Here is a 136,797-nt window from a genome sequence, read left to right on the forward strand (position 1 = left end):
TTTTGCCATGGTTCCTCGGGAGGGGGGCTGAAATGACGGTTGGAATGAAGGAATGAAGGCATGAGGCGCCCCCTATTTGGAGAATGGTCTCTCCCGGAAGTCGTGGGAGGAGGAGGGGGGCGGGGCGGCCCGCAGAGACGTTTCTAAGGGGACTGGTAAGGGGCGGGGCCTAGAGGGATTAATCATCATGATAATAATGATGGTTATAATAATAATAATGTTGGTATTTGTTAGGTGCTTACTATGTGCAGAGCACTGTTCTGAGCGCTGGGGGAGACACAGGGTCATCAGGTTGTCCCACGTGGGGCTCCCAGTCTTCATCCCCATTTGACAGATGAGGTCACTGAGGCCCAGAGAAGTGAAGTGACTTGCCCACAGTCCCCCAGCTGACAAGGGGCAGAGCTGGGATTCGCACTCATGACCTCTGACTCCCTAAGCCCGGGCTCTTTCCACTGAGCCACGCTTGGTCTTTGTTAAGCGCTTACTATGTGCAAAGCACTGTTCTAAGCGCCGAGGACATACAAGGCAAACAGGTTGTCCCACGTCATCTGTCAATCCCCATTTGACAGATGAGGGAACTGAGGCACCGAGAAGTGAAATGACTTGCCCACAGTCACCCAGCTGACAAGGGGCAGAGCCGGGATTCAAACCCATGACCTGTGACTCCCAAGCCTGGGCTCTTTCCACTGAGCCACGCATTAATCATATAATAATAATGGTGGTATTTGTTAAGCGCTTACTAAAGCACTGTTCTAAGCGCTGGGGGGATACAAGGCGATCAGGTTGTCCCACGTGAGGCTCACAGTTTTTAATCCCCATTTGACAGATGAGGGAACTGAGGCCCAGAGAAGTGAAGTAATAATAATAATAATGTTGGTATTTAAGCGCTTACTATGTGCAGAGCACTTTTAAGCACTGGGGGAGATACAGCTTGTCAGCTGTGTGACTGTGGGCAAGTCACTTCACTTCTCTGTGCCTCAGTTTCCTCATCTGTAAAATGGGGATTAACTGGGAGCCTCACATGGGACAACCTGATGACCCTGTATCTACCCCAGCGCTTAGAACAGTGCTCTGCACAGAGTAAGCGCTTAACAAATGCCAACATTATTATTATTCAGGATAATCAGGTTGTCTCATGTGAGGCTCACAGTCTTCATCCCCATTTTACAGATGAGGGAACTGAGGTCCAGAGAAGTGAAGTGACTGGCCTAAAGTCACACAGTTGGCAAGTGGTGGAGCCGGGATAATTCTAATAATGTTGGTATTTGTTAAGTGCTTACCATGTGCAGAGCACTGTTCTAAGCACTGGGGTAGATATAGGGTCATCAGGTTGTCCCACGTGAGGCTCACAGTCTTCATCCCCGTTTTACAGATGAGGTAACTGAGGCACCGAGAAATTAAGTGACTTGCCCACAGTCACACAGCTGCCAAGGGGCAGAGCTGGGATTCGAACCCATGACCTCTGACTCCCAAGCCCGGGCTCTTTCCACTGAGCCATGCTGTTTTAAGCACTTACTGTGTGCAAAGCACTGTTCTAACCTGGGGGTAGATACAAGTCACTTAACATCTCTGTGCCTCAGTTACCTCACCTGTAAAATGGGGATTAAGACTGTGAGCCCCACGTGGGACAACCTGATTCCCTTGTGTCTACCCCAGCGCTTAGAACAGTGCTCTGCAAATAGTAAGCGCTTAACAAATACCAACATTATTATTACAAGGTCATCAGGCTGTCCCACGTGGGGCTCGCAGGCTTCATTCCCATTTAACAGATGAGGGAATTGGGGCCCAGAGAAGTGACGTGACTTGCCCAGGTCACACAGCTGACAAGCGGCGGAGTGGGGATTTGAACCCATGACCTCTGCCACCCCAGCCTGGGCTCCATCCACTGAGCCGAGCCAGGAATTCATTCATTTAGTAGTATTTATTGAGCGCTTACTATGTGCAGAGCACTGGACTAAGCGCTTGGAATGTACAATTCGGCAACAGATAGAGACAGTCCCTGCCCAGTGACGGGCTCACGGACTAATCGGGGGAGACAGGCGGACAAAAACAATAGCAATAAATAGAATCAAGGGGATGGACATCTCATTAGGAATGGGAGGGAGGCCCCTTCGAAGGCGGGGCCACAACAGTGTGGGGGAGGAGTTTAGCGTGAAAAGATAATAATAATAATTATGGTATTTGTTAAGCGGTTCCTAGGTGCAGAGCACTGCTCTAAACGCTGAGGTAGACACAGAGTAGTCAGATTGTCCCACGTGGGGCTCACGTTTTTTAATCCCCATTTTTACAGATGAGGTAACTGAGGCCCAGAGAAGTGAAGTGACTTGGCCAAGGTCACACAGCAGACAAGTGGCAGAGCGGGATTAGAACCCACGACCTCTGTTCTTGCCACTAAGCCACGCTGCTTGTGGGAGGCCTTGCGGGGGGGGGGGGGCTAAAGCCCAATGGTGGAGGGGCCTGAGGTACCAAGAAGAGGGGGCCGTGCAGGGGGGCGGATCTTAGCGTGAAAATAATAATCATAATAATGTTGGTATTTGTTAAGCGCTGATTATGTGCAGAGCACTGTTCTAAGCGCCGGGGGAGATACAGGGGAGTCAGAGGTCACGGGTTCGAATCCCGGCTCTGCCATTTGTCAGCTGTGTGACTGTGGGCGAGTCACTTCACTTCTCTGTGCCTCAATTCCCTCATCTGTCAAACGGGGATTAACTGTGAGCCTCGCGTGGGACAACCTGATGACCCTGTATAATAACAATGTTGGTATTTGTTAAGCGCTTACTATGTGCAGAACACTGTTCTAAGCGCTGGGGTAGATACAGGATCATCAGGTTGTCCCACGTGAGGCTCACAGTTAATCCCCATTTGACAGATGAGGGGACTGAGGCACAGAGAAGTTAGGTGACTTGTCCACAGTCAAGATGGGTGGGAGGCCTTGCCCAGGGGCGGGGGCCCGGGGGGCAAAGATGGGGAGGCCGTGCGGGGGGGCGGGGCTGGATCCATATGAGGGGTGAGGCCTGGGGTGCAAAGATGGGGAGGCCGTGCGGGGGGCGGGGCTGGATCTATATGGGGGCGGGGCCTGGGGTGCACATGATAAAATGGGAGGCCGTGCGGGGGGCGGGGATGGATCCCTATGCGGGCGAGGCCTGGGGTGCAAAGATGGGGAGGCCGTGCGGGGGGTGGGGCCCGGGGTGCAAAGGGGGAGGTCGTGAGGGGGGCGGGGCTGGATCCTTATGGGGGCGAGGCCTGGGGTGCAAAGTTGGGGAGGCCGTGCGGGGGGCGGGGCTGGATCCATGTGGGGGGCGAGGCTTGGGGTGCACATAATAAGATGGGGAGGCCGTGCGGGGGGCGGGGCTGGATCCCTACGGGGGCGAGGCCTGGGGTGCAAAGATGGGGGAGGCCTTGCGGGGGGCGGGGCTGGATCCATGTGGGGGGCGAGGCCTGGGGTGCACATAATAAGATGGGGAGGCCGTGCGGGGGGCGGGGCTGGATCCCTATGGGGGGCGAGGCCTGGGGTGCACATAATAAGATGGAGAGGCCGTGCGGGGGGCGGGGCTGGATCCCTACGGGGGCGAGGCCTGGGGTGCAGAGATGGGGAGGCCTTGCGGGGGGCGGGGCTGGATCCATGTGGGGGGCGAGGCCTGGGGTGCACATAATTAGATGGGGAGGCCGTGCGGGGGGCGGGGCTGGATCCCTATGGGGGGCGAGGCCTGGGGTGCAAAGCTGGGGAGGTCGTGCGGGGGGCGGGAAGGAGCCATGGGGGGGCGAGGCCTGGGGTGCAGAGATGGAGAGGCCGGGCGGGGCTAGGGAAGTCCGGGGGCGGGCCCGGGGCCGCAGGGCGGCGGAAGTCCTCCGGCCGGGAGCCGCCTGGGTGGGGTGTGGGTGTGTGTGTGTGTGTGAGTGTGTGTGAGTGTGTGTGTCTGTGTGTGAGTGTGTGTGTGTGTGCGGGCGGAGGCGGGCCCCTGGGCGGCGGCGGGGCGGGGTGGGAGGGGGTCTGGGGGCCGGGCCGGGGGCGGAGATGGGCAGCCGGGCGAGCGTCAGCGAAGTGCACGCCGCTGGGCGAGGCGGTCCCCCACCACCTCCCGGCCCGGCCTCTCTTCCTCCAGAGGCCGAGCACCAGCGGCCCCGGGACCCCGCCGGCGACGCAGGTGATGGGCGGTGGGGGGCCGGGGGGCCCCCGAGAGCAGCTCCCGTCGGGGGGGTCGGAGGGAGCTCCCCTTCCCCGCTCCGTCCTCTGGGGGACCGAGGCCCCCGCGCCCTCCATCCATTCTACCGAATGGATTTCCTGAGCGCTTACTATGGGCTTAGCATACTGTACTGAACGCCGGAGACCTGCAGCGGGGCCCGGGGGGACGAGCATCCTGGCCCCGAGAAGGAACGTACCGGTCCCCACCCGCCTTAAATTCCCGAGCCTAACCCCTGCCCGTCTCGTCCCGTCCATCCCGCGGAGCCTAGGCCCCGGTCCCCTCTTCGGTCCCTTCCCGGCGGATGACTTGGATCGCTTTAGCCTCATCCCTCCTCTCTCGCAACCAGTTTCTCGCCTTGCCCCTGAAAGAGTCCCCTACCCCTCTGTAAGCCCTCCTTCGCTCTCCTTTTCCTCTCTCCCGAACCCCTGATCCAACCCTCACCCACCCGGGCCGGGCTTTGGGGTCTGTACCGTCCCTCTCCCCCCCCTCCTCCCGCCTCATCAAACAGTGATATGTATTGAACGCTTACTGTGTGCGGAGCATGTCCTGAGCCCCTGGGCGAGTGCGGTTCGACGGAACCGGCCCACCCGTCCCCTGCCCATAAGAACCTAGAGGACGAGCTTACAGCCTAAAAAAAAAAAAAAAACAATTAGTTTTTATCTTTGTGTCCCGTCGACCGACTGCCGTTTCACCCAAATAGCTCTCCCCACCTCCCGAAAGATGATGGTGTGTCCTCTTGTGGTTTCCCCCCCTGCCTTATCTCTATTGATGTGGCGGCCGAAGGCCTGGGTTGGGCGGGAATTCCTCAGAACCTCAAGTTAAGGCTCACTTTGAATAGATTTAGATCCTAAAATCTATAGGCTTAGAGCTTTCTCCTCCCCCCTTCCCCCCACCCCCGAAGGCTCCTCCTCCTCTTCTCCGTGTGTCTCCTCCCGAGGAAGACATGGTTGCATTGGCCCGCCTCCTCATTCCAAGGTTTTAAATGGCCAAGAGTTTGCTTTGTCATATAGATTCTTTCTGACACAGCAGACGCTTCCTTCGCACACGAGAATCATGGCAAGGCAGGTCACGGCAGGTGACTGGGTTACTGCAGGTAACAGCCGTCCGTCTGAGAGATGTCTGAGAGATGCATCTCCTTGGGAGGGCCTTTCCGGATGGGTTGTATCATGGGGCCTCGTTTTTTTAAAATTTCTTAAGCTCCCGAGCCCGCCGCGCTCAGGCAACCCAGTAATATCTCGAGCCCGGCAAAGACCATTGCCGTTTCACCCTCCGGGGACGAAACCGCCTCCGAATCGGAGGCTTTCCAAAGGATGTTTATACCGGATAGAAGGTCGGTGCGGAGGGGCGTGACGAGTCAACTCGTTAAAGGATTTCTGCCGGGTTCAGGTCCGCCAAAAGGTTGGCTGGACGAGATTAGCTCCCCATTTTGGGTTCCGGCAGAGGACTGGGCCCTAACAGAGCTAAACCCGTCCAGGATTTACATCTCTTCAGTCAAGTAATTGGACCGCGAAAGTTTCTGGCGCCATTCCACGGAGGATCAACTGCCTGGTTAGGGCACTGACTGATTCCCCGCAAACCCTGATTAACTGGTTGTTTCTGGGTCCTTGAGATCTTCCATTCTGAGGCTCCTTAGCGTGGGGCAGCTGAAAGGTCTAAACGGGGATGGAAAGCCTCTCTGTCTTGCTTTTTCCTGGTGCCGGCTGCCGTCTGACTCCCGTTGATCAGGGCTGAGCCGCCGCCAGGCACCGAGGACACTCGCGGGTGGGCCGGGAAAACCCTCCTAAGTTACGAACCGGCTGCAGCTCGGGTTCCTGCCGAGACTCGTCGGGAGACGCGACTTGTAAACTCTGAGACGGCAAGCGGACGAGGGCAAAGGGTCGGACCCCTGGGCCTCTGGAGTGCCCGTCGGGAGGCGTGGGCGGGGGACTAGCTACTCCGGGTGGCAGATTGAGCCATCACTTCCCCCGGCCCCGACCTTCCGTCCTTTGCCACACTTGCATTGCTGGGTTTCATCCCGTCCTTCCATTTTCAGCGAGCGACATGGCGGAGCAGGTGGCCCTGAGTCGGTTGCAAGTGTGCGGGATCCTGAGGGAGGAGCTGTACCAAGGCGATGCCTTCCACCAGTCCGACACCCACATCTTCATCATCATGGGGGCATCGGTGAGTACCTCGCGACATGGTCATACCGTTCCCCCCACTCCTCTTTCCAACCTCCCTCCGGGACTTGGGCAACAAGATTCCCAAAAGAGAGCGCGGCGTACCAAATTGGGTTTCTTATTACATCTCCTCCACCGCTGAGTTGTTTGGCTTTCGATGAGTCACCTTTTAATATGGTGTACATGGTCCCTTCCCCTTTCCTGTCTTTGGGGTTGGTAGTGAGGGTGAGTGAAGCTGTGTCTAGATGGTGGAAGGATTATATTATGACGACGTACATCTCTAGCCTTAACGACTTTGCTTGGAGAACGGAATCTGGCCCAGGAGGCCAAATAACCTGTTGGGTATTGATTGTTAATCTGCTGTATTTGTGATATTTTACTGGGAGAGAAAGGAGCCACGGGGGTTGGTCGAAGAAGGCAGTATGGCCCAGCGGTGAGAGCGGGGGAATCGGAGTCAGAAGCCCTGGGTTCTAATCCGATCTTAGCCACTAACTTGCTTAGAGAAGCAGCGTGGCTCAGTGGAAAGAGCCCGGGCTTGGGAGTCAGTGGTCATGGGTTTGAATCCCGGCTCTGCCACTTGTCAGCTGTGTGACTGTGGGCAAGTCACTTAACCTCTCTGGGCCTCAGTGACCTCATCTGTAAAATGGGGATGAGACTGTGAGCCTCACGAGGGACAACCTGATTACCCTGTATCTACCCCAGTATTTAGATCAGTGCTCTGCACATAGTAAGCGCTTAACAAATACCAACATTATCATTATTATTATGACCTTGGGCAAGTCACCTACCCTCTCTGGGCCTCAGTTTCCTCATCTGTCAAGCAGTGGGGGAAGATTCCTTCTCTTCTTACCTCTTGTACTTCGAGCCCCATCTGGGACAAGGATCGGGTCTGAGCTCCTCCAGCGCTTAGCACAGTATAAGTGCTTAATAAATACTGTAATAAAGATGATTCCCCTCTATTCAGCAGTAGATACCCTGGCAGAAAAGAAGAATCGCAAACTGAATTCAAAGTCAACGATTTGCACGGTGCGGGAGATTTTCTTTTTTCATGCAAAAGAAGAAGTCTTTAAAATACTTACGAAACCTTTCATGTTTTTGAGAGAGGGAGAAATTAGACAAGGAAATCAATGGTATTAAGCGCTTCCTGTGTGCAGAGCACTGTAGTAAACGCTTGGGAGAGTACAACACGAATTGGTAGACACGTTCCCTGACCACAGCAAGCTTACAATATAGAGTAATTGGAGGCCTTCCCAGACTGAGCCCCCCCTTTCCCTCTGCTCCCGCTTCCCTCTCCCCACCCTCTGCTCTTCCCCCTTCCCCTCCCCTCAGCACTGTGCTCATTTGTATATATTATTTATATACCCTATTTATTTTGTTAATGAGGTGTACATCTCCTTGATTCTATTTAGCTTGAAGATGTTGTCTTGTTTTTGTTTTGTTCCGTTTTGCCTTGCTGTCTGTCTCCCCCGTTTAGACTGTGAACCCTTCATTGGGCAGGGACTGTCTCTATCTGTTGCCGAATTGTACATTCCAAGTACTTAGTACAGTGCTCTGCACATAGTAAGCGCTCAAGAAATACTATTGAGTGAATGAATGAATGTGAAAGGAGGGAGAGAACAGATAAGGGGAGGTGGAGAGAGGATCAGGGAGGCATCGAAGTATTGGAAGGGAGGTTGGTTTTCGCTCTGTCTCCAGAGGATGGAAGTCCTGTCTCCATTGTCCTTCTACTCCCTCTCCGTCCCCCACCACCAATTCACCCACTTGTAGCTTCTTTGCTGAGGGGATGGGAGCCCAATGAAAGCCCGTTTGTTATACCCCTGGTGGCGTCAAACAAATTCCCTCAGAAAGGCCCAGTGGTGAAGCGACCATCTGGCTCATTCTAGAGCTGTCACCGGGCTTGGCTGCTGTCCTTAATGAAGTTTGGACATTGAGAGGGGAGTACTTCCCAGAGGAGGCGTCCTGACCGCTCTGCAGGCTGAGGAGGAAAGGGTTCCTTCCAAGAGCAGCCAGCCTGGAGGGGGCCGGAGTCAAGAGGAGGCGGATCTGTGATCGAGGCTACCTGCGGGGAGGAAGCAGCTCATCCGGGGCCACCCTTTTTGCCCAAGGGCGACGAGAGCCCAGTGACACCAAGGCAGAATGCGGAGAAGCTCAGCCCTAACGGGAATGGCCTGTCCGTTCAGAAACGGCAGGTGGCTTCAGATAACATCGCCGGAGACTCCAGTTTGACTTCGGTGGCTCTGCCCTTGTGCAGCCTTGTGACTTCATCCTTCAGGGTTCTAGCCATGGGGCAAGGGGCCGAGGTGGGGTGGCGGGGGACCTCTGAGGAAAGGTTGGGGATGGTCCCGCAGTCACTCCAGGCAGTGGGGACACACGGCTGATCACAAAAGATCCTCTCCCACCAAGGGCGCACCCGGGAACAAGTGGCATGAGGTGTAACTGGCCCGCTGTTCCTGACCCTGAGCTAATAATAATAGTGGTATTAAGCGCTTACTATATGCCAGACACTGCACTAAGCACTGGGGTGGATACCAGCAAATCAGGTTGGACACAGTCCCTGTCCCTCATGGGGTTCACAGTCTCAATCCCCATTTTACAGATGAGGTAACTGAGGTACAGAGAAGTGAAGTGACTTTCCCAAGGTCACACAGCAGACCCAGTGCCTCTTGCACCATTGCAGCACTGTGAGGTTGGGCAACTTCGCTTTGGAAAGCAGGTTGCAAAACTCAGCAGAGTCACCCCACCAGCTCCAGCCCCCCTGGGGCTCCTTTATTGTTTTTATGTTTTTTTTAAGCCTTGAAAAAGGAACTTGCCAGGCAAGTTAGGGAACTGGAGAGGGTGTGTCATACTCGCACTGAGGAAGCACCGGCCGTCCTGGGACAAACCTCAGCCTCCTGCTATGTGATCTTCCCTCCCCTCCTCTCCGCCTTCCGCCCCATCCCCCTCTTCCTGGGGTGGACGGCCCCCTCCCCCGTCTCAAGGAAGCAGCCCCCATTAGGTCACTTCAGCAGAAACAACACTTAAGGGAGTTCAACTTCATAAACCAGGCTCCTTCCTCATTGCACCCTGGTGGTTTACATGTCTGTCAGCTACTTGAGCTCTCTTTCTTCCTCCTCCACCAGGCAGGGCCAACGGCTCCGTCGGCTTTAATAACGCCTTGTCCGATAACAAAGATGCAGCCGCATCTGGTGGGTGTCGCTCAGACCCTGTGGGTGACCTGTTGGAGTTGCAGTTTCCTCTCCTGTGAAACGAGAATAACGCCACCTTCTCCGACTCAGGGGAATGTTAGGGGAATTCCAGGGGTGTTTGTGGCAGGGGGCCGGGAACTTTTAAAAAGAAGAGAGCAAGACACAGCTTCTATACTCTCCTTGTTAGCGAGCCAGGAAAGCAGGGGTTTCCTGGCTCTCCAGCCAATTCTCACACAGAAAGAACGGTAATTATGGCACCTACTGGGGGCCGAGCACTGTACCGAGCCCTGGGACAGAGTTGACGGAAGTAGATCGGACACAGACCCGTCCCACGTGGGGATCCCATTCTAAGCGGGAGGCAGAAGAGGTCGTTTAATCCCCATTTTACAGATGAGGGCACGGAGGCCCAATTCCCTGCCCTTCTGGGATTTTGTAACAGAGGATTTTTCTAAAAGGTTGTAGTTCTGAGGGAGACATTTTACTGAGTGTGACTCTAGGCAGTCACTTCCTGTGTCCCGCCTCCCCCCAGCCAGTCTCTGTGGTAGAAGTTACAGATCTTATGTGACTTGCCCCAACCGTTTTACACAATATGATGCAAACATCTTCTTCCCTTTACTCCAGGGAGTGTTCCTCCCCTCCTCTTCCTCTCCTCCATCCCACATGACTCTTGGCCTGCTGCCACAGGGTGAATCGGTCAGCAAGTTGGAAGGGGAAAAGAGGGATGGCTTTTTGGCTGCTCAGAAGCCAGGAAATCACCAAGCTTCAGATTTTTATATCATTTTTTTCTGACTCACCGGGAGCCAGATCCATCGGGAATATCTGTCGATTCCGCAACTCTTCAATGACTTAAGCTTAGCTGATAATATATCTGCTATGTCATGATGACCGCGCTCGCGCATCCTAAAGAACCAGAGCCGACTCCTCCTTCTGAAGGATCCAGAAGCCTCTGCCAGCCTCTTTTTTATTTACTTTAAACAACCAACGCCCTTAGGTAAACCGGTCAAGATTCAGTGCTCTAACCTTTCTCCCGTCTGGAAGGTGCCGGGATGCCAAAGTAGGAGGGAAAAGCCAGTGTTTGAGAAAGGAGCTGGCACCCTGCCACGTCCCCACTCTGGAAGTAGTTGAGTTCAACAGAGTCACGGTCGCCTGATCCCAACACATTCTAGCAGTGGGAAAGCTGAAGCGAACCATCGATCGTGACGGCTCCGGGCCCCTCCCTCCCCACCCTGCTTCTCCCCGACCCTCTTCCCTGGCTCTGATAAGATATCCTCGTTCTGGGGAATCCCAGCCCAGCACTCCACCAGGACTTCGTGCTTGGGAAAACGTTGGGGTCGTAGGCGGCCGTGCCTGTCCGTCGGCTTGGATGGACTCTGATCATTCTCCGGAATCCCCGCCTGGTTCTTCCCTGCGGGTCGAGGCTGTGGTCTTGCGTTCCGCTACAGGGCGAGCACAAGGAGCCTTTAGAAACAATCCCGTGGCCTGACTTTTTTTTTTTGAGGTGGGGTGGAACTTCCCTCTCCCTTTTTCCTCTCCCCCCTTTTCCCTCCCTTCCCCCTGGAAATTCTCAGTATGGACGCTTTGGACAAGCCCCTCACCTTCCAGCAGATCATGACTCAGTGAAGCCCCAGAGCTGAGAGTGGGAGGTGGGCCTGGCACCATCTTCTAAATGGAGCCTGAAGCTAGAGAGCCATGTAGGGGGGAACTTCCTTTTTTTATGGTATTTAAGCGCTTACTATGTGCCAGGCACTCTACCAAAGAACTAGGGCAGATACAAACTAATCAGATTGGACACCATCTGTGTCTCACATGGAGCTCACAAGTTTTAGAGAAGCAGCGTGGTTCAGTGGAAAGAGCCCGGGCTTGGGAGCCAGAGGTCGTGGGTTCTATTCGAACCCGACTCTGCCACTTGTCAGCTGGGTGACTTTGGGCAAGTCACTTCACTTCTCTGGGCCTCAGTGACTTCATCTGTAAAATGGGGTTGAGACTGTGAGCCTCAGGTGGAACAGCCTGATTACCTTGTATCCCCCCAGCGCTTAGAACAGTGCTTGGCACATAGTAAGTGCTTAACAAATGCCATTATTATTATCCCTATTTTGCAGATGAGGGAACTGTGGCCCAGAGAAGGTTAAGTGACTGGCAGACAAGTGACAGAGCCGGCATTCAAACCCAGATCCTTCTGACTCCGAGGCCAAGTGTTTACGGAACTTCTGCAGTTTGCAGAGTGCCGTATTAACTTCTCAGGAAAATGCAGTACAGTAGAAGACCCGGGCCTCAGCAAGAGGGCTTCCGACTCGGGGGGGCCCTAGTTGGATCGTGTTGAGGTGGAGTGTGGAGAGTCACCGCTCCTCCTCCCTGGACACTCGGAATGGGGGAGGGAAAGTAGACCCTGCTCCTGTGTGGCACTTTAAAGGAAAGCAAACACGCCAGGCACCTGAAAAAGAAAGCCCTTGCTCCAGCCTCTCTCTCAGCCTGCCTCAGCCCCTGGGGTCAGCAGTTACCAGGAGCCGAGCAAGCAGGCTGAGACCTCATCTCTTCCGTGACAACAGATCACAAATCTCTAGAGAGGCAAGGGAGGACTGACACGTGAGGACCACCGCCCTCCTTTCGTGACTCAGCGCTCCCCTTCCCACCCCCGGGGCAGCCCTACCCTCTGCCAGGGAACCAGTTTTCCATACCTCCCTCCGGATGAAAACTAGTTTGTTTTGTGATTTTTAATGGTATTTAAGGGCTTACCACGGGCCAGGCAGTGTACTAAGCGCTGGGGAAGATACAAGTTAATCAGGTGGGACACAGGCCAAGTCCCGCCTAGGGCTCGCAGTTTTAATCCCCATTTTGCAGATGAGGTAAGTGAGGCAGAGAAGTGATTTGCCCAAGGCTACGCAGCTGACAAGTGGCGGAGTCAGGATTAGAACCCAGGTCACGTGCGAACAAAATTCCAGGGAAGGAAGGGACCCAGCTCGCTGCTCAGGAAGGGAGAATGATAAACAGCCGGTCCCACCCAGCTCCCCTCCCCGGGTGTTGGCTGCTATGGGTGGACCCTGGGGGACGGAGGAATACGGAGAAGAGGATTTTAGATTAGCTGCCAAACTGAATGAACCAAGTTCAAAAGGGAAATCTCTCATGACCCTAGAGTAGGCAGTACAGCTGCTGAGGCTAAATCTGTGCCAGGGAAATAATCTGAACCTTGACCTGGAAGATTGTCCAGGCACAATCCGAGGTGCAAAGCCCTGGCTAGGAGTCAGAATTCCTGGCCCCTGCCGATTCCGACTTGGGCCAGCTGGGTGGAGAGTCAGACTTGGAAGAGAAGACTGAAGTAGCCTGGCTTAATGGAAAGAGCACAGGCCTAGTCGTCAGAGGACCTGGGTTCTAATCCCATCACCAGCACTGACCCGCTGCATGATGTTGGGCATGTTACTTTCCTTCTCTGTGCCTCAGTTCCCTCATCTGCAGAATGGAGATTCAATAACTGTTCTTCCTTTTAGAATGTGATCCCCATAATGGGACCTGATTATCTTTTATCCACCCCAGTGTATAGTACAGTGTTTGGCACATAGTAAGCACTTGATACCATCATCCTCATCAAGTGCTTAACAAATACCATTACTATTGTTGTTGTTTGTTAAGACTGGAATGTGAATGGCTTTTCTTCTCTCCCATCCCTCCCTTATTTTCACCTCATCTCTCCCTTCTTCCCACAACCTATTCACCCTCATCTCTGGAACCAGAAGTGGGCTCGGACTAGAGGGTTCTGCTAGTTCAGGCCCTTCCCTGGAATAAGGTTTGGCAAACACCCCCCTGAGTTTTCCCCAGTCACGCTCGCAGTGGCCTAAGATTGAAGTCAGAGTGCTCCTGTCTTCAAATTTCAACTCCCAGATAGTCTTGCAGCCGACCTAGCTCTCTCAGCCCATCCTTCTTTGGAGGAGGAGATTGCAGTAGTTGTAGGAGTATTTTATTCAGCACCTACTGGGTGCAAAGCGCTGCACTAAGCTCTGGGGGGAAATACACAGGTGAGAATTAGACACGATCCCTGGCCCCCAAGGGGCTCACGATCTAAGAAAACGACGGGGAGAGGGAACTGGCTAAGGTGAAGACAATGCGCAAGGTGAGGATTGAGATGAATACAAAAATAAAAAAGAAGGATAATAATGTTGGTATTTGTTAAGCACTTACTATGTGCAGAGCACTCTTCTAAGTGCTGGGGTATACAAGGTAATCAGGTTGGCCCATATGAGGCTCACAGTCTTAATCCCCATTTTACAGATGAGGTACTGAGGCCCAGAGAAGTGAAGTGACTTGCCCACAGTCACACAGCTGCCAAGTGGCAGAGCTGGGATTCGAACCCATGACCTCTGACTCCCAAGCCCATGCTCTTTCCACTGAGCCACGCTGCTTCCGAATAGAAGAGCAGTAAGGGACTGGGGCTAGAGGAGCAGTTTCTGGACCCTCACAGTTCATTCATTCATTCATTCAATAGTATTTATTGAGCGCTTACTATGTGCAGAGCACTGTACTAAGCGCTTGGGATGAACAAGTCGGCAACAGATAGAGACAGTCCCTGCCGTTTGACGGGCTTACAGTCTAATCGGGGGAGACGGACAGACAAGAACAATGGCATTAAACAGCGTCAAGGGGAAGAACATCTCGTAAAAACAACGGCAACTAAATAGAATCGAGGCGATGTACAATTCATTAACAAAATAAATAGGGTAACGAAAATATATACAGTCGAGCGGACGAGTACAGTGCTGTGGGGATGGGAAGGGAGAGGTGGAGGAGCAGAGGGAAAAGGGGAAAATGAGGCTTTAGCTGCGGAGAGGTAAAGGGGGGATGGCAGAGGGAGTAGAGAGGGAAGAGGAGCTCAGTCTGGGAAGGCCTCTTGGAGGAGGTGATTTTTAAGTAGGGTTTTGAAGAGGGAAAGAGAATCAGTTTGGCGGAGGTGAGGAGGGAGGGCGTTCCAGGACCGCGGGAGGACGTGACCCAGGGGTCGACGACGGGATGGACGAGACCGAGGGACGGTGAGGAGGTGGGCGGCGGAGGAGCGGAGCGTGCGGGGTGGGCGGTAGAAAGAGAGAAGGGAGGAGAGGTAGGAAGGGGCAAGGTGATGGAGAGCCTCGAAGCCTAGAGTGAGGAGTTTTTGTTTGGAGCGGAGGTCGATAGGCAACCACTGGAGTTGTTTAAGAAGGGGAGTGACATGCCCAGATCATTTCTGCAGGAAGATGAGCCGGGCAGCGGAGTGAAGAATAGACCGGAGCGGGGCGAGAGAGGAGGAAGGGAGGTCAGAGAGAAGGCTGACACGGTAGTCTAGCCGGGATATAACGAGAGCCCGTAATAGTAAGGTAGCCGTTTGGGTGGAGAGGAAAGGGCGGATCTTGGCGATATTGTAGAGGTGAAACCGGCAGGTCTTGGTAACGGATAGGTAGTAACAGCTTCAGCCACAGGAGCCGCAGATCCCTCTCCCATTCTACATTTTGTAGAGGCCTCGTGTCGCACGGCTGGTGAAGAAAATGGATCAGGTTTGTGCTCCTCCGGATGCCCTCAGCCTTTGCCCCAGCCCCCACTTTTCCCCTCAGAAGCTGTTTCTCTTTCTGTTCTAGGGAGATTTGGCCAAGAAGAAGATCTACCCAACCATCTGGTAAGTCTCCGCCTCCTGCTCCTCTCCACCATTTCCTGTTGCCTGAGCAGCGACCTCCACCTCTCACAGGGGCCCGTGGGCAATGCTCTCTCTTCCAGGTGGCTGTTCCGGGATGGGCTCCTTCCGGATGACACCTTGGTAGTGGGTTATGCCCGCTCCCGTCTTACGGTGGCCGATATCCGGAAGCAGAGTGAGCCATACTTCAAGGTGCATAGCCCCAACTTACCCGCTCTTCCCCCCCAAGCCCCCGGGACTCCGCCGGGGTCCCGGCGGTCACGGAGAGTCCCGCGGGAAGACGGGAAGCGTCCAGTGACTCCGGCTTCTGCCTTTCCCATGCAGGAGCTGGAACCGCATGATTGTGGCCACTTCCTTCCAGGAGCCCAGGCCGAACCGGGCCAGCCTCCTGCCCCACTGGGTGGTCCGTTCTAGGGCGGGAACGGTATAAGTTCCCTCCCCTGTCCCACCAGGTTGGGGAAAATTGCAAGTAGATTTTGTCCCCCAGGTCTGGGGTGGCTCAGCTTGGCCCACGGCTGGGTTCTTTTGGCTTGCGGGTGCTCAGTAAATAACATCGATGAATTGATTCTTTGAGAAAGTGGAAGGTCCACTGCTGGGGTTGAGAGGTTCTGCAGTGAGTTTTTGGGGTCCTTTCCACCACCCTTCTCTCCCCCTTCTTCCCCTCCTCCTCCCCACTCACAACCGGAAGCCAAGAGAACCCCATACAAAACAGTAGAGGATAGTCCTCCATGTTTATTCTCTCTGGAGCTGACTTCACTCCCTGGGAATAGATTAGAAGCCAAGGGAGGTCCAGTCCCTTTTTCAGATCTTGGTGGCTTGGGAAAACCAGACCCGACAGAGTGTCCATCTCCCTTTCTTGGTCTTCCTTCTAGAGGTGTCTACCAACTGTTATATTGTTCCAAGCGCATAGCACGGTGCTCGGCACACACTGAGAACTCAGTAAATACAACTGGATGATTCAGACCACATAAACGCCTTCGAGAGATGGATCCCAATTTGGGTATATGGGTTGAAAAAAAGTGCCCTCCTCCCAGTCCCTCCCCCTTCTCGTTCTTTTCCATTTAAGCAAAGCTGCCCCTGATGCAAGGCCCGAGAGAGAGTGCCCTAGGGTACATTTTCACTGGGAATCAAATTCTCCCGTTCCTCCAGAACGACGTCCTCCAGGATCCGGGCCTGTCTTGCGGGGTTCATTTCCAGGCCCCGACCGGGGTTAGGTCATGCAGGGGCCGCAGAGCGGGAAGAAGCTGGGAATTTTGCCTGTCCCCCAGGTCACCCCGGACGAGAAGGAAAAGCTAGAGGAGTTCTTTGCTCGTAACTCTTACGTGGCGGGTCAGTATGACAGTCGGGCCTCCTTCGAGCAGCTCAACACGCACATAAACTCCCTGCATCACGGGCAGAAGGCCAACCGCCTCTTCTACCTCGCTCTGCCGCCCTCCGTCTACGAGCCCGTCACAAAGAACATCAAGGAGACCTGCATGAGCCAAGTGTAAGGACGGGAAGGCGGCCTTGTCCGGAGGCGGCCCCGCCTGCACCCCTTGACCCGGGGTCCCGGCGGTCGCGGAGGGTCCCGCGGGAAGATGGGAAGCGGCTAGTGACTCCGGGTTCTGCCTTTCCCATGCAGGGGCTGGAACCGTGTGATTGTGGAAAAACCATTTGGGAAGGACCTGCAGAGCTCAAACAAGCTGTCCAATCACATCGCCTCGCTTTTCCAGGAGGACCAGATCTACCGGATCGACCATTACCTGGGCAAGGAGATGGTGCAGAACCTCATGGTACTCAGGTCTGTCACCCACCCCTGGAGAAGGGAGAGGGGCCCTTGGCCCTGACATGGGGCAAGTGACCTTGAGGCTACCCTCCTTGGGGCAGTTTGCCCTAGGGCATGCGGCCCAAGGGCCGTAGCTCCCGTGTGACCAGAGGAGCCGTGCAGAGAGGGGTGTGGGGATTGGGTACCAGAGCAGAGCAGCGCCGACTGGTCTAGACCCCCGACCTCGCCGCCCCTCCTCCCTCACATCCCACACCTTTCCCCTCCCAGGTTCGGCAACAGGATCTTCGGGCCGATCTGGAACCGCGACAACATCGCCTGTGTGATCCTCACCTTCAAGGAGCCCTTCGGCACCGAGGGCCGCGGGGGTTATTTCGACGAATTTGGAATCATCCGGTAAGGGGACGTACCTCCCCGGCCTGAGGCGCCCAACCCTTAGAGAGAGGCCGTCCCCTTGTGCGGACAGGGGAAGAGAAGGGAACGAGGTCTAGTGGAAAGAGCATGAGCCTGGGACCCAGAGGATCCGGGTTCTAATTCTGGCTCCACCACTTGCCTGCTGTGTAACCTCGGGCAAGTGGCTTCTCAGTTCTTCAGTTTCCTCAACTGTAAATAGGGATTCAATGCCTGCTGTCCCTCCTATGGGAGCAGCATGGCTTAGTGAAAGGAGCACGGGCTTGGGAGTCACAGGTCGTGGGTTCTAATCCCAGCTCCGCCCCTTATCAGCTGTGTGACTTTGGGCAAGTCACTAACTTCTCTGCGCCTCAATTACCTCATCTGTAAAATGGGGAGTAAGACTGTGAGCCCCACGTGGGACGACCTGATTACCTTGTATCTATCCCAGCGTTTAGAACAGTGTTCGGCACATAGTAAGCGCTTAACAAATACCATCATCATCATCTGACTGAAACCCATGAGGGACAGGGACTGTACTTGGCCTGATTAACCGGTATCTACCCCAGTGCTTAGAACAGTGCTTGACACACAGTAAGTGCTTAACAAATGCCGTTTAAAAAAGTGTCGGGGAGGCCTCAGGCAGGCTCTGACACCACCCGAAGCTATGCCTGCGTTCACGAGTGCCAGGCAGGTAGATAAAACAACTTGGGAGTGGTCTAACTGAACAGGGAGCCTCAGGAAGATCTCTCTTGGTACCTCTTAGTGCTGGGTGTGGCCTTTTCCAACAGACTGAGGGACCGGTTTACTCTCCGGGCACCGTACAAACAGGCTCCGTGGCCAACGTGACTGAGGGAGAGACTAAAGAAAGCGTGATAATGTGGTCTGGAGCAGGTGGCATCTTCAGAAATAGGAAGGGCTCCTCCACTGAGAAGAGACAAGAAGCAATAATAAGCCTCTGCCAAGATAGGAGGGAGTTAATAGGAGTGGACGAGAGATTGATACAGCACCCTCCCTCAGGGTACTTGCCCAGGAAATCCTCTCTGGTTGGGACCCAAGTCATACACTGTGGGCAGGCAACGTGTCTGTTATAGTGTTCTCCCAAGCGCTTAGTACACCGCTCTGCACACTAAGCGCTCAGTAAATACGATTGTCTGACCTGAGACTGGGGCGCCAGGCTGAACGGGGTTGCTCACGATACTCCAGCGCAGGTACCAAGCATGGCCATTCTAGGTCCGGGCGTGAGGCCAACTGACCGTTCAAGTGAAAGAAAGGTAACCTTAACTGGAGGAAGATCTCTTTGGCTGGCCTTTAAAAAAGCAAATGCCAGTCTGCCTGGGATCTGAGAACGGCCCTGCCAGAAGACAGCTCAACGGGCCGGTCGACTCCTTGGGGTCCTTTTCCGCTCCGTGACCCGGAGAGAGTAGCAGCGTCTGGGAAATGAACAGCTTCCCATCTCTTCCCCCTGCAGGGATGTGATGCAGAACCACCTCCTGCAGATGCTGTGCCTCGTGGCCATGGAGAAACCAGCCTCCACCAACTCGGACGATGTCCGTGATGAGAAGGTAGACCGAGGCCGGCGCGGCTGGGGGTGCCGCTTCTCCCACCCTCCATCCCCCCCTTCCTGAAACTCCTTCCCACTGAACTGGGTCCACGTGTCTCAGAGGGCTGGGGTGGGGCAAGGGGCAGTGGCTGAGGAGAAATAAGAGATGACAGGCACCCAGTTAGTGAGTGGGACCCTTTGGGAAAAAGACTGTGAACCAGAGTGTGTCCCTGGGGGACATGAAGTTGCTGCTGTAGGTTTTTTGACTGATTTTTGATATTTTGCCTCGTGCTCCACCCCCCGACCCCCGTCTCCCGCCAGTGAGCCCGAGACAGCCTACCCCGGGGGTCCGTTGCCCAAGCTTCCCCTTCCTGGGCCTGGCCGTCGAGGACTCCCAAGCCCCAGATCACATCACCATGCAGTCATTTCTGTCTTCTCCCCATGCGTGCTTCTCTCCAGGTGAAAGTCCTGAAGTGCATCTCGGAAGTGAAGGCGGACAAGGTGGTCCTGGGGCAGTATGTAGGGGACCCAGCTGGGCAAGGAGAGGCCAAGAAGGGCTACTTGGATGACCCCACGGTGCCCCAAGGTTCCACCACTGCCACCTTCGCTGCTGTGGTTTTATACGTGGAGAACGAGAGATGGGACGGTAGGTGCTTTGGCCGGGGAGGGGGGCGGTCCCCGCTCTCTCCTGCGGGGCCAGGAGGCGGCGGCTCGGACAGGGGTATCTCAGCAGCACTTTCTCGTTGCCCAAGTGGGCACCTCCGGAGTCCCGGCTGAGCCCTCCACTGCCGGCTCGATGGAGGGAAAGAGCCCCCTCTCCCCCTGAAGGCCATCGGTGATGTTAGGAAGCAGCTCCCCCTTTCCCTCGACGCAGGGGTCCCCTTTATCCTGCGCTGCGGCAAGGCCCTGAACGAGCGGAAGGCGGAAGTTCGGCTCCAGTTCCAGGACGTGGCCGGCGACATCTTCCATCACCAGTGCAAACGGAACGAGCTGGTGATCCGCGTGCAGCCCAATGAGGCCGTCTACACCAAGATGATGACCAAGAAACCGGGGATGTTCTTCAACCCCGAGGAGTCGGAGCTAGACCTGACCTACGGCAACAGATACAAGGTGAGGGACCCCTTCCCCGGGGCTGCTTCCCCAACTTCCTTCTTGCCCTGCCCCTCACGTTGCACCTTCACAGCCAAACCTTCCAGGCTTTTGGTGGAAATGAGAGCCCCTGCAGGGATAGAGGAGGAAAAACGATCTCCTGCCTTCTAAGTCTTGTTCCCGAGCCCCTGACTGAATCGGACAGTCAGTCGTATTTACTGAGCACTTACTGTGTGCAGGGCGCTGTACTAAGCACTTGGGAGAGTACAACATAACAATAAACAGACACATTCCCTGCCTACCACAAGCTCACAGAGAGCAGCGTGGCTCAGTGGAAAGAACACGGGCTTTGGAGTCAGAGTTCATGGGTTCGAATCCCGGCTCAGCCACTTGTCAGCTGTGTGACTTTGGGCGAGTCACTTCTCAGTGCCTCAGTTACCTCATCTGTAAAATGGGGATTAAGACAACCTGATTCCCCTGCGTCTACCCCAGCACTTAGAACAGTGCTCGGCACATAGTAAACACTTAACAAATACCATTATTATTATTATTATTACAGACTAGAAAGACTGACTCTCCCCTACTTCACATCTTCTGTGTCTGTCTGTCTTTCTCTCTGTCTCTCTTTCCCTCTCCCCATCTCCCCCCATCTAGGATGTGAAGCTGCCAGATGCTTATGAGAGACTCATCCTGGATGTCTTCTGTGGGAGCCAGATGCATTTTGTTCGAAGGTGAGCGGCTTCTAGGCTCTAACTAACCCATTTAGGATCTTCTACCCTTCTCCGGCCCCAGGCTGGAAAGAAAGGAGCCATGCTCCGGGGCCTAGCCAGCTGGGGCCTACCTAGCCAGGTGTGGCAATCCCCTGGGCCGGTGGGTTTCACGAAGGGACCGGGTGGGGGGAGCCACAGGGGTGACTTCACGGCTGTTCTCGAGAAGAACCAAATGTGAAAATTGGTTTCCTAACACTAGTCCGTACAGCTGCCATTCCAAGCCAGTCTCTCTTCCCTCACTCTCCCTTCCCTATTCCTTGTTTTTTTTCCTTTCTTTTTTCTGCTTTTAAAGAGAAATGTGGCATTGACCCCATTGGCGGCAGTCTCTAAGGTGTTTCCTCCTCCCCAGCCTGGATGGGCAGGCTTGCAGTCTGGAGCCTTTGTTCCCCTATTACAGGCTTGGAACAGACTACGTTTCCTCCCCCACCTGCCTCCTCCCTTCGCTCCCTTTTCCCTCCTCATTACCCGAGGCAGCGGTCGGGGGGCGGGGACCTTGAGCTCCTGTTTGAGGTGCAGAGTTCCGTCCTGTTCAATGGAGGCAGAACAGTTTTAAATGTGTTAGGGCAGGTGGTCCTGTCTTGGCCCTGCCCGCCCGGCCTTCATGGGCCCCTACTCACAGGCGGGAGCTTTGGCAAGCCATCCGACCCTGCTGAATAATAATAGTAATAATAAGTATGGCATTTAAGCGCTTACTATGTACCAGGCACTGTACTAAGCGCTGGGGTGGATACAAGCAAATCGGGTTGGACACGGTCCCTGTCCACCATGGGGCTCACTGTCGCAATCCCCATTTTACAGATGAAGTAACTCAGGCCCAGAGAAGTGGAGTGACTTGCCCAAGGTCACACAGCAGTCAAGTGGCAGAGCCGGGATTAGCACTCAGGACCTTCTGATTCCCGGGCCCGTGCTCCGTCCACAATGCCATGATGCTTCCCATGCTGAATAAACGGGACTGGCACTCCCCGAAGTGGCAACCACCCTGGCTCCCTGTCTTCTGGGCGCCTCCCCTCCTTGAATGCCCCTGAGGCCTCCTCCTTGGGACAGGGAAGTTCCGTCTCTGATCAACGGCCCGCACCTAGACAAGGAGCCTGCTGCCTCCCCCTCCTACCCTTTCCCAGTTTCTGCTCCTCCCTGGCTCCCAGCCCAGCCTCCTTCTTACCTCTGCGTCCCAAACATTGGTTTGTGCCAGGCTGAGCACCGCAGGGCCCGCAGAGTAAGTTCCCACGACCCCTTTTCCCCTAGTGATGAGCTGCGGGAAGCTTGGCGGATATTCACCCCGCTGCTGCACAAGATCGAGAAGGAAAAGGCCAAACCCATTCCCTATCGCTATGGCAGGTAAGGATGACGCAGCCAATCCACGGGGTCGGTCACGGGACCGGGCACGGGACCGGGCACGGGGCCAGGAGGAGCCGCTGGAGGGGCAGCAGTAGCTTACAGATCTGGGGAGAAGCGAGGAAGCGAGCCACCGGGCTTCTGGACCAAGTGGGGCTGGGCGGATGGGGAGGGGCTCCTGAGCAAGCACGTGTGGCCATCTGGGAAATCCCGCTTCTTCAACCGCCGGTGCCCCCCGCCCCCATTTCTCGTCCTGCAGTCGTGGCCCAGCTGAGGCAGACGAGCTGATGAAGAGGGTGGGATTCCAGTACGAGGGCACCTACAAGTGGGTCAACCCCCACAAGCTCTGAGCCGGGACCTGGAGTCAGCAGCTGCTCATCTCATCAGCAGCGGAAGCCACCGGGCCTGCCTCTGCCCCACCTCCATCCCTCCCTTCCCTCCCTCCCTTTGTCCCTCCCTTCCTCCTCAGCCCCAAGAGATGCATCTTCCCCCCACCCACTCCATCTGTGTCCAGCCGCCTGAGGGTGAGCAGACCAGACCCTAGCACCCCGTCTGTGTCCCTGTGTCACCCGTCTAACTTGTGCAACGCCTTCCCCAGTTACTCTGAAGGGACCACGTGGCCGGCCTTTGAAACAGATCCTCAGCAGAGTCGAGACACTCCAGGGGCAGCGGGACCAAGAGCCAGTCAGGGTGATGCTCCTCCCCGCGCCCCCCTCTCCAGCCTCTCGGGCGTTCGTCCCCACCCCCGCCTCTGGTACGGGCAGCCACCCGCACAGGGCCTCAGCGGCCACATCAGGGAGGACTGCTCTGCCTGAGCACATCAGCTGATGGGAGCGTCCGGTCCACCTCCCACTCCAAGCCCACTGGGCCCTCGTACGCGGTGTGGACCTGACTGGCGACCACAGGCCAAACTGTTTACAGCATCTGGGTTCCCCGTAGCCTCCCTCCCTACCCGGCTCCACACCCTTTCCCCTTCCTAGTCTCCTTTGTGTTTGCCTCTCCCACCTAGGTTTGAAAACCATTGACATTCCACAGTGATGGGCATTGAAAGTTGGCTTTATTTTCCTAAAAACTGCTGTTTTTTTGGTTTTGGGGTGTTTTTGTGGGAAATCCTGGGAGAGAATCCCAGACTCAAGGATTTGGTCTCTCCCTGTACGAGCAGGCGGGTCCCGGCTCTACCTGGAGCCACGGACCGCTCACCAGCCTCCTTCGGAGACGGGCTTTAACTACTCCTCGACCGCAACTCAGTCGCCTGGGGCGGGCCTCCAGCAGAACAGGACACAGAGAACCCTGACTCCTTAGCCCTCTCCCCTGGATGGACTGCAAACCCTGCCTGAGCTCAGCTCGGGTCACCTAACTATTCCCCAACTCCCTTTCCCCACCTCTGAGCTGAGCCCAAGTCACCATTAAAATATACACAGTGCAGCTCATCGGCGTAAGCTGTGCTCACTGTGGGGTGATGGCTGTCACAGAGACCTGGCAATATTACCGCCGCCTCCCCCCAACTTCCTCTCTGAGTCTAGGAGGGGAGAGCCCAGCCCAGTCTGGAGGGGACTTGGCGGGGGGGGGGGGGAGACCAAGACCCCTGCCTGCAGAACCCAGGCCAAGAGGCGAGAGAGGAGGAGCAGCGTGGCTTTGGGGAAAGAGCAAGGGTCTGGGAGTCAGAGGTCTTGGGGTTCTAATCCCGGTTCCACCCATCTGCTGTGTGACCTTTGGCAAGTCCCTTAACCACTGGGCCTCGGTTCCCTCTTCTGGAAAATGGGGATTAAGACTATGAGCCGTATATGGGACCGGGACTGATTATCATGTCTCTACCCGCCCAGCACTTTGTACAGTGCTTGGCACATAGTAAGCTCTTAACAGATACTATAAAGAAAAAAGACGGCCCCTACTCATTCTTAAGGCAGGAGAGACCAGCCCTGCCTCCTATCCCAGTCAAACAGGGAGAGCCTCTACGGGTTGAACAATAGTTTAGGTGCCCGTGTCTAAGAAGCTGGATGGTCTCCTGGCAGGGCAGGGAATAGGAATGGCGACGGGGCTGGTGGGGAGGGCAGAAACCTGCCCCTGGCAGCCCTGCCTCTCCACCTATTGGGCTCTGGGTGCCTCGTCCTGACCAGGAGAACAAGTTAGAGCTATGTCCCGCCCCCCCCCCCCCCCCCGCCTCTGGGGACTGAGGGCTCTGGGGCCCTACGGGCTAAAGGAGAACGGGCAGTGTCCACTTCTCGTCCAGCTCACTCCAGGCCAGAAATGAATGGGGGGTTCCTCCGCCGCCTCCTCCCTCTTTTCGTCCTCAGCAAGCCTGGGAAGAGGCCAGCTACCCCCGGCTGAACAGGGGCGTGGCTTTCTCACTCTCAATGCCCCGGGCAAACAGGCGGATCAGCTGGTGATGCACCCTGAGGGAGGGATGGAAAAAGTGTGTGTGGGGGGGGTGAGAAGCCAGGGTGGGTAGATGTTGGAGGATTATCCCAACAGCCAACAACCCCTCCCCACCCCATTCACCAGGCTCTACCCGTAGGGGCCACAGCTCCCCCCACTCTACTTAGTAGAGTGCTCCTCTCCACTCTACTTAGCTTTTTACAGAGGTGAGCCAAACCTCCCTCAACCACTCCTACTTCTGAACCCTGTCAGTGTCCAGGCACATAATGGCAGGGACCAAAGGCAAAAGGTTCTGGGAATTTTCCACCCCTGGACCATTCTGCCCTTCGCCACCCTCCTTTGAGAGAGTCCCTTGCTTTCCACGTCCTCCTTTCCTGTTTTTGATTCCCCCTCAGTCTGAGAGACATCCCCAAATGTCTCCCCCCACACTGCCTGGGAGGGAAAACTGGCCAGCCCAGACGCAGATACTCACTTGGCTTTGAGGGGTGCGTGGGGCAGACTCTCGCCATCACAGCTCCAAGAGCTCCAGAGGGGCTCTCCCCGACACAGGCCGCTGAAGAAGCTCTTGGGCTCTAAGATGGGCTGTTCCTCAGTCCAGTCTTCAGCCATCTTGGGTGTGAACCTCAGGGCCGTGACCCGGTGCACGCTGACGAAGGGCAGGTCAAACTGAGGGAGAGGGCAGGGGGTGGGTACAGGGGTGGGACCCCAGAGGCCGACGGCTGGCGTCGGGTGAGGGTCGGTACGGCAGCAGGGTGATCCGCGTGAAGGGTCGGGGAGACCTGGTTTTCTGCCATCTTTGGGCCCCTCTTGCTCTTCCTTGAGGGGAAGACTGGGAAAGCCCAAGGGACTGGGGAGTTGGATGGGACGCCGAGGGGTCGAGGAGAGAAATCCTAGGAAGGAAGGTTGGGAGGGGAACAGGAGGTTTCTGGGGGCAGAGTCCAGTGGAGAAAGGGGAGGGTTTAGGCCTTGCAGCTGAGGAGAGCTGTACCATTACAAGAGTAGGCTGTGTGTTCGGGAAGCACGGCGCTAACGTGAGCGGGCGATGCCGGGGCCGGCTACCTGATCTCCCCGGTTAGTGTGGCGACTCAGGTGGCGCAAGAAGTCCAACGTGGAGCAGCGACGCACCAGCACCAGGTCGGCCGTGCCATCTGCCAGGTGGGCACAAGGAGACAGGCCCTCGGGGCTCTTGGGGCAGGCGCTGCAGATGCAGGTCAGATTCACGGCCACAAAGCTGCCCTCCACACTCTGCCACCGGCCCTCGGCTGCAGGACGAGGATACGGGAGCCAACGGCCGCCACCAACTCTGGTCCAGGAATGGCCCGGTCCGACTTCCTCCCCCGCCCCACCACCCTACTGCCGCCTGTGTCCCTGAGAGCGAGGCCTCGGCCTATGTCAACTCGGGCACGGAGGTTTCCAATAATAATATTGTGATATTTGTCGAGCGCTTACTATGTGCCAGGCACCGTACAAGCAAATTGGGTGGGACGCAATCCCTGTCCCACATGGAGCTCACAGTTTCAATCCCCATTTTGCAGATGAGGTCACCCGGGCACAGAGGAATTAAGCAATTTGCCCAAGGTCGCTTAACTTCTCTGTGCCTCAGAATTATAGCCTGGTTTTCGGGTCACTTACTAGGGGAGTCGGGGTCTGGTTGGGAATCCCTGTTGGTGTCGTCGTCCTTTCTCCTCAGGTGCTTTGTGGAGCCTGCGCAGACGAGGCAGCTGAGAAAAGAGATCCACCAGAGGATGAGGGACAGCCCGAGGGGCCGCTACCTCCGGGAATCTCCACTGCGAGTGCAGCCTTGCTGCCTCAGACATGAAAGGGTAGAACGCCAGTGTGTTTGTCTGTGGGTGAGGCTGAAGGAAGTGTACGTCCCCAAAGGGAGCAATGGGACGAGGCAGAGGGTGCCCCATTCAGGCAACAAGCCTGGCTAGCACACTAAGCCAAGGAGAGTCCAAGGGCCGGGTCAGTTCTGGGATGGCTGGAGTCTCCCTGGGGGAGGGCCCAGACTGGAGTCAAGTCCTAGACCTCCTGACCTGCCAATCTTCCAAAACCAACCAATTCTCGGGGATTCTAGGCCCGGTTGGACCCAAACCAGAATGTCCAGACTGCTCCCTTGCCCCTTGGTGGCTGCTTTTGGTTAGGTTTTTTTGGGGGGGTGGTTCTAAGGTATTTAAGTGCTTGCTTTGTGCCAGGCATTGTACTAAACACTGAAGGTAGATACAAGTTAGGTTAGACACAGTCTCTGTCCCACATAGGGCTCACAATCTTAAACTCCATTTTAAAGATGAGGTAACTGAGGCCCAGAGAAGTGAAGTGATTTGGCCAAGCTCCCACAGCAGATAAGCGGCAGAGCCGGGATCAGAACCCAGGTCCTTCTGACTCTTAGGCCCGTGCTCTATCCACTAGACCACGCTGCTTCTCTGTTGTCTCAGTGCCCCACCCCAAGGGGACAGTAGGGATTTTATGTGTCTAAGAATTGCGTTGGGTTTATGGAAGTGTAGAGGGACAGATGTTCAAGAGGGAGGCACAACAAGGTGCCCTGGATGGCATGCTAGCCTACGGCCATTAATGGTCCCTGCCAAGTGCTTCTCCACTCCTACGGTCACTTTCTGTCCACCATGACTCTTTCTGGATTTAGCCTCATCTTTCTCCTCTGGCTCCAACTCTGCTGGGGTAACAGGGGCATCTTTTTTTTATATTATTTGCTAAGTGCTTACTATGTACCAGGCACTGTACTAAGCTTTGGGGTAGATACAAGCTAATCAGGCTGGACACGAGTCCTGTTCCACAAGGGGCTATGAGTCTCAATCCCCATTTTACAGATGAGGTAACTGGGGCACAGAGGAAGTGAAATGACTTGCCCAAGGTCATAGAGCAGACAAGTGGCAGAGGCAGGATTAGAACCCGGGTCCTTCTGACTCCCAGGCCCATGTTCTATGGGTCTTTATAGATCAAAAAAGGCTGTTTGATGTTCATTATTTCCAGGGAGATGGGTATGGAGTGCGAGCAGAGAACTGGATGGGGGAAATCTCAGAGAGCGGGTTTAGGGCTCTGTCCTCCGAACTGCTTTTAGCTGAGCTCCCCAAAATAACCCTGAACAGGGCACTGACCACTCGATTCCAGGACAAAGAGCAAACAGTACCATTAGAGGGGCAGACCACTGGTCCCTCCAGCCCCGGATTCTGTCTAACAGTAGTGACTGGACACTTGGGAGATTCCATCTTTGCCAACGTCTACCTTAGTGTTCGGGAGGTAACTTCTAACAGCTCCTAGCTTTATTTACCCTCTAGTGATCCATTTTGGATCACTCGTCTAGGAACTTGTCCAAACCCCTTTTTCCCTTCAGATTTTTTTTTGCCCACAGAGCTTCACTTCATATCACGGGTCTGGGAGTCACAGGACCAGAGTTCTAATCCTGGCTCCGCCACGTATCTGTTGTGTGTCCTTGGGCAAGTCACTTCACTTCTCTGTGCCTCGCTTACCTCATCTGTAAAATGGGGATTAAGACTGTGAGCCCCATGTGGGACATGAACCAGTGTCCAACTTGATTAGCTTTTATCTACCCTCACGCTTAGTACGGTGCCTGGAACATTATAAGAACTTCGTTCATTCATTCATTCATTCATTCATTCATTCATTCAATCATATTTATTGAGACCTGAACAAGTACCATAAAAAAATTCCATGGGCTGTGGGAAGAAATGGGTTCTTCTGTGTTGGCCTTACAGTGTTCAAGCTTCCATGGTGCCCCCTTGTCCCAGTATTGTGGGATGTGATGGAAAACTTCTGTGTTGGTCTTGTCAATCAATGGTATTTATTGAGCACTTACTACGTTCACAGCACTTTTGGGAGCTGATAGGAATGTTTCCTGCCCATCACTAATTTACAGTCTAAATGGGGAGGCAGACCTGGTCTTAGCCATTCATAATTTTGTAGACTTCAGTCGTATCCTCTCAGAGTTCATATTTCCATGATGTAGAGGCAGTGTGGCTTAGTGGAAAGAGCATGGACCTTGGAGTCACAAGACCCAGTTTCTAATCCTAACTCTATCACTTGCCTGCTGTATGACTCTGGGCAAGTCGCTTTTCTGTGCCTCAGTTTCCTCATCTGTAAAATTGGAGCTAAGACACCTATTCTCCCTTCCTGTTAGACCGTGAGCCCCATGTGGATCAGGAACTTTGTCCGATCAGCTCATATTGTAGCTGCCTCGGTAACTGACATATTGTAAGCACTCAACAGATACTTCAAGTAATAGTATCATTATCACAATTATTGCCATTAATATTATTCCAGAATGAAGAGGCTTCATGTTTTCAGTCTGTCCTCCAAAAGTTTCTCCATTCCACTAAGCATCTTAATTGTCCTTCCCCATACTTAGTATGCTCTTTTTAAGATGCAGGGACTAAGGGTCAGTGTACCATGATCTTACAGAACGATAAAACTCTGCTTGTCAGTGTACCATGATCTTACAGAACGATAAAACTCTGCTTTGTGGTTTGGTTTTCTATGTCCTTCATACCCTTCAGAAAAGCAGCATGGCCTACTGGTTAGAGCACAGGCCTGGGAGTCAGAAGGACCTGGGTTCTAATCTCAGCTCTGCCATTTGTCTGCTATGTAACCTTGAGCAAGTCACTTTACAGGTGAAGTAACTGAAGCACAGAGAAGTTAGGTGGGTATTTTGAGCCCTATGTGGGACAGGGAGTGTGTCCAACCTAATTAACTTGTATCTACCCCAGCGCTTAGAGTGCCTGGCATATAGTACGCGCTTAAATACCACAAAAAAAGCCCAATCTCTTTGGTTGCCCGCGCTTCGACCTACCCTGCTCGGCAGCGGGTGCTGTCTCTGGGGTGGGAGAGGGTGCTCTCCGCCTTCTGGAACTCCACTGTGCCCTGGTAACTGCGGTTACCCAGGACCATCTTGAAGCCTGGCAAAGGGACAGAGAGAAACTCCTGAGAGGACACCCTCACGGGTGACCTACAGGACAGAGGTTGGGTCCGACCTGATCATCTTGTATCTACCCCAGGACTCAGCACAGTGCTTCAGCACAAGGTAAGCACTATTATTATTATTATCATTGTCCTTTCTGCCCGTTCTCACTTCCCAGGGCTCCATGCCTCCCCCTGGAAATTCTGGGGAAGGGAAGGGGGAAATCTCCCCTACCGCTGTGGCTTGCTCCCACCCTCTCCAGTGTCCTGAGGCTGAGAAGGCGGTTAGGCAGAGGCCAGAGTGGCCACCAGTCACTCTGAGGGCCAGCAGCCTCCACTGGAAGTTCCCCGACCCCTCCCCAGTTTTCCCCCGGTTCCCCACCCACCACCCAGCCCCCCATTTCGCCCACTTCAGACAGGGTACCTGAATAGTCATACCGCAGGGGGCCCATCCAGCGGCGCCTGGCACTGTCCGCCAACACGTCACCATAGAAACCGTAGCCAAGGAGGGACACTGAGAACTTGACCAGGCGGTCGTGCTGGTGGATGCTGCAGACGTCCAAGGGCTGGCTGTCTCCTGGCAGCATCCCCGGGGGCGGGGGGGATACGAGGGGTCATCACGAGCCTCCCGCAGATTCCCGGCCGGGGGGCAAACTCGGGGAGACTTTCTGAAATCTCACGCGCCCCCATAACGCAAACCCACCAGGGGTCGAAGAGGGAGGATAGACAGTTCCCTGGCTCTGGAGAGGGAGGCTAAAGGAGCCCCAGGGGGATAGAAACGTGGAGGTCTCATGCAGGGCTAGGAGCAAGGGAGGCAAGGGGATGAAGGGGTAATGCCCTGAAGGGCTCATGTCTACCAACTCTACTGTGGTGTGCTTTTCCAACCATTTAGTACAGTGCTCTGTACGAGTCCGTGCTCGATAAATACCACTGATTGATTACCTATGATGATATGAAGGGCAGAGGTGACTGGGTCGTTGGTCCCCACCGTGCTGTAGCAGACACAATCTGTAGACCCTGCCCCAAAAGGAGAGACCACCATCACCCAGAGTCCCACCCCCAGGAGCGGGAGCCCCTCCCACACACTCCGTGATGGGAGGGAAGAGGGAGCGTCTCTTTCCGGAATTGATGGCTGGTGCCCACGTCCTTGCTGGGCACGGTCCTCCATTCCTCCTTCCCTCCCTCATTATCCAAGAGCCCAGTAAAATCTGATGGGCCAGGGAAAGGGGTTGGGGAATCACAGGCTCCCCACAACCCATGAGGGGAGGCAGGTGGTCCCAGGATGCTCCCAGAAAATTGTGCCCCTACCACGCACCCTCACCTGCCTATCCTCCAAACGCCAATCCTCTTTCTTGTGGGCCTGGTCACGCCCAGAGGGGCAGTAAGGAATAGTTCCAGGAGGGAAAGGGGGGCAGGCCTCCCCAGGTCCCCGATCAAAGCTCTGTGCCCTCCTGGGCCCCACCTGCAGGGATGATGCCAATGCGGAGTGAGGGGGGCACCAGGCTGGCCTCGGGGCTGTGCTCGCTCACCCCGGCCTCGCGCTGCGTTCGGCTGATCAGCCCGTGCAGGACTTCGTTGAACATGCCGTCCCCGCCCACACACACCAGCCTGCGGAAGACGAGAGCGGAGACAGTCCAGAGGTCAGTGGAGGGGAGACGGGGGCCCTTCTAGACAAACGCGTCCTCCCTCTCCCCTCCTTCAAGCCATGAAACCAACCCAGACGTGCCATTTAGATCACATGCCTCTGGTTTGTGTTCTCTGTCAGATTTTTAGCTTGTCATTAGATTTCAGGTCCCTCTCTGCTTATAGTCACCTCTTGATTATCCACTCACTGCTGGGTTCACTGAACAGGATATTTCTAAGCTTTAACCGACTGTAAATTTGCCTTCCTTTCATCTTCTCCCCTACAGCAGAAAACACCTCTTCCACAGTGGCTCTCCCCTGGGCCCCGGGTCCAAAAGTCATCTCCCCCACTGTATTATCTGGGGAGAGTCTCTGCCCCATAAGGGAAGCAGGGTGGCCTGAGAGATAGAGCACGGGCTTGGGAGTTATAAGGGCCTAGGTTCTAATCCGGCTCTTGCGCTTGTCGCTGTGTGAACTTGGGCAAGTCGCTTGACCTCTCTGGGCCTCATCTCTAAAATGGGGACTAAGACTGTGAGCCCCATGTGGGACAAGGACTTTGTCCAACCTGATCAGTTTGTATCTCCCCCCTTCTAGACTGTGAGCCCGTTGTGGGCAGGGATTTCCTCTGTTTGTTGCTGCACTGCGTTCCCAAGCGCTTAGTACAGTGCTCTGCACATAGTAGGCACTCAATAAATATGACTGAATGAATTGAATGAATATCTAGCCCCAGCACTTATAATAATAATAATAATGTTGGTATTTGTTATGCGCTTACTATGTGCAGAGCACTGTTCTAAGCGCTGGGGTAGACACAGGGGAATCAGGTTGTCCCACGTGGGGCTCACAGTCTTAATCCCCATTTTACTTAGCACAAGTGGTTGACAAATTGTTATCATTCTCCACTCCAAGCATGTGGATAATCAAGAGTTGACCATATTGGGGCTGTTTCCTCACTCCCCAGAAGCAGCAACCTACATTCCGACACATTCTCTTATTCTTTCTCTAACTCCCACGTAGGGCTTAATATAGGGTTTCTGCCCCCCGATCTAAACGGGAATGAAGATCTAGCACGGACCTAAAGGCTTCAGGGGAGACGGCAACGAGGTTGGTTGCCCCATGAACGGAAGGGTTATGAGCAGAGTGGCCAGGGCAAGTGGAGTACCAGGCATGGGTGAGGAAACAATGAAGAAGAGGACTTTACCCATCGATTCCCTGCAGGTCCTGCTGCAGGATGTGGTCGCGGGCCTCAAAGGCTCTGCTGGTCTCTGTTTTCAAAAACAGCTTCGATTGGCACGAGCTCCCTCAGAGGAGCTCAGAGGAACACGAGGGTTCCCTGCCCGCGGCAGGGTCGGCGGAGGGGTAAGCAGCGGGAGTCCGTCCTCAACCGCCATCTAGCCCACAGTGCCGGGCCCAGAGCTTGGTGACCTGGGCACTCCTGGAAGCAGCCAAGCTGAGCCTTGGGAATTGGGGTTTGGAGCAGGGGGGTATCCCTCCAGGGGCCTGCGAGAATCAAGGGCGGGGATCCCTCCAGGAGTCTGGGGGAATTTGGGGGTCAGGGCAGCCCCCCAGAGGCCCGGGGCAGGGGTGGTGGTCAATCAGCCCATCATATTTATTGAGCGCTGACTGTGCATGGAGCACTTTACTAGGTGCTTCGGAGAGTAGAGGGTAACAGACACAATCCCTGCCCACATCGAGCTTACAGATTAGAGGGGAAGACAGGCATCAATTTTGGGTGGTGGCAGCGGGGTCTCCCCGGGAGACAGTCCCTTCCCAGGGGAGAGGCGCAGGCCAGGGGCTCACTCACCAATGACCCGAGTGGCGATCCCCGCCAGGTGGAACAGCGCAGCCACCTTGGAGCGGTAGATGTGCGCGGCCTGGCGCCGACCCCCAAACGGGTTCACAAACACCAGCAGGTTCCTGGGACGGGTGGTCCCTGGGGGAGGGAAGGAGGGAGGGCCGGGGCGGCCCGTTATCCCACCCTCGGGGCGGCCCCGGCACACCACCCTCTCGGGCCCCCTGCTCACTCCGCACCAAAGCTGGCCCGGGTGGACCAAGCCGGCGGCCTCTGCCTGCAGCCCTGGGGTGAGGAACCCGTGATCCGGACGCTCTCTGCCCCCGGGGATCTCTGTGCCCAGGACACCAAAGCGCCCGAGGCCAGATCAAGAACAACGTCGCAGGAAGGTTCTGTTCTCTAACAGCCCGGGCTTGAAGGACAGTGGCCCGGCTGAAGGCAGTGACTTCCCAAAGGGTACCCGGAAGGCGTGAGCCAGGACACTCCCGGCAGGACAGGTAAAGGGAGAGAACATGCCGTGGGAGAGGGTGGTCAGTGCAGGCAGGTGGATGGGGAGGGGTCTGCCCGCAGATTTGGGGGTTGAGGGGGACGGTGGCCCAAGTGGTGGGTTGCTGGGGAAGCAGAGGTGAAGAGGGAGGAGGAGAGCTCTCTCCCAAACAGTAAGACTCTCTCTTCTCCACTGTTCCATCGTCGTCCGCCCCCCCGCCATCCACCAGCCAAAGCCAGGAATTTACCGTGTTGATCCAGGGCCCGCTGCAGCCTGCCTGTCCACTCCCTGCACCGGGCAGGATCCTGGGCCTCGCACAGCAGAGAGTCCAGCTGCCAGCGCTGACGCCTTTCTCTCTTCACGTAGAATACTGTGGGGCAAGAGAAGTGGGAAGAGGGCCGGGGGCCCACTGGGATGCCAGCTCACCCTCTTCACTCCAACTTCCCCCATTCTCCAGTTTGTCTCAGAGGTGGAAGGTGCTTAAATTCCTGCCAGAACTCCCAGGGAGAACCCAGAAGTGCTCGACTTCCCCTTTCTGCACCAGGCCACTGGCCATGCCAGCCGTCCCTACCCCGGGAGTGCTGCGAAGGATGGCTGGCAGGAGAGCTAAGTGTTGCGCCCAACCAAGCAGCTCACTGTTTTCAGCTCCCCCTTTGGCATTCGTAGCCCTGTGAGGCCTCAGTCTTGGGCCAGGCAGGGGCAGAAACCCAGGCAACCCCTACCCCCAAGCTGGGCAACAGGATGGCGAGCTCATTGGAAGACCCAAGAGCCCAGTAACCTCACTCTTCGGAAGCCCAGAACAGAAGCATCGGCAAGGCCTCTAGGAAGTCAGATAGCTGAGGTGATAGCCAATCATTTTATTTTTTAATGGTATTTGTTATGCACTTACTATGTGCCAAGAACTGTTCTAAGCTCTGGGGGAGATACAAGTTTATCGGATTGTCCCAAGTGGGGCTCACAGTCTTAATCCCCATTTTACAGATGAGGTAACTGAGGCACAGAGAAATGAAGTGATTTGCCCAAGGTCACCCGGGACAAGCGACAGAGCCGGGATTAGAACCCAGGTCCTCCGGGGTTAGAACCCAGGTCCTTCTGACTCCTAGGCCCATGCCGTATGTACTAGGCCATGTAATTCATGCCCAGACACGTGTGGAAGGCCGTGGGTCTTAGAAGCCCACTGAGGATCAGAAATGCACGGCCTATCTCACGCGCTTGACCCCCTCCCCCTCGGCCCCCATCTCCTCCAGCCCAGGACCAGGTCCCCCCCCTCTGGAAGGCTCGGCTTGGGCACCCCCAGGCAGGGTCAGGGCAGGCTGAGCCCCAGACCTCTGGCCCAAGCGGGGCTCTATCACCCCCACTCTCACCTGTGAACAGACTCCCATCCTGGGCATCCTTCGGCTCCTCCGCCGGCACTCTGCCCTTCCCCAGCTTCACGCACACGATCTCGGCCAGCGGCAGGCAGAAGCTCAGGCCTGGGAACACAGGCAGGGCTGGCTCCACTCCAGTCCACTCATCCAACCCGCCCCCGGGGGCAGGACATGCCATCAGCGCTGTCCCTGCCAACACTGCCCCTTGGCTAATCCAGTCCCTAGGCCTAAGAGGGATCTGCGCAAGGCGCAAGCCAGGAATCAGAGGAACAACTGCCCCAGCCTCTCCCTCCCCGAGTAAGCGGGGCCCAGGTGGTCCCTTCCCCCACTTTGCAGGGTGGTGGGATGGAGGTGGCTGGGATCGCTCGGCTCTTCCTTGGCCGAGCGGGCAGATAGACCCAAAGGAGACGGATACAGACGACTGAGGGGTGGGTAGACAAATGAAGAGGACAGAAAGACATCAGAGGGGACACACAGACAGTTGAAGGGAGAATAATAATAATAATAATGTTGGTATTTGTTAAGTCCTAGGTGCCAGGCACTGTTCTAAGCACTGGGGTAGGTACAAGATAATGGGGTTGGAAACAGTCCCGGTCCCACATAGAGCTCACAGTCTTAATCCCCATTTTACAGATGAGGGAACTGAGACACAGAGAAGTAAAGTGACTTGCCCAAGATCACACAGCAGACAAGTGGTGGAGCTGGGACCAGAACCAATGACTCTCAGGCCCGTGCTTTATCCACTAGGCCGTGATAGACAGCGGAGGGGTGGATAGACAGACAGCTGAGGGGATGGATAGATGAGAAGCAGCGTGGCTCAGTGGAAAGAGCCCGGGCTTGGGAGTCGGAGGTCACGGGTTCGAATCCCAGGTCGGCCACTTGTCAGCTGTGTGACTGTGGGCAAGTCACTTCACTTCTCTGTGCCTCAGTTACCTCATCTGGAAAATGGGGATTAACTGTGAGCCTCACATGGGACAACCTGATTACCCTGTATCTATCCCAGCTCTTAGAACAGTGCTCTGCACATAGTAAGCGCTTAATAAATACCAAAATTATTATTATGAGGGGATGGACAGATAGTTGAGGGGGACAGGCAGGCAGAGAGGGGACTTAGAGACAGAAGTTCAGAGATGTACAGAGACTGGAACCACCAAGTGGTCTGTGGGGCTAAAATCGCAAGTAGACATGACTTGATTTTGGTTATCAGTGGGCCTTGGACCCCCAACACTGCCATCCCAGTGAGCGGCCATCCAGGCAAGAGATACCCTCCTGGGCTCCTGGTTCAGTCCCGTTGCTCATCTAACCCCCCCACCCCAACCCTGGGGCAGAGTTCAGGGAGCCGCCAGCCAACTCGGAGGGGCTTAGGTTACGAGGCAGGCACGGACGGTCTGGCAGCAGCTCTGTGGCGTTCGGGTGAGTAGAGAAGGGCCCCCAGGCTGGCATGGAAAATGAGGGCAGAGAGGTTGAGCCAGGGTAAGGACAGGGCAAGGCCACGGGTAGGCAAAAGGGGAAGGTATTGGGTCTGAGAGGAACCAGAGAAAGTTCACAGCTCATGCTTCTTCCCGCCCTGTGAGATTTTCCTGCAGAGAACTCATAGCATCTCGCAGATGATCTCTTTTCCCTCTTCCTCTCCCTGATGTCCGGCTCTGACTTTCCTGAGAATCCCTACTTTCCCCCAGGCTCGGTTTCAACTAAATCCTAAATTCTGCCCACAAGCCCTTCCACAGCAGAGTGACACCCCTATCTCGCCCCAACACATATTGGCAGGCTGGTAATCTCCTCCTCCACCCACCGGCCAGCCCGCCCCGAGAGCCTGGCTCTAGGCCCAAGGGGAAGAGGGGAGGGGCAATGGATGAGGGAAAAATTTATTATTTTCCCTGCTTGCTCCTCCCAGGAATGACACACACCATCAGCACGCACACGCCGGGGCTGGGGCTGGTATATGGGGCTGCCACGGGACAGTCCTAGCAACAGCACAGCCCAGACCCAGCCGGGAGCAGCCGGGGACTCTGAGGTAACAATAATTATGGTATTCGTTAAGCGCTTGCTATGTGACAAGCACTGTTCTAAGCACTGTAAGATAACAGACCCCAGGGCTGACCAGGCCTGTTCCCTACCTTGGGACCTTTGACAAGGGGGCAGACACTCTGAGTCTCTGACCGTCAGATCTGGGGAAACTAAGGTATTGAAGGGAAAGCAGCAAAATAGAACCCTGGCAACCCGTAAGTTTGTTATGGGCAGGGACCGGGCCTGTTATATTATTATATTGTTATATTGCCTTCTCCCAAATGCTTAGTACAGTGTTTTGCATGCAGGAAGCTCTCCACAGTGATCCTCAGACCCTGACCTGGCCCCTGGTGTTTCTCATCTGGGAGGGGAAGCAGGTTGGGGCAGTGGAAGAGCTTCATTCATTCATTCAATAGTATTTATTGAGCGCTTACTATGTGCAGAACACTGCACTAAGCACTTGGAATGTACAAATCGGCAACAGATAGAGACAGTCCCTGCCCTTTGATGGGCTTACGGTCTAATCGGGGGAGACGGGCAGACAAGAACAATGGCAATAGAGTCGAGGGGAAAAACATCTCATTAAAACAATAGCAAATAAATAGAATCAGGGTGATGTACATCTCATTAAACAAAATAAATAGGGTGATGAAGATACATTGAGTGGACGAGTACAGTGCTGAGGGGATGGGACGGGAGAGGGGGAGGAGCAGAGGGAAAGGGGAGAGAAGAGGGTTTAGCTGCGGAGAGGTGAAGCGGGGGGTAGAGGGAGCAGAGGGAAAAGGGGAGTTCAGTCTGGGAAGGCCTCTTGGAGGAGGTGAGGTTTAAGTAGGGTTTTGAAGAGGGGAAGAGAATTACCGGAGAAGCCGGGTTAGAGTCCCGGCTCTGCCCCCAACCTGCTGTGTGACCTTGGACAATACTAATAATGTTGGTATTTGTTAAGCGCAGAGCACTGCTCTAAGCGCTGGGGAAGATACAGGGTCATCGGGTTGTCCCACATGAGGCTCACAATCTTCAACCCCATTTTACATATGAGGTAACTGAGGCCCAGAGAAGTGAAGTGACTTGCCCACAGTCACACAGCTGTCAAGCGGCGGAGCCGGGATTCGAACCCATGACCTCTGACTCCCAAGCCCGGGCTCTGTCCACTGAGTCACGTGGCTCCGCTTCTCCGTACCTCAGTTTCCTCGTCTGCAAAACGGGGATAATGATACCTGCCTTTCTCCCAGATTGATGAGAGAGCAAAAATCAGATAAGGAAGATGAGGGTGCCGGGGGAATAAAAGCGCTCTACAAAACCAAGATATTATTAGCTGACTTCTCTCTCCAACTCTCCCCAAATCAGGACTTCTCCCTTTCCCCACTTTCTCCTTTTCCCTCCCGGGCCTCTTGCGGCCCCCTACCCCTCCCGACCCCTCTCCTGTCCCTCTCATTGCTTCTCCCCTTCCCCCTCTCTCCCTGCCCTTTCCCTCTCTCCGTGCCCGGGCCGCTCCCCAGCCCCGGAGGCATTCATTCATTCACTCAATAGTATTTACTGAGCGCTTACTAGGTGCGGAGCACTGGACTAAGCGCTCGGAATGGACAATTCGGCAACCGATAGAGACCTTCCCTGCCCAAAGACGGGCTCAGGGTCCAAACGGGGGAGACAGACGGCGGATCAAAACAAGACAACAAAGCCTGGCACAATGGAACAGTCGCGGGCCGGAGGTCCCGGGTTCGAGTCCCGGCTCTGACACCCGTTCCCTGTCTGGCTTTGGGCAAGTCACTTCACCTCCCCAGGCCTCATTCAAGAGTATTTATTGAGCGCTTACTATGTGCAGAGCACTGGACTGTTTCCTCGGGTGTATGCTGGGGGTAATAATACCTGAACCTCCAAGGGGGGGAGTAAATAACCACATCATGCAAGGAGCTTGGGTGACGCTCAAGCGCTTAGTACAGCGTTCTGCACACAGTAAGCGATCGGTAAAGGGTGAAGGACTCACCACCGGCGACGGTCCCGGCTGGGCTGAGCTCGGTCCCCCGCAGACAGTCCCCCCGGGGCAAGGACACCCGGAAAGTGGCTCCCCGGATGCGCAGGAGACATTCCTCCTCCTCCTCCTCTTCCTCCATGCTCCTCGACGGTGCTCCGGGAGGAGGAGCAGCAGAGGGCGAGCAGAGGGCGAGCAGAGGGCAGGCAGGGTGACCGGTCCGGGGAAGGGGAGCGGAGGGAGGGACCCCCACCGACCCCCGGCGAGGCCGGGCCTCCGCCCTGCGCGACACCCGCGGGTCCCGGACAGGGCCCGAGTGGGGAGGAGCCTCGGCGGGCGGGGCCTACATCGTCGAGGCGGGGCTCGGGCACCAGCGTGTTTCAGTGGAAACAGCCCGGCCTTAGGAGTCAGAGGTCATGGGTGCGAATCCCCCCCTCCGCCACTCGTCAGCTGGGTGCCTGCGGGCAAGTCACATCACTTCTCGGTGCCGCAGTTCCTCATCTGTCAAAGGGGGATGCGGACTGTGAGCCTCAAGTGGGACAACCTGATTACCTTGTAACCATTCATTCATTCGATAGTATTTGTTGAGCGCTTACTACGTGCAGAGCACTGGACTAAGCGCTTGGAATGAACAAGTCGGCAACAGATAGAGACGGTCCCTGCCGTTTGACGGGTTTACAGTCTAATCGGGGGAGACGGACAGACGAGAACGATGGCAATAAATAGAGTCGAGGGGAAGAACATCTCGTAAAAACAATGGCAACTAAATAGAATCAAGGCGATGTACCCCAGCGCTTAGAACAGTGCGCGGCACATTCATTCATTCATTCAATAGTATTGATTGAGCGCTTACTCTGTGCAGAGCACTGGACTAAGCGCTTGGAATGGACAAATCGGTAACAGATAGAGACAGGCCCTGCCCTTTGACGGGCTTACAGTCTAAAGCGCTTAACAAATACCAACATTCAGCTAAGCCCCCTTTCCCCCCTTTCCCTCTGCTCCTCCTCCCCCTCTCCCTTCCCCTCCCCTCAGCACTGTGCTCATTTGTGTATATTTTTATTACCCTATTTATTTTGTTAATTCATTCAATAGTATTTATTGAGCGCTTACTATGTGCAGAGCACTGGACTGAGCGCTTGGAATGGACAAATCGGTAACAGATAGAGACTGAGGTGTCCATCCCCTTGATTCTATTTATCGTGATTATGTTGTCCTGTTTTGTCCGTCCGTCTCCCCCGATTAGACTGTGAGCCCGTCACTGGGCAGGGATGGTCTCTATCTGTTGCCGAATTGTCCGTTCCAAGCGCTTAGTCCAGTGCTCTGCACATAGTAAGCGCTCAATAAATCCTATTGAATGAATGGAGTTGAGGCGGGCCCGTGAGGGACGCGGTAGAGAAGCAGCGTGGCTCAGTGGAAAGAGCCTGGGCTTGGGAGTCAGAGGTCATGTGTTCGAATCCCGGCTCTGCCGCTTGTCGACTGTGGGCGAGTCACTTCACTTCTCTGTGCCTCAGTTACCTCATCTGTAAAATGGGGATTAACTGTGAGCCTCACATGGGGCAACCTGATGACCCTGTATCTACCCTACCGCTTAGAACAGTGCTCTGCATATAGTAAGCACTTAACAAATACCAACATTATTATTATTATTATTATCCACTAGGCCTCTGGTGGAAACTGGCTCAGATACAAGGTTATCGGACATAGTCCCACAGAGAATTCAATTCAGTGGTATTTATTGAGCGCTTAGTGTGGGAGAGTACAATACAACGATAAACAGTGACATTTCCTGCCCACAAGGAGCTTACAGTCTGGGGTGGGGGCGGGTGGAGAAGTGAAGTGACTTGCCCAAGGTCACCCACCAGACAAGTGGTGGAGCAGGATTAGAATCCATGACCTGCTGCCACCCAGGCCCATGCTCAATCCACAGACGCCAGAGCCCCGGAGTTGGGGCCAAGTGGGACTGAGTCATTCCCTCAAGGGTCCAGGAATCGCCTGTGGGTGGTGGGGAATTTGTAGGGAGCAATTAGGGGGAAGCATCCAGTGGAACCACTCATGGGAAAGGGGGCGGCCCCCAACGACTCGGCTGGAGAGACCTAGGCAGCTGGTTGGAGAAGCAGCATGGCATGATCGATAGAGCACGGGCCAGAGAGGACCTGGGTTCTAAACCCGACTCTGCACTTGTCTCCTGTGTGACCTTGGACAAGTCATTTCACTTCTCTGGGCCTCAGTTACCTCATCTGTAAAATGAGGATTAAGACTGTGAGTCCCAAGTGGCACAGGGACTTTGTCCGACCTGATCACCTTGTATCTGAGCCTGCTTCCCACCAAGGCCTAGTGGATAGAGCACGGACCTGAGAATCGGAAGGTCATGGGTTCTAATCCCGACGCCGCCCATTATCTGCTGTGTGACCTTGGGCAAGTCACTTCACTAGGCCTCAATTCCCTCATCTGTAAAATGGGAATTAAGACTGTAAACCCTCTGTAGGATAGGGACTGTGTCCAACCCAGTTATCTTTCCTCTAGACTGTGTGCTTGTTGTGGCCTGGGAATGGGTCTGTTTATTGTTGTATTGTACTCTCCCAAGCATTTAATACAGTACTCTGCATAAAGTAAGCACTCAATAAATATGATTGAATGAATGAATCTACCCCAGTGGTTAGAACAGTGGAAGACACATAGTAAGAGCTTAACAAATATCATAATTATTATTATTATTATTCAGAAGGGAATGAGTTGGTCCGGCACAGCAGTGCCGGGTGAGCCAGGCCCTCCCTCCTCCCTCCCTTCTTCTCCTTCTTCAGGTCAGTGAGTCACCGTGCAGCAGGATGTGGGAGACGCAGGCGGTGCCGGACTCCAGAAATTCCCGCCCGAGTGGGCAGAGGTTGCCTGCCCCCGGCATGGAGACCAGCGTGACACCCCGAGTCTCCACCCCCCAGGAGAGAGAAGCTGAGGGCACGGATGGAGTAGGTGGGGGAATTCAGATTGGGTGGGGGCAGGTAGAGGGACACGCACACACACAACACACACTCGAGCCCCATCAAGCAATCAGTGGTATTTACCGAGTGCTTACTGTGTGCAGAGCACTGTACTAAGTGCTCGGGAGAGTACAGTATAGCAGATGGGGAATCCAGGAGGAGCTGACAAGAAGGCAGGAGGAAATATGAGAGAGCAGAGTAAAATGAGAGGTCATTGTGGGCAGGGAATGTGTTTGTTTATTGTTGCATCGTACTCTCCCAAGCACGTAGTACAGTGCTTTGCTCACAGTAAGTGCTCAATAAATGCAATTGAATGAATGAATGACTGGAGATGCAGATTTGGGAATCTAGAATCTCTAGATTTGGGAATTGCTGCAGAAGAAGCCTCATGAGCTTCTAAGTTCCAGAAGAAAGTGAATAAAGGTAAGAGAGTAAGGTAGCAGAAATGAGCCAGGAGGGACATCCGCAGTTACAGAATGAGGAGAGGAAGAGGAACCATCAGAGGAGAGTGAGAAGGGGCTGTTGGGACGGGTGGAATGAGAAGCAGGAGAATATTGACTATTGTGTCCGTAAAACTAAAACCAGAGATTCTAGTAGGAGAGCACTTAGTGCCTGGCACATAGTAAGCGCTTAACAAATACCATAAAAAAAGAAGAGTACGATCAACTTCTCTGAAAGCAGTAGGAAGGTGCAGGGCGGGTGGGGAATCAGCCCAGAGGAAAGGGGCCAGAGAAAAGGAAAAGGTTGAGGGGAACATGTAACATGTTAAGGAGAATAATAATTATGGTATTTGCTAAGCATTTACTGTGTTCCTAGCACTGTTCTAAGTATAGGGGTAGATATGAGGTAATCAGGTTGTCCCACGTGGGGCTCACAGGAGTGTGGGTAGTACTCTGCACACAGTAAGTGCTCAATAAATATGATTGATTGATTTGAAGTTAGGGGAGTGATATTCATGTGTTATTTGATAACCACTATGTTACAAGCACTAGGGTAGATAAAAGGTTATCAGATCAGACATGGTCCCTGTTCCACATCTGTCTAAGAGAGAGGGGGAGTAGGAATTTTACAGATGAGGAAACTGAGGCCCAGAGAAGTTCAGGGACTTTCCCGAGATTGCCCAGAAGGGAAGTGACAGAGTCACATCTTCAAAGATCAATGTGTTTTCAGTCACACGGCTAAAGCAGAGCAAGTGTTTTCCCACATTTCTGGAGTATCTGGATCTTCCTGCTTCCAGGGCACTGGGAGCCAGGACCAAACTGGCTCACCCAGATTCTGGGAAAAATCCCTGTGTGGTAGATCCAGGGTCATCAGGTTGTCCCACGTGAGGCTCACAGTCTTCATCCCCATTTGATAGATGAGGTCACTGAGGCCCAGAGAAGTGAAGTGACTTACCCACGGTCACACAGCTGACAAGAGAAGCAGCGTGGCTCAATGGAAAGAGCCTGGGCTTGGGAGTCCGAGGTTGTGGGTTCTGATCCCGGCTCCGCCATTTGTCAGCTTCACTTCTCTGTGCCTCAGTGACCTCATCTGTCAAATGGGGATGAAGATTGTGAGCCCCACATGGGACAATCTAATTCCCTTCTATCCACCCCAGGACTTAGAACAGTGCTTGGCACATATTCATTCATTCATTCATTCATTCATTCATTCATTCAATAGTATTTATTGAGTGCTTACTATGTGCAGAGCACTGTTTTAAGTGCTTGGAATGTAAAAATCGGTAACAGATAGAGACAATCCCTGCCCTTTGATGGGCTTACTGTCTAATTGGGCACATAGTAAGCACTTAACAAATACCAGCATTATTATTATTATTATTATTAAGTGGCAAAGTCAGGATTAGAATCCATGACCTAGCCACAAGAAGCAGCGTGGCTCAGTGGAAAGAGCCTGGGCTTCGGAGTCAGAGGTCACGGGTTCGACTCCCGACTCCGCCACTGGTCAGCTGTATGACTGTGGGCAAGTCACTTCACTTCTCTGTGCCTCAGTTCCCTCATCTGTAAAATGGGGGTGAAGACTGTGAGCCTCACGTGGGACAACCTGATGACCCTGTATCTACCCCAGTGGTGCTCTGCACATAGTAAGCGCTTAACATACCAACATTATTATTATTAATGAGATTGAATGTATGAATGAATGAATGATTTGTCCATTCCAAGCGCTTAGTACAGTGCTCTGCACATAGTAGCGCTCAATAAATACTATTGAATGAACGAATGATTTGTACATTCCAAGCGCTGAGTCTAGTGCTCTGCACATAGTAAGCGCTCAATAAATACTATTGAATGAATGAATGAATGAATTGTCCATTCCAAGCGCTTAGTCCAGTGCTCTGCACATAGTAAGCGCTCAATAAATACGAATGAATGAATGAATGATTTGTACACTCCAAGCTCTTAGTCCAGTGCTCCGCACATAGTAAGCGCTCAATAAATACGAATGAATAAATGAAGGAACGAACGAATGAATGAATGAACAAACGAATGACTGAACGAATGAACGAATGACTGAACGAACGAGCGAACGAATGAATGAATGGACGAACGAATGAATGAATGAACGAACGAATGAAAGAGAGCCTAGGACCAAAAAAAGGCTACCGTCACGGAGGGCGGTCGCCCAGGCGGCCTCTAGGCCCCATCCTCCCGGATTGACGGCTGCGTGGTCCAATAGAAATCCAGAGTCGGGCTGGTTGGGGCGGGGCCTGGCGCGGTCGTCCAATGGCCGCGCCGCCCCCCTCAGGGACCCCGCCGTCGGAGGCGGGACTTGGGGGCGGCTCGGCCAATGAGCGGGCGGCGGCGGCGGCGGCGCTTCCGGCCGCGGGCCCGGCCGGAGCCCAATGGAGCCTCCCGACGCGGGAGCCGCGACACCTTGAGCCGAGGGAGCGGCGGGGCCCGGGACGCCGCCATTGCCGCCGCACAGGTACCGCGCCACCTCGCAAGCACCCACATCCCCGCACGTCCCCCGCAATAATCACAGAATGAGCCTGGTATCTGTTAAGCGCTTCCTCTGGGCCGAGCACCGTTCTAAGCGCGGGGGGCGATCCAGGGTCATCGGGTTGTCCCACGTGAGCCTCACCATCGTCATCCCCATTTGACAGATGAGGGAACTGAGGCCCAGAGAAGGTAATAATAATAATGTTTGTATTTGTTAAGCACTTACTAGGTGCAGAGCACTGTGCTAAGCGCTGGGGGAGATCCAGGGGCATCGGGGGAGGCTCCCAGTCTTCATCCCCATTTGACAGATGAGGGAACTGAGGCCCAGAGAAGTTAACAATAATAATGTTGGTATTGGTTAAGCGCTGACTCGGTGCCGAGCACTGTTCTAAGCGCTGGGGGAGATACGGGGTCATCAGGTGGTCCCACGGGAGGCTCCCAGTCTTCATCCCCATTTGACAGATGAGGGAACTGAGGCCCAGAGAAGTTAACAATAATAATGTTGGTATTGGTTAGGCGCTGACTCGGTGCCGAGCACTGTTCTAAGCGCTGGGGGAGATACGGGGTCATCAGGTGGTCCCACGGGAGGCTCCCAGTCTTCATCCCCATTTGACAGATGAGGGAACTGAGGCCCAGAGAAGGTAATAATAATAATGTTTGTATTTGTTAAGCACTTACTAGGTGCAGAGCACCGTGCTAAGCGCTGGGGGAAATCCGGGGTCATCAGGTGGCCCCACGTGAGGCTCCCAGTCTTCTTCAAGACTGGGAGCCTTCATCCCCATTTGACAGATGAGGGAACTGAGGCACAGAGATGTGAAGTGCTTACTATGTGCACAGCGCTGTTCTAAGCGCTGGGGAGGGGAGTGACGATAATAATAATAATGTTGGTATTTGTTAAGCGTTTGCTATGTGCACAGCACTGTTCTAAGCGCTGGGGAGGGGAGTGACAATAATAATAATGTTGCTATTTGTTAAGTGCTTTCTATGTGCAGAGCACTGTTCTAAGCACTGGGGGAGATCCAGGGTCATCACGTTGTCCCACGTGAGGGTCACAGTCTTCATCCCCATTTGACAGATGAGGTAACTGAGGCCCAGAGAAGTGAAGTGACTCGCCCACAGTCACACAGCAGCCAAGTGGCAGAGCTGGAGTCGAACCCATGACCCCTGACTCCGAAGCCCGGGCTCTTTCCACTGAGCCACGCTGTTCCCCAATAATAATTGTTCTATTTGTTAAGCGCTTTCTGTGTGCCAGGCACTGTACTAGGCGCGGGGTTGGATCCACGCAAATCGGGTTGGACCCGGTCCCTGTCCCATGTGGGGCTCACGGTCTCGATCCCCATTTTACTGATGATGGAACTGGGGCACAGAGAAGCAAAGGGATTTGCCCAAGTTCCCACAGCAGACCTGGCGGAGTGGGATTTGAACCCATGACCTTATGCCTCCCAGGCCCGTGCACTGTCCACTCTCGGGATTCAAGGGACTAGGCCAACTGGCTCAACCTTTTTGTTCCAGATATATGAACCCAGGGAGGGCCTGAGGTATTTGAGACATTGAGAAGCAACATGGCCTAGTGGTTAGAACCCAGGCCTGGGAGTCAGAAGGACCTGGGTTCTAGTCCCGACTCTGCCACTTGTCTGCTGTGTCCTTGGGCAAGTCACTTCATTTCTCTGGGTCTCAGTTCCCTCATCTGGAAAATGAGGATTAAGATTGTGAGCCCCATGTGGGTAAGGGCTGGGTCAACCTGATTAATAATGTTGGTATTTGTTAAGCGCTTACTATGTACAGAGCACTGTTCAAAGCGCTGGGGGAGATACAAGGTAATTAGTTTGTCCCACGTGAGGCTCACAGTTAATCCCCATTTTACAGATGAGGTAACTGAGGCACAGAGATAGCTTGAATCTACCCCAGTGCTTAGAACAGTGCTTGTCACATAGTAAGCGCTTAACAAATACCATCATTATATGAGGAATATAGGATATATACCCAGCCTTGCTGCTTCTAGACACCCCAGTTACCTTATTTTGCTACACCCAGCCCCCTACCCCACTCCTCTGTGAGTTCTGCTTTCTTGTCTCAATTCTGTCTTGGGTCAATTCAGGATTGTTCTCTGTCAGCAGACCTGCCTTTTGCGTATAGTCAGTGAGTGGGGGCATTTGACCTTATCTTTATAAATCAATATTTGGGTCCTCACTGTCCCAAATACTAATCTTGCTGTACTCTATGGAACTCAATTGCTTACTTTTTTTTTTTCAGGGTATTTAAGTGCTTACTATGTGCAGGTACCGTTCTCAACGCAGGTTTCCTCCAAGCTACAAGCTAATCAGACCATGTCCCACTGCTTTAATCCTTTATTTTACATATGAGCACAGAGAGGTGAAGTGATTTTTCCAAAGTCTCAGAGCAAACAAGTGGCAGAGCCTGGATTAGAATCCAAGATCTTCTGACTCTCAGGCCCATAAATCAATCCAGTTTATTGAGCGCTTACTATGTGCAGAGCACTGCACTAAAAGCTTGGGAGAGTATAATATATAAATTATCTGCCTACATTGAGCCTACAGTCTAGAAGACTCTATCCACTGTTCTTTTCTCTAGGCCACAGTGCTTTTCCCTCGCGTGGATATGGAGACTTATTGAGTCATGCTTTAGTGCCTGAATTTCTTGCTCTTTCCAGTGGGTACAGTGTGAAAGTTGGAAACGAGTGGGGTGTCAGGTGGGGTCAGAATCCCTAGGGCTGCCTCAGTTTACCTGACTGGGTCATGGAGATGTCAAAGATAACTGTTGCCCTGAAAGCACATCACGATGCGTGCAGTCATTTTCGGAGTCCCGGGTGGTAGATATCTGAGGGGAGTGGGATCGTGATTTCTCCACCTGAAGTAAAGGAGGCTGCCTGAGGAGACCGACCATTAGGTATGGGCTGGCGGGGAGTCCATTCTCACCTCTTTGGCCGTGTCTCTTGCCTGGGACAGGAACCGGAGGAGACGTAACCATGGAGACGCTGATCCCTGTGATCAACAAACTGCAGGAGATCTTCAACACTGTAGGGGCGGAGGTCATCCAGCTCCCTCAGATTGTTGTCATTGGTTCTCAGGTAATGACCGGCGTCAGGGGGCTTCCCCGACCCCCATCCACATTACTCCCCCCACCAAAACACCCAAATACACACTCCTCATTCACTGATACTCCCCAGCCCTCACATCCCACGCCTAGGAGCTTGACTTTCTCTCTGCTCTTGAATTAGCCAAGGACCATCATCCCTCCTCACACTGTTTCCTGAGACTGTGTTGCCCCCCCCCCCCCCCCCCGAAATCGGGAACGTGACTTCCGACCAGAGGAGCTTCCCCTCTACTCACCGATGTCTTAGCCCCTGGGTGATCAGTGCCAGACTTAGGGGTGGGCACATAGCCTCACATGCCTGGGCTGGAGAAGTAATGTGGCCTAGTGGAAAGAGTTCGGGCCCGGGAGTCAGAGGACCTGGGTTCTCTGCCACTTGTCTGCTGTTGACCTGGGCAAGTCATTTCACTTCTCTGTGCCTCAGTTACCTCATCTGTGAGCCCCATGTGGGACCTGGACTGTGTCCAACATGATTAACCTGCATCGACCCCAGCACTTAGTACAGTATCCGGCACATAGTAGGCACGTAACAAACACCAAAAAAAGGAAACAGGAGGAGGACTGGAAAGAGGGAAACTCACTCTCTAGGCTAGAAGGATGAGGAGGTATGCTTTCCCACTATGCCACCTTTTGGGACTCTGTGAAACTTTGGGTGTATGTTTGTGTGTCTGCATGTCACAGAGCAGTGGGAAGAGCTCAGTTCTGGAGAGTATCGTGGGCCGGGACTTCCTACCCCGGGGTTCGGGCATCGTGACCCGCCGACCTCTGGTGTTACAGTTGGTTCACGTGGCTTCGCTGGAGGAGCGGAAAGAGGCAGCAAGTGCCGAAACATGTAAGAGCTTGGTTGGGGCGGGGAGGGAGAAGGGCAGGCAGACATGGGCAGGTGGGTCCTCTGCCTGCCCCACCTCCAGATTAGAGATTCTGGGAGTGAGGGCACGCTCTGATTCAGGAGGCGGATGCCTGGGTGAGGAGCGGATGTCTTGCCAAGGGGAAAGGACCCAACAGGCCCTCCTGCCTATTTATGCATTGCTGTTCTACTAGGGTGGAGAGGCAGTGGGAAGTCTAAAATGATCTCCCATGTTGTCCTAACCAAAAGCTGAGTCAATGCTCAGCACAGCATAGAGGAGGGGACAGATATAGGTCGGCAAACCCCAGCATCCGTGCCGGAGCGTGGCCTGTCGAGTCGTCCCGACTGGCGGAGCCGGCTCTGATCACGATGATGGGACTCGTGCCTGTTTCTGGAAGAACAACGGCCCTTCTGGGGCTGGGATGGCACCTGGGATGTGGAGCGGCTGCTCCCGAGACCCCTGCCACTCCCACCGAGACCCTCTGCTTGGGCCCGGAGATGGTGGTGTATTTCTCTACATCTGGGTCCCCAGCTGCTCCCCGCCCCCTTGTCTCCCCTCTTCTGAACAATTCATATGGTTGCACTCAATTCAGGGAGCACTTCAGTGGACTCGGGGAGAGAGAGGGAGACACCATTAAATCTCAGAAGTCTGGAGCTCAGAATTCAGCGCCAGGGTCATGTCCCGAGTGTCAACCTTATCATGTCCCAGGGTGGGAAGGATCGGTAAGGCACTGGGTGGTCCCTGAATCATCCTAGTGTGGGAAATGTGTCACCCCCTTCACCAGGGCCTGATGCCCCCATCAGGCGCGGAGCACTGATTCTGCTCTATATTCCTGCAGGTGTCCAGGCTGAGGAGTGGGCCACGTTCCTGCACTGCAAACACAAGGTACCTCTCTCTCCTCCCTAGCCCAACTGGAACCTCCGTCTACCCTTCACACCCAGAATTGGGGGACCAACTTTTTACTTTGAGCCTGAAGCCTCCAGGAGGACGGGACTGGGGACAGAAGGAGAAACATATCCAGGCTGGAGCTGGAGAAGTGGACACGCAGACACACACATGCGGGCCCGGGGAGTAGATACGTAGCGGGCCCAGGGCTGGGGTCCGGGAGGTGGTCCCTCAGGCCCACACAGATTTGGGGCTGAGGAGGTGGAGACATACACACTCATGAGGCTGAGAACAGGGGGACACATAGACACACACAGACACACTTGGGGTTGGAAGATACACATACAGGGTGTGAGAGAGAGACAGAAGCACGGAGTCAGGGAGGAACACCTCCCCACCATCCAAAGACCAGGTTGGGCTTCGGCAAAGAGCCCACTCTCCATGGATGCCAGAGCTGGGCAGACCTCAGAGCCTCAGGATGGCGTGGAGCCACCATGACCTTGGGCAGGGACGTTTCTGCTAATGCTGTTGTAGCATACTCTCCCAAGCGTTCAGTACAGTGCTCTGCACATAGTAAATGCTCGGTAAATACGATTGATTGATGACCCAGTGCCTTGTGAGGCTCCAGATTCCAGGCAGCCCCTTCCTTACTGAGGGCGATGGGGTGGGCGGGCAGCCCAAAAAGCAGTGGGGCAAAACTGATGGAGATTTGCCTCCACCGTCCTCAGCCCCCATCACCTCCCCAGGAATCGACTCCCCCTCCTGAATACCAGACTCTCTGGGATTTCAGGGACCTGGGATAGAGGGTCACTGAATTAAAGATTCTGTGTGTGTGTGTGTCCCATCCCCCCCCCCCCGCAAAGACATTTACAGATTTCAATGAGATCCGGCAGGAAATTGAAAATGAAACGGAGAGAATGACAGGTACCAACAAGGTAAGCAAGCTCCCTCTTCCTCTTCTGGACCACTGGGCAGCCTTCTCTCCTGCAGGAAGTCCCGAGGCTATTAACCTCTCTGTCATCCTGTAGGGAATCAGCCCCGAACCCCTGTACCTGAAGATTTTTTCTCCCCAAGTGCTGAACTTGACCCTGGTTGACCTGCCTGGCATCACAAAGGTGACCTGTCCTTGGGGTGTCCTGATCCTCTTTAGCATTCAGGGTTCCCAAGTCCATTTGCTGATTAATTCTCCTGCCTCTTTCCTGTTGTTCCCATTTTACAAGTAGGAAATCTGGGTTACAGGGAAACGGATTCACCTGCTCCAGGGCAGGCTGTGCCACGATTCGATCGTCCTGGGCTCAGTCGGGCCCCACTGCTTGTATTCACCCCAGTGCTTAGTGGAGTCCCTGGCACATAGTAAATGCTTAACACCATTATTGTTATCGTGGTTATTATTGTTATGTTTATTCTCTCCAGTCAGCTGCCCACCTCAGTCCTGATGGATTAGTTACAGGGCGGTTTTCCTGCCTGGGTGCATGTATATTGTCCCAGCTCTTTTCCTGAATTGCTGTGTGACCTTAGGCATGTCACTTAACTACTCTCTTTCTCAGTGTCTTCACCCGTATATTGGGACCCATCGCCCCACCTCCCATATTTTTCACGGGGATACTATAGGGACAAGCGTGAGGGCATTTTGAGTCCTTGAGAAGGGAACTGTTTAAATAAAGGGCTGTAGTTGTCTTATTATACAGTTTGATGGGGAGATGAGGGGATTAAGAGATCCCCAAGTGCTTTCTGGAGCTTCTGGGAAAGGGAGATTAGGGATGTACCACACAGATGTGGTTTTGTGTTCCTTCCCTCCCAGCCTTAAATAGCTGTTGTGGCACAATCCCTCTTTGGGTCTTTGGAGTGGGGAAGATGGAGCAGGAAGCAGCAGACATTTGTCTCCGAACCCCTGTTCTCCTCGCAGGTGCCCGTGGGAGACCAGCCCCCGGACATTGAGGGTCAGGTCAAGGACATGATCCTCTCCTACATCGGCAACCCGAATTGCCTGCTCCTGGCTGTCACCGCTGCCAACACGGACATGGCCACCTCCGAAGCCTTGAAGCTGGCCCGGGATGTAGACCCTGATGGTACGAGGCTGAGGGAACTTCCGCGGGTGTCGTCCCCCGGGCCGGGCGCCTGGCCTGGTGGATAGCGCACGGGCCTGAGAGTCCGAAAGACCTGAGTTCTAATGGCTCTGCCACTTGCCTGCTCTGCGACCTTGGGCAAGCTACTTCACTTCTCAGGGTGTCAGTTACCTTATCTGTAAAATGAGGATTAAGACTGTGAGCCCTATGTGGGACAGGGGACTGGGTCTAATCTGATTAACTTGGTATCAGCTCCAACGCCTGGCACATAGTAAGCACTTAACAAATACCATTAAAAGAAGAAAAAGGTCGGGGCCTCTGTAAATCTGGGGCATAGTCCCCTTCCCCAGTAAAGTGTTGCCATAGACTGAAACTCCCCCAGCCCTGGAATATAGGGTCCGAGAGCTAAAAAAAAAAAAAGATCAGAAGTGAGTCCGGGTTCGCTTCCTAGAGAGAGAAGTGGTAATGTGTATGGGTGAGGTTGCTCCCGTGGGCTTCTGGGTCTTGTAGTTGCTGACTTCTGGCATCCTAGAGAATGAGGAGTTGGGGAGGTGTGTCACAGAAGGGGGCCCAGTCCCATTTTGACGGTTTAGTCCCACTCCAGGAGCCGAGCGTGACTCGAGACCCAATTGCCTCCTCATCTTGCCCCGCATCCGACCTTGCCTTTCAGGTCGTAGGACTCTGGCAGTGGTCACCAAGTTAGACCTGATGGACGCCGGGACCGACGCGATGGATGTGCTGATGGGACGCGTCATCCCGGTGAAACTGGGCATCATTGGGGTGGTGAATCGGTGAGCGGGGTGGCGGAGGGGAGGGGCGTTGCAGGGTGAGGTTAGCATTAGCCTCAAGTAAGGGATCTCTCGGGGGTCTGTGAATCCCCTTGTAGCAACAACAGGCTACTGGGCTATGGCTGCCACAGCCTGAACCCAGCCCCAGAAGAGGGTTTCGGGGGACCCAGCCTGCCCGAGCCCCCAGAGCACAGGATCCACAGGTTGCCCCCAGTCCAAGGGGGGCCTGAGAAGGTGGGGAAGGCCAAAGTGTCACAGACGGAGCTGTCAATCACATTTCTGTCACTGCAACCTCCCCGTGGGCTTTTTCCCTCTGGTAACTGGGGAGCCCCTCTGTCAAGAGGAGTTTCCTTTGCAACAGCAGCCTCATCATTCGGCTTCTACCTCCTCTGCCGACAGGCACTCTGCCCTTTCCTCTTCCTTTCCATTGCTCTCTGACTTGACTTTTTGCCTCCGGCGTTTCCCCTGGCTCCTCCTCCTCCTTCCTTTTTCACTTTTGTCGTTTCTGTTGTTGTGCCTGTTTTCTTCTCCTTTCTCTTCCCTCTCTCTTCCCGCCCATCTCCTGCACCCTCCACTTCCCTCATACCTAACTCCTCCCCCTCCCGCCCTCGCCCCCGAACCCACAGTAACCTAGTCAAGATGAGGAGTCTGGGGCTGAAACCATGTCCAAAACCAACTCCTCCTTCCCCACGCTCTGGTAACCTGGTTCAGGCCCAGCCGGCATCAGAAACCAGAGTGGCTCCAGTCAGCCTCAGGGTTGGCGAGGGGCAGCTTTCGGCTAGTTGAGAGGGCGTGGCTCGAGCCCCTCTGTGGCCCAGGGGGAGCGGGGCCGAAGCTGGGGCCTTGACTCTCTCCCCGCCCCCCACAGGAGCCAACACGACATCAACATCAATAAAAGCATCAGCGACTCCCTCCAGGACGAACAGGCCTTCCTGCAGAAGAAGTACCCGTCTCTGGCCAACCGCAACGGCACGCGCTTTCTCACCAAGACCCTCAACAGGTGACAGCTGCGGGGGAAGGGGCCGGAAGCGGAGAGGGCAGACGGACCCCCGTCTCCCAGCCGGGGCCGCCCCTGAGGTCCCGGTCTCCCTTCCCGATCCCCACCTTCCTCCTCCCCCGCCCCCCGCTCCCACAGGCTACTGATGCATCACATCCGGGACTGCCTGCCCGAGCTGAAGACGCGGGTGAATGTGCTGACGGCCCAGTACCAGTCGGTCCTGCAGAGTTACGGGCAGCCCATCGCGGACCAGAATGCCACCCTGCTTCAGATCATCACCAAGTTTGCCACCGAATACTGCAACACCATCGAGGGCACAGCCAGGAACATCGAAACCTCAGAGCTGTGAGCCCCCAGGGGCCTGGGAGGTGGGAGCGGGGGGTGGGGGACAGCTGCCAGCCTCAGTTCACCCTGGGTCCCCAGCCCGAGGCATCCTGAGGGAAATGGGGCAGGGGACCAGGGGTGGGGCCTAGAGAGTGACCCGGCGTGATCTAACCCCACGATCCCTCCCTCCCTCTTTCCCAGCTGCGGAGGGGCCCGCATGTGCTACATCTTCCACGAGACGTTCGGCCGGACCCTGGAGTCCATCGACCCGCTGGCCGGGCTGACCATGCTGGACATCCTGACGGCCATCCGCAACGCCACGGTAGCAGGCGGCCGCTCCCCCGTCCTGTCCCCCGCCTCCCCTCCTCCCCAGCTGCGGCCACGGGGCTGGTTGCCACCTGTGGGGGCTTGGGCTGGAGTGAGGCTGCAGAGACGGTGACCCCCAGGGACTTTCTTTGGGAGCCGAGGCTGAGCCGGTCCCACGCAGCCCGGGGCAGGCGGGAAGTGGGTGAGGGACCCAGGGTCTGAGCTTCTTCTCCCGAACTAAATCTCACCTTTCCTACGCTCCCTTGGAGCTCCCAGAGCTTCTTTCAGCCCAGAATGGGAGGGACAAGTGGGCAGTGTTCCCCAAGGACATATTGCTGCCGGCGTTGCCCCCTAAAAGCCGCCCGTCAAAGTCCCCTTCTAAGAGCCCCCCTTGCTCTTAGAAGCCCTGACTTTCGAGATGCTGAACGTTTGGTCCTGGCTGTCTTTGTAACCCCGTGACACAGACGAGGCAAGGAATTCTGCTCACGTCCTCCCCTCCACGCACCCACCACATCCCCCCAGCTCCTCTCCGGCGTGCCCCCGGCTTCGGTGCTCCCCTCTGCCTGCTCCTGGGGCCGGGGCCAGGGCGGGCGATGTGGGGAACAGTAAGTAGTGACAGTGTCGAGATAGGGTGTCTCGGTTTCCCCAGGGGCCGCGCCCGGCTCTCTTCATCCCCGAAGTCTCCTTCGAACTGCTGGTGAAGAGGCAGATCAAACGGCTGGAGGAGCCGAGCCTGCGGTGCGTGGAGCTGGTGCACGAGGAGCTGCAGCGGATCATCCAGCACTGCTCCACCTACAACACCCAGGTGACGGGCCCGGGTCGGGGCGGAGGGAGCGGCCCACCCACACCCACCACCCTCCCTCTCCTCGGCAGCACGCTGACCGTCAGGCCGGGAGTCTCCGTTTTGTTTCCTTTCCGTGGCCTACTCGGCTGTGGGGATTGGAGCAGGACAGCCTGAGAGAGCAGACTGGATAGAATAATTGTAATTTTGATACTTGTTAAGCACTTACTGCGTATGAAGTACTGGGAAGAGGAAAGATGATCAGGTCAGGAAGAGACCCTGTCCCCATGGAGCTCACATTCTGAGGAACAAACAATCAATAATAATAATAATGAGGTATTTGTTAAGCGCTTACTATGTGCCAAGCGCGGTTCTAAGCACTGGGGTGGATACAAGTAATCAGGTATCCCACGTGGGGTTCACAGTTTTAATCCCCATTTTACAGATGAGGTAACGGAGGCACAGAGAAGTGAAGTGACTACTTGCCCGAGGTCACACAACAGACAAATGGCAGAGGTGGGATTAGAACCCATGTCCTCTGACTCCCAAGCCCGGGCTCTTACCACTAGGCCATGGTGCTTCTCAATCAATCAGTCAATCTATCGTATTTATCTCTATGGAGCTCACAGTCTGAGGCTCAATCAATCAATCGTATTTATGGAGCGATTAATGTTTGCTGACTTGGGAGAGTACACCACAACGGAGTTGGTAGTCACATTCCCGGCCCACAGTGAGGTTACAGTCTAGAAAGGGAAACAGACATTATATATAAATTACGGATATGTACGTTTGTGCTCTGGGGCCGAGGTGTGGGTGAATAGAGTACAGATCCAGGTGCAAGAGCGACACCAATCATTGAATCAGTAGCATTTATTGAGAAGGGGGGAGAACAGATATTGAACCCCCATTTTACAGGTGAGGAAACTGAGTCACAGAGAAGCTAAGTGACTTTACCCAGGGTTACCCAGCTAGCAAGGGGCAAGACCGGGATTGGAAGCTCTTGGAGGGTGGTGATCGTGTCTGCCAACTCTGTCGTACTGTACTCTCCCCAGCACTTCTAAAGTGCTTGATAAATACCACTGATTAATCGAGGGAACGGGATCAGAACCCCGATCCTCTGACTCCCAGGCTTATGATCTTTCCACTAGGCCTCAGAGCTCTGCTATAAATACCCACAGAGATCAGTCTGCCTGACTCTTACAGCAGTCATTAAAAGAGTATCATGTTTAAGGTGTGGATTGAGGCTCACAGGCAAATCTATAATTCCTGGTGGACGCGGGTCAGATGCAGACAAGCTGTCGGTGTCCTGGAACCCTCAGGCTATTCATTCATTAAGTCATATTTATTGAGCACTTACTGTGTGTAAAGCTAAGAAAGTACCATACAGCAATTGAGAGAGACAGTCCCTGCTCACAGTGGGCTTTGCCCTGAGTTCCTGGACATATCTTCTCCCCAGATTCCCCTCAGCCACAAAGGAGGAGCTCCTTGTGTGCCGGGAACGTTTTTTTAACTCTGTTCTATTGTACTCTTCCAATCACTTGGTACAGTGCTGTGCACACAGTGAGCACTCAGTAAATACCACCTATCGATTGACTGAGGATCCTTCGGGTTCACTCTCCACACACCACGTTGAAACCTCTCCCCCTCTCCTCTGAACCATTCCCCCTCCTCTCTCTGTCTCTCTCTGTCTCTCACTTCTTCTCTTCCATTGGTGTCATGTCCCTCCGGACTGCCGTGTATGATGAGGGGAGGGTTGGTTTCTCCTCGGCGGCTACCGGCCTCCTAGACTGCAGGTCCGGAAGCCCGCGGATACTGCAGGCGCAGGAGAGGGCCTGGGAAAGGTTCCGGGACAGGACGTCTTGGGGGTGCTGTGCTTGGGCAGAACTGACCCGCCTGGTCCCAGCCGTGTTGCCCCCTCCCTCTTAGGAGCTGCTGCGCTTCCCCAAACTGCATGAGGCAATCGTGGAAGTGGTGACCGGAGTCCTGCGCAAGCGGCTGCCCATCACCAATGAGATGGTAACGCCCCTCCTCCCCTCCCCGACACGAAGCAGGCGGCTGTGGTCTGGGCGGGAGGCCGCTTCCCACCCCGGCCCCGAGAAGAGCAGGCGGGGAAGCAGAGGCGGGGAAGCCAGGTCTCCTTTGTCACCCGAGACCGGTACTCACTCAGAAGCTGCTTTGCCGTCCTCGGGTCGGGCCGCCCCGGGAGCGAAGGAGTCGAATCCTGCTTGCGGCCCCGGCAGGGTTCCTGGGCCTCTCGGGAAAATTGTCTGGTGCCGGCTTGTCGAGAGAGCCGCCGGCACGGGGGCAGGATGGTCTCCACGGACCTGGAAGGAATAGGGTTAAGGGTCACCCGGTCCCATCCCTTCCAGGTGCACAATCTGGTAGCGATCGAGCTGGCTTACATCAACACGAAGCATCCCGATTTCATCGACACCGCCGTCGTCTCGGCCTCCGTCAGCAGCAGCAAGGTGCGGGACCGGTGGTTGGTCAGGCCCGTGTTCTCCTTCCTCCTGCCCTGAACTGTCTGTCCCCACCCCTGAAAGGCGGGGTTCATCGAAGGCCCAGTGTGTGTTCAGAGCCCTCAGTGGCTCAGCTCTCAAACAAGGGCAGATGATAGAGCCGGTGACGTGGGGTGGGAGCATCACTCCGCCCCTGGCCGGGCACGAGGGCCCGGATCAGCCTGCGCCTAAGTGCCTCCTTTGTCCGGAAAAGCCTGCTTCTGCTCCCCCAGCAGAGTTGTTCATGCTTCTCCCCAGCCCCTCTCTTCTTCCCATTTTTACCACAAGCCCCCAAATGTCCTCTCCTGGGTGGTTTGAACTGCCTGGGGGCTACCACTAAAACCGTCACGGGTCCAGGGCCCCCAATCCGTTCTCTTTCTTCCTTCCCAGAGTGACTCCCAGCAGCCGGACGGGGGCCGGCGCTGGAAGAGCGAAAAGGGAGAGGAGCAGGGCCCGGAGGAGAAGCCCAAAGGGACCAGTCAGGCCTCCGTGTTCTCCAGCCCCAGCCGAGCCCATGCTGTCAACCTCCTGGACACAGTGAGTGGACCCCCGGCGTGGCGGAGAGCAGAATAATAATGATAATAACTGTGGTATTTAAGCGCTTACTAAGTGTCAGGCACTGTACTAAGCGCTGGGTTGGATACAAGCAGACGGGGTTGGACTCAGTCCCTGTCCCACGCGGGGCTCACAGTCTCAATCCCCATTTCACAGATGAGGTAATTGAGGCGCAGAGAAGTGAAGCGACTTGCCCGAGGTCACACAGCAGACGAGTGGCAGATGGAAGGCCCGGGGAACCAGGGGCCGGGCAGATGCCGTTATGCGGGGGGGGGCTTTGTTCTCCAGCGTGGGCGGATTCACTCTGGGAACTGGGGACCGATTATAGACGAGTGGATGACGGGCCTGGGGGAATTTGTCCCAGTTTGAGGGTGTGGAAGAGAAACTTGCACGGTCTCTGTGTTGTTTTCAAAAAGGGTAGGCCTGAGACAAGTTTATAACGACTAGCGCTGCTTCTAGCACTGGTAGGGAGTGGTGGTTGACAGGCAGAGTTTCCCCTGCTAGTCAAGGCCAGTACAGAATTTCTTTATGTAGAGTTGGTACAGCATTCGTGATGATCAAAAGAGCACAGTAGAGAAATGCTTTAGGATAAAAAACAAAAAGTCCCTTGGGCATTTTCCCGTTCGGTGCCGGACCTGCTCCGTTCTCTAGGCAATCCCGCTATTGCTGATAATCAGGGCCAGGGGTCCCGATTAGTCAGGGGGGTTGTTTCGATTAAGATATGTTGTGGTGTGCTTTACTAGAGTCAATCAATAATCAAGCACACCCAGAGGTGGTTAAGCAGGCCCAGAGCTGAAACAGCTCAGAGGGAAAGATGAGAGAGAGGAAAGGGACAAATGCAAGGCTTTGACCGTTAAGATTCCCCAAGGGGCTGGAAGGCGGGCCTTGGGTGCCGTATCTCCTACCTTTTTTTCGGCACCAAGGGGTTTCTCCCGTGCCGAGCCCCTCTGACAGGCCCGAACCACTTCCTCCCCGTGCAGCCCATGCCGGTGGCCCGGAAGCTGAGCCAACGGGAGCAGCGAGACTGCGAGGTGATCCGCAGGCTGATCAAGTCCTATTTCCTCATTGTCCGCAAGAGCATCCAGGACAGGTGTGGAGGGCCGGGCTGGGAGGGCCCGGGGGCTCCGGGGGCCACGGGGAAGGAGGGAGCACTGGTCTTCTGAAGAGGGGCAGGGGGAGGGACCCCCGGTTTCTAGGACTCTCAGTGGGAAGGATAATTGTAATCGGTCCATCGGTAGTATTTGTTAAGCACTTAATATGTGCCAAGCACGGTACTGAGCACTGGGGTAGGGACATGAAAATCAGGCCCCACATGGGGCCCACAGTATAAGGGGGAGGGAGGACAGGTGTGGAATCCCCATTTTGCAGGCGAGGGAACTGAGACACAGGGACGTGAAATGACTTGCCCAAGGTCACACAGCGACGAGTGGCGTAGCTGGGATTAGAACCCAGGCCCACGTTCTTTCCACTGGGCCACGCCGCTTCTCTAAGCCAGCGGAGGGGAACGCGGGCTTTGGAGAAGCCCGCCGAGCCAGTGTCCGTCCCCCTTGCAGTGTCCCCAAGACGGTTATGCATTTCCTGGTGAATTATGTGAAGGATCACCTGCAGAGCGAGCTGGTGGGCCAGCTGTATAAGGCGCAGCTCCTGGAGGGGCTGCTGACCGAGTCCGAAGACATGGCCCAGCAGCGCGGTGAGGCGGCCAACATGCTTAAGGTGAGTCACCCCCGAGGTGCCGCAACGAGCCGTCCTCCCCCACCCCCGCCTCCTCCCTTCCTCCATCACCTCCCCCCTCCTCCGTCGCCTCCCTCCTCAACCAAGAAACCCACCCAGGGGCAGCCCCAGGGCAAGGGAGGTCGAGGCGGAGATTCTAACCTGAAGTTTGAACGGGCCGGGGACAACAAAGTGGGTGCTTCCCCTGAGGTGCTGCCGACCGGCCATCCCTCCCCTCCGCCGGCCCCTCAGTGAATCAGTCAATCGTGTCTGTTGAGCACTTACTGTGTGCAGAACACTGTACCGAGAGGTTGGGGGAGTCCAAAATGGCAGAGTTGGTGGACCCATCCCCTCCTGTCCATAGCCTCTTCTCCCGCCCGCTAAGCCGGAATCCACCGCTCCCACCCCGGCCCAGCCTCCTCTTCCACCGTGGGTGACGCCGTAAGGCCCGCCGGTCCTCGAGCAGCCGGGGGGCAGGGGACCACCTGAGCTGAGATAGTAGCTGGAGGGCTGCCCGCAGCCGGGGCCCTCGGGGCTGGGAGCTCAGTAGGTAGTTAGGAACCGAGCCCTAGTTACGGACCTCAGGAGACGCCCCTCCGTGCACCTCACCGCCATCCCACAGACCCCACCGGGGCCGCCAGCCTCAGTAACGGGCTCCGCTCCTCCAGGCGCTGCAGAAGGCCAGTCAGACCATCTCCGAAATCCGAGAGACCCAGCTGTGGTGAGGGAAGCCGGGGGGGGGGGGTCGCGAGCCCCCGGCCCGCCCGCCCCCTGCTCCGAGCCAACCCCGGATCCTCTGTGCCAAGTGGCCGCACTGCCAGCTCATGTTTACAGAGACCTCGCTGTGGACCTCCCCGCCTCCTCGCCCCCCATCTCCGTCCACGGTCAGTCGTCAACCCCGAGGGGCCTCGGGCCCAGGAACCCGACTGGCCCCTGCAGGGGAAGCCAGGGCTCAGGAATGTTGCCCCCGGGGGGCGTCTTCCTCTGTCCCCCGACGTTGCGGCAGAAGAATAGCTGGATCCGGGAGCTCCAGAGGTCATTTCGTAAGAGGAACTCGGGGTCCCAGCCGAACCCATTTCTCAACTAGGGCAGGGTCCTGGTTTGACGTTCTCTCTCTTTCCACCGCCCCTCTGCTTGCAGGCTGTGGGAAAGAGGGGGGTCGGGGAGTGAGCTGCCATCACCACTCTAGAGTGAAATCCCAAACCAAGCACTGAGTATCCTAAACACTCCCCTTGTCTCTGGCAGTCCTCCTGACTCTCCTTCCACCTCACGGAATTCTGTTCCAGAGGGAAAGAGGTGGGTGTGTGTACGTGTGGGCGTGTGTTGAGTCGTCATTGCCGATGTGGAAGTGAATCTTCACCTTGACTGTGAACTTCCCCGTGCCCGGGGTGACGGGCCACTGGGCCCTGAATATACAGATATACACATACATCCCCGTGACGTTGGCCCGGAATGCCTCTTCCTCTCGACGTGGTCACCGTTCCTCCTCGCCCCCTTCCCCTCTGTGTTGTTGGGTATTTTTTCTGATCTATGGAGGGGCTCTGGCCTCTCCCCCCTCCCTTGGCTGCGTGATGTCGGCATCCTCGAACGAAGCGGCTGGGGCCTGCCCCGGGCCCACCGCTAGAGCCGGGGCCGACGGGAAGTCTGGAAAGATGGACTGTATGTTTTTTCTGAGCTGGCCCAACCCTGTCCCTGCCCCAAAGGGACCGGGGGCACCCCGACTTCTCCGTCCTCAGGCACACGTGCCCCCCGCACAACCGAAAAGGGCCCTCGAGGGGGTAGGTACTAGGGTTTTGCCCTCCGCCGTCCCTGTCCTAATCCCAGAGGCTCATCGGGCACCACCCTCCAGCCATTTTTAGATTGAGGGTCGCCCCGCCTCTGAGGTACTACGCCCCAAACCTGCCGGTCTCATCCACGCCAGCCTCTTTCCCCCAAGCAGCAAACCGGGCTCTTGAGTCCCAGCAGGGCTGGAGCCCCAAGAGCCCAGGGCAAGGGGAGGTCCGGGTGCGTGCTGGGCGAAGGCCAGGAGGAGTCGTCGCCGCGTTGTTCCTGTAGATTTCACAAGAATAAACACCTCATGCCGAGAAGTGTCGTCCTGGGCAGTGCTGGTTATTTAGGGGGCATCTCCGCCGCTCCGCCCTTCCGTCCTCCAGCTGGCTAAATGAGGTGCCAAAGGCAGTCTGAGTTTCTCTGGGCTTCCTTTCTGGCACCTTCATTCGAGACCCAACAATGAAGTTCTGTCTTCCACCCCCTGAACAGCAGTGAGGGGTCCTCCTCGTCACCCCCAGCCTCGTAAGCGTCCCTGGTTTGCAAGAGAAGCAGTGTGGCCTAAGGGGAAGAACAGAGGACTGGGAGAGAAGCAGCGTTGGCTCAGTGGAAAGAGCGCAAGCTGGGGTCAGAGGTCCTGGGTTCTAATCCCGGCTCTGTCTCTTTGACAAGTGTGTGACTTGGGGCAAGTCACTTAACTTCTCCGTGCCTCAGTGACCTCATCTGTAAAATGGGGATTAACTGTGAGCCTCAAGTGGGACAACCTGATTACCCTGTATCTCCCCCAGCGCTTAGAACAGTGCTCTGCACGTAGTAAGCGCTTAACAAATACCAACATTATTATTATTATTATTCCTGGCCCACCACTTACCCTGCTGAGTGACTTTAGATCAACCACTTAATTTCTCTATGCTTCAGTTTCCTCATCTGTAAAATGGGGATTAAATACATGGGTTAAATGGGGGTGAGAGGGTTTCTTCACCTTTTTGCTACCTCCGTAGAGAAAAAAGCAATTCAAGGCTTATCTATTTTACTATATATTGGCTTTTAAAGTGTCCCCTTTCATGCAAGAGCCAAATAAGGTGTGCTGCCAATTAAATTATTTTAAACTGTAATATCCACAAACCATAAAAGCAACCACCATTTAGTCACTTAGCTAGATCGACCAGTCTGAAGCAATTAGTGTTGGGGGCCCAGCCTGACATTTGGCCATCTCTGTCCTTAGTCCCTGTCTCATCTGGGGCTTACAGGCCATGCCTTTTCTGAGGGTATCTACCCTAGCGTTTAGCACAGTGCTTGGCATATGGTAAGCATTTAACAGCAAAGCAGCCTGGTCTAGTGGATAGAGCATGGGTCTGGGAGTCAGACGGTCACACAGCAGACAGTCGGCAGAACTGGGATTAGAACTCTCCCCATCTAATCCCAGTTCTGCCGACTGTCTGCTGTGTGACCGTATACAAGTCGCTTCTCTTTGCCTCAGTTACCTCATCTGTAAAATGGGGAATACGACTGTGAGCCCACATGGGACAGGGACTGTGTCCAACCCAACTTCCTCTTATCTACCTCAGTGCTTATTACAATGTCTGGCACATAGAAGCGCTTAACACCGTAATGATTATCATCACTATAGTGCCTCCTCAGAGGTATTTATTGAGTACTAACTGTGCAGAGCATTGTACTAAGCATTTGGAAGAGCACAATATAACAGAGTTGGTAGTCACATTCCCTGCCCACAATGAGACTAGAGAGGAAACAGACATGAATATAAATGTTATAAATATGTAGGTAAATGCTGTGAGGCTCAGGGAGAGGTGAATAAAGGGTCCAAATGCCACCACCGCCTTCCCAGTTTTCCAGATGCTGATGCCGCTGCTGGTAATAATAATAATGGTATTACTATGTGTCACGCACTGCTCTAAGCGCTGGGATAGATAGAAGATCAGGTTGGACACAGTCTCTGCCCCACATGGGGCTCACAGTCTTAATCTGCCTTTTACAGATGAGATAACTGAGGCACAGCGAAGAGACTTGACCAAGGTCAAGCAGCAGACAAATGCCGGAGCCGGGATTAGAACATCCCCGCTGGCACAGGGACAGGGCACAGTGGGAACAACCCCTCACCGGCAAGGTAGGCGGAAGTTCTTGTGAGGGGTTGGGTTAGATAGGAGTCCTGCACATCAGGCTGGGAAAACACCTTTCGTTTTTTAAGAGTTGCAGAATCCATTCAGCCATTTTAACATGTCTGCTTTGAAAGGAAAGTCAGATTTGGCAGGGGGGGAAAGGAAATAGACTTGTACAACTGTTGGAACCAAAAACTGAGCCTTACCCTTAGGGGATGCATTCTTCTCTTGGGCAATTTTAGGCCTAGTTCAAAAATGCCCACCATCACGTTTCATATCAGATGCTTCACACGTCTAAAAGTACCTAACAGAAGGTGAGTTCCACTACACGCTGCATCGGGATTTGACAGTTACGGTTTGGGTGAGAAGTAAAAAGGGGTTTCTTCACCTTTTTGCTACCTCCTAAGAGAAAAAGCAATTCAAGGCTTACCGATTTTATTATATATTGGCTTATAAAGTGTCTCCTTTCATGCAAGAACCAATTAAGGTGTGCTGCCAATTAAATTATTTTAAACTGTAATATCCACAAACCATAAAAGCAACCACCGTTTAGTCACTTAGCTAGATGGGCCAGTCTGAAGCAATCGGAGTAGGGGGCCAAGCCTGACATTTGGCCCACTGGAGAGCAATCAACGTGCCCGTTTTTTAATGGTATTAGTTAAGCATTTACTATGTGCCAAGCACTGGGGTGGATATAAGATAAACACGGCCTAGTGGAAAGGGCACAAGGCCTGGGAGTCAGAAGGACCTGGGTTCTAATTCTGGCTCTGCTACTTGTCTGTTCTGTGACCTCAGGCAAGTCTCTTCACTTTTACCTTATCTGTTAAAAGGGATTAAGATCGTGAGCCCTATGTGGGACAAGGAATGTGTCCAACCGGATTATCTTGTATCTACCCCAGCGCTTAATACAGTGCTCGGCATATAGTAAGTCCTTAACATACCACAATTTTTATTATCAGTCTCTGTCCCACATGGACAGACTTTCCGTTATCCAACTTGCTCCCTCTCCACCTAATTATTCTTATTCTTTCCCTCTGGTTATCCTTCCTCTTTCTCTCTGCCAATAATAATTATAACAACAATCATTGTGATATTTGTTAAACATTTAGCAAGTGCCAGGCACTATACTAAGCACTGGGGTGGTTACAAGCAACAAGGGTTAGACACGGTCTTTGTCCCACTTGGGGCTCGTGGCTTAGTGGAAAGAATACGGGCTCGGGAGTCAGAGGTCGTGCGTTCTAATCCCGGCTCTGTCGCTTTTCAGCTGTGTGACTTTGGGCAAGTCACTTCACTTCTCTGTGCCTCAGTTCTCTCATCTGTTAAAATGGGGATCAGGACTGTGAGCCCTACTTGGGACAATCTGATGACCTTGAATCTACCCCAGTCATTAGAATTAGTGCTTGGTACACAGGAAGCGCTTAACAAAATACCGTCGTGATTATTAAATCTCCATTTTACAGATGAGGTAACAGGCACACAGAAATGAAGTTACCTGCCCAAGGTCACGCAGCAGACGAGCGGTGGAGCCAGGGTTAGAACCCAGGTCCTTAGAATTAGTGTTTCCTCATTCCTTTTTCCCCTCTACCCGTTCTCGCTTTTATTTCCCTTCTTCCTTCTCCTTCCCTTCTGTCCTCCCCTGCTTTGCCCTTCCCCACCTCCCTTCAGTCAATCAATCGATCCTATTCATTGAGCGCTTACTGTGTGCAGAGCACTGTACCAAGCGCTTGGGAAAGGCCAATATAATAGACACGTTCCCTAGCCACGAGGGGCTTCCAGTCTAGAAAGAGAGATAGACGGGAATATAAATAAATAATGTTTATGTAGGTGAGTGCTGCTGGGTGTATGTGCGGGGGGGATAAAGGGAGCAAATCCATAGTGCTTCCCTTCCCCTCCCCACACCTCTACTCCTCCTCCTCCCCACCTTCCCTCCCCTCCTCACACCCCTCCTTCCCTCCCCACACCCCTCCTGCTGCTCGTCTTCCCTCCTCACCCCCCTCCCCACCGCTTCCTCCTTCTCTCCCCATCTTCCTTCTCACCCCCTCCCCTTTTCCCCTCCTCACCACTTCCTCCTCCCCTCCCCACCCCTCCTCCTCCTCTCCCCATCTTTCATTCATTCATTCAATAGTGTTTATTGAGCCCTTACTATGTGCAGAGCCACCTCCCCCTTCTCTCCCCATCTTCCTTCCCACCCCCTCCCCAACCCCCTCCTCTCCCCATCTTCCCACCCCCTCCCCTTCTCCTCTCCTCAACCCCCTCCCCCTTCTCTCCCCACCTTCCTCCCCAAACCCTCCTCATTTTCCTTCCCACCCCCTCCCCTTCTCCCCTCCCCACCCCCTCCTCCTCCTCTGCCCATCTTCCTTCCCACCCCCTCCCCTCCTCATCCCCTTCTCTCCTGCTCTTCTCCTTTCCCTCCCCCTCCTCTCCCCACCTTCCTCCCCACCCCCTCCCCCCTCCTCAACCCCATCCTCTCCTCCTCCTCCCCTCCCCACCTTCCTCCCCACCCCTTCCCCCGTCCTCCTCCTCCTCCTCCTCCTCCTCCTCTTCCTCCTCCTGCTCCGCCCACGGCCCGTCCTTCCCTCCCTCCTTCCTTCCTTCCTTCCCTCACTCCCTCCCTCCCTCCGTCCGTCTCCTCCCTGTGCGGTGCTGTGCGGTGCGGTGCGGTGCTGGGGCCTCCTCCCCGGTGGAGGAGGAGGAGGAGGAGAAGGGCCGGGCGGTCGTCTGGCGGCGGCGTTGGGCTGAGGAAAGGCCCCGGCTCCCGGGCGGGCCCGGTCCGGCCTGTGGGTCCCCGGGCGGCGAAGTGGCCATGAGGTTGGCAGGTGAGGCGGTCCGACTGGCGGAGGGGGGGACGGGACTCGCCCCAACGCTCAGCACACTGCCCCGCGCACTCCCGGCCCGCCACAAACGCCCTCCCTCCGTTCACTCCGTCGCCTTTATCGCGCGCCGACCGTGTGCTTCCAATGGACGCTTCGGCCACGGATTAATCATAAGAATTTCGGTACTTGCTAAGCGCTTCCTAGGGGCCGACCACTGTTCTGAGCGCCGGGGGTCAGCCGGCGGTCCCACCTGGGCCTCACCGGCTTCGGCCCCATTTGACAGACTTCACCCCTGAGAAGCGAAACGACTTGCCCCAGGTCACCCAGCGGGCAAGCGGCGGAGGCGGGATTAGCACCCACCACCTCGGACTCCTAAACCCGGGCTCTTGCCCCTGAGCCACGCTGCCCAACACGGGCTCACGGTCTAAAAGGGGGAGACGGACAGGAAAACAAAACAGGTCGATTGATGGGAACCAGGGCAGGGTGGCCGGGGGGAGGGGGGAGACGAAGGGCCTCGACCCCCCATATCGACCCCCGAGACCCGCCCCCCACCCCAGCGGGCCCGGGGCTGGAGGACAATACCAGGCCTCACATAATAATCACGAGAAGAATCATTGCAGGATTTGCCGAGCCCTCACTAGGTGCCAGGCACTGTACTAAACGCCGCGGTGGATACGAGCCGATCGGGTGGGACCCATTCCCTGGCCCACGTGGAGCCCCCAGCCTCAATCCCCATTTTACAAATGAGGGACCCGAGACGCAGAGAAGCGATAATAATAATGATGATGGCATTTATTAAGCGCTTGCTACGTGCAAAGGACCGTTCTAAGCTCTGGGCTGGATACAAGGTGATTAGGTTGTCCCTAGTGGGGCGCACAATCTTCTTCATCCCCATTTTACAGATGAGGGAACTGAGGCACAACCCAAAGTCACACAGCTGACAAGCGGTGGAGCCAGGATTAGAACCCACGACCTCTGACTCCCAAGTCCGGGCTCTTTCGTGACTTGAGCAGCAGACGAGCATCCACGGACCCTGGGAGAGCAGCGTGGCCTCGTGTCTACGGCACGGGCCTGGGAATCAGAAGGTCGTGGGTTTGAATTCCAGCTCCGCCACTTTCATTCATTCGGTCAGTCATATTTATTAAGCGTTTACTGGGTGCAGAGCACTCCAATAAGCGCTTGGGACAGTACAGTACAACTGCAAACGGTGACATTCCCTGCTCACAACCAGCTCACGGTCCAGAGTGGGGGGAGACAGATATCAATATAAAAAATGAAATTACAGATAAGTACATAAGTGCTTTGGAGCTGGTCCTGGGGGAAAGTAAAGGGAGCAAGTCAAGGCGATGCAGAAAGGTGGGGGAAATTAGGAAAAGCGGGGCTTAGTCTGGGAAGACTTCCTGGAGGAGTTGAGCCCTCAATAAGGCTTTGAAGAGGGGGAGAGGAATTGGTGGATTTGCAGAGGGAGGGTGTTCCTCTCTGCCGTGTGGTCTTGGGCAAGTCGATTCACTTCTGGACCTCAGTTACCTCATCTGTCAAATGTGGATTAAGACCGTGATCCCCATGCGGGATGGGGACTGTGTCCAACCCGATTTGCGTGTATCCACCCCAGTGCTTAGTACAGTGCCTGGCACTTAGTAAGCACTTAACAAATACTATTATTAAAGCCCTGATCCCCTCAGCTGCCGCAAAGACCTCTAAATCCTCACACACTAGCAGACCATCATCTGCCACAGAAAGGGACCTTCCTTTTGCCCTATTCAAGATCTTTCTCAGTTTTTTTAGCCCGCGGAGGCCAGGACTTGAGGTATTAAGTGGGTTTTGGGAGAGGCGCAATTGTGCCAGAAGGTCTCCCAGTGGTATTCCCAGCTCTCCAAATTCTAAGCGAGGAATTCCTCGATGGATCATTTAGTTCTTCCCCGTCCAAGCTAGTGGGTGTAATCGCTAGCAGAGTCTAAAGACGCGTGTCCTTTCGGAAGCTAGAATCCAAAGAATTCTCCTAAGCCCATTCTTTAGATGCTTCCCCCGGTTCATCAGCACTAGTCTAATTTTGTGTGAGTGAATCTCAGCCAGCTTTTCACCCCCTTATCTCTGTATTGGGCCCGTCCAAAATACCAGACACTCGATACGATTGCTTGAATGATTCTGCTTGGTTCAGGGATGATCAGGGTTTGGGTGTTGTCAGTGTATTCTTGGTTTCTTTTTCTATGGTTGCTTTTTCTTCTAAGCACTTACGAATCAGACTCAGTTCTAAGCACTGGGGGAGGTACAAGTTAATTAGGTTGGGCCCAGTCTCTGTCCTGCATGGGGCTCACAATCTAATAATAATAATAATAATGATGGTATTTATTAAGCACTTACTATGTGCCAGGCACTGTTCTAAGCACTGGGATAGGTACAAGATAATGGGGTTGGAGGAGGGAGAACAGGAGAATGGAGGCACAGAGAAATGAAGTGACATGCCTAAGGTCACAGAGCAGACAAGTGGTGGAGCTGGGATTGGAACCCACGTCCTCTGACTCCCAGGCCTGTGCTCTATCTTTTAGGCCATGTGGTTCCACACTCCATGAGGGAGCTGATGGTCACAGTCATTCGATCTTCGTTCATTCAGTCGTATGTATTGAGCACTTACTGTTTGCATCACATGGCATAGATGGGCTGTCAAAGCCAGGACGACTCCTCCGAGACAGAGGATGAAGCTGAGCCCGTCAATGGGCAGGGATTGTCTCTATCTGTTGCTGAATTGTACATTCCAAGCGCTTAGTACAGTGCTCTGCACATAGGAAGCGCTCAATAAATACTAATGAATGAATGAAGCTATTGAGTTGCCCCTCATCCCACTGTAGCCAAGCTTCATGAAGGACACTGTACTCCACCTGAAATTTTTCCACCTTTGTCTTATAGCAGTCATGGCGGGGCATCTGTGACAAGAAGCAACGTGGCCTAGCGAATAGAGCTTGGGCCTGGGAGGGGTCAGAAGAACCTGGGTTCTAATCCCGCTCTACCCCTTGTCTACTGGGTGACCTTGGGCAAGTCACATCACTCCTCTGTGCCTCGGTTACCTCGTCTCTAAAACGAGGATTCAGACTGTGAGCCCCATGTGGGATGGACTCTGTCCAATCTGATTAGCTTGGAGCTACCTCAGCGTCTAGTACAGTGCCTGTCACATAGTAAGCCCTTAACAAATCCCATTAAAAGCATTTAGCAGAAGTTCAGAGGCAGGGGCAGAGGTAGTATATTCTACTACTGATAGCATTTATTGAGCACCCCCTTGGTTCAGTGCACTGCACTGACCTTGGAAGTACGGAATAAAGAAGTGACATGTTCCATGGGGGAGATTGACCTAAAATTATTTACAACTAGAGTAGCCAAAATCAATCTTTGAATAAACATGTATACCTGATTTCTGGGGCTGGATGTAAATAAAATCATAAGTGCTGCAGTTGGCTGATGGCATTAGGAGTTTAGGGAGCAGGAAAGTTAATTGGGGGAGGCTTGTTTTAGGGAGTTGAATTCTAGGGGGACTTTGAGGGTGATGCAATCTCTGATCTTTCTGATGTGAAGAGGGAGGGAGCTCCTTGTCTGCAAACTCCTTGTGGGCAGGGAAGGTGTCTACGGATTCTCTTTAGTGGTATTTGTTAAGCACCTATTATGTGTCAAGCACTGTTTTAAGCATTGGGGGAGATACAAATTAATCAGGTCGGACACAGTCCCTCTCCCACGTGGGGCTCACAGTCTAGGTGGAAGGAGGAACAGCTTTGAATCCCCATTTTATAGGTGAGGAAACTAAGGCACAGAGAAATAGCATGATTCGCCCAAGGTCACATAGCAGACAAGCGACAGAGCTAGGATTAGAACCCAGGTCCTCTGACTCCCAGGCCTGTGTTCTTTCCACTGGGCCATGCTGCTTCTTGTGCTGTACTCTACCAAGCGTTTAGCTTGTATTATCCCACGCATTTAGTAAGACCATAAATACTCCATAAATACCATTGATGGGTTGATTGATTAATTCCAAGCTGTGGGAGAAGTGTAAGCCAGAGGAAGGAGGCAGGAAAGTTGAGAGCGAGATAATGATTGTGGCATTTGTTAAGCACTTACTATGTGCCAACCGCTGTACTAAACACTGAGGAAGATAAAAGATAATCAGGCTGGGCACCGTTCTTGGCCCACAAAGGGCTCAGAGTCTAAATAGGGAGAGCAGGTATTGAATCCCCACTCTACAGATGGTGGAAACTAAGTCGTAAGTGACCGGCCCAAGGTCGCAGAACGGGCTAGTGGTGGAGCCAGAATTAGAGCCCAGTTAAAAGATTGGCCTGGGTGGAATGAAGAGATCAAGTTGGGAAATGGAAGGTGAAGGAGGGGGTCAGATCAATCAGTCAATGGAATTTATCGAGTGCTTACTATTTGGAGAAAACTGTACTGAGCGCTTCAGAGAGTACACTACAACAGAGTTGGTAGGCTCGTTCCCTGCCCACAACAAGCTGGTAGAGAGCCTTGAAGTTCAAATTTGCCCTCGGCCACAGCCTTATTCCTTTAAGGCCAGCCTACTTTCTCTCTTCCTCCTAAGCCCCAAGCATCTTAAAAATGTTTAAAAGTTACTTAATAACACTCAGACCTTCCCATAACCCCAGGGAGTAGATAAATCCCTACAATTGCATGCGGGGGCATTTCACATTGAAAGGCACTTTGTCACGGGAGGACCTGAGAGCCTATTTCCAGTTCTGTTTGTGCTGGGTGTTTCCTGGTGGTCAGGGGGACCTGGGGGTAAGTAAAGAAGAACGAGGAGGGGTCTGTTACCTGACAGTGGAAGTGAAGGATGGGGCAGTGGGACTACCAAGAAAATGAGGGCTATCTGATTGCCCGCCTCTGTTGGCATTCGGTTCCCATCTGTCCGTGTCCTCTCTAGGCCCCCTCCGGATTGTGGTCATCGTCCTCACGGCTGGGCTCGTCTGGATCCTGGTCAGCATCTTGCTGGGGACCCAGAGTGGTTTGTCACGCATCCAGCAACTCCTTGCCAGTAAGTGTGCGTGCGTGCGGGTGTGTGTTTTCCTTACAAACTCACACTCCCCGCAGGAAAAAAAACACTGGATCTCCCCTGTTCCATTCCCACTTCCCCTTGAGAGAGGCGGCCTTAATCACGTGGGCTACAGACTCCTCTGCTGGGTCTCCGTAACGACGCCCAGAGTGGAGGTTAAGGGAGAAAGGGGGGATCACCGTGGAGGAGCAGGATGGCCTGGGGGAGAGAGCACGGACCTGGGAGTCTGAAGGACCTGAGTTCTAATCCCGGCTCTGCCAATTGTTTGCTGTGCGACCTTGGGCAAGTCGCCTGACTCCTGGGCACCGTTTCCTCCAGCTGTAAAATGGGAATACCTGTTCTCCCTGCTGCTTAGGCTGAGCCCCATGCGAGTCAGGGACTGGGTCCGACCTAATTAATTGTTACCTACCCCAGTGTTTAGAGCAGTGTTTAATAATTTTGGTACTTGTTAAGCGCTTACTGTGTGCCGAGCACTGTTCTAAGCGCTGGGGTAGATACAGGGTAATCACGCTGTCCCACGTGGGGCTCACAGTCCTACTCCCCATTTTACAGATGAGGCAACTGAGGCACCGAGAAGTTAAGTGACTTGCCCAAAGTCACACAGCTGACAAGTGGCGTAGCCAGGATTAGAACCCACGACCTCTGACTCCTAAGTCCGTGCTCACGATAGTGAGAGCTTAAATACCACTTTAAAAAAAGAGAGAGACAAAAGAGGCTAAGCAAGAAGGGACTAGTCCAGAGAATGTCATCCAGCTCATTATGGGCAGGAAATGTGTCCACTAATTCTGTTGTATTGTACTCTCCCAAGTGCTTAGTACACCGTCAAAGGGCAGGGACTGTCTCTATCTGTTGCCGATTTGTACATTGCAAGCGCTTAGTACAGTGCTCTGCACATAGTAAGCGCTTAATAAATACTACTGAATGAATACTCTGTACATAATAAGAGCTCAATAAATACGATTGATTAAGTGGGGGTAGAGAGGTCCATGGAGGCCCACTGGAGGGACAGCGGGAGGCCAGGAGGGCTGGAGAGAGGAGCTGCCAAGAGGGAAGCTCCGGGCCAGCCAGTCCCATCGGGTGGCACTGCAGGCTGTCGTTTCCTGCTCCGGCTCGGGTGACCACTTCACAGGCCAAGATGCTAGAGGCCTAGGGTCGAAGATCCAGGAATCTGCCCTGCTGTTCCCTTATTCTTGAGCGGCACATAATAACGAGGCTTATTCTCCCGCCCACACCCCCGGCCTTAAGTGGCCTGGCGCCTCTAAAGGGCATCTCCCTCCTCAGGGCTGTAAAGTTATCGATCACCTACTAAGGCAGCACCCTCTGTCACCGGCTACAGGGTTTGGGCTCTCGGGGAACGAGACCAGCTAATTGCGGGCACAGCCATTATCCAACAGTCGGACTAACGCTGCTGTTTTTCTGTCCCTCCCAGATCCCGAGAACCCACCCTCGGCAGGTAAAGTGGTGGGGAAAGGATGCTGTCCTTTTCCTCTTTGGTGCGTTCTCCTCATTCCTGTCTGTGTGGCATGGAAACGGCTGCTTCCCTTCTTCTCCCCCGGCACCTGCACTAGCGGAGTTGGCATGATTGTGCCCCTGGGCTGAAGGGAGCTCTAGTCAGTCAGTCGTATTTATTGAGCGCTCACTGTGTACGGAGCACTGTACCAAGCGCTAGAGAGAGTACACCTCAGCAGTATACCAGACACATTCCCTGCCCACAGTGAGCTAGAGGGGGAGGCAGTCGTTAATATAAACGAATCAATGACAGATACGTACATGAGTGCGGTGGGGCTGGGAGGGGAGATGAAAAAAGGGAGCAAGTCAGGACGATGCAGAAGGGAGCGGAAGAAGAGGGAAAGAGGGCTAAATCAGGGAAGCCCTCTTGGAAGAGGCGTCCCTTCAGTAAGGCTTTGAAGGCGGGGAGGGTAATTATCTGTCAGATATGAAGAGGGAGGGCATTCCAGGCCGGAGGGAGGACGTGGATAAGAGCTCGACGGCGAGATAAGTCAGATGGGGGTTCAGTGAGAAAGCTGGCATTAGAGGAGCGAAGTGTGCGGGCTGGGTTGTAGTAGGAGAGAAGCAAGGTGGGGTAGGAGAGGGACAGGGTGATTGAGTACGCTGAGGATTCTTCTTCCACCCCCTTCTCCAAGCGTCCTGCCTTCCAGTTCAATTCAGTTGTATTTATTAAGCACATACTGTGTGCCGAACACTGTACTAAGCACTTGAGAAAGTACAGTGCAACAGTACACATGATTAGACTGTAAGCCCGTCAAAGGGCAGGGACTGTCTCTATCTGTTACCGATTTGTACATTCCAAGCGCTTAGTACAGTGCTCTGCACATAGGAAGCGCTCAATAAATACTATTGAATGAATGAGTGAATAAACAGTGACATTGCCTGCCCACAAGGAGCTCACAGCAGCGTGGCTTAGTGGAAAGAGCTTGGGCTTGGGAGTCAGAAGACATGGATTCTAATTCCGGCTCTGCCACTTGTCTGCTGTGTGATCTTGGGCGAGTCACTTAACTTCTCTGAGCCTCAGTTCCCTCATCTGTAAAATGGGATTAGACTGTGAGCCCCACGTGGGGCTTACCTTGTATCTGCCCCAGTGCTTAGAAAACTGTTTGCAATTAGCGTTAACATATACCATAATTATTATTATTGTTAGAGGAGGGGAGGCAGACATCAATACAAATAAAATTACAGATATATACATAAGTGCCATGGGGCTGGGAGAGGGGTGAAAAGCAAAGGGAGCGAGGCAGGACGATGCAGAAGGGAGCTGGAGATGAGGAAAAATGGGGCTTAGTCTGGGAAGGCCTTTTGGAGGAGATGTGCCTTCAGGAAGGTTTTGAAGACGGGGAGAGTCATTGTCCGGAAGATTTGAGGAGGGAGAGCATTCCAGGCCAGAGGCAGGACGTGGACCGGGGTCAGCGGCGAGACAAGAGAGATGGAGGCACATTGAAAAGGTTAGCACTAGAGGAGCGAAGTATGCTGGACTGTAGAAAGAGAGAAATCTTTGCAACAACTTTCTGAATGGCCCCCTCCGCCCGCGGCCGGGCCCGAGAAGTCCCGGTGGCAGGCCCTAGTAGAGGCTTGGGGTCCCTGTGCTATGTTTTAGCAAGCACAGGAAACCCAAAGAACCTCATCCCCATCCTCCCTGCTGTCAAGGTCACCACAGTGTCTAACCTCTCTGTGCTTGCTCCCACCTCAGAGCGGAAAGGGGGTCCCCTTGACCGTTGGTAGAGAGTCAGTGAAGAGCCATGTGTCCTGGGGAGGGAGGGAGAGCTCAGAAAATCAGTCACCCCATCAGTGGTATTTAATGAGCGCTTGCTGTGTGCAGAGCACTGTACAATAGAGTAGGTAGAGGGGATCGCTGTCCTTAAGGAGCTTACAATCTAGTGGAGTAAAGCAATAGAACGGGTCACCTTCGGATCCCCCTGAGGCTCCACTCCTCCAGAAGGCCGAGAACTCTGCAACCGTCTTCATCTTAAAGTTGAAAGACTGTAGACTGTAAGCTCCTTGTCGGCAGGGAATTTTTCCACCCGTTCCCACCAACCCTGTTGCCTTGTATTCTCCCAAGCGCTTAGTACAGCGCTCTACACAAAGTGAATGCTTGATTATTGCTATTGATTGATAGCAAGGGTCTATATGTCACTACAAGGGACAGTCTCGGGGTGGAGGGGTGTGTGCATGGTGAGGTTGGCACTGTCAGTCCTGCCTTTTCAGTTACCCACACCCATCAGCAAATTTAACTCTGTGGTGTCATCTTGGACAACAGTTAGTCCTCTGTCATCGAAGATTTCTCTCTGTAAGTGGTTTTTCGACTGTATACTTTGTAGTCAAATGTATGTGTAAAGAGAGAGGGAAAGAGAAAGAAAGGGTCCTCACTAATTTATACTCTATTGCTTGGTAACAGTTGTTTTTTATTGCTAGGTAACAGTTGTTTGGGAAGGGGCGATTCTTTTGACATTTTCTCTTAGTGAGCCTCTTATAGAAGGGGCAGGAGATTTGGGTCAGCTGAGAAAAGTAAAGAGCTCGCCCAGAATCAGCATCTCCTAGAAGATACAACACGGGCCTGGGAGTCAGAAGGACCTGACTCCTAATCCCGGCTCCACCACTTGTCTGCTCTATGACCTTGGGCAAGTCACTTCACTTCTCCGTGCCTCGGTTACCTCATCTGTCAAATGGGGATTAAGACAGTGAGCCCCATTCCAACCCGATTAGCTTGTATCCACCCCAGTGCTTAGTACAGTGCCTGGCTTATAGTAAGTGCCTAACAAATACCATATCCCCCCCGAAAAAAATACGTTGTGGCCGAGAGCTCAGAGCCATCTGCCTTGCTGATCAATTCCCCCAACCTCAGAGGGAGACCTTCCTGTTGGAGTGAGTTTCCTCCCCATCTTTGTCCTCTCACCCCCACCCTGCCACCTTCCCCCGCCTTAAGGAAACAGGTCACCCCGAGACACACCGCCCCCACCCTACTCCATGTCCGTCTCGACACCCTCAGTGTTGTGGTTCCTCTTCCCGCTCCTTCCGCGTGCTGTCCTGTCCTCTTCCCCCCCTTCTCTCTTTGCTCCCCTTCTCTTCTCCCCCTTCAGTGTCAGGAAAGGGAAGCTCTGAGTGGCCCCCCCAACCCAGCCCGGCCTCGGCCAAGACTAGCAGCAGCAGCAGCGACGGCGGCAGCCGCGGACGCGACAGTGAGTTTATTCGAGTGTCAGGGGGCGAGGGACAGAGTCGGAACCCTGATGGGACGGATGGAGTTGCAGTGAGAACCAAGGACTTGCCCCTTCCTTATCCCCACCCCTCCACCCCCGAAGCCCCTCACGGCCTCCTCCGGGGAATTAGGGGCACAGAAGATTAGTGTGAAAACCCCCTATCTCCTCTGAGCTCCCGGATGGGCCAGAGGCCCGGACAGTAGGACAGTTTGAGCCTCCCCTCCCTCTCTAACGATGCTTGCTGTTTCCGGCTCACCCCCGCCTCCTCATCTTGCTCCCTCTCTTGGGCTGCTCGCCGCGTGTCCCCCAGTCCCGGTTTCTCTGTTGCTCTCCCGCTCTGTCATTCCCTAACCGCTCTGCCCAGCTGATGCTCTCCTCTCACGCCCCGTCTCTCCACCTGTCATGTGTCGCTCCTCACCTCCTTGCCGCGCTCCCGTGGGAAGCAGCGTGGCGTGGTGGGTAGCGCCCGGGCCTGGGAGTCAGGGGGTCGCGGGTTCTAATCCCGGCCGCCACCACTTGTCCGCCGTGTGGCCTCGGGCAAGTCGCTTCGCTTCTCTGGGCCTCGGTTGCCTCCTCCGCCAAATGGGGATTAAGGCTGCGAACCTCTTGTGGGACAGGGACTGCGTCCAACCCCATCTGCTTGTATCCACCCCGGCGCCTCGTACGGCGCCAGGCACATAGTAAGCGCCGAACAGATACCGAAATCATTATCCAGCCCAGGTACCGCGCTCCCCAGAAAGCAGCCAGCCCCGCGACCCGGGCCCCCTCCAGACCCTGGAATTTGGAGCCCCCAGCACGAAGGTGTCCAGGCCAATGGATAGATGTCTGTCCCCTGTGGTGACCTTGCGGGGGTGTCGGGGGAGGGCGGGAGGGGAGTGTTATGCTTGTCCTCTCCCAGATCCTGAGTGTCTCCATGACTCTCTGTGCTCAGAGCCCAGACCCAGGAAATACAAGTGCGGCCTGCCCCAGCCCTGTCCTGAGCAGCATTTTGCCTTCCGGATGGTCAGCGGAGCCGCCAACGTCATTGGCCCCAAGATCTGCCTCGAAGATAGAATGTAAGTGGAGGAGGAGGAGCTGGGGGAAGAAAACAGGTCAGGCCTCCGGGCAGGGACGGGAGGAGGGTGAGGGATGGCGCCCGATTCTCAAGGGCTGTTCTCCTTTGCAGGTTAATGAGCAGTGTAAAGAACAATGTAGGGCGGGGGCTGAACATCGCCCTGGTGAATGGTAAGTGCCCCCGGCCCTGGGGCTGGCCGTTCTCCCTTCCCCCTTTTCCTGGCTCAGACCTGCTTTTCCATTTGTTAATAATAATAATGATAATGGTCTTTGTTAAGCACCTACTATGTGCTGAGCACTGGGGGAGATACAAGGTTATCAGGTTGTCCCACTTGGGGCTCCCAGTCTTCATCTCCACTTTACAGATGAGGTAACTGAGGCACAGAAAAGTTAAGTGATTTGCCCAAAGTCACACAGCTGACAAGTGGCAGAGCCTGGATTAGAGCCCACGACCTCTGACTCCCAAACTCGTGATTTTTCCACTCACACTGCCTCTTTTTTTTTTTAAGTACTTACTATGTGCCAAGCACTGTTTTAAGCACTGGGGTAAATATAAGGTAATCAAGTTGGACACCAGCCCTGCCCCACATGGGGCTCACAGTCTTACTCCCCATTTTGCAGATGAGGTAACTGAGGCGCACAGAAACGTTAAATGACTTGCCCAAGGCCACACAGCAGACATGTGGCACAGCTGGGAATAGAACCCATGACCTTCTGACTCCCAGGCCTGTGCCCACTACGCCATGCTGTTTCTCAAGCGCTTGTTACGTGCTTACTATGTGCCAGGCACTGTACTAGGCACTGGGGTAGATACAAGCAAATCGGGTTGGACGCGGTCCCTGGCCCACCTGGGGCTCACAGTCTCCACTGGCTTCCCTTCCTTTTCTTAGAGAAGTAGCGTGGCTCAGTGGACGGAGCATGGGCTTGGGAGTCAGAGGTCATGGGTTCGAATCCAGGCTCTGCCACTTGTCAGCTGTGTGACTGTAGGCAAGTCACTTAACTTCTCTGTGCCTCAGTTACCTCATCTGTAAAATGGGGATAAAGACTGTGTCCCTCATGTGGGACAACCTGATTTCCCTGTATCTACCCCAGCGCTTAGAACAGTGCTCTGCATGCAGTAAGCGCTTAACAAATACCAACATTATTATTATTATTATTTTCTTACCCTTTAGTTGTCGTGTTCCAGATCTTCTGCTCTTCTCAATTTCTTCTCTCAGGGAACTTAGCAGTTCCCTCAGTTTGTATGGTACTCTCCCAAGCGCTTAGTACAGTGCCCTGCACGCAGTAAATACCATTGATGATAGTAGCGGCAGGCGGGGAGGAGGCACAGGAGGAGGAGGCTTTGGGGATTTAAGAAATGAGGGAGTGCAGGCGTCCTCTGGGAACAGTCAGAAAAAGATGGTTTACCTGGGCAGTGGTTATCAGTGTCATGGTGAGTTATTTACATGCCCCGATGCCCAGCCTGTGGAACCATCATCTTCCACTTGGTGCTCCGGTTCCCCTGCACGCTCCCAGGATCCATCAGTGCTATTTATTGAGCTCTTACCGTGTGCAGAGCACTGCGCTAACCGCTTGGGAGAATCCAGGAACAATGGCCTAGCAGAGCAGAGGCCTGAGAGGCAGAAGGACCTGGGTTCTAATCCTGGCCCCTCCACATGTCGGCTGTGTGACCTTAGGCAAGTCGCTTTGCTTCTCTGGGCGCCAGTTACCTCATATGGAAAACGGGGATTAAGTCTGGGAACCTCATGTGGGACAGGGACTGTCCAACCTGATTAACCTGTATAATAATAATAATAATAAGACTTGTGGTATTGGTTAAGCACTTACTATGTGCCAGGCACTGTACTAAGCATTGGGGTGAATATAAGAAAATCAGGTTGGACAGAGTCTCTGTTCCACCTGGCGTTCACAGTCTCAATCCCCATTTTACAGATGAGGGAACTGAGTCCCAGAGAAGCGAAGTGACTCGCCCGAGTGATTATTGATTAGAACCCATGACCTTCTGAATCCCAGGCCTGGGCTCTCTCTGCCTCAGTGCTTACAACAGTGCCTGGCACATAGTAAGCCCTTAATAAGTACCATTAAAAAAAACAAACAACCATGAGGGAAGATGCAGAAATAGAAAAGAGAAAACAGCCGCCCCTCCAACACACACTTCCCAGTTAAATGGTGCCCTGGCAACGGCCTGGTTTGCCAGTCTGATGTGATAGAGCTTGGCTCTGGACTCCCGCTGTCTGCTCCGGAAAGGTGCTAATGCCCTGCTGCCTCTCTTCCGATTCCAGGGGTCAACGGGGAGCTCATCGATGCCAAGTTCTTTGACATGTGGGCCGGAGGTGAGTAGCCGCGTGGCTCGGCCAACCTCGGCTCCGGCCCTCTGGCCCAGAGAGAGGAAGGAGCTTGCCCGTGCGTGCGAGGAGGGTGGGTGGGCGGGCAATCCAGGGTCCCGTGGCTAACGGGCGCCTCTCTCCCCTCCCTCCTTCCCCCCCCTTCCCAGATGTCAATGATCTGCTGAAATTCATCCGGCCGCTCCACGAGGGGACCCTGGTCTTCGTCGCTTCCTATGACGACCCAGCAACCAAGTGAGTCGCAATCGGCGGCGGGGGCGGCTACCGAGGGCCCGCCCAGCGGAGGCCACTGGACTAGGCCAGAACAGGCCACCACCCCCACCCTAGAGGAGCTTGCTGTCTGACGGAAGCCCTCAAACCTCTGCTGATCGATCCATTGGTGCTATTTATTGAATGCTTACTGTGTGCAGAGCACTGTACTAAGTGCTTGTTTGGGAGAGTAAGGTAAGACAGAGTTGGACCAGGCTTACGGCTTCAACGGAAGCCCTTGAACCTATGCTGATCGATCCATAAGTACCATTAAAAAAACAAACGAGGGAAGATGCAGAAGTTGAAAAGAGAAAACAGCCGCCCCTCAAATGCTCTTAATAATATAATAATGATGGCATTTGTTAAGCGCTTATTATGTGCCAAGCACTGTTCTAAGCACTGGGGGGGATACAAGGTGATCAGGTTGTCCTACGTGGGGCTTATAGACAATCCCCATTTTACAGATGAGGTAACTGAGGCACAGAGAAGTTAAGAATAATAATAATAATAATGTTGGTATTTGTTAAGTGCTTACTATGTGCCGAGCACTGTTCTAAGCACCGGGGTAGATACAGGGTAATCAGGTTGTCCCACATGAGGCTTACAGTCTTAATCCCAATTTTACAGGTGAGGTAACTGAGGCACAGAGAAGTGAAGTGACTTGCCCAAAGTCACATAGCTGACAGGCGGCAGAGCCGGGATTAGAACCCATGACCTCTGACTCCCAAGCCCGTGGAAAACTGAGCCACACTGCTTCTCCTTCTCTTCATTTGTGGCTGCATTTTCCATGTCTTTTATCCATCTCTCGTGTGGCCTCGTGGATAGAGCCTGGGCCTGGGAGTCAGAAGGGCCCAAGTTCTGATCCCAGCTCCCGCCACTTGTCTGCTGTGTCACCTTGGGCAAGTCACTTCACTTCTCTGGGCCTCAGGTACCTAATCTGTAAAATAAGGATTAAGACTGTGCGCCCCATGTGGGATAAGGGACAGTGTCCGACCCAATCACCTTGTATCTACCCCAGTGCTCAGTACAGTGCCCGGTACATAGTAAGGGCTTAACAAATATCACAACTGTTGTTAGATTCTCCCTTCAAAGTTCATTTCAACATCCAGGATTATTATGATAGTCATTAAGCGCTATGTGCCGAGCACTGTTCTAAGCTCTCTGTTGGACACAGTCCCTGTCCCACATGGGGCTCCCACTCTTAATCCCCATGAAGCCCAGGGAAGTGCCCAAGGTCACACAGCAGACGTGTGGCGGAACCAGGATTAGAACCCAGATCGCTCTGATTCCCGTGTTCTATCCACTAGACCATGATGCTTCTCTAGCCACCTCTTGCATCAGGTCAGAGTGGGGGTGGGGGAGGCTTTTCTGTAGTACGAGGAAGGTGCAGCAGACCCAGAAGTGACCGCGGGAGTGGTTTTGTGGCCCGAGCCAGCGGACCCAAGGGTCGAGAGGAGATATCGGCGAATGAGAGGTCTTGGGGCGGCGACGGCAAGCTCCTTCCCCCCTCCCTCACGGCTCCTTCTTTGCAGGATGAACGAGGAAACGAGGAAAATCTTCAGTGAGTTGGGTAGCACCAACATCAAGGAACTAGCCTTCCGGGACAGTTGGGTATTTGTGGGGGCCAAAGGAGTCCAGGATAAAAGCCCATTTGAGCAGGTAGGTAGCATTTCAGTGTTTAGTACAGTACTTGGCTCAGAGTAAGTGCTTAACAGAAAACCATTCAATCAGACCAACAAAAAAAGGAGAGGGAGGCTGGGGGGATGGTGCAAGAACAGGAACCTCGCCTGGCAAAGCCCTCAGCGGGCAGTTCTAATCACAATAATTATGACTATAGTAATTGTTAAGCACCTACTATGTGCTAAGCGCTGGGGTAGATACAGGAGAATGGGAACGTGGGACTCCCAGACTGAGGAGGAGGGAGAAGAGCTATTGAATCTCCATTTTACAGATGAGGTAACTGAGGCCCAGAGAAGTTAAGGGACACACCCAAGGTCACACAGGAGGCAAGTGGTGGAGCCAGGATCAGCCCCCAGGTCCTCTGGCTCCCAGCCCCGTCCTCTTTCCGCTAGGCCTCGCAGTTCCCATAAGCAGCGTCTCGTGTTGCTTCTTAAAAGTTCTGCTTGTCCCTGAACCTTCTCCCTCCTCAGGCGCCTCAGTGGGCTGGAAGGAGGTGAGTTTCCTACGGAGTCAGCAAGTCTGGTTTCCAGCAGTCTGTGAGCCCCATGGAGCTCATATCTACCCCGGCGCTTAGAGCAGTGTTCGACACATAATAAGCGCTTAACGAATACTATCTTCACCTTCATCAAGCAGTGCAGGGACGGCTCCTCACCTCCCATGCTCAATCAATCAGTGAATGGTATTTATTGAGCACTTACCGTGTGCAGAGCACTGGGGTAAGCGCTTGGAAGAGTGTACTATAACAGAGTCAGTTCCCCGCTCACAAGGAGTGTCTAGAGGCAGTCATACATTCAATCATTTCTTGAGCACTTACAGGGTGCAGAGCACTGTGCTAAGCACATGGGAGAGTACAGTACTACAGTAGACACATTCCCTGCCTACAATGAGCTTACAGTCTAGATGGGGGGAGGCAGACATCAATACAAATAAATAAATTAGAGATACGTTACTGAAGTGCTCTGGGGCTGGGAGGGAAAGAACAGAGGGGAGCAAGTCAGGGTGATGGGAGTGGAAGAAGAGGAAAGGGGACATAGTCTGGGAAGGCCTCTCGGAGGAGATGCGCCCTCAATAAGGCTTTGAAGATGGGGAGAGTCATTGCGCGTCGGTTTTGAAGAGGGAGGGCTTTCCAGGAGGGAAGGAAGGAAGGAAGAAGACGTGAATATAAGTAAATTACGGCTGTGGACATAAGTGGCGTGGAGCTGAGGTTGGGTGAATAAAGGATGCCAATCCAAGTATGAGGGGAAACTTGGCACAGTCCTGGAGATGTTCTCTCCCCACCCCCCACCCCGAGCTCACTTGGCTTCTTGGCTATTCCCCCTCAGCACGTGAAGAACAGCAAGAGCTCCAACAAGTACGAGGGGTGGCCGGAGGCTCTGGAGATGGAAGGCTGCATCCCCCAGAGGACGGCCATCGTGCAGTGAGCCGTGCCGGACGGAAACCTCCGGAGTCCTCCCTCACGTTGGGCCTTAGCTCCCGCGCCCCTCCCTCCCCAGCCCCCCAGAGGTCACGGGGACGCGGTGCTTCCCTCCCTCCGCTTCCTCTCGGCTGCGGGACCGAGGAGAGCGTCTTCGCTGCTAGCCCGCCCTCCCTCCCGTCCTGCCCTCTGTAAGGACCGGGGCTCTGGACCTTGGGGTGTGGTCTCGTTGGAAGGAAGGGTTAGTAGAGGCAGGCCGTACCCTGTGTCTGGGCCCACCTCGCCAGCCCCCGAGGAAGGCTGGAGGCAGGCTCAGGCCCGGCTCTATTTCTCTTTCGATTTTCACTGCACAGCGAGTGCCGAGCCCCGTCTGCCTCTCCTTATTTATTTGGCCTTTCCGGTGCCTCCGTTCCCTTTCGGAGATGGAGGCGCGGGGTGGGGACACGTCCGCCCTGGGGTCTCCGGAGAAGTCCGACTTCCGTGGTTCGTCCCTCGGGTGATGCTGGGAAAATGGGCAATAAAACCCTTTCCTGTAGTCTTCTCCTCTCCTCCCCGCCCCCTTCCTTCCCAGTGCCTTACTTCCTGTGGGAGCTCTTAGCACCTTCTTAGACCAAAATCAAGTGACTTTGGCTCTGAGGGACTGAATGTAAAAGAAGCCCTGGGGAGGGTGAGGTCAGGGGAGGAGGGTGGCCTTTAACAGACCTTGATCTAGGGTGGCCTTTAACAGACCTTGATCTTCTCACTTATGGGTCTTTTTCTAAAGGCCAAGACAAGCTGGGTTTTGCTTCTGAGAGATACATGATTTGGCCATTTTTGCTCATTATCCCTTTCCCTTCCAACTTCCTGGACTTCTCAGCTGCAATGTTGGGGTCTGAGCCGCCCCCTCCCCAGTTCCCACCCCCGAAGACTTCGGTGGCCCTCCCGGTAAATTTTTCCCAGGCAGTTTCTCGACTTCCTTTCACCCTTGTGGGGTTCCGATTTTCCTTCAGTTTTATTGGAGACTTTGCCGGCAGCCCCCTTCTGTTCCTTCCCGACCAGAATCCTCGAGGGCCGTTCCTCCCCTCCCTGCTCACCTCCGGCAAGGGGGTGGGTGGGATGGAGGCCATTTGGGGGCCCTCACCGGGGCCGAGGCCCGCTCGACTGGATCGGGGGCCAGAGAGGGAATCGCGAGGGTGAATTTGAATGGGTTTGCTCTCGGAATCACATTAAAGGCTTTTAAATTTTTTAATCTAATCTCCACGGAAAATTCTGGGAGGCCGGGGTGGTTTATGTCCCATATCTGTCAGGTCTTGTTGGCTAAGGGTCTTTCCTGAAGTTCTTCAAAAACATTTGTCCCACATGATCTTTTAATAAACAGAGTACCCAGCTCAGGCCCTGCTTCGTCTCTTGGGGAGCCTTTCTCCTGGTGTCTCCAGGGTTGAATCTCTTTTTGCTAGGGGATACTCGTTAAGGGCTTACCATGTGTCAAACACTGTTCTAAGCACTGGAGTAGGTACAGGCCAATTAGGTCGGACACAGTATCCGTCCCACACGGGGCTCCCGGTCTGAGTAGGAGGGAGAACAGGGATCGAATCCCGATTTAAGGTCGAGGAAACAGACACAGAAGTTGTGACTTGCCCCTTGGTCCCACGGCAAGCCGTTGGGAAGGCCAGGATTCAAACTCAGGTCCTCTGACTCCCGGGCCCGTGCGCTTTCCACTCGGCCGCACTGCTTCTCTTGACAGTAGCAGTGGTGTCGGCAGGAGGTGGAGGAAGCCTTCGAGAAAGCAAGGTAAAGATGAGGAAAAACCAAGTTCCCAAGACCTCACGAGAGAACAGCGTCAGGAAGATGATGTCAGTCCTTATGCTTGAAGAAATCAGGGTATGGCCACTTTTGTTTAATCAAAGTTTGGGAGTGAGATCTAATGATGATAACTGTGGTATTTGTTAAGCACTTACTGTGGGCCAAACATTTTACTAGGCTCTGGGCCAGAGATACAAGGTAATCAGGTTGGACATAGTCTCTATCCCATATGGGGCTCCCAGAATCTTATATTGGAATTCAGAAAACTGCGCCCTATATTCGGTGTGTTGTGTAAGTTTGAACAATAATTACGGTATTGGTCAAGTGTTTGCCAAGTGCTGTGCCATGTACTTAAAGCCCTCGATCACCTTGCCCCCTCCTACCTCACCTCACCACTCTCCTCCTACAACCCAGCCCGCACACTTTGCTCCTCTAGTGCCAACTTTCTCACTGTGCCGCCGTCTCGTCTCTCTCTGCTGACCTCTTGCCCACATCCCGCCTCTCCCCTGTAACGCCCTCCCGCCTCATATCTGACAATGACTCTCCCCGCCTTCCAAGCCTTACTGAAGGCACATCTTCTCCAAGAGGCCTTCTCTAACTAAAGCTTCTTTTCCTTTTCTTAAACTCCCTTCTGCGTCACCCTGACCTGTTCACTTTTTTCATCTCCCCTCCTGGCCCCACGGCACTTTATGTACATATCTATAATTTATATATATTAATAATGTTGGTATTAAGCACTTACTATGTGCAGAGAACTGTTCTAAGCGCTGGGGTAGATATAGAGGAATGAGGTTGTCCCACGTGAGGCTCACAGTCTTCATCCCCATTTTACAGATGAGGTAACCGAGGCACAGAGAAGTGAAGTGACTCGCCCACAGTCACACAGCTGACAAATGGCCGAGCCAGGATTCAAACACATGACCTCTGACTCCCAAACCCGGGCTCTTTCCACTGAGCCACACTGCTTCTCTATACATTTATTTATATATAATATTTGTATATATTAATACCTGTCTTTGCCTCTAAACTGTGAGTTCATTGTGAGCAGGGAAGGTGTCCATTATATTGTTCTATTGTGCTCTCCCAAGCGCTCAATAAATACGATTGCTGTGCTGGGCAGATAAAGGTAGAGCCCTCTGTTTCAGTCTGGGCCCTAATCTCGGCACGTTGCGTAAGCTTGAACAACAATTATGGTATTAAAAATAATAATAATTGTGGTATTTAAGCGCTTGCTATGTGCCAGACACTGTACTAAGTGCTGGAGTAGATAAGCGGTTATCAGGTTGGATTCATTCAATTGTATTTATTGAGCACTTACTTTTTGCAGAGCACTGTGCTAAATGTTTGGAAAGTACAATTTGGCAACCGATAGAGACAATCCCTACCCAGTGACGGGCTCACAGTCTAGAAGGGGGAGACAGGCGACAAAACACCTGAACAGGCATCAATAGCATCAAGATAGTTGGGGCTCACCATCTTAATCCCCATTTTACAGATGAGATAACTGAGGCCCCGAGAAGTACAGTGACTTACCCAAGGTCACACAGCAGACAAGGGGCGGACCCTGGATTAGAACCTAGGTCCTTTTGACTCCCAGGCCTGTGCTTTAGAAACTTTTAAGCATTTAACAAGTACTGTGCTACATGCTGGGGAGAGTCAAGTAGGTCCCTCAGTTTCAGGGCCACGGGTTCCCCATCTGAAAGACAGAAGTGTTCGGCGTCCGTCTCTCACGGTGGAGTGTCACTTGCCACGCTCGGGGCAGTGATGAGAACAGACGAAGAGCAGTGTGGGCCGGTGGATGGGCAGAGCGAGGCCGCCTCTCAGGGCTTCCCCTGGGATGATAATGTCGGTATTTGTTAAGCGCTTACTACGTGCAGAGCACTGTTCTAAGCGCTGGGGTAGATACAGGGGAATGGGGTTGTCCCACGTGAGGCTCACAGTCTTCACCCCCATTTTACAGATGACGTAACTGAGGCACAGAGACGTGAAGTGACTTGCCCCAGTCACACAGCTGACAAGGGGCAGAGTCGGAACCGATAAAGGCCTGAGGCTACAGCTGCCGCTAAGGTTTTCTCCAGGACTCATCACCACTACACCGGTGTACAGGGCACAGAAGGAAGGGATGCGGCCCAGCGACGAGAGCACAGGCCTGGGAGTCGGAAGGACCTGGGTTCTAATCCCGGCTCCGCCACTTGCCTGCTGTGTGATCTTGGGCAAATCATTTCACTTCTCTGTGCCTCAGACCCCTCATCTGTAAAATGGGGATTAAGACCGCGAGCCCCATGTGGGACATGGATTGTGTCCAATCTGATTGACTCTATCCCAGAATTTAGCACGTGCCTGGTACATAGTAGGTGCCTAACAAATACTTTTTTTTTTTTTAAGATGTAGGTATACATTCAGTCCAGGGTGACCCTGAAGTGGGATGAAAGGTGGGAAGATGGGTCAGCTTTCTCATGGATAAGGGGCAGCATGGGCGATGGGCGCGAAGCTCAAGAGATGGTAAATCGTCTGGCTCAACAACAAGTTGGCCCAGTAGCCAAGGGGAGGGTGGAGGGACAGGGTGGAGCCTGCCCAGGAAGTTGGATGAATGGAAAAGTAGTTTTGGGGTTGGACCCCCCACCTCTAGACTGTGGGTTCCTTATACTGTACTTTCCCAAGCGCTTAGCACAGTGCTCTGCACAGAGTAAGCGCTTAATTAATTAATGGATGGGAAATCCTATCGGAATCGTTCTCCGGACCAGACGAGCGCGCCTCCCCCGACATCCTTCCGACGCTCGGCCGGGGCCCCAGAGTCTGAGCCCGGGGAACCGAGGCGGGCGAACGGGTGGGCGCCAGGCGGTCCCCAGATCCGCCACACTGCGTCCAACCTGATTTCCCTGTACCCACCGCAGCGCTTAGTACAGTGTCCGGCACACAGTAAGCGCTTAATAAATACCAGAATTATTACCCGGGGTTCCCGCAGGCCCAGCGGGGGGGGGGGGGGGGGGGGGGGCCGGGGCCAGGCGGGGCCCGATTGGAGGAGAACTGGGCAGGGGGGTGGGGCCCGGTTGGAGGGAGGGTGGGATGGGCGGGGCCTGATTGGAGGAGAACTGGGCCGGTGGGCGGGGCCTGATTGGAGGGAGGGTGGGATAGACGGGGCCTGATTGGAGGAGAACTGGGCAGGTGGGCGGGGCCTGATTGGAGGGAGGGTGGGATAGGCGGGGCCTGATTGGAGGAGAACTGGGCCGGTGGGTAGGGCCCGATTGGAGGAGAACTGGGCAGGTGGGCGGGGCCTGATTGGAGGGAGGGTGGGATAGGCGGGGCCTGATTGGAGGAGAACTGGGCAGGTGGGCGGGCCCCGGATGGAGGGGAAGCGGGGCCTGATTGGAGGAGAACTGGGCGGGTGGCCGAGGCCCGGTTGGAAGGAAGGCGGGACCAGACGGGGCCCGATTGGAGGAGGACGGGGTGGGCGGGGCCGGCGGGGCGGGCCAATGGGAGGAGAGGGGAGGGGCGGGGCGCGCGGGCCCGAGCGGACGAAGCGGTTCGGACGTTCGGGCGTTCGGGCTTTCGGGTCTCCGGGTCTCCGGCGGCGGCGGCGGCGGCGGCGGCTTGGGGTAAGAGGCGGCGGGCCCGGTGGCCCGGCCGGGGCGGGGGACGGTGGGTCCGTTCCGGAGTGGCCACGGGACTTCTTTCTGTCCCTCTGGCCCAGAGTCTCCGAGGGCCCCGTCCGTGGCTCCGGGGCGGGGGGCTGCCTCCCGGAGGCCCGCCCGCTCCCTCCCTCCCTCCTTAGGAGCCTGCTTCTCTGTCCTCGCCTCTCCTTAGGGGCCGGCCTGTTTGTCCTGGGGCCGCTCTTCTCCAGGCCCGCTTCTCTCGCCCCGAGACTCCTAGGGATCTGGCTCTCTGGCCCTGGGGCTCCTGGGGACCTGTCTGTCCGTCCCTGGGACTCCTGGAAGCCTGTCTGTCCGTCTCTGGGACTCCTGGGGATCTGTCAGTCCGTCCCTGGGGCTCCTGGGGATCAGTCTGTCCGTCCCTGGGGCTCCTGGGGATCAGTCTGTCCATCCCTGGGGCTCCTGGGGACCTGTCAGTCCGTCCCTGGGACTCCTGGAAGCCTGTCTGTCCGTCCCTGGGGCTCCTGGGGACCTGTCAGTCCATCCCTGGGACTCCTGGAAGCCTGTCTGTCCGTCCCTGGGGCTCCTGGGGATCTGTCTGTCCGTCCCAGAGGCTTCAGAGGGAGGCAAGGCTCAGGCCCCCATCCTTGGGCCACCCGGCCCCCGGGTTGCCCCGTGCCAGTAGTCAGTGTCCACCCCTCGCCCCCGGGGCCCCGAAGGAAGGATGCCCGCGCCTCGCCAACCTTTTCCAGTGCCCGCAAGTCAGCCTCATCACCCAGAGGCCCCGGCAGCCGCACCGAAAACTTCCTCCGGCCCCCTCCGACGGGAGCCGGGAAAGGCTGGAGGGGAAAGAGGGGGCTGGGGGACGAGTGTCCTTCCCGACACCCCCGGGATTCGGCCAGTCGAGCTCGGGGACCTGCCTTCCTCCCTGCCCTGGAGTCAGCAGAGCAGAATCCGGGAACCTCAAAAGGTTATGTCGTCCATCCCCCTGCCTCCACCTGGGATCGCACCTCAACCGGCCCAATCGATCGATCCGGGGCTTTTAGCCAGGGCCTACTGCGTGCAGAACACTTGGGAGAGTACCAGAGAGGAGACGCGATGCCTATCTTCTAATTGATTTATATTAATGTCTGCCTCCCCTCTAGACTCCCCTCTAATGCCCCTTCTAGTGTACCCTTGTACTCTCCCGGGCGTTTAGGACGGTAAAAGTAAGCGCTCAGTAAATACGATTGACTGACTGACCCTCGAGGAGCTTACAATCCACCCGGGAAGACAGACACTTGCATGATAAATTTGAATGAGTGGCAGATAGGGAATACGTACCAAGTGCCAAGGCTGTAACTAAAATAGATAGATGGCGTGGAAGCAGAAGACCTGAAATGGTGGTCGGCGGGTATGATTGTCATCATTACGGTATTTGTTAAGTACTTATAATGCGTCAAGCACCGTTCTAAGCGCTGGGATAGAAACAAGGTAATCAGGTCGGACACGGACCCCGTCCCACGTGGGGCGCACAGTCTGAGTGGAGGGAGAACAAGTATTGAACCCCCATTTTACGGTGGAGGAAACTGAGGCACCGAGCAGTTGAGCGACTTGCCCAAGGACACTCGGCAGGTACGTGGGGAAGCCGGGATTAGAACCCAGGACCTCTGTCCCCCGGGCCTGGGATCTTCCCACTAGGTCAGGCTGCTTCCTGAATGAGGTGGGGGACAGTAGAGATTACTAGGGGAAGCCCTCCCCTGGGGGAGATGCGATCTTGGAAAGGCCCAGAGGAAAAACTTGATTTTTAAAAGCCTCCAGAGCAGGAGATGGCTCGGCTTCATGTCTCGCCTAAATCCCTCATGCTGCTGCTTAACTCTATCTCATTTTGTTCTGGCCACCTTGTAGTTGGAAAATAACCAATATGTCAGCCCTTTACCTGGATTTGTTCTTTTTAAGCACTTGATATTCACCTCACCCCCCCAGCACTTATATACAGATCTGTAATTTATTTTAATGTCTGTCTTCCCTTCTAGACTATGAATTCCTTTGTGGACAGGGAATGTGTCTAACAATTCTGCTGTACTGTTCTCCCCCAGGTGTATATTCTAGGCCTCTGCACACAGTAAGTGCTCAATAAATACCACTGATGGATTATAGCCACTCTTTTTATATGGTATCTGTTCAGCCTTTACTCTGTGCCCGGCACTGTACTAAGCAGTGGGTTGGATACAAGCAAATCAGTTTGGACAAAGTCCCTGTCCCACCCGAGGCTCACAGTCTTAATTCCCCACTTTACGGATGAGGGAACCGAGGCCCAGAGAAGTAAAGCGACTTTCCCGAGGTCACCCGTGGCAGAGCCGGAATTAGATCCCGGATCCTCTGACTCCCAGGTCCGTGCTTTAGCCGGTAGGCCACGCTGCCTCTCGCTCAGTTAGCATCTCTTCCCGGGCTAAATAATCTTTTAATGATTTTTTTGGCCATCTTTGGGACTCTCCTCCGAGCCTTTTCGCCCCGCGGGGCCCCAAATCGAAATCGGGCGAGCCCCGCGATGGAGGAGGGCCCCGGGGGTCTCCGTGGGGTCTGCCGGGGGACCGGCGAGATCATCTCCGGGGCCGGAGAGTCACCCTCTGACTAAGAGCAATAGGGCGAGTGGGGAAAAGGGCAAACTGGCTAGATAACCTGCACCTCCCACCTGGGGAAGAGGGGCTGCCCCAGGGATTAGCCCCTGACCCCACCGAAGGGCTTTTTACCGGGGGGGAAGAGGAAGTAAGCGAAGAAAGAAACGAAACAGGAAACCGGCAGGTCGGACATTTTTCTGTTCCTTGCCCTGGCTGAGGTATTTTGAAACCGGGGTTGTGGTGAGGCGCCGGGCTTGCTCTTTCCCCACCCGTGTGTCGGCACTCCCGGCCCAGGAGGCGTCTTCCAGGGTGGAGTCCTCCCCAGCTCCGCGCACTTAGGAAACCCAAAGCCTTTCACCCCCGCGCCCTGGAGGGGCACCGAGCTGGCACCTAGCTACCCCCGGGTCCCAGCCCCAGTTCTAGGTCAGTAGGGTCGGGGCTGGGGCACCGGGGTGGGGTGGGGGGGTCTCCCACGGCCACGAGGCTTGAGGGGGCAGCCCCTCCGGCGGCTCTTCTCCCCTCCTCCCCGCTTCTCCTCCCTCCCCTCCTTTTCCTAATCAACCTCAGCCGGACCTACAGTTCCAGCTGCCCTCTGCGTCGTTTCGGGCCTTCTTCTATCTGCTCGTAATAATAACAATAAATTAGGGTGCTTGTTCGCTCATTCAGTCGTACTGAGCGCTTACCGTGTGCAAAGCACTGTACTGAGCGCTTGGGAGAGTACGGTATGAAGCGCTTATTGTGTGCCAAGCCCTCCTGTTCTAAGCACCGGGGTGGATACAAATTAATCTGGGTGGACACAGTCTCTGTCCCACACGGGTCTCAGCCTCTTAATCCCCATGCTACAGATGAGGTAACTGAGGCACAGAGAAGCTAGGTGACTCGCCCAGGGTCACACAGCAGACAAACGGCAGAGCCGGGACTAAAATCCGTATCCTTCTGACTCCCAGGCCTGTGCTCTCTCCATTAAGCCACGCTGCTTCATGCTGCTCCTCTCCCCCATCTCCTGGGGGTGTCCTGGGGGTGTCCACGCAACTGAGGGCACTGGCCTGGCCAAGGCGCCCGGACGGGCAGTGCCGCTTCCACGTGGGTGGATCAGAGTTCAGGTGATCTGACCCCGGGGGAGCTCGGGGGCGAAGGGGAGGAGGAGGAGGAGGGCAAATGTCCATTTCCTTGTCTCGTTGTCCCCGAGCCGGCAACTTCTGAGAAGCTTGTCCTGCCACCCGGCACGGCTCAGGCCGTGCCCTGCTACCGCTCGGTCTCTGGCTCAGGATCCCTGGGATTCACCCACCTTGGGGGCGGTCCTCACGCCAGCGCCCCTCTTCCGGGACCAGATGCCTGAGAGACAGAATGCTGGGAGAGGGTGCCACTGAAATAGGAGGGCATCTCCCGCCGGGGCCCTTAGCGCCGAAGCCGTCGGCACGGGCGGGACGGACGGACCCTCCTTGGTGGCCTCGGCGGGGAAGCGGAGGGCGGGCCGGGCACGGGCCGGCCGAGCACCTATCTCCGCAGGGGCGGGTGCGGGCGGGGCCGCCGGGAGGGCTCCGTGGTGGGGACGCGGGCAGGGCTGCCGCTTGGGCAGGCCCGCCTCCGGGGCGAAGCAGAAGACGATCGGGCAGTCCCGGGACCGTGGAGCACCCACGTGTTCGTGTGTGTGCGTGGACACGTGTGCTCGTTCCCTGAACGGGAGCGGTGTTTTACGAGCGCCGCGGCTCTCTGGGCAGCACGGGGCGCGGAGAGGCAGGAGGGCGTCCGGCAGAGGAGGTTCCAGAGATCTGGAGAGGGTTCCTTCTCTCCATCCTCCCTTCCTTCCTGCCCTCGTCGCCCGAGACCCTTCCCCCCCCCCCCGGGCTGGCTCTCCCCCCCCCCCCCTCCGACCGACCGAGCCCTCTCCTCTCCTCTCCTCTCTCACCAGGAAGGCCCGGAGGGGCCGGGCAGGCCCGCGGCCGCGGCCCAGGCTGGCGGAGAGCGCGGCACCCCCCGGCCCCGGCGGAGGGGATCGATGGTGGTCGGCCCCGGAGGCGGCGGAGCCCTAGGCCCGCCGGCGGCATGGCGTGGGCCGTGCTGTTTGTGGCCGCGTTGGTCTGGGAGGCCCGCGGCCGACCGGACTCCAACGGCAGCGCGGCCCCGGGGCCCGCGAGCGGCGGGGGCTACCTGAGCATCGGGGACGGCTCGGCCCTGGAGTTCGAGTTCCCCGAGCGGAGCCGGGGGATCATGGTGATCTCCAGCCGGTACCCCCGGGGCAACGGGACGGGCCCCGAGCTCCAGCCCGTCTTGACCGTCAGCTCCCTGGACCCGGAGGTGCTGACCATCGAGAACGTGAGCGCCGCCTGCTGCGGGGCCGGGGCCGGGGGCCGGGCCCGGGGCAGCTTCGTGGTGAGCATCCGGTCGGGGCCGGCCGGCCTGGCCCCGCTGCGGCTGCGCCTGCTGGACCGCCGGCGGGCGCTGATCGAGGAGCGGCGGGACTTCCGCATCAAGGTGTCGCCCCCGGAGGGCGACGGCGGAGGGGAGGGGGCCGCCCGGGCCGGGGGCCTGGTCCGCTTCTCGGAGAACCCCGTGCTCTACCTGCTGCTGCCCCTCATCTTCGTCAACAAGTGCGCCTTCGGCTGCAAGGTGGAGCTGGAGGTGCTCCGGGGGCTGGTGAGGCACCCCCACCCCGTCCTGCTGGGCATCCTGGGCCAGTTCATGGTCATGCCCCTGTACGGCTACCTGGTGGCCCGCGCCCTGACCCTGCCCACGGCGCTGGCCCTGGGGCTGGTGGTCACCTGCTCCGCCCCCGGGGGCGGCGGCGGCTACCTCTACAGCCTGCTCCTGGGCGGGGACGTGACCCTGGCCATCTCCATGACCCTCGTCTCCACCGTGGCGGCCACGGGCTTCATGCCGCTGTCCTCGGCCTTCTACGGCCGCCTGCTGGGCGTCCACGAGACCCTCCACGTGCCCTTCGCCAAGATCCTCGTCACCCTGCTCTTCATCGCCATCCCCATCTCGGCCGGCGTGCTGATCAAGTGCAAGCTTCCCGGCCTCTCGCGGGGGCTGCTGCTGCTCATCAAGCCCTTCAGCTTCCTGCTCATCCTCGGGGGGCTCTTCCTGGCCTACCGCATGGGGGCCTCCATCCTGGCCGACGTCAGGCCCCCCGTCGTGGTGGCCGGGGTCACGGTGCCGCTCTTCGGCCTGCTGGCGGGCCACGTCCTGGCCTCCTGCCTGAAGCTGGCGACGCCCCACCGCCGGACGGTCAGCTTCGAGGTGGGCGTGCAGAACAGCCTCCTGGCCCTGGCCGTGCTCCAGCTCTCCTTCCGCCGCCCGCAGGCCGACTTCGCCTCCCAGGCCCCCTTCATCGTGGCGCTCAGCGGCACCTCGGAGATGCTGGTCCTGGTGGTCGGCCACTTGGTCTACAGGAGACTGTACCCCTCCCCCTGAGGCCCCGCGCCCCGCCCCGGGACTCCCCTGAGGCCTCCGGGCCGCCCTCCCCGGTCCGTCCGTTCCCCCGCCGTCCCCACCCCTGCCCGGGGCCCCGCCCCCCCGCTGGGTGAATCACTGGAAACCAAAGGCCTTCTGCCCAACCTGCACTATGCACTCGGAGAGCCCGGGCTTATTTTTGTACCGATGTTTTTATACTCCTGCCTTGGCTCCGGTTACCCGGGCGCCGCCAGGCGGGCCGGGGAGGTCGCCCGCCTGGCGTTCGGGATCCAATAAAGAGGGAGCAGGACACTCTGAGCACGGTCGGTTCCTCGTCGCCGGTCGGTCGGTCGGTCGTGAGAGGGGCGGGCCCGGCTTGGGCGGGGAGCGGGCCGTGAGAGGGAGCTTTGGGCGGGGGGAGCCGGTGGAGCGGAGAACGTCTCGCAGGGCACGGCTTGGCCCTCGGACCGCAAGAGACAGGCGGGGGTGACCTGCAGCCCACCACCCCAACTCCCGTGGCCCGTGGGAGTGCCCTGGCCCCGACTGAGCGAGGCTGGCGAGGTTGACCTGAGGCAGGCGTGACGAGCTGACGCCATCCTCCCCGGGGCCGCGGGCGGGACTCGGGGCCCTGGGAAGTCTGGGAAGACCTTGGGGTGGACTGCTGCTCTCTGGGCGACTTTCCTAGAATCTGGAACAGGTTGGAGGGGGTCTCCGGTCCACCCGATCAGTCGACCGATTGTATCTATTGAGCGCTTACTGTGTGCAGAGCACCGAACTAAGCGCTTGGGAGAGTGTAACACAATGTAACAGACACATTCCCTGCCCACAGAGAGCGTACAATCTAGGTGTCTCCGATTCCCTTCGTCCGTGTGTACGTCCAGAGGATGGGAATCGAGTGGGGGCCTCTAGGGAATTGGTGGTCTTTTCTGAGCATCTGCTGTGTGCGGAGCACTGGACCAGGTGCTTAGGGGACTTATCCAAAAGTAAAAATCACCTTCCGTACCCTCCGGAAGGAGACCCGGTGCGGCTTACTTTGTTTTAGCTGGGGGTCCACGACGGCAGAGTGGTTTCTTCCGGTTTTCAGGTCCCGTTCATCTTTTCCCCTCTCGCCTGGTTTCCGGACACTCTGGGCAAGCTGCCCGTCGGGTACCCTGCCTTCGGCACCCGCTGCTAAGCAGGCCCGGGGAAGCTTGGCCTTCCTGGAGCTTCAGGGTTACTGAAGTTTCCCAGCAGCAACACTTGGGAACTGCCAGTTCCCTTACCTCACTGGGATGATTGTGCGTAGACGAGGTGGGAAGAGGAGGAGGAGGAGGACAGCAAACAAGGGGCAGAGGGCACCCGGGAGCCCTCTGGGAACACCGCCCCGGGAATCGGAAAGAAGGAGCCGTCCCGCCCCGTCCCTGGTCTGCCGGTCCAACCCGGCCTGCCGGCCCAGCCCGGGAAGTGCTCCAGCCTTACGGGGGTGGAGATTTTGGGGCCAGGCCACTCTGAGGGTGTGGGGACTCTCAGGCGGGCTCCTCCTCAGCTCCTCTTGGCTGGGCCAAGGCGGTCCCCCAGCCTACGGGATGGCGAGTGGAGCAGGAGGCGGGACGTATTGATGAGCATGGCTGTGGCCCCGGGCCCTGGCAGGGCTTTTGCCTCGGTTTCCCCTCTGGACTGTGGAGAGGAGCTGGGGGTCTGGGAGCAAGCGGGGCTATGACTACCAGCACGCCATTAGGCTCCTGGGGGCGATGAGGGAGCAAGGGGTCTGGGCTGGGGAGAAGAGGGAAGCACCCCCATCTGCCACTCTTGAGGCTCCACACTGGTCTGAACACAGTCCGCCGCAATTTAGGCTTTTTTAAAAAATGGTATTTGTTTAGCACTTGCTAGGCACCAGGAACTTGTAAGTGTCGGGGTAGGTGCCAGTTAATCAGATTGGACACAGTTCATGTCCCACACAGGGCTCACAGTCCTAATCCCCATTTTATTGAGGAGGTAATTGAGAAGTGAAGCGACTTGCCCAAGGTCACACAGCAGACGAGTGGCAGAGCTGGGATTACAACCCAGGTCCTTCTGACTCCCAGGCCCATGCTCTATCCGCTAGGCCCAGCTGCTTAACATTTCCTCTCTCCCCACTCCCTTCTAGCTCCCCATTAAGCAGTGGCATTTCCTGAGCATGGACGGTGCTCAGAGCACTGTACTAAGCGCCTGGGCGAGCTCCCCTGCTGCCAGGATCGTGCCTTCTTCACTCCGCTGATCTCCTGCATTCTCCAAGATGGCTGATAACCTCCATCCAGTGACACCTAAAGCCTCTTCTCTGTCCTAATCCTTCTAGATCTGCTCACACTTTCCTTTTATGACCTAATTCTTCTAGACCTCGCTCACTCTTTCCTTCTCTGACCTAATTCCTTTAGACCCTGCTCACACTTTCCTTCTCTAGCCTAATCCTTCTAGACTTCACTCGCTCCCTCCTTTTCTCTCCTCGTCCTCCTAGACCTCTCATGCTTTCCTTTGCTGTCATAATCCTTCTAGACTTCACGCACTCTGTCCTTTTCTTTCCTAATCCTTGTAGGCTTCACTCTTTGTCTTTCCTAATCCTTCTAGGCTTCACTCACTCCGTCCTTTTCTTTCCTAATCCTTCTAGACCCCACTCATTCTTTCCTTGGCTGGCCTAATCCTTCTAGACTTCACTCCTTTTCTTTTCTAACCCTTCTAGACCTCACTCATCGTTTCCTTCGCCGTCCTAATCCTTCTAGACTTCACTCCGTCCTTTTCTTTTTTAACCCTTCTAGACCTCACTCATGGTTTCCTTCGCTGTCCTAATCCTTCTAGACTTCACTCACTCCGTCCTTTTCTTTTCTAACCCTTCTAGACCTCGCTCATCCTTTTCTTCGGTCCTAAACCTAGATCTCGCTCTCGCTTTTTTTCCCTGCCCTGATCCTTCTAGACGTCACTCACACTTAGTCAATTGTAATTATTGGGCACTTACTGTGTGCAGAGCACTGTACTAAGCACTGGGCAGAGTACCACACAATACACAGACACATTCCCTGCCTACAATGAGCAGATCCTTCTAGAGCTTGCCAACAGTTTGGAGTCAGCTTTCGACCCTCGTCTCCTCGGATTTCTCTCTGAGCCTGGTTTCGATCCAGGATGCTTACTGAGCGCCTACTTTTTATTGAGCACTTGGTTGAGTGTGAGAGCAAGTAGACACGGCCCTGGCCTCGAGGAGTTTTCAATCCTCCAAGGGCTCTTCGTCCCTCCCCTTGTCCTTTCACGGCTCCCGGTCCATTCCGGGTTCTCTGCTCCTCTCACTTCACGTTCAGTCTCACAAACTCGTCCACTCTCACGGTTTCTTCTAATGTTAATTTTAGACTGCGAGCCCCGGGTGGGACAGGGACTGTGTATCTACCGCAGCACTCGGCATAGTTCCTGGCACAAAGGAAGCGCTTAACAAGTACTAATAAAAACAAAACTATCACCTCCGTGCAAACATCTGACTTTCGTTTCCTCTGGAGCCAGAGAAGCAGTCCCCTCGTGTAAAATGGGGATTAAGACCGTGAGCCTCACGAGGGACACAGACTACGTCTGACCTGATTTGCTTGTAAGAACCCTAGCGCTTAGTACAGTGCCTGGCACGTAGTAAGCGCTTAACAGATGGACCATTTAAGAAAAAGCAAAACCTCTTAGGTCTCCCTGGATATCTCCATCTGGATGACCAGCCCGCCCAATATGAAGTCCTCATCATCCCTCTTAAATTAGCACTGTCATTTAGTAAGGGCTTCCAATGGGCCAAACACTGCGCTGAGCACTGGGAGAGACAGAAAACCCTATTTTTCTGTCCCCGTTAACCTCCCGGCTCCATAAGCCCACCACTTTGGTGTCATTTTTGACTTCTGGCGCTCACACTGAGTCAGTGGAAGGGGTATGGTCTGTTCTGCCTCATTACTTTGCAGATCTGCAGGCTGGCACCGCCACTCTGGGACGTGAAAGCCCCCAGGCCTGGGAGTCAGAGAACCTGAGTCCTGATCCCATCTCTGCCACGTACAGGCTGTGTGACCTTGGGCGAGTCACTTCACTTCTCTGCGCCTCATTTCCCCCACCTACAAATGGGGATTTCATTCATTCATTCATTCAATAGTATTTATTGAGCGCTTACTATGTGCAGAGCACTGTACTAAGCGCTTGGAATGTACAAATCGGCAACAGATAGAGACAGTACCTGCCCTTTGACGGGCTTACAGTCTAATCGGGGGAGACGGACAGACGAGAACGATGGCAATAAATAGAATCGAGGGGAAGAACATCTCATTAAAACAATAGCAAATAAATAGAATCAAGGTGATGTACATCTCATTAACAAAATAAATAGGGTAATGAAGATATATATAGTTGAGCGGACCCGTTCGCCCTCCTACTTAGTCTCTGAGCTCCATGTGGGACCTGATTATCTTGTAAATAACCCAGCGCTCAGCAGAGGGCTTGGCACATGGTAAGTGCTTAACAAATACCATTATTATTATGATGATGATTATTAACCTCCCCGCTATCACGGCCTCCTAACCCACCTCTGTTTCCAGCATCTCCCTCTGCAGTTCCTTGAGTAAACTCCACTAAAACACGGAACCAAATATACTCCCTCCTTCCTCAATTTATCTCCCATTGCTTCTTGTATAAACAGAAACTCTTGACCCTTGTTTCAAGGTTGTCTCTCAGCTGGCTTCCTCCCATCTGCCTATTCTTTTTATCCCGCCACATCTCCTCCCTAACAGGCCTTCTAACTGAACCTCATTGCCAACTCTCCCAACTCCTACACTCTACTTAAGAATAATCATTATCATCATAGTGCTTACTATGTGCCCAGCACTGTTCTAAGCGCTGGGGGAGACACAAGGTAATCAAGTTGGACACCAGTCCCTGTCCCACATGGGGCTCGGAGTCTTACTCCCCATTTTGCAGATGAAGTAACTGAGGCACAGAGAAGTTAAATGACTTGCCCAAGGTCACACAGCAGACAAGTGGCAGAGCAGGGATTAAAACCCTTGACCTTCTTTCAATCAGGGAATCATCTTAATTGAGCACTGTCCTAAGCACTTGGGAGAGTACAATATAACAGAGTTGATAGACACACTCCTTGCCCACAGGGAGTTTATGGTCTCACGGCGGTGGGGGGGGGGGGGGATGACAGAGCGTGGCTCAGTGGAGAGAGCCCGGGCTTGGGAGTCAGAGGCCGTGGGTTCTAATCCTGGCTCCAGCACCTGTCAGCTGTGACTTTGGGCAAGTCACTACACTTCTCTGTGCCTCAGTTACCTCATCTGTAAAATGGGGATTAAAACCGTGAGCCCCATGTGGGACAACCTGCTCACCTTGTATCCCCCTCAGTGCTTGGCACATAGTAAGCACTTAACAAATGCCACCATTATTAAATAAATAAATGTAGAGCACGGGCCTGGGAGTCAGAAGGACATGGGTTCTAATCCCTGCTCAGCCACTTGTGTACCGTGTGACCTTGGGCAGGTCATTTAACTTCTCTGGGTTTCAGTTACTCCCCATTTTGCAGATGAAGTTACTGAAACCCAGAGAAGTTAAATGACAAATACTATTATTATTATTATTAGGACTATTATTAACCTCCCTATCACGGCCTCCTAACCCACCTCTGTTTCAGTTTCGTAGGTAAAATGGGGATTAAGTCTGTGAGCCCCGTGTGGAACAACCTGATTAGATTGTATCTACCCCAGCGCTTACAACAGTGCCTGGCACATAAGAAGCTCTTAACATGTACCATTTAAAAAAAAATGCTGTGGGGCTGATGGAGGGGTGAATAAATCCAGTCCGTAAACTCCTTACGGGCAATAGTGCAAACTCGATTGTACTGAACTTTCCCAAGCACTTAGGGCAGCGCTCTGCACACGGTAGACGCTCAGTACAAACCACTGATCGATCAATTGAGTGATTCAATCCACTGTTCACATCTTCCTCCAAACCCATCTCTCCCCTCCTTCAAAGCCTTCTTAAAAATCTCAGCCCCTCCGAGAGGCACTTTCTGTCGACACCCGCTCCTTCCTCACTTTAGCCTGCGTATATTTGTGCCGGTTATTGATTTATTCATCCGCTTGTCTATTTAGAGATGAGTGAGAGAGTGACTATGGTGGATTTGTCAATTTCAGTCTACCGTCTCTTCCTGGAAACTGAAGGGGATTGGCTTAGGGAAAGAGCCCGGGCCTGGGAGTCAGAGGTCATGGGTTCTAATCCCCATCGGAGATCGGAGAAGCAGCGTGGCTCAGTGGAAAGAGCACGGGCTTTGGAGTCAGGGCTCATGAGTTCGAATCCCAGCTCTGCCACTTGTCAGCTGTGTGACTGTGGGCAAGTCACTTCACTTCTCTGGGCCTCAGTTCCCTCATCTGTAAAATGGGGATGAAGACTGTGAGCCCCACGTGGGACATCCTGATTCCCCTGTGTCTACCCCAGCGCTTAGAACAGTGCTCGGCACATAGTAAGCGCTTAACAAATACCAACATTATTATTATTATCCCCGCTCTGCCGCTTGTCCCCTGGGTGACTTTGGGCGAATCACTTAGCTGCTCTGTGCCTCGATTACCTCACCTGTAAAATGGGATTAAGACTGTGAGGCCTACAAGGGACAACCTGATTACCTTGCCCCGACCAGGACTCAGAACAGTGCTTGGCACATAGAAAGCGCTTAACAAATACCATCATTATTATTATTAGCGGAAAGAGCACGGGCTTGGGAGTCAGAGGATGTGGGTTTTCATCCCGCCTCCGCCACGCGTGTGCTGTGTGACCTTGGGCAAGTCATTTACCTTCCTCTGTGCCTCAGCTACCTCACCTGTAAAATGGGGATTAAGACTGTGAGCCTCACATGGGACAACTGATTACCTTGTATCGACCCCAGCGCTTAGAACAGTGCTTGGCACATAGTAAGCGGTTAATAAATACCATCATTATTATTAGTGTTATTATTATTAAGGGGCTCCGGGGCATTTCCTTCCTGTGCATATTCTCAAGCCCCCATCCAGGCCCTAAATCAGCTCACTCCTTTTTACTTATCCTCGCTCCTCTCTCTCTACACCCCAGCTCACACACTTCATTCGTCTCCAGCTAAACTACTCACGGGGCCTTATTCTAGTAATAATAACAACGTTGGTATTTATTAAGCGCTTACTATGTGCAGGGCACTGTTCTCAGCGCTGGGGTAGATACAGGGTCATCAGGTTGTCCCACGTGAGGCTCACAATCTAAATGCCCATTTTACAGATGAGGTAACTGAGGCCCCGAGAAGTGAAGTGACTTGCCCACAGTCAGCTGACAAGTGGCAGAGGCGGGATTCAAACCCATGACCTCTGACTCCCAAGCCTGTGCTCTTTCCACTGAGCCACGCTGCTTCTCTCTATAATAATAATGGCATTCGTTAAGCACTTACTATGTGCAAAGCACTGTTCTAAGCGCTGGGGGGATACAAGGTGATCAGGTTGTCCCACGTGGGGCTCACAGCCTTAATCCCCATTTTCCACCTGTGGGAACTGAGGCCCAGAGAAGTGAAGTGACTTGCCCGGAGTCACCCAGCTGACAAGTGGGGGAGCCGGAATTAGAACCCACGACCTCTAACTCCCAAACCTGGGCTCTTTCCACTGAGCCACCCTCCAGTGCTTAGTACAGTGCTTAGCATATAGTAAGTGCTTAACACATATAAATTTGTATTATTATTAGGGCAAACCCAAGCACAAATACCAAATATCACAATTATGAATGTGTTTTAGTGTCCCACGCCTCTGCCGGATTGAAAGCTCCTTGTAGGCGGGATCGTTGCAACAAATTTTATTGTACTCCCCCCAGGTGCCCATCACAGTGCTCTGTACACGGCAGGCATCCAGCACAGTGCTCTGCTGACAGTAGTACCCTACTCTACACACACTGGGAACACAGTGAATGCTATTGATAGGTTGATCGATGCAGGGCCGTGCGCACGATAGCTGGGGGAAGCAGCATGGCTCAGTGGAAAGAGCCCGGACTCGGGAGTCAGAGGTCATGGGTTCGAATCCCGGCTCTAATAATAATAATAATAATGTTGGTATTTGTTAAGCGCTTACTATGTGCCGAGCACTGTTCTAAGCGCTGGGGTAGACACAGGGGAATCAGGTTGTCCCACGTGGGGTTCACAGTCTTAATCCCCATTTTACAGATGAGGGAACTGAGGCACAGAGAAGTGAAGTGACTTGCCCACAGTCACACAGCCGACAAGTGGCAGAGCTGGGATTCGAACTCATGAGCCCTGACTCCAAAGCCCGTGCTCTTTCCACTGAGCCACGCTGCTTCTGCCACTTGTCAGCTGTGTGACTTTGGCTGAGTTGCTTAATGAGAATGTTGGTATTTGTTAAGCGCTTACTAGGGGCAGAGCACTGTTCTAAGCGCTGGGAGAGATAAAGGGTCATCAGGTGGTCCCACGTGGGGCTCACATTTTTCAATCTCCATTTTTACAGACGAGATAACTGAGACCCAGAGAAGTGAAATGACTTGTCCAAGGTCACACAGCAGACAAGGGACGGAGTCGGGATTCGAACCCACGACCTCCGACTCCCAAGCCCGGGCTCTTTCCACTGAGCCACGCTGTGCCTCAGTTCCCTCATCTGTAAAATGGGGGATGAAGACTGTGAGCCTCACGTGGGACAACCTCATTCCTCTGTATCTACCCCAGCGCTTGGAACAGTGCTCGGCACATAGTAAGCGCTTAACAAATACCGACATTATGATTATAATTATCATTATTATTATCATTAATAGTAATAATAATGTCTCTTCAGGCAGCCAGAGGAAGTCCCTGCAGGGATGGGATGGACCTGATTATCATTATTAATGAATTATTTATGATGATGATGATGACGTTGGTATTTGTTAAACGCTTACTATATGCAGAGCACTGTTCTAAGCGCTGGGGGAGATCCAGGGTCATCAGGTTGTCCCTCCTGAGGCTCACAGTCTTCATCCCCATTTTACAGATGAGGGAACTGAGGCACGGAGAAGTGAAATGACTTGCCCACAGTCACACAGCTGACAAGTGGCCGAGCCGGGATTCGCACTCATGACCTCTGACTCCAAAGCCCGTGCTCTTTCCACTGAGCCACGCTGTTTCTCTAATTTTCTATTTATAATTTGCCTATAATAATATAATATAAGGAATAATAATGATAATGATGATGATGATGATGATAATAATAATAATTAATAATAATGATCCGGTCCCTCCCTGCCGGCAGGGACTCGCTCGTGCTGCCCGGGGAGACTGGCGCGCCGGGGGTGCCCTGTGGCTCGGAGCCGCTGGCTCCCCCCGTCCGGCAGGGGGCGGTGTCGGCCGTCTGGGCGTCGCCCCTCTAGCCCCGCGGCGGCCCTCGCCGGCTCCGGCGCCATTGGCGGGCGGAGTGGGGCCGTTGGGCCGGAAGTTCTGTCGATGGCGCGAGGGTCCGCGCGGGAGGGGCCCCTCTAGCCCCCGTTGGGGGGCCCCCAATTCTATGGCTCCCGCCTCTTAAAGGCTCGGCGCGCCGCCGCCCCGCCTCCCAGTCCCGCCGCCGCTCTCGCCCCGCTCGCTCTGCTCCTGCGCTGGGGATCGAGCTGAGCCGCCGCCGACATGCAGCTGACGGTGAAGGCGCTCCAGGGCCGGGAGTGCACCCTCCAGGTAGCCGTCGCCCGCCGTGAAGGGACGGGAGGGGGGAGCTTGGCGCCGCTCTCCTCAGCCCGGGACCCCCGGGCCGTCGCTGGAGGGGGGGGGGGAGGGGAGGGGGCGTCTCGGGCCGTCGTGGTGGGGAGGGGGCGAGGAAGGGGGGGGGTCCCGCTGCCCCTGAGGGGAGATGGGGGAGGGGGGTCCGGCCTGTCGTTGGTTGGGGGGGGTCCTCGAGCTGTCGTTGGGGGGAGGAGAAAGGGGGTCGCGCTGTCCGTTGATGTGGGGGACGGGGGACCCGCGCGCTCCTTGGTTGGGGGGAGGGGGGCCCCATGGAGGGCAGGTACGGGGCCCCACGGGGGGAGGGAGGGAGAGAGCGAGGGGGCCCCACGGGGGGCAGAGAGGGAGGAGGGCCCCATGGGGGGGGGGAGGGAGAGAGGGAGACAGAGAGGGGGCCTCACGGGGGGCAGGTAAGGGGCCCCGTGGGGGGCGGGGAGGGGAGAGGAGGCCCGCGCCGTCGCTAGGGGGGCGGGGAAGAAGCTCCGGCCGTTGCTAGGGGGCGGGGCCGCGCGCCGTCGCTAGGGGCGGGGAGGAGGACCAGGCCGTCGCTAGGGAGCGGGGAGGAGGACCAGGCCGTCGCTAGGGGGCGGGGGCCACGCGCCGTCGCTAGGGGGCGGGGCGACGCGCCGTCGCTAGGGGGCGGGGACCAAGCCCAGGCCGTCGCTAGGGAGCGGGGAGGAGGACGGCGTCGGGTGCAGGGTCCCGGGCCGTCGCTAGGGGGCGGTGAGGAGGACGGCGTCGGGTGCGGGGTCCCGGGCCGTCGCTAGGGGGCGGTGAGGAGGACGGCGTCGGGTGCGGGGTCCCGGGCCGTCGCTAGGGGGCGGTGAGGAGGACGGCGTCGGGTGCGGGGTCCCGGGCCGTCGCTAGGGGGCGGTGAGGAGGGCGGGTGCGGGGACCCGGGCCGTCGCCAGGGGGCGGGAGGGGGCCGGCGGAGAGTGAGTTAATGGCCCCCCATCGATGGGTTAATGAGAGAGTGGATCGATCGCTGGGGACGGGACCCCGACCCCTCCCCACCTCCGGGTCCCCCACCCCCCCGTGTCCTCCCCCAGGTGTCGGAGGACGAGCCCATCTCCACGCTGAAGCGTCTGGTCTCCGAGAAGCTGAACGTGCCGGTCGGCCAGCAGCGCCTGCTCTACAAGGGGAAGGCCCTGGCAGGTACCACCCCCGACCCCCGACCACCGCAGGCACTCCCATTTACCCGGCGCGTGGAGGAAGGATGCACGGCGCCGTGTACGCGAGAGTAGAGCGTAACGGAGCTGGGGGACGCGTCCCCTGCCCGCGAGGAGCTTGCGGTCCAGAGGGGGACCCAGACCGATCCGTGGATGACGGCTGGGTACCCAAGCGCCGGGGGGCGGAGGGGAGGGGTGGAATAAAGGAGTAAATCGGAGCCACGCAGGAAGGAGTGAGAGAAAAGGCTTAGGCGGGGAAGGCGTCTTGGAGGAGGTGTGCCTTCGATAAGGCTTTGAAGGTGGGGGAGAGTCATTGCCCGGCAGCTGTGAAAAAGGGGGGGCGTCCCGAGTTAGAGGCGAGTCTGGGGCGAGGGAGACGGGATCGAGGGACAGGGAGAAGGTTAGCATTAGGGGAGCGAAGCGGGTGGGCTGGGTTGTAATAGGAGAGCGACACCTCCGCCCCGGCTAGGGTGCCTTTTTTTTTTCCTTTAATGGTTTTAAGCCCTTACTAGGTGCCAAGCACTAGACACACAATAATCAGGTTGGACTCCGTCCCTATCCCATCTGGGGCTCACGGTCTAAACCAGAGGGAGGAGGATCCGTCCTGCGTCTTTACACGTGAGGCAACTAAGGCACCGAGAAGTTAAGTGACTCACCCAAGGCCACACGGCAACAACAGCAAAAAGCGGTAGAGCCCAGATCAGAACCCAGGTCCCCCACCTCCCAGGCCCGGGCTCCGTTCACGGCTTCCGGACCGTCGGAGGGTCGGGTTCGCCTGAGGTGCGGGTGGGAGCGCGGGGCCCCCGGGGGGGACGAGGAGGTGCCCACCCCACAGTAGCCAGTCCGGTCCCCGCAGATGAGAACCGGCTGTCGGACTACAACATCGGCCCCGACTCCAAGCTGAACCTGGTGATCAAACCGTCGGAGAAGGCGTCTCCCGAGGAGCCCCCCCGTCCGCTGTCTCCGCAGCCCCACGCCCTGTGGTGCTTGGTGGCCCAGGTCCTGGCCCGCCATTTCAGCACCGCTGATGCCGAGAGGGTCCTGGAGCAGCTGCAGAAGGTGGGTCCCGGGTGTGCCAGTCTGTGGGCTGGGCGGGGGGCAGCTTTCGGCCTGGGAAGGGGGTGAGCTGGAATTCTCCCCCCACCCCCCAAAAAGTCCCGGCTACTCGCCCCTGGGGCTGCCGTCCGAGGGCAGGACCAGGCCGCGGCTCCAACGCCTCCGCTACTGTGTTACTGTTATCATCGCTGTTATTTTTAATGGTTTTTGCTAAACGCTTACTAGGTGCCAGGCGCTGTACTTAGCGGTGGAGTAGATTTAAGCTGATCGGGCCGGGTTCGTTCCGTGTCTCACTTGGGACCCACCGTCCTAATCCCCGTTTTACAGATGAGGGTAGCGAGCCCCAAGCTCACACAGCGGAGAAGGGGCGGAGCCGGGATGAGAACCCAGGTCCTCCCGACTCCCAGTCGGCCACGCGGTTTCTCCACCGACTTCTTTAATCGACCTCGGAGAGGGCCGACGGGGGGATGGTGGTCGTAGACTGAATTTGTCAGGGGGTCAAAGGCCAGCGTAACCTCTCCTCCCCTCCCCAGGACTACGAGAGGAACCTGCGCGTGCTGAGCCTTGACGACATCGAGCGCTTGGCCTCCCGCCTGCTGCACCCCTCCGTGGCCGAGGCTGTGGAGATGGGCTTCCTGGACTAGGATCGACGACGGGCGGGACGGGCGTGGACGGGCCGCCGCCTCACAGCCACCCCCGCTCCCCAACCCGCTCTGAGCCACCGGCCCCGGGCTGAGGGGGCCGACGGCCGAGGGCCGGGCCCGGGGCCTCTCTGTGGTATGACCCCTCGATATTAAAGGTGGCACCTATGTGACCAGCTCTCGGTGTGTGACCAGCGGCGCCGGGGCCAGAGAGGGGGAGGGTTGGGGGCCGGGTCTCGGGGGTGGGGTGGGACGAGCTGAGTCGGGGGGGTGGAGGCGAGGGTGGCTGGAGGACGCAGGCTGGAAGGAGACGGGGTGGAGCGGCCGCTCGGTGTCGGGCCGGGGAAACCCGGGGCTCTGACGTGGGGTCTTTACGAGAAGGTTGGGGGAGCCACCTGAAGGGCTGGGAGGTGAGCCCGTCCACACCCACCTTCCTCCAGGGGAAGGGTGCCGGGGAGGGCTGGGCGACGGCCGCTTCGCCGGGGCCAGTTGTGCCCCCGGAGTCGCCACGGGAGGCTAAGGCCGGCCACGCGGCTGGAGGCGAGACTCTCTTCGGTGGGTCCTGCTGGCCAGCCAGGCCGCGGGCCGGCAAGCTGGAAGGACCAGCGTGAAGAGGGGGGAAGAAGGGTCAGAAGACAAGCTGGGGCCTTCCCTTCCCTTCCCCAGGGGTGCCCCCTCTACCAGCCCTCCTGGGGACTCAAGGAAGACGGGGGCAGAAAAGTCTTTCTCCACCCCATTTTAATGTACAAAGAGCCGCTAGCAGCGGGAGAGGGAGAGGGTGTTGCCGGCCCCCGCTTCCTGGCTGCTGCCAGAGGCAGTTTAATGGCCAAGCTGCCCATTCGGGCCTCCCCGCGGCCCGCCCTGGCGGAGGAGCCGGGGCGTGGGCGGAGCCGGGACCCCCCAGCCGGGGACGCAGGCTCCCAGATGCGGGGACAGATGCAAAACCCAGATGTTTACAGATCTCTGCGTGCGCGTACAGACACACAGGCACACGGTGTGACTTCCCGACCACACAAAGGCCTTTCCGGCCCAGGTTCCCGGCGGGACCTCGGCTGGTGGGCTTTCCCACCCAGCAGTGGGCCCGGGCCCCAAGTGGGCCCCGGGGAGCCTGATGACAGACACTCCCGCCTCACTCCCCCAGCCCTCGCCTCTCTCCTAGCAGAGTGGGGCGGCACCTCCCCGCGCACAGCCTCTCGGCGTCCCGGTTCAGAGAGCGGGTGGCCGTTCCGGAGGCCGGGGCTGCCGGAAGGGAGAAGGGCCTGGTTTGGCCCAGGCCCCTGGGGACACACCGGCCCTGGGGAAGAGGGCCCTGAGGCCCGCGGGGGCGGGCCGAGGCCGGACCCCCTCTCCGGGACCGGCACACCCCCTCCCCGTCAAACCGGGGAGCCGACCTTCCGGAGTCTCCGATCTACGAGCGAGGCCCGGGCCCGGTCCGCCGAGGCGGCCCGCGGCCCGGGGAGTCGGGCGGCCCGGTGGGGATCCCCGGGTGTTTGCAGGGAGGGGGGGATCGGTGCTGGAGTCAGCCTTCGGTCCTGGGGGACACGGAGCCGGTCAAGCCCCCTCCCCGGGCTGCCTCCGGAGAGCCTCGTCTCTCCCGAGGCTCCCCAGGGGAGGCCGTGTCCGTCTCCATAAATAGCTTTTATTCTTAGTAGCGTGCCGAGTTTTCCCAATAAATATCCCCGTCAGTGCGACTCAGAGCCCCGGAGGCGGGCCGGGCCGGTCCGGGGGGGCCCAGCTGCGGCCCGGGCGGGGGGCGGCTGAGGTAGGGGAGGGCCGGGGCGGCTCGGGTCAGCGCAGGGCGGGCCGGGCGGTGCGGGGGAAACGGTGGACCTTGCTGTGCTTGGCCAGGTGGTCGCTGCGGGCGAAGCGTTTGTGGCAGACGTGGCAGGGGTACGGCTTCACGCCCGAGTGAGAGCGCCGGTGTCGCAGGAGCTCGTCGGAGCGGGAGAACCTGAGAGGAGACCGGGCTGTGGGAGGAGGCGGGGCTCGGGGGGGCTGCGGACCACCCCCCTCCCGCCCCGGGCAGCGGGGAGGGGGGCCGAGGACCCCCGGGGTCCATTGCCGACGCCGCGGTGTCCAAGGGGAGGGGCAACTCTCGGGGCCCCGTGCCCTCTTTTTGTTCTTTAGGTATTCAGGCGCCCAACTAAGCAGTGGGGCAAGCTAATCAGGTCGGACGCTGTCCGGGTCCCACCTAGAGCTCCCGGTCTTCGTCCCCGTTTTACGGATAAGGGAACGGGCCCGGAGAAGCCAAGTGACCGGCCCGAGGTCACACAGCGGTTGAGGAGCAGAGCTGGGATCCAAACCCAGGCCTCCCGACTCCCAGCCGGGCGCTCTGTCCATTAGGCCACACCCTGTTCCCCTCCTCCTCCTCCTCCTCCGCCCGGCGTCCCCTCGCCCCCGCCCCGTGAGCACTGACCTCCAGTGCCCCGTCGTCCCCCGCCAGCGGGCAGCGCCCGCTCGCCCGGCCCCGGCCCCGGCCCGCCCCCTGCCCCGCTGCGGGGGCACTGACCTCCAATGGCAGCCGGGCCAGTTACAGGCGAAGGGCTTCTCGCCCGTGTGCCGCCTGCCGTGGGCCTTGAGGTGGCTGCTCTTGGTGTACACCTTCCCACAGCCGGGGTGGCCGCACCGGTGCACCTTGAGGAGCTCGGCCGGGCCGAGGCGAGGCAGGCGGGTGGCCCCGGGCCCCGGCTCGCTCTGGGTCCCCTGGCTGGGCACCGGGGCGATGCGGATGAACTGGCGGGCGGGCGGGGCGGCCGCGGGCGGAGGCAGCAGGGCGATGCTCTGGAGCTGCAGCAGCACCCGGGTGACCTTGAGATCCGGGGGTCCCGCCGACGCCCCCGCCCCCTTGGCGTCCCGGGCCGGTCGGAGCTGCAGGAGCACGGGCACGCAGCCCACCACCGGGGCCGCCGGGCCGGGCGGCGGGGGGGCCGGGGGCGCCGCCGGGCTCATCTTCTCCTGCAGGAACTCCTCGATCTCGTCCAGGGTGGGCTGGAAGCCCAGGGCGGCCTCCCCGGCCTCCCAGACGCCCTCCCGGGGCGGCCCCCACGGGGGCCCCCCGCCCGCCGCGGCCTGGGACAGCAGGAACTGGAGGATGGAGTCGGGGCGCTGGGGGCGGCCGCCCCTGGACGGCTCCTGCGGGCCCGCGGGCAGGGGGGCCGAGACCCCGGCCGGGCAGGGGCAGTTCATCGCGCCGGTCTCGCCGTCGCTGGGGTAGCGCATCGGACGGCCGGCTCGGGGGGCACCTGCGGGAGCAAGGACAGGCGCCACGGGTGGCGTGACGGGCGCTGTGGGGAGGGGCAGGTGGTGCCCGACACCCCCTCCCCCGCTGAGAGGGCCCGCTGCCCTCGGAGATGGAAGCGGAGAGAGGTGACTCGGCCCGGGGCCCACCTGTCCCCTTCCCGGCCAGCGGGAGAGGGCCCTCCCCGTCCGGCCCGGCGCGGGCGGGCGGGGAGCTGGACGGGAGGACGACACGGGCCTGGCCGTAGGCCTCACAGCTGCCAGGTTCCCAGAGCCTCCCCCGCACCCGCCGCCCGCATCCGGTCGAATTCCCAAAGCCACGCGGGCACGGCGGAGTGCCCGTGGGATGCCTCCGGGCTCCCGCCCTGCTGCGACTTCTTCGCCGGGTCCCCGAGCGGCCCGCTCCGCGGTCTGCGGGCCCGGTCCCCGGGGCCCGGGGGGCGAGGCCGCAGGTCATCCTGAAGCCCTCCTGCCCCCCGAGGGCCGTCGCCCTCCCACCTCACCCCTCACCGCTTTGGCAGGGAAACCGAGGCGTACGTTGGGGGACGGGAGCCGTGACCTCCGGGTGAGCACCTCGCTGGGGAACCCGGGAGTCCTCTTCCCAGCCCTGCCCCATCACCGGGCCGCCCGGGGCCCAGGTGAAGCGGCGGATAACTCACTCACTGTCACGGTGCGGGCGGGCCGGGGGGGGTGGGGTGGGGAGGCCTGAAATCCTCGAGCCCCTGAAATGGTTTTGTTTGCAGGCTCAGCCTTTGCTCCTCACCACTTGTGCCTCTCCCTCCCCTTGGAGGCCTGGTAAAGCTCGGCGCTCGGGGAATGATTAACCTAGGGCCGGCCGGGCCTGCGAGGCCTGCCCGGGTTGGGTAGGACAGAGGGAGTGGGTGGGGCCTGGCGGCACACCCTGGATTTGGGTGCTGGGGTCCCCCCCCACCCCGGGTCTACCCCCTGCCCTTCCCTCCCTGGGGTTCCCAGGGCCGGTCCCGGGACACCCCCCATCCAGCCTGCGCGGTGCCCCGTCCCGCCGGCGGCTCAGAAGGGCCCGGGGGTCCGGGGAGGGTATTTTGGGTGCGACGAGGGGGGCGGGCGGATGTCGCTGGCCTCTCTCTTCCCTGGTTCCCCCGCTGGCCTCGGGAGCTGTTTTTCCCCTGTCCCTCTTTCCCCCTACCCCCCGGGTGGACTCGGCCGAGGTTTCGCAAACTTCAAACACACGGGGTCAGAGGGCAGCGGGGGCCTGCGTCAGCAGGGGTGACAGGGCCCGGGAACAGCAGGAGACGCGCGCCCTTGAGAGCGGGCAGCATTCCAGCCCCCGGGGTCGACCCCCGTGTCTGCCTCGGCCGCCCCGTGTTTGCTCCCCCCTTCCCCCCCAACTGGGGACCCTTCACTCACTCCTGTCATTACTCCACCCCTGTCTCCCGCCACCGGCTTCAGCCCTGTCGTCCCCTCTCTGATCCAGCGCCGGTTCCTTCTCCTCTCCGGCTGTTTACCCTCCGTATAGTCACCGGAGGTAAACTGGGCCGAGCCAAGCCCCGGGGGAAAACAACAGAAAAACAAGCTGTTTGGTTAGGAAAGAGAGGTGACAGAAAATGGGGAGGCCCCTGTGCCCGCCAGCTTCTCCTGCATCGCTCCCGGGCGGGCCGGTCTGGCAGGGTCGGGGGCACGGCTTCCTAGGGAAATGGGGCTCCCGCAGAGGATGGCAGGAGGGCCGGTCCCCTGCTTCTAGGGCACCAAGCTCTCGGAAGAGGGGTTAGAAGCTGCATCTCCTCCCCACCGTACAGTTACCACCTGGGTCCCCAAGTCCTGTGCCAGGCACGGGTGTCTCAGGGCACCCCAAGCCCTCAAATAATCATAATAATTGTGGTGCCAGGCACTGTACTAAGCGCCGGGATGGATACAAGCAAATGGAGTTGGATGCAATCTCTGTCCCGTTTGGGACTCCCAGCTTTAATTCTCATCTTACAGCCGAGGCAACCGAGGCACAGAGATGTTAAACGACTTGCCCAAGGGCACACAGCAGACAGGTGGCAGAGTGGGATTAGAACTCATGACCTTCTGACTCCCAGGCTTGGTGCTCTGTCTTCTACGCCATGCTGTTTCTAAGGCCACAGTGGTCCTGCGTGGGGTTGTGCATTATGCCACTCTGCCCTGCCCTCTTCTTTACCCAGCTCCCTCATATCTGCTTATTCCGTGCCCAGAGGGTGAGGGCACAGTGGGGTCTACTGCCCTCGAGGCTTCAGAGAGATTCTGTTCTGTGACCTCAGGCTGCAACCGTCCTCCTCACCGGCTGCGTGCCTCTAGGCAGGGAGTGTGGATGGCCCCAGGCAAACCATCACCGCTACTGTAAAAACCGGAGGTAAGACGTATCACTTTCCATGATCCGGGCAGTGTTTATTCCGAATGGAGAGGAACCGGGAAAGGTGTACCGTGGTATTTACATGGCCCAAGGGTGCAAGCTTGTCAGTTTGCCAATCGCAAACAGTCTCACCCACAGCTTGGACATCTTTGAACCAAAGGAGAACTGCATTCTGGTAGATAGGATATGTGTAGATAATAATGTTGGTATTTATTAAGCGTTTACTATGTGCAGAACACCGTTCTAAGCGCTGGGGTAGATACAGGATAATCAGGTTGTCCCACCTGAGGCTCACAGTTCATCCCCATTTTACAGATGAGGTAACTGAGGCACCGAGAAGTTAAGTGACTCGCCCACAGTCACCCAGCTGACAAGTGGCAGAGCTGGGATTTGAACCCATGACCTCTGGCTCCCAAGCCCGGGCTCTTTCCACTGAGCCACGCTGCTTCGCAGATAACCGGGGCAGAGGGTCCTGTGGGCCTTCACACCCCCCCATCTCCACTAAGAGCAGACAGTCCTGGGTCCTGAGAGGAGGAGCCTCAGCCCTGGGGCAGAATCTTTTTTTTTTTATTTTTGTAATGGCATTTGTTAAGCACTTACTCTGTGCCAGGCACTGTCCTAGGCACTGGGGGTTATTCAGGTGGGACACAGTCTATGTCCCCCTTGGAGTTCCCAGTTTTAATCCCCCTTTTACAGATGAGGTAACTGAGGTACAGAGAAGTGGAGTGACTCGCCCAACGTCACACAGCAGACAAGTGGTGGAGCCGGGATTAGAACTCAGGTCCTTCAGACTCCCAGGCCCGTGCTCCGCCCACTAGGCCATGCTGCTTCTCACATCTTCCAGAAATGACTGAGACATCAACTTTCTGAAGACGCCCAACTCTTTCCGGTTCCTGCTCCAGGTTCTAGCCTATCTTCCTCTGAGGTTTCTTAGGTGGTAGTGGGTAATAATTCACATCGGCTCCGAGAGGCCTTCTCCAACGAAGTCCTCATTTCCCCTACCCCTTCCCTTCTGTATCACCTTAATAATAATAATAATAATGTTGGTATGTGTTAAGCCCTTACTCTGTGCCGAGCACCGTTCTAAGCGCTGGGGTAGATACAGGGTCATCAGGTGGTCCCACGTGAGGCTCACAGTCTTATTCCCTATTTTGCGGATGAGGTAACTGAGACACCGAGAAGTGAAGCGACTTGCCCAGAGTCACACAGCTGTCGGGTGGCGGAGCTGGGATTAGAACCCACGACCTCTGACTCCTAAGCCCGGGCTCTTTCCACTGAGCCACGCTGCTTCTCAAACTTGTCGCCTTTATTCACCCCCACCCTCAACCCCCCAGCACTTAAGTACATTTCTATAATTAATTTTAATGCCTATCTCCCCCTCTAGACCAAGATCATTGTGAACAGGGAGCATGTCTACCAACTCAGTTATATTGTACTCTCCCGAGCAGTTGGTGCGGTTCTCTGCATACAGTAAGTGCTCAATAAATAATAATAATAATAATAATGTAGGTATTTGTTAAGCGCTTGCTATGTACAGAGCACTGTTCTCAGGGTAATCAGGTTGTCCCACGTGAGGCTCACAGTTAATCCCCATTTTACAGAGGAGGTAACTGAGGCCCGGAGAAGTGAAGTGACTCGCCCACAGTCACACAGCGGACAAGCGGCAGAGCCGGGAGTCGAACCCATGACCTCTGACTCCGAAGCCCAGGCTCTTTCCACTGAGCCACGCTGCTACGATTGATTGGTTGATTGATCCATCTGCTAGAGTGTAAATTCCCTGAGGGCAGGGATTGCATCCCCTAAACCCTTAGTCCAGACCACTGCCCTTGAGTAGCCTCGGGTAGCAATATACTGTACTAAAGGCTTGGCCAGCACAACACAAAAAACTGACCTATCCCCACCTGCAAGGAGCTTACACCCTAACGGTGGGGGACAGACATAAGCATTTTTACAACCGGAGTAATCAAAACAAATAGTCTAACGCACAGTCAAGTAAAATAGTGATTTTTCTGGGTGCCCTGTACTAGGATTCAGGGTCCTTAGGTGACCAGGGTGAAATTCATCCGAGCCCATTCTTTCTTTTTCTGAGACAAAGGCCATCTGCTTCCTCCAAACACGCGGACACCCGCTCTCTCCCACGCCCAACGTTGGTTGGGGCCGCCTCCAGTCGTCTTAGGAAAGCAGGCTGATTGAAGCAAGCCTTAAAAGACTTTTTTTGTTTTCCACGAACCCTGTTGAATCTCACCCAGTGTGACAGAAGTCAGGCAGTCATTAACCCTCTCTGTGTACTCTTTCCATTGTTTTTGAGCCAACTTCTCCCTCACCCCATGTGTTTCCTTTTGAAAGGTTGACTCAACGCTACGGTGAGAATCAGCCTTGCCTAGTGGAGAGAGCCGGGAGTCAGAGAACCCGGGTTCTAATCCTCCTCGAGCCTGATGCGTGACCTTGGGCGAGTCACGTTACTTCTCTGTGCCTCCGTTACCTCCTTTGCAAAATAGGGATTTACTACCTGATCTCTCTCCTTCTTGGATCGGGAGCCCTACGGGGGACGGGGGCTGTGTCCGATCTGATCGTCCTGTCTCTTTCTCAGCGCTTAGGACAGTGCTTGACACATAATAAGCGCTTCACAAAAATCACAGTTATTATGGTGATGGAGTACTACCCGTCTGTCAAGCTTTGGTCCTCCCTTCCCTACTTCCCGACACTGTCCTTCGTCAGTCTTCATTTAGGGGGAGAATCGAATAGAGACATTAGCTAAACTTTTACTGTGTATTAAGTATTAGGATAGATTCATTCATTCAGTAGTATTTATTGAGTGCTTACTGCGTGCAGAGCACTGGACTAAGCGCTTGGAATGGACAATTTGGCACCTGATAGAGACAATCCCTGCCCAATAACAGGCTCACGGTCTAAACAGGGGAGACAGAGGGCAAAGCGAAACAGAACAAAACAACATCATCAAGATAAATAGAATCATAGAGATATCCACATAGAAGATAATCAGTCAATGGTATTTATTGAGCACTTACTTTGTACAGAACACCAAACTAAGCAATTGGGAAAGCACAATACAGAGTGTTGGTAAACACATTCCCTGCCCACAGGGAGCTTAAAGTTTACAGGAAGAGAAGCAGGGGAGGACGGTGTCAGTAAAGCCAACATTAACAATAAGAATAATGTTGGCATTTGTTAAGCATTTACTATGTGCACAGCACTGTTCTAAGCGCTGGATTCTAGATTCAGGGTAATCAGGTTGTCCCACGTGAGGTTCACAGTCTTAATCCCCATTTTACAGATGAGGTAACTGAGGCACAGTGAAGTGACTTGCCCACAGTCACACAGCTGACGAGTGGCAGAGTCGGCATTTGAACCCATGACCTCTGACTCCCAAGCCCGGGCTCTTGATTGAATTCTGCATCCCTTGGACTTTTCACAGAATTGGACTTTTCACAGAATTGAAGAAAGTCAAAAAAAGTTGTCCCTGCCTCCAAGGAGCTCTGGCTGCACATGGTTTGGTTGCCCGAGCCCTCCCTGCTTCCCCCGCCACCGCCCGGGAGGCTGGCAGAAGGTGAAACAGGGGGAGAACCAGCAGGGACTATTGGGAAGAGCATGGGCCTGGGAGTCAGATGACCTGGGTTCTAATTCTGACTCTGCGTGACCTTGGGTAAGTCACTTAACTTCTCTGTGCCTCCGTTAACTCATCTGTAAAATGGGGATTAAATCCTCACTCCCTCCTTCTTAGACTGTGAGCCTCGTATGAAGCAGCGTGGCTCAGTGGAAAGAGCCCGGGCTTGAGAGTCAGAGGTCACGAGTTCTAATCCTGGCTCTGCCGCTTGTCAGCTGTGTGGCTGCGGGCAAGTCACTTCTCTGGGCCTCAGTGACCTCATCTGTCAAATGGGGATGAAGACTGTGCGCCTCCCGTGGGACCACCTCATTCCCCTGTATCTCCCCCAGCGCTTAGAACAGTGCTCTGCACAGAGTCAGCGCTTAACAAACACCAACGTTATTATTATTGCACTAAAACCACGAGGCCCCGAGCCAGGCACATGTGCAGCCACGTGCGAGCCCGGGCGCCGAGGGGCGGGGCCTCAAAAAGAGGCGGGGCCTTGGGCCGGAAGTGTGGCAGCGCGCGCGCGGGCCCGTCGGGGGGCGGGGCCTGAGGAGGAAGTGTGGCTTCCTACGGGGGCCGTCGGGGACAGAACCGGAAGTGTGGCATTGCCCCGTCGGCGTTTGGGGGCGGGACCGGAAGTGTGGCCTCGCTGGTTGGAGGCTGTGAAGGAGGCGGGACCGGAAGTGTGGCATTTCCCGGCGGGTTGGGGGGCCGGGGCCGGAAGTGTGGCATTTCTCTGTCGCGGCTGGGGGGGCGGGACCGGAAGTGTGGCATTTCTCTGTCGTAGTTTGGGGGCGGGAGCGGAAGGGTGGCATCGCCCGTCGGCGCTTGGGGGCGGAGGTTGCGGAGGAGCCGCGGCGGGGAGCGGGGCTCATGGCGGCGGCGGCGGCGGCGGCGGCGGCGGCGGAGCGGAGCCCGAACGATTCGGGGCCCGGGCGAGGGGCGGCGGGCGGCGGCCGCCATGAATTGTATCCTTCCCGTCAGGCTTTGCGGAGTAGGCCTTAGCCCGGGCTGGGTGGGGGGGAGGCCGGGGAGGGAGGAGGAGGAGGAGGAGAAGAAGAAGAAGAAGAAGGCTCTTCCTTAGCCGCTCCCCAGCACGCTCACCGTGCCCTTCCCCTCCCCGCTGGACGCGGAGATCGCCCGCCGATCCCTGGCCCCCGACGCGGAGCCCCGGAAAGGAGGCATCAGCAAGGACCTGACGGTGGCGGGCAGCGACCTGCGCGTGTGAGTGCCAACCCCCCGAGTGCCAACCCCCGTGCCACCCCCCTGCCGCCCCCCGCGGCATCCCCGGCCTCTGGGCCGCAGGGGGACCCCGGCCCGAGGAGGAGAAGAGGAGGCTGGGCTCGGTTTAAGCCCTTCCCTTCGCCCAGTCGGATTTATCGAGCGCTCACTCTGCGCAGGGCACCGGACTGAGCGCTTGGAATAGGCGCGAAGCGCTGGGGTAGAGACAGGGTGGCCATGATGATGAGCGTCGTTTTCGCGAAGCGCTTACTATAAGCCCAACACTATTTAAATAATAATGATTGGGGTGTTTGTTAGGCGCTTCCTATGCGCCAAGCACGGGTCGAAGCGCTGGGGTAGAGATAAGGTAGTAAGGATGATGAGCGTGGTATTCGCGAAGCGCTTACTATGCGCCCAACACTGTTTAAATAATAATAATGATTGGGGTATTTGTTAAGCGCTTACTATGCGCCAAACACTATTTAAATAATAATAATGATTGGGGTATTTGTTAAGCGCTTCCTATGTGCCAAGCACGGGTCGAAGCGCTGGGGTAGAGATAAGGTAGTAAGGATGATGAGCGTGGTATTCGCGAAGCGCTTACTATGCGCCCAACACTGTTTAAATGATAATGATTGGGGTATTTGTTAGGCGCTTCCTATGTGCCAAGCACTGTTCGAAGCGCTGGGCTAGAGACAAGGTAATAATGTTGGTATTTGTTAAGCGCTTACTATGTGCCGAGCACTGTTCTAAGCGCTGGGGTAGACATAGGGGAATCAGGTTGTCCCACGTTGGGCTCACAGTCTTGATCCCCATTTTACAGATGAGGGAACTGAGGCACAGAGAAGTGAAGTGACTTGCCCACAGTCACACAGCCGACAAGTGGCAGAGCTGGGATTCGAACTCATGAGCCCTGACTCCAAAGCCCATGCTCTTTCCACTGAGCCACGCCACTTCTCTAGGTAGCAATGATGATGATCATGGTATTCGCGAAGCGCTTACTACGCACCAAACACTATTTAAATAATAATGATTTGGCTATTTGTTAGGCGCTTACTATGTGCCAAGCACTGGTCGAAGCGCTGGGGTAGAGATAAGGTAGTAAGGATGATGAGCATGCTACTGGCGAAGCGCTTACTATGCGCCAAACACTATTTACATAATAATTGGGGTATTTGTTAAGCCCTTCCCCTGTGCCAAGCACTGTTCGAAGCGCTGGGGTAGAGATATGGTAGTAATGATGATGATCATGGTATTCGCGAAGCGCTTACTATGCGCCAAACACTATTTAAATAATAATGATTGGGGTATTTGTTAGGCGCTTACTATGTGCCAAGCACTGTTTGAAGCGCTGGGCTAGAGACAAGGTAGCAATGATGATGATCATGGTATTCGCGAAGCACTTACTACGCGCCAAACACTATTTAAATAATAATGATTTGGGTATTTGTTAGGTGCTTACTATGTGCCAAGCACGGGTCGAAGCGCTGGGGTAGAGACAAGGTAGTAATGATGATGAGCGTGGTATTCGCGAAGCGCTTACTACGTGCCAAACACTATTTAAATAATAATGATTTGGGTATTTGTTAAGCGCTTAGTATGTGCCAAGCACTGTTCGAAGCGCTGGGGTAATAATAACGTTAGTATCTGTTAAGCGCTTACTATGTGCAGAGCACTGTTCTAAGCGCTGAGGTAGACACAAGGGAAACAGGTTGTCCCACGTGGGGCTCACAGTCTTAATCCCCATTTTACAGATGAGGGAACTGAGGCACAGAGAAGTTAAGTGACTTGCCCACAGTCATACAGCTGGCAAGTGGCAGATGGGTAGAGACAAGGTAGCAATGATGATGATCATGGTATTCACGAAGCACTTACTATGTGCCAAACACTAAATAATAATAATGATTTGGGTATTTGTTAAGCGCTTCCTATGTGCCGGGCACAGTTTGAAGAATAATGATAATTTTGGCATTTCAAAGCGCTTCCTATGTGCCAGGCACTGTTTGAAGAAGAATAATGATTTTGGCATTTGATAAGTGCTTACTCTGCAAAGCACTGTTCAAAGCGCTCGGGTAGACACAAGGTAATAATGATCATGGTATTTGCTAATGATTTTGGCATTTGATAAGCGCTTACTATGTGCCAAGCACTGTTTGAATAATAATAATAATAATAATAATAATAATGATTTTGGTATTTGTTAAGCACTTACCATGTGCCAGGCACTGTTTGAAGCGCAAGGGTAGAAACAAGGTAATTATAATGATCATGGTATTCACTAAGCACTTACTATTGTGCCAAGCACTGTTTGAATAATAATAATAATAATGATCTTGGTATTTGTTAAGCACTTACCATGTGCCAGGCACTGTTTGAAGCACAGGGGTAGAAACAAGGTAATTATAATGATCATGGTATTCACTAAGCACTTACTATGTGCCAAGCACTTTTGAATAATAATAATAATTTTGGTATTTGTTAAGCGCTTACTATGTGCCAGGCACTGTTCGAAGCGCTGGGGTAGAAACAAGGTGATAATAATAATGATGGTATTCACTAAGTGCTTACTATTGTGCCAAGCACTGTTCGAAGCACTGGGGAAGAAGCAAGGTAATAATAATAATGTGGTATTCACTAAGCGCTTACTATGTGCCAAGCACTGTTTGAATAACATAAGGATTTTGGTATTTGTTAAGCACTTCCTATGTGCCAAGCACTGTTCTAAGCACTGGGGAGATAAAGGGTGATCAGGTTGTCCCACATGGGGCTCACAGTCTTCATCCCCATTTGACAGATGAGGTCACTGAGGCACACAGAAGTCAAGTGACTTGCCCAAAGTCTCACAGCAGACAGGTGGCAGGGCTGGGATTAGAACCCGAGGCCTCCGACTTCCAAGTCCGTGCTCCTTCCACTAAGCCACGCTGTTTCCGTTGTTGCCATTCCCCTTGAGGTTGCCCCCGCTTTCGAGAGACCGCCACCCAGCCCTTCACCTCCTTCCTCTTGCCCCCTTCACCCCCTCGCCTCCACAGGCACTGGACCGCAGAAGAGGCCCGCATCCTGCGCGTGTCCATCACCTCCTTCCTGGATCTCCTGAGCCTGGTGCTGCTGACCATGGAGCGCTTCGGGCCCCCCGTGCCCCGCTGAAGACCCCCTTCCCGGAGCCAGGCCTCGAGGCCAAGGGGCTGGACCTGGGGGGCTCCAGTCCACGCCAGCCTGAAGCTCCTCCCTGCCATCCCCCGGCCTTCCCGACTCTGGCCCAGAGGCCTGTTTGGGATGGAGCTGCTGCGGTGACGTGAAGGAGAGGAGGCCCTGGGGAAAAGCCTGGGACAGTTTTTCTCAAGCTGTGGACTGACCGCGGGGGCCCGGCCTGGCTCCAGGGCAGCATCTGGGGAATCCCGGGAGTTGGGCTTGTCTCCAGAGAGTCCCCTGAGACTCCCATCCGCCCCGTACCCCGGTGGAGAGGGGCGCTCACCGGGGATGGGAACGAGTTGGCCCGGCCCAGGTCACCCACGACATTCCGTTCATCCTTCAGAAATGAGATTCTGCTGTGGGAAATAAACAATTGGCCAAAGCCTGAGCCTGTCTTTGCCAGTCCCTCCCTCGTTCCCTCCCCGCCGCTCTCTCCTTTAAACTGGAAGCGTCCACGGCTGTTCAAAGTGGGTTAAATATTCCTGCGGCACCTCCCCTCAATCCCACCCTTTTTCGCTCCGCATCCTTTCCTGAAAAGGATCCGGCTTACCCAGCTTCACAGAGAGCCAGGAGGTTGGCAGGAAGGACGCTCTCAATCCATCAATCATTGGTTTTTATTGAGTGGAATGCAACCGAGTTGGTAGACCTCATCAATCATTCAATGGTATTTATTGATGACTTGCTGTGGGTAGAGGTCTCTACTAAGCACTTAGGGGAGTACAATACAACAGAGTTGGTAGACACATTCCCTGCCCACAAGGAACTTACAGCTTGAGGGAGAGACTGACATTAAAATTATTGATATATATGTAAGTCCATAAGGTAGGGTGAATATCAAGTACTTAAAGGAAACAGAACTAAACACACAGGCAGTGCACAAGTGAGGAACAGCAGGGGAAACGGGGGTGTCGTCAGGAAGGCCTCTTGGAGGAGATGTGATTTAAATAAAACGTTGAAGGTGGGGAGATTGGTAGTCTGTCATATATGAAGACGGAGGGCATTCCAGGCCCGAGGAAGACCTGGGCGAGCGGTCAGTGTTGAGACAAGAGATCGAAGTACGTCGCGTAGGTTGGTGTCGGAGGAGTAAATTGTGTAGGCTGGGTTGTAGTGTTGTAGTAGGGACTCAACAAGGTAAGGTAGGAGGGGGCAAGGTGATTGATTGCTTTAAAGCCAATGGTAAAGAGTTTGTGTTTAATTCAGAGGTTGGTGGGCAACCACTGGAGGTTCTTGAGAAGTAGGGAAACAGGGACTGAACTTAAAAGAGAAATGATCCAGACAGCAGAGTGAAGTTTGAATTGGAGTAGGGTGAGGCAAGAGTCAAAGTTGTATTTAGTAGCTGTTTGGAGGGAGAGGAAAGGGCGGATTTTAGAGATTTTGGGTGTGAGCCCGTCATTGAGCAGGGATTGTCTCTGTTGCCGAACTGTACATTCCAAGCGCTTAGTACAGTGCTCTGCACATGGTAAGTGTTCAAGAAATACTATTGAATGAATGAATAGAACTGGAAGGATTTGGTGAAAGACTGAATAGGTGGGTTGAATGAGAGATGAGTCGATAATGCCAAGGTTATGGGTTTCGAGACAGGATAGTTGTGTTGTTTACAGTCATGGGAAAGTTGGGGAGGACAGGGTTTGGGTGGGAAGATGAGTTCTGTTTTGAACATGCTTAATTTGAGGTGTCAGCGGGACATCCAAGAAAAGATGTCCTGAAGAAAAGAAGAAATGTGATATTGTGGAGGCTGGAGATGTAAATGTGGGAATCATCTGCTGAGAGATGATAGTTGAAGCATAGGAGCGAATGAGGTCTCCAAGGGGATGGGTGTAAATGGAGACTAGAAGGGGACCCAGAACTGAGATTTGAGGGACTCCTACAGCTGGGGGGGCGGGGGGGTGGATGGCAGAGGGGGAGTGCCCAGAAAGGTAGGAGAACCAGGACAGTGAAGCCAAGGTTAGATGGTGTTTCCTGGAGTAGGGGCTGAGCCACTGTCAAAGGAAGCTGAGAAAGCTTGAGGATTGGGATAGAATAGAGGCTGTTGGACTTGACACGAAGGTAGTCACTGCTGACCTAGCGCAGTTTCCATTGAGGGAAGGGGACAGAAACCAGATTGGAGGGGGTCAAAAAGAGAATTGGAACATAGGAAGTGGAAGCAGCAGGTATAGACATCTCAAGGAGTTTGGAGAGGAATGGTAGGAGGGGGTTGGGGCGATAACTGGAAGGGTCCTTGGGGTCCAAGGAGGGTCGTTGGTTTGCTTTTCGTTTTTTTAGAACATGTACACGAGCATGTTTGAAAGCAGCGGGGAAGGAGCCGTTGGAGAGTGAGCAGTTGAAGATGGCAGCTAGGGAGGGAAGAAGGCAGGAAGCGAGTGTTTTGGGTTTTTTTTCTTAATCGCATTTAAGTTTATGCTGTGTGCCAGGCACTGTACTAAGTGCTGGCTGGGGTAGATACAAGCTAATCAATTTGGATACCGTCCATGTCCCATATGGGGCTCACGGTCTTAACCCCCATTTTACAGATGAGGTAACTGATGCACAGAGAAGTTAAGTGAGTTGCCCAAAGGCACACAGACAAGTAGCAGGGCCAGGGTTAAAACCCGTGTCCTTTTGACTTCCAGGTGTGTGATCTCTCCATTGGGCCACGCTGCTGAAGGCATGAGGTCAGATAGGAAGTTGGAGGGGGTAGATTCTGAGATGAGATGGGAGATCTCAAGGTACTCCCTTCTCCCCTTCTATGGGGAGAACGTGACTGGCACCCCTCCCTTGCCGCTGGGAGCCAGCCCTTAGTCCCAGCTCAGGGCCCCCGGCTGGCCTGGTCTCTGTCTCTGTCTCTTTCCTTCACCTCTCTCTGTCTCTCTCCTCCTGTCTCTGTCTCTGAGGCCCCCTGCAGCAGATGGCTGTTTCTATACCCTGCATCTGGTGTCGCCTGGAAACCTTCAGACCAACTCGGGGGCTTTGGGCAAGTCACTTAACGTCTCTGTAAAATGGGGATTCAATACCTGTCTTCCCTCCTCCTTAGACTTCTTGCCTCCTTGCTGACCTCCCAGCCTCCTGTCCCTCTCCACTCCAGTCCATACTTCACTCTGCTGCCCGCATTATTTTTGTACAAAAACGTTCAGGCCATGTTTCCCCTCTCCTCAGGAACTTCCATTGGTTGCCCATCCATCTCTCCGTCAAACAGAAACTCCTCACCATTGGCTTTTAAGCCCTCAATCACCTTGCTGCCTCCTAATTAACCTCACTACTCTCCTACTACAACCCAGCCCACACACTTTACTCCTCTAATGCTAACCTTCTCACTGTACCTCCATCTCGTCCATCACGTCCTCGACCCCTTGCCCATATCCTGCCCCTGGCCTGGAACACCCTCCCCAACTCCGACAATGACTCTCCCCCTCCTTCAAAGCCTTACTGAAGGCACACCTCCTCCAAGAGGCCTTCCTCGACTAAGCCATCCTTTCCTCTTCTCCCACTCCCTTCTGCATCGCCTGAATAATAAGCCCTTTATTCATCCCCCCCTCCCAGCATACTTATTGAATGCTTATTGTATACTATGAGAAGCAGCATGGCCTAGTGGATATGGTGCACTATTTAATAATAATAGAGCACAGGCCTGGGAGTCAGAAGGTCCTGGGTTCTAATCCTGGCTTCTCTGCTGTGCGAGCTTGGGCCAGTCACTTCCCTTCTCGCTGCCTCAGTTCCCTCATCTGCAAAATGGGGATTCAGTACCTGTGCTCCCTCCTACTTCATTCAATAGTATTTATTGAGCTCTGTGCAGACCAATCTGTGCGCCTCACGTGGGCCCTGATGATATTATATCCACCCCAACGCTTAATACAGTGCGTGGCACATAGAAAGCACTCGACAGATTCCCCGAGTATTATCATCATTATTATTATTATTATTATTGTTATTGCCTCTAGGCCGGAGCACGTGACTGGGGGGGGAGGGGGCGGTGCGCGCTCGGCCAGTTACGTCACGTGAGTGACAGGCGGATTACGTCACCCATCTGTCAACTCCAGGCTCCGACACAAGGTCCCCAGAGCACGTGGCCACCGTTGACCCTCTATTAAAGGGGCAGCACTTTAGATTTGGGCTTTTTTGCTTCTTTTTTATGGTTTTTACGGTATTCGTTAAGTGCTTATTATGTGCCAGGCAATGTACTAAGCCCCCACATCATCAGCATGTCGATAGAGCACAGTCCTGGAAGTCAGAAGGTCATGGGTTCTAATCCCACCTCTGCCACTTAATAATAATGAATAATTAGGGTAGTTGTTAAGCGCTTCCTATGTGCAGAGCACTGTTCTAAGCCCTGGGGTAGATACAGGGTAGTCAGATTGTCCCACGCGGGGCTCTCATGTCTTAATGCCCATTTTTACAGATGAGGTCGCTGAGGCACATAGAAGTTAAGTGACTTGCCCAAGGTCACATAGCAGACAAGTGGTGGAGTTGGGATTAGAACCCACGACCTCTGACTCCCAAGCCCGTGCTCTTTCTACTAAGCCACAATGCTTCTCTATGATGATATTTGTTAAGCACTTACTATGTGTCAAGCACCGTTTTAAGCGCTGGGGTGGATGTAAGCTAAGCGGTTTGTCCCACGTGGGGCTCGTGGTCTTAACACCCAATTTACAGATGAGGTAACTGAGGCACAGAGAATAATAATGTTGGTATTTATTAAGAGCTTACTATGTGCAGAGCACTGTTCTAAGTGCTGGGGTAGAGACAGGGTAATCAGGTTGTCCCTCGTGAGGCTCACAGTCTTAATCCCCATTTTACAGATGAGGTAACTGAGGCCCAGAGAAGTGAAGCGACTTGCCCACAGTCACACAGCTGACAAGTGGCAGAGCCAGGATTAGAACTCGTGACCTCTGACTCCCAAGCCCATGCTCTTTTCACCGAGCCACGCTTCTTCTCTGAAGTTAAGTGACTTGCCCAAGGTCACACAGCAGACATTTGGCATTGATAATAATAATGATAATAATATGATATTTGGTAAGCTCTTTACTATGTACCAAGCACTGAGGAAGATACAGTGCAATTGGATTGGACAACAGCCCCTGTCCCACGCAGGGGGTTTAATAATGTTGGTATTTGTTAAGCGCTTACTACATGCAGAGCACTGTTCTAAGCGCTGGATAATAATGTTGGTATTTGTTAAGTGCTTACTATGTGCAGAGCACTGTTCTAAGCGCTGGGGTAGATACAGGGTAATCAGAATGTCCCACAGGAGGCTTACATTTTTAATCCCCAGTTTTACAAAAGAGGTAAGTGAGGCACAGAGAAGTGAAGTGACTTGCCCAAGGTCACACAGCAGACAAGTGGCGGAGCTGGGATTAGAACCCATGACCTCTGACTCCCGAGCCCAGGATCTTTCCCTTAAGCCACGCTGCTAAGGAAGAAGAAGAAAAGGGTATTTAATCCCTATTTTACAGATGAAGAAAATGAGGAACAGAGAAATTAAGTGACTTGCCCAAGGTCATGTAGTCAGGTCCTCTGACTCTCAAACCCAGGTTCTTTCCACCAAGCCTCGCTGCAAAACTCAGAAGCAGCACAGCCGAGCTGACCTGGGCCGCGCCCTAAATTTTCAGGGTTCTGGACCGATGAGAAGGTGCTCTCGGCCCCTCTGCCGTCTTTGCACTCCCAGAAGGATTTTGTTTGCACTCTAGCAAAACCCAGTGGAAAGAGCCCTGGACTGGGAGTCAGAGGACCTGGGTTCTAATCTAGACTCTGCTATTATGTCTGCTGTGTGACCTTGGACAAGCCACTCAACTTCTCTGTGCCTCAATTTCCTTATCTATAAAATGGGGATTAAATCTTACTCCCTCCTCAGACTGCGAGCCCCATGTGGAACAGGGACTATGTCCCAACGCATTATCTTGGACGTACAACAGTGCTTGGCACATAGTAAATCCTTAACAAATGCCACCATAATAACAATTTTTATGCTATTAATTATAATATAATTAACCACAATATAATAGATCATTCATTCAGTCTTATTTATTGAGTACTTACTGTGTGCAGAGCACTCGTACTAATTGCTTACGATATATACTATAATATACAATAGTTATAGTATAATATAATAGACTGTGAGCTCGTTGTGGGCAGGAATGTGTCTATTTGTCATTATATTGTACTCTCCCAAGCGCTTAGTAGAGTGCTTTGTACACAGTAAATACGATTGAATGATGATATGCTCAATACATAACAATATAATGATATTATATACTGTATTATTAGAAGCAGCATGGCTTAGCGGAAAGAGCCAGGATCTGGGAGTCAGAGGACCTAGGTTTTCATCCCAGCTCTCCTACTTCTCTGCTGTGAGACTTCCCTTCTCTGAGCCTCAAGTGGGGATTAAGACCGTGAGCCCTATGTGGGGACAGGGACCGTGTCCAACCCGATTATCTCGTATCTACCCCAGTGCTTAGAACGGTGCCCGGCACATGGTAAGTGCTGAACAAATGCCACAATTATTATTACATGCTGAGCAGTGCAGGAGAGCTGAGCCCAACTCAAGGCCGACTTCCGATGGCGAGTGAGGGAGGCAGCCACCCCAGGGCACCCCATCTCGGGGGCAGCGAGGAAGCAGGGCTCTGCGTAACCAAGAAGATTTTTTTAATTAAAAACTCGTGGAGACTGGTGATTTTTAGATTTTTTTGTAAAAACATAAGACTAAAATCACTAGAGGACAGCATTTGTCATTGGCTCTTGCCATGTTGATATTTTGCAATATGTTCTGCTACTCTACACTGTGCATTTACCTAGCATTTCTGGTTGTATTCTTTAATTTCCATCGTTATGAAGGATCTTTTCTAGTGGAAATTTTAAATTTTTTTTTAATTGCCATTGTCGATTTAGTGACTTATTTTTATTTGTCAAAAAAGGTCTTATGCTGTCGAGTCGTCTCCGACCCATAGCGACGCCGTGAACACATCTCTCCCAGAACGCCCCGCCTCCACCTGCAATCGTTCTGGTAGTGGATCCATAGAGTTTTCTTGGTAAAAATCCAGAAACGGTTTACCATCGCCTCCTTCCATGCAGTAAACTCGAGTCTCCGCCCTCGACTCTCTCCCGTGCCGTTGATGCCCAGCACGGGTGAGTTTTGATTTGTAGCAGATGGCCTTCCACTCACTAGTCACTGCCCAAGCTAGGAATGGAAGCAGGCCTCTGCTTGACTCTCCCTCCCATAATCAAGGCTGGTAGAGTCTTGGAAACTCTCCAAGTGCGACTCTGCGAGAGGCCAAAAAAGGTAACCAACCATTAATTGGTCTAGAATCATCCTTTTTCAAATGCAGCAAATCAGTCACAATAAAATGGTAGCTAATACGTCTTTTGGTAAGACGACTCAGACAATCAATTAATGATTCCTCCCCCCTTGTGATCCGTGGCCCAATTTTTCCAAATTGTGCTGCAGTAATGCTAATATTTCTTTTTAAATTATATTTTCAACTATTAATAATTTTGTAACCATTTCAAAGCCCATTATAGGTAAGTGTTATTCAAGAGTTATTCTGTTACTGTTCCCATTTTATGGGTGAAGAAACTCATACAGGGAAATAATGGCATCTTCAAGCCAAGACCCCAGAGCCCTCAAAGAACTGTGTTTTATTCTCTTTTTCTTCACTCTTCCAGAACTTTTTAAAGCCATAGTTCAAAGTAAAAAATTAATTTCAAGTGGAATAGTCTTTCATTTGAACACAGATGACTCCTCAAACTTTTTTGGGGGGGTCCAATATGTACACTCAATGGGTGGTTTCTCTATTTTATGAGGAAAAGTCTATTGAATTCTTCATCCAGTGTTCGTGCCTTGTTGAACCAAGTTTGCCTTCCTGCATAACAGTTCTTAGTAAAATGATAACAGTTCTTAGTAAAATGAGATTTTGCTATATTAGACCTTGTTCTTTTTTATGAAAATTCACAAAGAAATTTGAGGATTTACCTTAAGGCAGACTTTGAAAGTACATATTATATAGTTCTACTAATTTGATGGAACAGGCCCTTAGTCCCTTCTCCCAGCTCTCTCTTCCTGTCTCCCTCCCCGGCCATAAAAAATTCAGAGGATTTCTGGGGAGTCATGTTCCTAACAAAGACATCCCTCAGTACTATCACTTACCTTGAGAAAAGTGTTGGAGGGAGTTGCTATTCCGTGTCTCCAGAACAATGATTTGACTCCTGGATAGCTTTAAAGGTGGCTCTGTAGGAACTTCAGATGGCCTTTATTTTAATGACATTTAAGCGCTTACTATGTGCCAGGCACTGTTCTTACTAAGTTATTCAGGTGGGGCACAGTCTATGTCCCCCATGGAGCTCCCAGGCTTAATCCCCATTTTCCAAATGAGGCAACTGAGGCCCCGAGAAGTGAAGTGACCTGCCCAAGGTCACATAGCAGACAAGTGTTGGAGCTGGGATTAGAACCCAGGTCCTTCTGACTCCCAGGCCCATGCTCTTTATTTAGGCTTCACACACTCCTGCTTGTGTGTATAAAGGGAGAGAGAGAGGGCAGTCAATGGAACTTGTTGAGCATTTACTGGGTGTACAACACTGTACTAAGTGCTTGGGAGAGTACAATATAGCAGAGGTGGTAGACAGTCGTCTGCCCACAGGGAGTTCACAGTCTAGAAGGGGGAACCGACATTAGTATAAATACATTATTTACTGTTATATGCATAAGTGCTGTGGGGCTGAGGGTGGGTTGATTTAGCTCCTCCATTGGCATTGTCAGTGAGATCCTGTGCTCTCAGACTTGGCATGGTGCGCAGTTCTGGCACTGAATCTGAAGTCAGATTAACAGTGCTTTAAGAGATTCCCCACCCTTACAGGGCATCTGGCAGTCCCTGTTTTGAATTGGCTATGGCAAGGTAATAATAATAATAATTGTGGTGTTTAAGTGCTTACTATGTGCCAAGCACTGGGGTGGATACAGAGTAATAAGTTTGTCCCACGAGGGGCTCACGCTTTTCATCCCCATTTTACAGATGAGGTAACTGAGGCACAGAGAAGTGAAGTGACTTGCCTGGTGTCACACAGCAGACACGTGGCGGAGCTGGAATTAGAACCCACGTCCTCTGATTCCCAAGCCCCTGCTCTTTCCACTAGGCCACGCTGCTTCTCGGAGAGTGACACTGCATTGGAAGTTGACTGTAAGCTTGTTGGGAGCAGGGAATGATATCTGTTATATGGCTGTATTGTATTCTGTAAACTGTGGGCCCCGTTGGGGGCAGGGATTGTCTCACTTTATTGCTATATAGTACTTTCCAAGTGGTTAGTACAGTGCTCTGTTCACAGTAAGCACTCAGTAAATACAGTTGATTGATTGTGTCAATTTCTTTAGGAATTTGGTTTTTTGAGGTTTAAAATGACACTAGGTCCATTCCTCATTTTGGCAAGGTGACTCTGAATACATTTGTTTCAGTAGTTTTCCAGTCCTATAATTTTATGTAATTGACTTTAGAGAGCTGTATTAGAAGGAGCCCCATCATAATAAGAATTACAAGGGTGAAAACTAGTTAAAATATTAAGAATCACTACAACTATTGCACTGGGAGTCATATAAACTCTTAAAAGCATCCGGAGTTTATTGTTGCCCATGGTATTTTAACGTTAACCAGAGTGCCATTTTCCTCAGCAGGAGAATTGCTTATCATAGTGTAACTCGTTCGGCAGTCTCCTCTAGACTGCAGTCTCCTTGTGGGCAGGGAACATGTCAACATGTCCATCAATTCTGTTATATTGTACTCTCCCAAATGGTAGGTACAATGCTCTGCACTCAGAAAGCAATCAATCAATGCAATTGATTGATTGACTCTGGCTTGAGCAGACTTCCACAGAACGTTCTGCCGTAAGGTCGTTACATCACACCAGGCGTTGCTGCGGACACAGTACGGCACAGAGGAGCAGCTTGGGTAGAGCACGTGCCTGGAGTCAGAAGGACCTGGGTTCTAATCCCGGCTCCGCCATTTGTCTGCTAGATGATCTTGGGTGAGTCACTTCACTTCTCTGGGCCCAATTGCCTCATCTGTAAAATGGGGATTAAGAATTTTAGCCCCATGTATCCAACCTGACTTGCTTGTGTCCAACCCAGTGCTTAGTGCCTGGCACACAATAAGGGCTTAATAAATACCACAATTATTATTATTACTATGTACAACATCACGCATCAGGGACGCCACACTGGGGCAGGGGCAGTAGTCTTCTATTGCCTCGGGGCGGCCAAATGTCCAAAGCCGGCCCTGGCCCAACCTACACCTTCTGGCCGAAGCACAGGCCCTGGGCAGAACAGAGAAGGAGAGGCCGCTGGCTCTAACCCCTGCTCTCTGCTAGCCCAGCTTGGGCCCACTGAGGTGGTAAAGGCCCCTGGGCAGATGCAGGGTTTTTTTTTCTGATCTCCCTTCCTCCTGTCCCTCCCCGCTTCAGTCTATACCTCACTCTGCTGCCTGGATTATCTTTCTACAGAAAGGCTCTGGGCCCGTCACTCCCCTCCTCAAAATCTTCTAGGGGTTGCCCATCAACCTTCGTACGAAATAAAAACTCCTCACTCTTGGCTTCAAAGCTCTCCATCACCTTGCCCCCTCCTACCTCTCCTCCCTTCTCTCTTTCTACTGCCCACCCCGTACGCTCGACTCCTCTGCCGCTCACCTCCTCAAGGTCCCCCGTTCGTGCCTGTCCCACCATCGACCCCTGGCCCACGTCCTGGAATGCCCTCCCTCCTCACATCCGCCAAACTAACTCTCTTCCCCTCTTCAAAGCCCTACTGAGAGCTCACCTCCTCCAGAAGGCCATCCCAGACTGAGCCCTTCCCTTTTCCTCTGCCCCTCCTCTCCTCCCCAATGCCCCCACTCCCTCCCTCTGCTCTACCCCCTTCCCCTCCCCACGGCACTTGTGTATACTTGTATATTCATTCAATCGTATTTATTGAGCGCTTACTGTGTGCAGAGCACTGTACTAAGCGCTTGGAAAGTACAATTTGGCAACAGAGACAATCTCTGCCCAATAACGGGCTCACAGTCTAAACGTATATATTTGTTTAGTAGTAAATGTATATATGTATTAAACATATATATATATATAGTATATATTATTTATTATTCTATTTTATTAATGATGTGTATATATCTATGATTCTATTTATCTTGATGGTATTGATGCCTGTCTACTTGTTTCATTGTGCTGTCTGTCTCCCCCTTTTAGGCTGTGAGCCCGTTGTTGAGCAGAGATGGACTCTATCTGTGGATGAATTGTACGTGCCAGTGCTCAGTACAGTGCTCTGCACATAGTAAGAGCTCGATAAATACGATTGAATGATTGAAGGGGAGGTGGAGTGGGGCTGGGCCGGGGTTCAGGGGCTTAAGGAGTTCTCTGCCTGTTTTGGGGGGGGGTTTCTGTGACTGATTTAGGGGTCAGTGGTCACAGGTCCTCTATGGCCCCGGGGCTTGTCCCCATGGCCACCAGGGGGGCACCCAAGAGCCACAGACTGGTTCCTGCCCCGCATTCATTCATTCAGTGGTATTTATTGAGCGCTTGCAGAGCACTGTACTAAGCGCTTGGGAGAGTACAGTACAACAATAAGCACACACAACAAGCTTATGGTCTAGAGGGGGAGGCCGACATTAATATAAATAACCCCGGGGAAGTGGACGGGTCTTGGCGGGAGCCCTGACCAGAGGCGCCATGGAGGCCGCCAAGCACAGGAACCTGCCCCGGGCGGAGAAATACCGGGCCTCAAAAGTTGGACGATCTCATTTCCCACCAGGACATCCTAAGTAGTAATCAGAAGGTTATCAGCGAAGACAGACTGCCCCACCTGCTCCTCTACGGCCCCCTGGGGCACGGGAAAGACATCCACCATCTTGGCCAGTGCCAAGCAACTCTACAGAGAGAGGGAGTTCAACTCCATGGTCCTCGAGCTGAAATGCTTCCGATGACCGAAGAATAGATATCGTCCGGGGACCCGTCCTGAGTTTTGCCAGCATCAGGACGATATTTAAGAAAAGTTTTAAACTCGTGATCTTGGATGAGGCCGACGCCATGACCCAGGACGCCCTACGGCGAGATGAGGTACCTGAGGCCCAGAGAAGTGAAGTGGCTTGCCCAAGGTCACACAGCAGACAAGTGCAGACGAGTAGAATTAAACGGTGGTTATACAGACTGTGAGCCCGTCATTGGGCAGGGAATGTCTCTATCTGTTGCCGAATTGTACATTCCAAGCACTTAGTACAGTGCTCTGCACATAATAAGCTCTCAATAAATACTATTGAATGAATAAATTATAGATATGCACACAATTGCTGAGGAGCTGGGCACTCTCTAGCCTCTGTGTGACCAAGGTCTGGCCAGCCAGACCATAGACTGACAGACTGATGCACAACAATGCCCATAATGAGTTTACAGTCAAGGGGAGACTGTTGAGAGTTTACTAGGTGCAGAGCACTGTACTAAGCACTTGATAGAGGACAATACAAGTAGCTAGACACGATCCTTGACCCCAAGGTCTTTAGAATGTACAGGAGCTTAAGGTGTACTAGCTGTGCCTCAGTTTCCTTATCAGTAAAATGGGGATTAGATACCTGTTCTATGGTATAGTGATTTTGTATCCAGTCCAGTGCTTAGTACAGTGCCTGGCACACAGGGCTTAATAAATACCTTTTTTTCCCTAAAAAAGGGAATCCACAGAGGAGGCAAAGGTGCCTCAGCCTGGCCCCAAAGGCCCCATGCTCCTAAGAAGAGGGGAAAATGAGGCAGCCTGCAAGATCTGGAGAAAGAACCGAGCTGGGCTGGGAGCCAGGAGAGCAGGGCCCTACCCCTGACTCTTGCTGGGCCTGCTGGACTCTCTCTCCACCTCAGTTTCTTCATCTGTCCCTCGCCACCCCCTGACCCATTCCCGTCCTGCCAGTATGAGGTAACTAACGTCTGGGTCGAGTGAGAGGCTTGTAAGTGGGAGGCAGGAGCTCCCATTGGGGATCGGGGTGCCCACAGGGACCCTGGCTCAGGGACCAAAGTCCCGGAGCCATTGGCCCTCTGGGCACCTGGCTCAAGGAGCCCGGAGAAGTCAGGAGGGGAGGAGCAGCCCGGGGGAGAGGGGAGAATTACCTCACAGAAGCCTTGCTCTCTGCCAGCCTGACTCTTGGGCCTGGGAAGGCAAGGGAGAAGGAAAGGAGGGCGGGGGGTGGGGGGCAGGCAGGGAGGTCGCTCGGTCCCCAACTCCAGAGGCTCCGCCAGGCCCATTCCAGGCTCTGACTCCTGCACGGGAAAGCCTCCCTTCCCACCCGTTCCCCTGCAGCTCCACACGCGCCATGGGCCAGAGGAGAAGCCTGGCAGCCAGATGACACTGGCAGCGGCCTGGGGGGTTGGCAGAGTCTGAGGACACAGAGGGATCTGGGGCTGGAGGGTCGGGGGGATGCCCGGGGAGAAGTGGGCAGAGGGGACGAGGGGCTGAGCAGTGTCGAGGGAAGAGTTGGGGTTAACAGGGATCTAAAGCCTCCCCCAGGGCCATTGAAATTCCAGGATTGCAATTTAAATAAGTCCTCAGGGGTGGGGGTGAGAGGAATGGAGAGAGATAGCCACCCTCCGGCCACCCCCGCCCTGCCCTGCCTGCCGGGCCCTGGCCAGTGTTCCCTCCTCAGCCTCCTTGGCCTTCTCCTTTTAGGGCGATGGGAATTTGGACCCAGGCTCAGCGCCTCTTTCCAGAGAAGGTGCCAGGCTGAGGGGGAAGGGAGGGGCCAGGGCAGGGCTGGACTGAGGCTGGGGTGGAGCTGGCAGCTCCAAGCTGGGAATCCCTACAAGGGAATAGCAGCCCCGCGGGTTGGAAAACTTGGAAACCTGGGCTAACCTGTAGCTTCTCTCTGCCACATGGTAGTGGGGCAAGTGAGCCACTGGAACGGAAGACGTGGGGAGGGGGCTGAGGGCCCAGCCCTGCTCTGAGCACCTCCCCCCCACCCCCATCCCACCCCCACCCCCCAGGCAGTGAGGGGCTCCGGCTTGGCTCTGGGACCATCCTCCTGGAATGGTCTTGGCCTTTCCGCTCTGCCCGGGACTGCGGGCGAGGGGAGGAAAGTTTTCTGGCAGTGGTACCGGGTGCAAGAGAAGCAACTTGGCCTAGTGGATAAAGCACGGGCCTGGGAGTCGGAAGGAGGTGAGGGCTAATCCTGGCTCCGCCACTTGCCTGCTCCGTAGCCTTGGACAAGTCACTTCACTTCTCTAGGTCTCATTTACCTCTTCTGGAAAATGGGGATTAAGACTGCAAGCCTCCAGTGGGTCAGGGACTGTGTCCAACCTGAGTAACTTTATCTATCCCAGGCTCTTAGAATAGTGCTTGGCACATAGTAAGCACTTAACAAATACCATTAAAAAAAAAAAAGGCAGCCCGAGGAAGGCAAATCTGATCAGTGACTTTTTCCCACTCTAGAGCCCCAAGGGAACATCCCATCCCTGGCTAGTGGAGTGAGGGACTTGGCCAAGGGCCTGGGCTGAATGCAGAGAAGCATTCATTCATTCATTCAGTCCTATTTATTGAGCGCTTACTAGGTGCAGATAGAGAGTGGACCTGGGAGTCAGAAGGACCTGGGTTCTTCTCTGAGCTTCAGTTATCTCATCTGGAAAATGGAGATTAAGACTCTCAGCCCCGAGTGGGACATGGACTGTGTCCAACCCGATTAGCTTGTATCTACCCCAGCGCTTAGTACAGTGCCTGGCACATAGTAAGCACTTGACAAATACCACTTGAAAAAAATAATGTGCTTTGGGGTAGCAGGCTGGGAAGGGCCAGGCTGGGCTGGGCGTGTATGGAGTGAGGAGGAGGGCAACATGGTAAAGTGGGTAGAACATGGGCCTGGGAGTCAGAAGGTCATAGGTTCTAATCCCATGTCTGCTGTGTGCCCTGGGGCAAGTCACTTCACTTCTCTGTGCCTCAGTTACCTCATCTGTAAAATGGGGATGAAGACTGCAAGCCTCACGTGGGATAACCTGATGACCCTGTATCTACCCCAGCGCTTAGAACAGTGCTCTGCACATAGTAAGCGCTTAACAAATACCAACATTATTAAAATGGGGGTTAAGACTGTGAGCCTCACGTGGGCCAACCTGATGACCCTGTATCTCCCCCAGTGCTTAGAACAGTGCTCTGCACATAGTAAGCGCTTAACAAATGCCAACATCATTATTATCAAGAGCAACAATCCAACCCTTGCAGGCTTCATCTCTTTCCTCTCTGGCACCATCCCTGGTGCCCCGCTATCCCAGTTTCTCTGCAGCACTGCATGCGGGGTAGACAGACCGTCCCTGAGCCCAGCCAACCAAAACAACTGGTTGCGCCTGGGAGAGAAGGGGGTTAGAGTAGAAGGAGCAGGGGGCATGTGCCTGGGGAGGGGAGGGGGGATGCTTGTTGACAGGTCTCACAGCAGTAGGGCCCCAGTCTGACCCCCAGCCTGACCCCCAGCCCCGCCTCCACTTGGCTGGCACCCAGGCTTTCTATTCCCCCCCATCTTTTAAGCCAAGGGTCAAGGGCCCAGACCCAGCCTCCTGGAAAGATCCCCGGCTTCGGAGTCAGAGCACGTGGCTTCTAATTCCGGCTCCGCCACTCGTCTGCTGTGTGACCTTGGACAAGTCACCTCACTTCTCTGGGCCTTGGTTAACTCAACTGGAAAATGGGGATTAAAAGCGTGAGCCCCACATGGGACCACCTGATTAGCCTGTACCCACCCCAGCACTTAGAACAATGCTTGGAACATAGTAAGCGCTTAACAAATACCATCATTATTACTAGTCATTCAGTCAGTCGTATTTATTGAGCACTTACTGTCTGCAGAGCACTGTACTGAGCGCTCGGAAGAGTACGAAATAACAATAGACACATTTCCTGCCCACAACGAGCTTACAGTCTAGAGGAGGAGTTTACAGCCTCGTTTCCAGTCTACATACAATTGTCTGGACATATCTGGACAGAGAAGCAGCGGGGCTCAGTGGAAAGAGCTTGGGCGTCAGCGGTCATGGGTTCGAATCCCGGCTCTGCCACCTGTCAGCTGTGTGACTGTGGGCAAGTCATCTATAAAATGGGGATTAAGACTGTGAGCCTCATGTGGGACAACCTGATGACCCTGTATCTACCCCAGCGCTTAGAACAGTGCTCTGCACATAGTAAGCACTTAACAAATACCAACATTAATATAAATAAAGGAATTACAAATATAATAATGTCTGTCTCCCCCTCTAGACTGTAAGCTCGTCTTGGACAGGGAATGTGTCTGTTCTGTTATAATGCGCTCTCCCAAGAGCTTAGTATAGAGGTCAGCACACACTAAGAGCTCAATAAATAGGATTGGTTGACTGACACCTCCAGGACCTTCGGGGCTCCCAGCTGAGAAATCTCCTGGGGCATCGGGGACCCTCATCTCAACCTCCCCCCTCCCCCGAGCAGCTTCCCGACCCCCTGCAGCCGAAGCGGGGCTGGGCTCCCTCCTCCCGGCTGGAGAGATGGGGCGAGCATTCATTCATTCAGTCGCATTTATTAAGCGCTTACTGCGTACCCAGCACTGTACTAAGCGCTGGGGAAAGAGCGACTACAACCAGAAACGGGGACCATCCCTGCCCACCGCGTGCTCCCCGCCTGGGCCCCCGGGCGCCCCCTGCCGCCCCAGCCCCGCACTGCAGCGCCGAGCGCCTCCCGGGCGCCCCCTGCCGCCCCAT

At 54.8% G+C, this 136,797-nt stretch overlaps 8 protein-coding genes across 18 annotated transcripts; 6 read left to right on the forward strand and 2 right to left on the reverse strand.

Moving 5' to 3' along the window:
* The first annotated feature begins 4,027 nt into the window (after positions 1-4,027).
* G6PD (glucose-6-phosphate dehydrogenase) lies at positions 4,028-23,480 on the forward strand. Of its 2 annotated transcripts, none has more exons than XM_029067310.2 (13): positions 4,028-4,142; positions 6,214-6,341; positions 15,117-15,154; positions 15,253-15,361; positions 16,438-16,655; positions 16,791-16,949; positions 17,202-17,327; positions 18,793-18,886; positions 19,324-19,510; positions 19,739-19,974; positions 20,608-20,684; positions 21,966-22,058; positions 22,315-23,480. In XM_029067310.2, the coding sequence occupies exons 2-13, from the start codon at positions 6,222-6,224 to the stop codon at positions 22,403-22,405; spliced, it is 1,548 nt and encodes a 515-aa protein (XP_028923143.1). In that variant the 5' UTR covers positions 4,028-4,142; positions 6,214-6,221; the 3' UTR covers positions 22,406-23,480. The 2 variants fall into 2 exon arrangements, with proteins under 2 accessions (XP_028923143.1, XP_001505636.2); XM_001505586.5 differs by lacking the exon at positions 4,028-4,142 and adding an exon at positions 5,149-5,274.
* Positions 23,481-23,851: 371 nt separating this feature from the next.
* LOC100073563 (ceramide kinase-like) lies at positions 23,852-38,923 on the reverse strand. Its single transcript, XM_001505290.5, has 13 exons — positions 38,618-38,923; positions 34,627-34,734; positions 33,510-33,632; positions 32,788-32,916; positions 32,185-32,248; positions 30,823-30,968; positions 30,303-30,377; positions 29,785-29,937; positions 29,254-29,359; positions 26,064-26,152; positions 25,491-25,693; positions 24,904-25,097; positions 23,852-24,448 (listed from the first exon to the last, which is right to left on the reverse strand). The coding sequence occupies exons 1-13, from the start codon at positions 38,742-38,744 to the stop codon at positions 24,370-24,372; spliced, it is 1,596 nt and encodes a 531-aa protein (XP_001505340.2). The 5' UTR covers positions 38,745-38,923; the 3' UTR covers positions 23,852-24,369.
* Positions 38,924-44,391: 5,468 nt separating this feature from the next.
* On the forward strand, positions 44,392-61,472 carry LOC100073406 (dynamin-1-like protein). 2 transcript variants are annotated; one of them, XM_029067597.1, is made up of 18 exons: positions 44,392-44,502; positions 47,483-47,604; positions 48,309-48,459; positions 49,314-49,360; positions 50,224-50,295; positions 50,389-50,475; positions 51,267-51,429; positions 52,097-52,217; positions 53,083-53,214; positions 53,350-53,556; positions 53,737-53,857; positions 54,491-54,646; positions 56,549-56,638; positions 56,992-57,090; positions 57,511-57,657; positions 58,656-58,765; positions 59,229-59,388; positions 60,054-61,472. In XM_029067597.1, the coding sequence occupies exons 2-18, from the start codon at positions 47,503-47,505 to the stop codon at positions 60,108-60,110; spliced, it is 2,022 nt and encodes a 673-aa protein (XP_028923430.1). In that variant the 5' UTR covers positions 44,392-44,502; positions 47,483-47,502; the 3' UTR covers positions 60,111-61,472. The 2 variants fall into 2 exon arrangements, with proteins under 2 accessions (XP_028923430.1, XP_028923429.1); XM_029067596.1 differs by lacking the exon at positions 44,392-44,502 and adding an exon at positions 44,664-44,705.
* A 4,439-nt stretch (positions 61,473-65,911) lies between these two features.
* On the forward strand, positions 65,912-83,940 carry FAM3A (FAM3 metabolism regulating signaling molecule A). Of its 6 annotated transcripts, XM_029067998.1 has the most exons (10): positions 65,912-66,088; positions 70,992-71,102; positions 72,550-72,573; positions 75,713-75,811; positions 76,761-76,884; positions 76,995-77,053; positions 79,165-79,215; positions 79,377-79,461; positions 81,009-81,135; positions 82,479-83,940. In XM_029067998.1, the coding sequence occupies exons 1-10, from the start codon at positions 66,076-66,078 to the stop codon at positions 82,575-82,577; spliced, it is 792 nt and encodes a 263-aa protein (XP_028923831.1). In that variant the 5' UTR covers positions 65,912-66,075; the 3' UTR covers positions 82,578-83,940. The 6 variants fall into 6 exon arrangements, with proteins under 6 accessions (XP_028923831.1, XP_028923833.1, XP_028923834.1 ...); XM_029068000.1 differs by lacking the exon at positions 75,713-75,811; XM_029068001.1 differs by lacking the exon at positions 70,992-71,102.
* An 8,519-nt stretch (positions 83,941-92,459) lies between these two features.
* SLC10A3 (solute carrier family 10 member 3) lies at positions 92,460-94,253 on the forward strand. The gene has a single exon (XM_029068094.2). The coding sequence runs from the start codon at positions 92,589-92,591 to the stop codon at positions 93,954-93,956; it is 1,368 nt and encodes a 455-aa protein (XP_028923927.1). The 5' UTR covers positions 92,460-92,588; the 3' UTR covers positions 93,957-94,253.
* Positions 94,254-103,344: 9,091 nt separating this feature from the next.
* Positions 103,345-106,686, forward strand: UBL4A (ubiquitin like 4A). 2 transcript variants are annotated; one of them, XM_029066999.2, is made up of 4 exons: positions 103,345-103,605; positions 104,697-104,877; positions 105,673-105,875; positions 106,406-106,686. In XM_029066999.2, exons 1-4 carry the CDS (start codon positions 103,558-103,560, stop codon positions 106,514-106,516), a joined length of 543 nt encoding a protein of 180 aa, XP_028922832.1. In that variant the 5' UTR covers positions 103,345-103,557; the 3' UTR covers positions 106,517-106,686. The 2 variants fall into 2 exon arrangements, with proteins under 2 accessions (XP_028922832.1, XP_028922833.1); XM_029067000.2 differs by having other exon boundaries at positions 103,350-103,605; positions 104,697-104,802.
* A 547-nt stretch (positions 106,687-107,233) lies between these two features.
* LOC114812824 (Krueppel-like factor 15) lies at positions 107,234-111,232 on the reverse strand. 3 transcript variants are annotated; one of them, XM_029067139.2, is made up of 3 exons: positions 111,137-111,232; positions 109,023-109,755; positions 107,234-108,464 (listed from the first exon to the last, which is right to left on the reverse strand). In XM_029067139.2, exons 2-3 carry the CDS (start codon positions 109,730-109,732, stop codon positions 108,302-108,304), a joined length of 873 nt encoding a protein of 290 aa, XP_028922972.1. In that variant the 5' UTR covers positions 109,733-109,755; positions 111,137-111,232; the 3' UTR covers positions 107,234-108,301. The 3 variants fall into 3 exon arrangements, with proteins under 3 accessions (XP_028922972.1, XP_028922971.1, XP_028922970.1); XM_029067138.2 differs by lacking the exon at positions 111,137-111,232 and adding an exon at positions 110,410-110,646; XM_029067137.2 differs by lacking the exon at positions 111,137-111,232 and adding an exon at positions 110,288-110,646.
* A 5,247-nt stretch (positions 111,233-116,479) lies between these two features.
* Positions 116,480-120,508, forward strand: LAGE3 (L antigen family member 3). The gene is made up of 3 exons (XM_029067641.2): positions 116,480-116,678; positions 116,806-116,934; positions 119,961-120,508. The coding sequence occupies exons 1-3, from the start codon at positions 116,584-116,586 to the stop codon at positions 120,073-120,075; spliced, it is 339 nt and encodes a 112-aa protein (XP_028923474.1). The 5' UTR covers positions 116,480-116,583; the 3' UTR covers positions 120,076-120,508.
* Positions 120,509-136,797: the final 16,289 nt, after the last annotated feature.

Source organism: Ornithorhynchus anatinus, chromosome 6, assembly GCF_004115215.2.
Source record: "Ornithorhynchus anatinus isolate Pmale09 chromosome 6, mOrnAna1.pri.v4, whole genome shotgun sequence".
Classification (NCBI taxonomy): Eukaryota; Metazoa; Chordata; class Mammalia; order Monotremata; family Ornithorhynchidae; genus Ornithorhynchus; species Ornithorhynchus anatinus.

What these genes read in the sequence shown, in the direction of transcription:
- UBL4A (XM_029066999.2), top strand. Translation starts at nt 103,558, where the DNA reads ATGCAGCTGACGGTGAAGGCGCTCCAGGGCCGGGAGTGCACCCTCCAG. An exon ending in GGAAGGATGCACGGCGCCGT is followed by an intron (nt 104,878 to 105,672) that starts GTACGCGAGAGT and finishes CGGTCCCCGCAG; the next exon opens with ATGAGAACCGGCTGTCGGAC. An exon ending in TCCTGGAGCAGCTGCAGAAG is followed by an intron (nt 105,876 to 106,405) that starts GTGGGTCCCGGG and finishes TCCCCTCCCCAG; the next exon opens with GACTACGAGAGGAACCTGCG.
- FAM3A (XM_029067998.1), top strand. An exon ending in CGGCAGCCGCGGACGCGACA is followed by an intron (nt 75,812 to 76,760) that starts GTGAGTTTATTC and finishes CTCTGTGCTCAG; the next exon opens with AGCCCAGACCCAGGAAATAC. An exon ending in TATGACGACCCAGCAACCAA is followed by an intron (nt 79,462 to 81,008) that starts GTGAGTCGCAAT and finishes CCTTCTTTGCAG; the next exon opens with GATGAACGAGGAAACGAGGA.
- LOC100073406 (XM_029067596.1), top strand. Translation starts at nt 44,681, where the DNA reads ATGAGGGAACTGAGGCCCAGAGAAG. An exon ending in TCCTGCACTGCAAACACAAG is followed by an intron (nt 49,361 to 50,223) that starts GTACCTCTCTCT and finishes CCCCCCGCAAAG; the next exon opens with ACATTTACAGATTTCAATGA. An exon ending in AGGCGGCCAACATGCTTAAG is followed by an intron (nt 59,389 to 60,053) that starts GTGAGTCACCCC and finishes CCGCTCCTCCAG; the next exon opens with GCGCTGCAGAAGGCCAGTCA.
- LAGE3 (XM_029067641.2), top strand. Translation starts at nt 116,584, where the DNA reads ATGGCGGCGGCGGCGGCGGCGGCGGCGGCGGCGGAGCGGAGCCCGAAC. An exon ending in GGCGGCGGCCGCCATGAATT is followed by an intron (nt 116,679 to 116,805) that starts GTATCCTTCCCG and finishes GCCGCTCCCCAG; the next exon opens with CACGCTCACCGTGCCCTTCC. An exon ending in GCGGGCAGCGACCTGCGCGT is followed by an intron (nt 116,935 to 119,960) that starts GTGAGTGCCAAC and finishes TCGCCTCCACAG; the next exon opens with GCACTGGACCGCAGAAGAGG.
- LOC114812824 (XM_029067137.2), bottom strand. Translation starts at nt 110,366, where the DNA reads ATGGGGCAGGGCTGGGAAGAGGACTCCCGGGTTCCCCAGCGAGGTGCT. An exon ending in CACGGCTCCCGTCCCCCAAC is followed by an intron (nt 109,756 to 110,287) that starts GTACGCCTCGGT and finishes TTGCTCCCGCAG; the next exon opens with GTGCCCCCCGAGCCGGCCGT. An exon ending in TGGCCCGGCTGCCATTGGAG is followed by an intron (nt 108,465 to 109,022) that starts GTCAGTGCCCCC and finishes GTCTCCTCTCAG; the next exon opens with GTTCTCCCGCTCCGACGAGC.
- LOC100073563 (XM_001505290.5), bottom strand. Translation starts at nt 38,744, where the DNA reads ATGGAGGAAGAGGAGGAGGAGGAGGAATGTCTCCTGCGCATCCGGGGA. An exon ending in TGCCCTTCATATCATCATAG is followed by an intron (nt 29,938 to 30,302) that starts GTAATCAATCAG and finishes GGATGCTGCCAG; the next exon opens with GAGACAGCCAGCCCTTGGAC. An exon ending in CACGCACCCCTCAAAGCCAA is followed by an intron (nt 24,449 to 24,903) that starts GTGAGTATCTGC and finishes TCCCTCCCTCAG; the next exon opens with GGTGCATCACCAGCTGATCC.
- SLC10A3 (XM_029068094.2), top strand. Translation starts at nt 92,589, where the DNA reads ATGGCGTGGGCCGTGCTGTTTGTGGCCGCGTTGGTCTGGGAGGCCCGC.
- G6PD (XM_001505586.5), top strand. Translation starts at nt 5,235, where the DNA reads ATGGCAAGGCAGGTCACGGCAGGTGACTGGGTTACTGCAG. An exon ending in GGAGAACGAGAGATGGGACG is followed by an intron (nt 19,511 to 19,738) that starts GTAGGTGCTTTG and finishes CCCTCGACGCAG; the next exon opens with GGGTCCCCTTTATCCTGCGC. An exon ending in CAGATGCATTTTGTTCGAAG is followed by an intron (nt 20,685 to 21,965) that starts GTGAGCGGCTTC and finishes CTTTTCCCCTAG; the next exon opens with TGATGAGCTGCGGGAAGCTT.